The sequence below is a fragment of the Meriones unguiculatus genome, chromosome 1 (genome assembly GCF_030254825.1).
Source record: "Meriones unguiculatus strain TT.TT164.6M chromosome 1, Bangor_MerUng_6.1, whole genome shotgun sequence".
NCBI lineage: Eukaryota > Metazoa > Chordata > Mammalia > Rodentia > Muridae > Meriones > Meriones unguiculatus.
In genome coordinates this window covers 84,560,267-84,704,445 of record NC_083349.1, presented here as the reverse complement: position 1 = coordinate 84,704,445, position 144,179 = coordinate 84,560,267, and the positions used below count along the sequence as shown (strand labels likewise).

At 41.0% G+C, this 144,179-nt stretch overlaps 3 protein-coding genes and 2 pseudogenes across 12 annotated transcripts; 2 read left to right on the top strand and 3 right to left on the bottom strand.

Annotated features, from left to right (window-relative positions):
* The first annotated feature begins 11,183 nt into the window (after positions 1 to 11,183).
* LOC110541585 (NACHT, LRR and PYD domains-containing protein 4E-like) lies at positions 11,184 to 12,684 on the top strand (annotated as a pseudogene).
* Positions 12,685 to 19,580: 6,896 nt separating this feature from the next.
* Positions 19,581 to 25,500, bottom strand: LOC110541587 (cytochrome b-c1 complex subunit 7). 2 transcript variants are annotated; one of them, XM_060393119.1, is made up of 5 exons: positions 24,227 to 24,315; positions 22,576 to 22,657; positions 22,272 to 22,343; positions 20,436 to 20,602; positions 19,581 to 19,790 (listed from the first exon to the last, which is right to left on the bottom strand). In XM_060393119.1, the coding sequence occupies exons 2-5, from the start codon at positions 22,583 to 22,585 to the stop codon at positions 19,713 to 19,715; spliced, it is 327 nt and encodes a 108-aa protein (XP_060249102.1). In that variant the 5' UTR covers positions 22,586 to 22,657; positions 24,227 to 24,315; the 3' UTR covers positions 19,581 to 19,712. The 2 variants fall into 2 exon arrangements, with proteins under 2 accessions (XP_060249102.1, XP_021483980.1); XM_021628305.2 differs by lacking the exons at positions 22,576 to 22,657; positions 24,227 to 24,315 and adding an exon at positions 25,372 to 25,500.
* LOC110541586 (small ribosomal subunit protein eS19-like) lies at positions 20,524 to 22,261 on the bottom strand (annotated as a pseudogene).
* Positions 25,501 to 31,165: 5,665 nt separating the features above from the next.
* Mterf3 (mitochondrial transcription termination factor 3) lies at positions 31,166 to 51,077 on the bottom strand. Of its 7 annotated transcripts, none has more exons than XM_060393089.1 (8): positions 50,941 to 51,077; positions 47,794 to 48,130; positions 45,285 to 45,437; positions 40,868 to 41,057; positions 37,379 to 37,526; positions 36,949 to 37,020; positions 34,157 to 34,318; positions 31,166 to 31,473 (listed from the first exon to the last, which is right to left on the bottom strand). In XM_060393089.1, exons 2-8 carry the CDS (start codon positions 48,113 to 48,115, stop codon positions 31,279 to 31,281), a joined length of 1,242 nt encoding a protein of 413 aa, XP_060249072.1. In that variant the 5' UTR covers positions 48,116 to 48,130; positions 50,941 to 51,077; the 3' UTR covers positions 31,166 to 31,278. The 7 variants fall into 7 exon arrangements, with proteins under 7 accessions (XP_060249072.1, XP_060249065.1, XP_060249077.1 ...); XM_060393082.1 differs by having other exon boundaries at positions 50,895 to 51,063; XM_060393094.1 differs by having other exon boundaries at positions 50,928 to 51,059.
* Positions 51,078 to 51,176: 99 nt separating this feature from the next.
* On the top strand, positions 51,177 to 117,453 carry Ptdss1 (phosphatidylserine synthase 1). 3 transcript variants are annotated; one of them, XM_060393060.1, is made up of 13 exons: positions 51,181 to 51,682; positions 61,926 to 62,017; positions 69,767 to 69,811; positions 72,523 to 72,647; positions 79,375 to 79,533; positions 82,644 to 82,795; positions 86,490 to 86,631; positions 88,386 to 88,498; positions 91,259 to 91,324; positions 106,494 to 106,593; positions 113,617 to 113,685; positions 114,832 to 114,901; positions 116,412 to 117,453. In XM_060393060.1, the coding sequence occupies exons 1-13, from the start codon at positions 51,267 to 51,269 to the stop codon at positions 116,519 to 116,521; spliced, it is 1,659 nt and encodes a 552-aa protein (XP_060249043.1). In that variant the 5' UTR covers positions 51,181 to 51,266; the 3' UTR covers positions 116,522 to 117,453. The 3 variants fall into 3 exon arrangements, with proteins under 3 accessions (XP_060249049.1, XP_060249043.1, XP_060249053.1); XM_060393066.1 differs by lacking the exon at positions 106,494 to 106,593 and having other exon boundaries at positions 51,177 to 51,682; XM_060393070.1 differs by lacking the exon at positions 61,926 to 62,017 and having other exon boundaries at positions 51,596 to 51,682.
* The last annotated feature ends 26,726 nt before the right edge of the window (positions 117,454 to 144,179 follow it).

The window sequence follows — 144,179 nt, the reverse complement described above, 5'->3', positions numbered from 1 at the left end:
GGAGAGAAACTTAAATCAGTCCCACTGAAATCAACATCAAGGCAAGGCTGCCCACTCTCTCCATATCTCTTCAACATAGTACTTTGAAGTACTAGCCAGAGCAATAAGACAACTAAAGGAGATCAAGGGGATACAAATTGGAAAGGAAGAGGTCAAAGTGTCACTATTTGCAGATGATATGATAGTATACATGAGCGACCCCAAAAATTCAACCAGAGAACTCCTTCAGCTGATAAACACCTTCAGCAAAGTGGCAGGATACAAAATCAACTCAAAAAAATCAGAAGCCCTCCTGCATACCAAAGACAAAAAGGCTGAGAAAGAAATTAGGGAAACAACACCCTTCACAATAGCCACTAATAACATAAAGTACCTTGGTGTGACTGACTCTAACCAAGCAAGTGAAAGACCTGTTTGAGAAAAACTTCAAGTCTCTGAAGAAAGAAATCGAAGAAGATATCAGAAGATGGAAAGATCTCCCGTGCTCATGGATTGGTAGGATTAACATTGTGAAAATGGCCATACTGCCAAAAGCAATCTACAGATTCAATGCAATTCCCATCAAAATACCAACTCAATTCTTTACAGACCTTGAAAAAAAGATTCTCAGCTTCATATGGAGAAACAAAAAACCCAGAATCTCCAAAATGATCCTGTACAACAACAGATCATCTGGAGGTATCTCCATCCCCGATCTCAAGCTATACTACAGGGCAACAGTAATAAAAACTGCATGGTATTGGCATAGAAATAGAAAGGAGGATCAATGGAACCCCATAGAAGACCCAGAAATCAACCCACACACCTATGAATACTCGATATTTAACAAAGAAGCCAAATCCATTCAATGGAAAAAAGACAACATCTTCAACAAATGGTGCTGGACCAACTGGATGTCTACATGCAGAAAAATGAAAATAGATCCATATTTATCACCCTGCACAAAACTAAAGTCAAAGTGGATCAAGGACCTCAACATAAAACCAGATACTCTAAATCAATTGGAAAAAAATCTGGCTTGCTTCCATGTATGTGGACCTATCTGCATTGCCCACGTGGCACGCCTGGGTTGGCTACCCAGAGGCTATTTAAGCTGTGGGCTGGCTTTCCCCAGGGTCCGAGGATTGTTCAAAGTTCCTGAATAAACTGCATTGAAAAAAATAAATAAATAAATAAAATAACCTTTAAAAAAAAAAGTGGGGAACATCCTAGAACTCATTGGCACAGGAGACAACTTCCTGAACAGAACATCAACAGCACAGGCTCTAAGAGCAACAATCAATAAATGGGACCTCATGAAACTGAAAAGCTTCTGTAAAGCAAAAGACACCATCATCAAAACAAAACGACTGCCTACAGATTGGGAAAGAATCTTCACCAACCCTTTATCTGACAGAGGGCTAATATCCAGTATATATAAAGAACTAAAGAAGCTGAAAAGCAGCAAACCAAGTAATCCAATTAAAAAATGGGGAACGGAGCTAAACAGCATTCTCAAAAGAGGAACATCAAATGGCAGAGAAACACTTAAAGAAATGGTCAACCTCATTAGCCATTAGGGAAATGCAAATCAAAACGACCCTGAGATTTCACCTTACACCCATGAGAATGGCCAAGATAAAAAACCGAAGTGACAACACATGCTGGAGAGGTTGTGATGAAAGGGGAACCCTCCTCCACTGCTGGTGGGAATGTAAACTGGTACAACCACTTTGGAAGTCAATCTGGCACTTTCTCAGACAATTAGGAATAGTGCTACCTCAAGACCCAGCTATACCACTCCTAGGTATATACCCAAAATTTGCTCAAGTATACAACAAGGACATTGTTCAACCATGTTTTTAGCAGCTTTATTTGTAATAGCCAGAACTTGGAATCAACCCAGATGTCCATCAACGGAGGAATGGATACAGAAATTTTGGTATTCTTACACAATGGAATACTACTCAGCAATCAAAAAGGAGGAAATCATGAAAATTGCAGGCAAATGGTGTGATCTAGAAAAGATCATTCTGAGTGAAGTATCCCAGAAGGAGAAAGACAAACATGGTATATACTCGCTTATATAGACCTACAAGATAACCATTATGATAAACATAATGAAACAAATCAATAAATCTTGATTATCTTGAAGATAATCAAGAAAGTAGACACGGGCAAAGATGATCAATCCTCATTTAGAAAGACAAATGGGATGTGCATTGAACGTATGACAGGAGTCTACCGCAAAAGGCATCAGAAAGACTCTACCTAGCAGTGTTTCAAAGCAGACACTAAGACTCATAACCAAAGCCTCGGCAGAGTGCAGGGAATCATATGAAAGAAGGGGAGTTAGTATGATATGGAAAGGAGAGGAGCTCTACAAGGACCAAATATATCCCGGCACAGGGTCTTTTCTGAGACTGACACTCAACCAAGGACCATCTATGGATATAACCTAGAACTTCTGCTCGGATGTGGCCTGTGGTAGCTCAGTAACCAAGTAGTTTTCCAAAGTAAGGGGAACAAGGACTATTTCTAACAGGATCTCAAAGGCAGGCTCTTTGACCTCCCCACCCCCCCAGGGGAGGAGCAGTCCTGTTAGGCCACAGAGGAGGACTTTGCAGCCAGCCCCAAAGATACCTGATAAAACAGGGTCAAATGAAAGGGGAGGAGGTCCTCCCCTATCAGTGGACTTGGAAAGGGGCAGGGAGGAGACCAGGGAGGCAGTGTAGGGTTGGGGAGGGAATGATGGAGCGGGATACAGCTGGGACACAGAGTTAACAAAATGTAACTAAAAAGAAAAATTAAATTAAAAAAAAATTCTTATGAGAAGCCTTAACCCCTCGTTGGAACATCCTGCGTCAGTTCTAAAACTAGCAGTGGTGGTGTCCGAGGTCTGAGTAGGTTCAGGAGACCATTGCCCCCAGGGGGGAGATGTGCTCCATGCCAATTGACTAACTCCATGTTTTCCTCCACTTTTGAAAGTCATTTAAGGTTCTTAAATTATTTTTTCCCTTTTTTTTTTAAATTTTTCATCAATTACACTTTATTCATTCTGCATCCCCCCATAAGCCCCTCCCTCCTCCCCTCCCAATCCCACCCTCCCTCCTCCCTCTGCTTGCATGCCACTCCCCAAGTCCACTAATAGGGGAGGTTCTCCTCTCCTTTCTGATCTTAGTCTGTCAGTTCACATCAAAAGTGGCTGTATTGTCCTCTGCTATGGCCTGGTAAGGCTGCTCCCCCCTAGAGGGAGGTGATCAAAGAGCAGGCCAATCAGATTATGTCAGAGGCAGTCCCTCTTCACATGTAACCCAATTGGACTCTGAACTGCCCTGGGCTACATCTGTGCAGGGGTTCTGGGTTATCTCCATGAATAGTCCTTGGTTGGAGTATGAGTCTCTGGGAAATTCCCTGTGTTCAAATTTTCTTGTTCTGTTGCTCTCCTTGTGGAGACCCTGTCCTCTCCAGCTCTTACTATTTCCCAGTTCTTACCTAAAATTCCGTTCACCTGCCCAACAGTTGCCCATCCGGCTCAGCATCTGCTTTCATAATATTTCCTATAAGCCCACACCTGTTTGTCTATATCCCCCATTTTTATTCATTATTAGCCAGATAGAGCCAAGTAGTTGTGGTAATGATACTTGCTTTTTTGCCCAATGCTGGAATGCTAGTAAATTTAGGTATGCCCTGGTTACTCGCATGCCTCACTGGGTGCCTGTGCCCATTGATGCCCCTCACGCTATGACTCTCTTCAGACAGAAAAGGGATCTTGGAACTACAGCCACCATTGTTACTACCATCTCATTGGCGGCTGTTGGAGCTACCACCAGGGCATTAGCCATGAGTCCTACTGGGCAGACTGCTCAGACCCTGAATAATCATTTAGCCAATGTAGCTCATGCCTTAGTTGTACATAAAGGAATTAATGCTCAACTAAAAGGAAGCTTGATGGTGTTCAATCAGAGGATTGACCTCTTGCAGGAGCAAATTGATACCCTATGGCAAATCGCTCAACCTGGCTGTCAATGAAAGTATGCTGGACTTTGTGTCACTAGCATACAACATGAGAATTTTTCCTGTGCTGCAAATCTGTCTAAACAATTGTCGAGCTATATTTTAGGTAATTGGACTGGAGAATTCGATACTACGATGGAGCAGCTGAGAGTGTCCATTGTCACAGTAAATTCTACCAGAGTGGACGCAGGACTAGCCACAGGATTATCAACATGGATTGCTGCAGCCATGAATCATCTGAAGGAATGGGCGGGCATGGGAGCGTTAGCAGGCCTTCTGGTGTTGGTCTCCTTGGTTTGCCTGTAGTATATATGCAAGATTAGAGTCTCACAACAGTGTGATGCAGCCATGATCATTCAGGCCTTTACAGCCATTGAAGCAGGACATTCTCCCCAAGCATGGTTGGATACCATAAAAAGCTAAAATGATACGCTCAGGATGCGAGGCTAAGCACTGCACTCAGGGTCAGCCGCTTTCGACCCAGAGAAGAGCATGTCTGATTGCATGCGGGTTGATGCCCCAGGTCCCGCCTCTGAGAAAAAGGTATCAGACGGATCTGATGCTCTTTGGGTGGATGACACCTAAATGAACATCGGTACAAAGTCCCAATTTATTTCTAATATCAGAGATCAGACCTCTACTCTTGCCTGATGTGTCTAAAACAAAAAGGGGGAACTGTAGAGAGCTGCGGAATGCTATGCCTTAAAGATGGAGCTGGTTTCCGCCTTCCACCTTGCCGATGGTGAGTGCTCTCTGTCACGAACAACTCCACATTTGGCTAAGGCTGAGGATCTGGCTTGCTTCCATGTATGTGGACCTATCTGCATTGCCCACGTGGCACGCCTGGGTTGGCTACCCAGAGGCTATTTAAGGTGTGGGCTGGCTTTCCCCAGGGTCCGAGGATTGTTCAAGGTTCCTGAATAAACTGCATTGAAAAAAAAATTCTTAAAAAAAAAAAAAGGAGAGATAAGAAAACAAAACAAAGAAGTTTGCTGCTCTTCCACAGGACCCATGATTGGTTCCCAGGTGAGTGGTGTCTCCCAACTGCCTGGAACTCCAACTCCACGTTATCTGCCACCTTCTTCTAGCCTCTGCACACACATCACATACATGCACACATCACACACACACACACACACACACACACACACACACACAAACACAGGCTTTCAAAATACTTTAAAATATTATTTTCAATAAGGTTAAAAGTTAAAGGCTTTTTCTCAACACACAAAGGTTTGAGGTGGCTTGGGGATGGTTATCTTCTAGGACAGGAGAAAGATTATATGTTATTTTACCCCAGTGGTACTCAACCTTCCTAATGCTGTGATCCTTTAATACAGTTCCTTATGTTTTAGTAATCCCCCAACCATAAAATTATTTTGTTGTTACTTCATATCTATAATTTTGCTACTGTTATGATTCATAATGTAAACATAGGATATGTGAACCACTATGAAAGGCTCACTTAATCTCCAAGGGGTGGCTACCCACAAGGTAAGAACCTCTGTTCTAGCCAGAGGTAAACACAGCCCAATTCCTGTCTTTATTATACTGGATGGGGATGTCTTCAGGAATCACCTGCTCCTAAGTGACAGCTTATTTATCCTCTCAAACAAGCTGTCCTTTGAAGAAACTTACCATGTCAGTGGGCCATTAGGTCCTTGTCAGTGAGTCTGATGTTGGTCTTTTTCAGCAGTCAAAATAGCAGACCAGGTCTCTGGAGCATAGCATCTTTCTTCAGCAAGCCCCTCTCTCCCTGCCCTGCTTCAGACTGTCTGACAGAGAAATATCTGCTATCTATTTGCCCTAATAGAACCATGGAATTCTCTCCCAATTTTTCTGTGTCTCGATTTCTTAGTTTTCCTGTAAAGAGGCTACATGGATTAGTTTTGCCCCTTGGGCTTCTCATTATGGTAGATAGATGATTTCATCAGTTGTTTCCAAGGACCCAGTAATGATCTTTCCAGATAAATGGATTTCTCAACTTACACTAAAGTTGCAAGCAGGGAGAGAAACCCAAACAGGGATTGAAACTATTAAAAATTGAACATACAAGTGTAATTTTAATTTTTATTACACCAATTAATTTGTGTGTGAGTATATACATAGAGGTGCACAAATGCCACGGAGTATCTGTGGGGTTGAGAGGCCTGCTTATAAAAGTTGGTTTTCTCTTTTGACTGTGTACTAAGATCTGAATCTTAAGAACACCCAAGGGTAAGCTCTATATTCATTCATTCATTCATTCATTCATGTGGATGTGATGCTAGAATGAAACCAAAGCTGCCTGCTTGCTAGGCCAGCACTCTACAAACTGAGCTATATCCACAGTCCCTAGCTCATTTCCTTATGAGGCTATCTCATTGTTTCATTTCTATTTTATATAGTGATGAATAATGTTGAACATCTTTTCATGAGTGAATGCATGTGTATGCACAGGTGTATGTGGGTGACCAGAAGACAACCTCAGGTGCCATTTCTCAGGTGCCAGCACATAGACTTTGTTATTCTAGTACCATTTGCTGAAAAAACACTCCATGTATGGTCCCACTACTTAAAGAAAAGTCTGTGTTTTAGGTTATAGATGTACTACATAAAAATAGGTTAACTTCTCATGTTTTCTGGATGAGTCTATATTTCTGCGTCTAATATTATCTGGTGAGGGTGATAATATTATCTACTATTATCCTCCTTTCTGTGTTTTTGTCTTAGTTAAAATTCTTAGACATTATAATTATGTTAAGCCTTTCTTTGGATGGTTTTGGCATGTCTGATTTTTTGTTTTTTGCAGTACTTGACTGGATCTAGTAGAGTGCACATAATTCACAAGCACTCTACTCCTGATCCATAAATCAGCCCTCTTAATTTTTCTTTTTTTCTTTTTTTAATTCTTTATTAATTACACTTTATTCACTTTGTATTCCCCCTGTGGTTCCCTCCCACCTCCCTTCCCAATCCCTCCCTTCCTCCACCCTCTGCCTGCATGCCCCTCCCCAAGTCCACTGGTAGGGGAGGTCTTCTTTTCCTTCCTTCTGGTCCTAGTCAATTAGGTCTCATCAGGAGTGGCTGCATTGTCTTCCTCTGTGGCCTGGTAATGCTGCTTCCCCCTCAGGGGGAGGTAATTAAAGAGCAGGCCAATCAGTTCATGTCAGAGACAGTCCCGGTTCCCATTACAATGGAACCCACTTGGATACTGAACTGCCATGAGCTACATTTGTGCAGTGGTCTTACTTAGGTTATCTCCATGCATAGTCTTTGGTTAGAGTATCAGTGTCAGGAAAGACCCCTGTGCTCAGATTTTTTGGTTCTGTTGCTTTCCTTGTGGAGTTCCTGTCCTCTCCAGATCTTACTGTTTCCCACTTCTTTCATAAGATTCCCTGCACTCTGCCCAAAGGTTGCCCATAAGTCTCAGCATCTGCACTGATAGTCTGCAGGGCAGAGCCTTTCAGAGGTCCTCTGTGTCAGGCTTCTGACTTGTTCCCTCTTTTCTCCTTCTTCTGATGTCCATCCTCTTTGCCTTTCTGGATAGGAATTGAGCATTTTGGCAAGAGTCCTCCTTCTTGATTTTATATACTTCAAAATTTATATTTATTTATTATGTAAATGAGTATGGCATTTGTGCACCACATTCATGCCTGGTGCACAGGGAGATCAGCAAAAGGTGTCAGGTGTCACCTGAACTAGGGTTACAGGTGTTTGAGAGCCATCTGATGCGGGCTTTGATAAACAAATTGGGTCTTCTACAAGATCAGCAGGTACTCTTTTATTTTTTTTTTAATTTTTCATCAATTACACTTTATTCATTCTGCATCCCCCCATAAGCCCCTCCCTCCTCCCCTCCCAGTCCCACCCTCCCTCCTCCCTCTGCTTGCATGCCACTCCCCAAGTCCACTAATAGGGGAGGTTCTCCTCTCCTTTCTGATCTTAGTCTGTCAGTTCACATCAAAAGTGGCTGCATTGTCCTCTACTATGGCCTGGTAAGGCTTCTCCCCCCCAGGGGGAGGTGATCAAAGAGCAGGCCAATCAGATTATGTCAGAGGCAGTCCCTCTTCACATTACTATGTAACCCAATTGGACTCTATGTAGCCCTGGGCTACATCTGTGCAGGGGTTCTGGGTTATCTCCATGAATAGTCCTTGGTTGGAGTATGAGTCTCTGGGAAGTTCCCTGTGTTAGGGGTTGTGGAGAAAGGAGAACCCTTCTCCACTGCTGGTGGGAATGTAACCTTGTACAACCACTCTGGAAATCAATCTGGCGCTTTCTCAGACAACTAGGAATAGCGCTTCCTCAAGATCCAGCCATACCACTACTGGGCATATATCCAAAAGAGGCTCAAGTACACAAAAAGGACATTTGCTCAACCATGTTAGTAGCAGCCTTATTTGTAACAGCCAGAAGCAGCAGGTACTCTTAACCCCAGAGCTGCATCCCCACCACCATCATAAGCCACAGTGGCATATGAACCCAGGTTCTCTGGAAGAGTATCCAGTGCTATTAAGCACTGAGCCATTTCTCCAACCTCACTTTTTCTTTGAGCTAGTTTTTCACTGTTTCAGGGTTGCCTTGACTTCATTACATGTGTAGGCAAACCCTGAACTTGTAATCCTCCTGGCTCAGTCTCTGAAGTAGTTGGAATTCCAGGCTTATGCCACTGGATTCAGCTACCTGTTGATATTTACAGCTGGTTTATGCCAGAAGTATATTGTGTGCTATAATACTGTTACCATAATAACCATTGCATCTGGTGTCACCAGAACTAGAAGTATCAGTAATTCTCTTAAGATTTGTTTATGAAAAAAAAGATTTGTTTATGTGTATGCATTTGCCTGAGTGTATGTAGGTGCACCACATGTGTGCCATGCCTGCAGAGTTTATAAAAGGGTGTCTGATGCTTTGGAACAAAAGTTACAGACAACTGTAAGGTCCCCTGTGTAGGCACTGGGAACCAAACCTGTGTCCTCTGCAACAGTGTGGAATGCTTTTTACTACTGAGACATCACTCCAGAACCATCAGTAAGGCTTTACAGTACTAAATATCACTTTGTTGGTTTCCGAGTGTTGTTTCAGTATACTCAACCTGTGGGTTGTGACCCCCCCCACCTGCTTTCTTCTTTCGACATTTTTCACATTATTTGTGTGTATACACATATGCACTTCCATCCATGGTGCACAAGTTGAGGTCAGAGAACTACTTTTGAGAGTTAATTCTGCTTTTGTCATTTGAGTCTCAAGGACCAAACTCAGGTCATCAAGCTTGATGGCAAATGTTCCTAAGATATCTCACCAGCTCACATCTGTTGATTCTTAAATTTAGTTAAGACATTTTACATTTTAAGAAATTTGTCTTGGTTTTCCTCAGTCTCCACTGAGTATCCAACCTACCTTTTATTTTTTTTTAGCACCTTTTAAAAATGGCTATACTTGACATAGAGAAAATTTCAGTATAAAATAAGTGTGTGTGTGTGTGTGTGTGTAACATTGTGCTTTGCTTACAAATTTTCTCCCATGGTGACTCTCCTCTTCTCTCTATAGTTCCCTATGGTCCCCTAAATAGTCCCCCTTTTTGCTTTTATGCCATATTATATGGGAGATTGTGTATGCTGAACATTTTAAGGTATCTTTTTAAAATTGCATGTATTCATGTATAGTTGTGGGATTATATGTGTGCCTAAAGAGGTCAGGCCCTCTGGAGCTGGGTCACACATTGTTGTGTGTATTAGAAACCTGGTGTGTGTATTAGAAACCATTCTCAGGTCTTCTTCAAGAGTAGTCAGTGCTCTTAACTACTATTCCATATCTCCAGCCTCATTATTCTATACTTTTCATGTCAGTGTAATAGTACCTGTTTTCATTATTATGTAGTCAATCTTCTGTAGATAGTAATAGGGATTTTTTTTACAGTTCTGTGCTGTAATGGCAGCCATCTGTAATCATCCTTAGTTGTGTGCATCTGTGTATGTGGCAGGGGTTGACAAATGTCCATGTTTGAGTTTGGGAGCCATGCAGTCTGCCATACCTAGTTAGTCCTTGGTATTTCTTTGTTCTAATAGGACAGTTTTGTGCAGCACAGGGTTCTGTTGGTCCAGAGAATTATCTATGATATCCATGCTTTTGATTGTGAATAAATATATTTATTAAGTACATAGAAAATCAAAGTAAAAGAATAAATAGCAAATGATAGAGATAAGTGGTAGGTAGGTTGGTAAGCAGGTCAATAGGTAGGTAGATAGATAGACAGATACATAAATACATAGTTAGAGAGCAAAATATCATGAAATTGGGCACTCAAAATATCCAATAGAAATTGCCTGGGGAAGCCTCTTTAAGGCAGACACCTGGAATTCCCAAGTAGAGATGAGAGTATCCTCTCCAGTGATATTCCCAATCGAAAGAGCAAATAATGGTAGGAAGGTCACATTATCAAACCAGGTTCTCATAAAATCATAAACTTGTGCTCTCACAACATTCAGCAGAAACCAGCTGGGGAAGGTAGAGTCAGTTTGAACTCCCATTTGAGTTGTCTCTGCATGGCTCAGTTTCCCATGGTTCTAGTTCCGGCTTCTTTTCCCATTGCATGTACTTTTATATCATGGGATAAATAGCCATAAAATCTGGGAGATGTGGTTCATTTTTTAGCTGTTCTCAAGGGCATAGTATTTTTACTTTTGAGCTCTTTTATTCTCTTCCCTTCCTATTACAAAGTTAGAGGTCAGTCCATTCTCAGACAAGAACCCATCCTTTGACTTACTTCAGTCTGAAATGGGGAAGAGGGGCAACCCCACTTCCAGGGCCAGCTTCTGAATCAGCATATGACAGTTTAATAATAAAATTTTCATGACACTCAGAAATGCAAGCTGTGATCCAGGTCCAGTGCTAATATTACATTAACCAGTGTTGTTCTGGTCCCATGGTTCCCAGACTCCTAGAAACATACATTATAAGGGTGCTGAGTAAGTGACTCACTGGCTAGGGGCATGACACACTCTTGCAGGAGACTTGAGTTCAACTATCACCCATGTGTTGTGGCTCTTGGACAGCTGTAACTAAGCTCCAGGCAGGGATTTAACACCTCTGACCTCCACAGAAACACACCAACACACACAAAATTAAACATAAATCTTTTTAAAGGGTACATCCTGAAAATTAAATTATGGAGGTCAGATTATATATGGGTAAATGTTTAAGTTAACTTTGAAATGTTGTGGATTTTTTTTCTCTTGTGTTCACTGACTCAGGACACCCAAAAATATACTGAGTGCATTTGAAACAAAAGCTGATCAGAGTTCAGGATTTCTTTAAGCAGGAATTGACTCAGAAAGACTGTGCTTATTTTGAGTATCTTCTTGTATCAAAGGAAACTGGAAGGAAACCACAGATGGTGTTCTTGCATGGTGTTTCAGAACAAATTCTCCTACATCTTTTACTTTTGCTGTCAAGATGTGAATAAGTTGAAGACGGCAAGACTGGCTGAACTGATCTCCGGAGATTGGCCCAATCCCTCAGCTCCCATAGTGGAGACATTATCCTATCCTGGGAAACTCGTATTTATCATTAACAGTTTGGAAGAGATGCAATGTGATTTGACGGAATGGGAATTGGAGCTCTGTGATAATTGGATGGAGAAGCAGGCAGTGAATATACTGTTGAGCAGTTTACTCAGGCGGAAGCTACTCCCTGAATCCTTTGTCCCCATCTCAACTATACCAGAGGCTTTGGAGAAAACTGAGGGCAGGACTGAGTGCACAAATTTGGAAATAATGACTGGTTTCAGTGAGAACAATATTAAGATGTATTTCCACAGCTTGTTCTAAGATAGGAACAGAGTCCAGGAAGCCTTCAGTTTGGTGAGAGAAAATGAACATCTGTTCACTCTCTGTCAGCTCCCTCTGCTCTGCTGGATGGTGGCTACTTGTCTAAAAAAGAGAGAGAGAGAAGACAAGGGAAAAGAGCCAGTTGCCATCTGCTGATGTACCACCTTCCTATATATCACTCATATCTTCAATTAGTTCATTCCCCAAAATGCCCATCATCCAAGTAAGAAAAGCCAAAACTAGCTGCAGGGCTTGTGCTCACTGGCCACCAAGGGCATATCGGCTGACACATTTATCTTTAGCGAGAAGGCTCTCAGGATGGGATCATCAGCTCTGATATCTCCACATTGCTGGACATAAGGATACTTCTAAAGAGCAGGGAATCTGAAAATTCTTACATATTCCTCTATCTGTCTGTCCATGAGATCTGTGCCGCCATCTTTTATCTGCTAAACTATGTAGACCACCCTAGTCAGGACATTAAATGTATAAAGACACTCATGTTTCCATTTCTTTAAAAAAATCACAATACAGGGGATGTTTTTGGGTTGTTTCACCTTTGGCTCTTTGCATGAATCAGGAAAAGAAAAGCTAGAGACATTTTTTGGCTATCAGTCTTCTCAGTGCCTGGAAACCATAAGTAGCAATGACACCAAGAACAAATAGGTGACATGAAGTTACCTTATTGTCTGTTTGAGGCGGAGGATGAAATCTTCTTAATGCAAACAATGAACAGTCTGAGACAGATTAACTTTGTGGTTAAGAATTATTTTGATTTTATTATTGCCACTAATGCATAAGAGACTGTTCTACACCGAGGAAACTATCATTTTCAACCCAAACTCTCCTGCTTGGAGTAGAAGAAGAAAACTAAGTGTGAGTCCATTCACTGTCATTCTTTTCTGTCTCATTTTCAGAGTTTGTTCCTATGTATTGTTGATTTATGTAGACTTATGATTCAAAACTCATGCTTATTGGTTGCCAGTGATGAGTAGCCAGCTTAGAAACCACATGCACACAAATGACCAAAACTGACACAGCAGATTGTGTGTGTATGTATGTATATGTACATAGTTTGTATATATATATATATATATATATATATATATATATATATACTTTCACATGCATGTAGATCAACATATACATATATACAAACATATATGTAAAGGAAAGGCTGTCAACTTGAGAGTTGGTGCACAAGAAGGATAGGAAGGGGAATATGATGTAATTCTACTTCAATTAAACATTTTAAATTTAGAAACAAATAGAGCTGTTAAGGGAGAAAAACAACAAATTTACCTTTCGTCAACAGCTTCCATTTTTTAAATTTATTTTTATTTTATGTGTATGTGGCTGTATGTTAGTATGCACACATTTTAAGATGGCCTCAGTATCCATAAGAGGACATCAGCTGCTTTGGAGCTATATATAGTTAACTGCCTGGTGTGTGTTTTGAGATCCAAATTCTGAAGAAACATAAGCATCCTTGAATTAACCACTGAACTTGTCGCTAGTCTTACAGGTTTTATTTTGAGCCCCAGAAAAACTCCTTTCAAGATATTCAATTTTATCTTATTAATATTTATTTTGTTCATTTTTTTTAGAGATAGGATCTCACTATGCAGCTGTGTCAAGCCTGTAACTCAGATACCTATCTACCTGTCTCCAGAGTACTGGGATTAAACACATGTGCCACCATGCTTGGCTGTCTTTGCTAATTATTAGTTGTGCATTTTTATGGAGTAGCAGTGATGCATCAGTTCATATATACAGGGCCCAAGGAAGATACGCAGTTGACAGAGTATCTCCTATTACAATGCACAGGTCCTGGATTTGTTCCCCAGTATCATATAAAACTGAGTATATAGTGCAGGGAATCTTATGAAAGAAGTGGGAAATAGTAAGATCTGGAGAGGACAGGAACTCCACAAGGAGAGCAACAGAACTAGAAAATTTGAAAACAGGGGTCTTTCCAGAGACTCATACTCCAACCAAGTACCATGCATGGAGATAACCTAGAAGCCCTGCACAGATGTAGCCCATGGCAGTTCAGTGTCCAAGTGGGTTCCATAGTAATGGGAAGAGGGACTGCCTCTGACATAAACTGATTGGCCTGCTCTTTGATCACCTCTCCCTGAGGGGGTAGCAGACTTACCAGGCCACAGAAGATGACAATGCAGCCACTCCTGATGAGATCTGATAGACTAAGATCAGAAGGAAGGAGAGGGGGACCTCCCCTATCAGTGGACTTTGGGAGGGGCATGCATGAAGAAGGCGGAGGGAAGGTGGGATTAGGAGGGGAGGAAGGAGGGGTTTATGGGGGGATACAAAGTGAATAAAGTGTAATTAATAAAAGTTAAAAAAAAAAGAGGAAAAAAACCCTGAGTATATCAGGTCTCGTCAGGGTTGGCTGCATCATCTTGTTATGCAGGCTTCATGAGACCCCCCAAAAGACCACCAGGAGTTGAGTCCATTGTAAAATACACAAGGATCTTTATTCGCAGCTCGAGCTGGGACTTTAGACATCAAGGCACTGGTATCCAACTGAGAGCACTGAGCTCCAGATTGTGGGTTATTTATAGGTCCCAGTCCCTCCCAGAGCACCAAAACAGGGGATTCTAGCCTGGAAGCTTCTATTGGTTAAAATATAAAAGGGGGGGGGGCTACATTTCATAAACGGTTCTGGTTTTCTTGGTTTTCTCTTGGAGGAGAAACAGCTGCCCTTGGACTGGCCTTGGGTTTCAGTTGGAACGTCCTGGACTGGTAGGCTATTGCTAAGGAAGAGAGGCAATTCTGTCTGTCAGTGATATTGCCAAGGGCAAGGCCACCCAGGCTGGTTTCCTGGTAAGGGTACCTCTAATGATTGGACAGGAATACCTCAAGGTCAGTTATTCCCTGCATCTGGCCAGATGTCTAGAAGCAGCAAGGCCAGCTTGGCAGGTTATGTCTTAAACTCTTTAGCTCAGTACCCCAAACACTTAATTTTTATTTTTTTTGATCTCTCAATCTTCCTCTCTGGCCTGGCAAGGCTACAACCCCCAGGGAGAGGTAATCAAAGAGGCAGGCACTGAGTTCATGTGAGAGATAGCCCCTGACCCACCCTTACTAGTGAACCTACTTGGAAACTGAGCATGGGGAATCTGAGCAGGGGGTCTAGGTTCTCTCCATGCATGGTCCTTGGTTGGAGTATCAGTCTCTGCAGGCCTCCATGGGCCCAGGATTTTAGGCTCTGCTGGTCTCCTTTTGGAGCTCCTGTCCCCTCCAGGTCTTTCTACATCTCCCCTTCTTCCATAAAGTTCCCTGAACTCTGCCCAAAGTTTGGCTATAAGTCTCAGCATTCTCTTTTGATACTAGTCTTTCAGAGGCCCCCTTTGGAGGGCTCCTGTCCTGTTCCCTGTCTTCTCTTACTTCCGATGTCTGTTCTGTTTGCCCTTCTGAATGAGGTTTCAGCTTCTTCCCTAAGGGTCCTCCTTGTTGTTTAGGTACTTTAGAGCTATAGATTTTAGTATGTTTATCATACATTATATGGCTAATATCTACTTATAAGTGAGTAAATACCATACATGTCTTTTGGCTTCTGGGTTACCTTACTCAGAATGATCTTTTCTAGTTCCATCCATTTGCCTGCAAAGTTGATGATTTCCCCGTTTTTAATTGCTGAGTAGTATTCCATTATGTAAATGTACCACAATTTCTGTATCCATTCCTCCATTGAGGGACATCTGGGTTGTTTCCAGATTCTGGTTATTATGAACAAAGCTTCTATGACTGGGAGGAGACGAGGGGGGAGGGTTACAGCTGGGATACAAAGTGAATAAATTGTAATAAAACAAAAAACAAACAGAGTATAGGGACATGCCCTATAATTTCAGCACTTAGATAGTGGAGGTGGAGCAGAAACACAGGGTCATCATTGGTTAAAGAGCAAGGGCAGGTCAAGTGTAAAATACATAAGAGAGTGTATCATTAACCAAACCAAGCCAGGAATAAGATCCCATACTTGTAACCCCAGCACTCAGGAAACTGAGGCAAGAGGATCTCTGAGCCTCTTGTTTGGGGTCAGTGTAACATTATTTCCAGTGCAGTCACTGTAATGTTCTCTCTAGTAGGATCATTTTAATGTCCTCCCCAGCAGGGTCACTGTGAAGTCCTTTCTGGTGGGGTCACCATGATATGCTTTCTAATGTGCTCTCCTTGGTCTCATCCCCAAGGTGTAACTGTAGCCATCTCTCCAGTGAGTTTCTCCATAGTGAGGTCACTCTTATACCCTCCCATGTGTGGTCACTGGAAAGTTCTACCCAGTTGAAACCCTGTACCTTCTTTCTCCACCTTAGTGCCACTGGAACTTTCTCCTCCACAGGGGTTATTGTAATGTCTTCCTTACTGGGATCACTGTAACCTCTTCTCTAGTAGAGTCACATTAATGTCCTTCCCAGCAGAGTCACTGTAATGCACTCCACAGTGGAGTCACTGTAACATCTGCCCTAGTGAGGTCAATTTAATTTCCACCCCAGTGGGGTCACTGTAACATCCTCTACAGTGGTTTTACTAGTGTTCTCGCCAGTGGATTCACTGTAATGTCATCCCAGCAAGGTCACTCTATTGTCCAACCAGTGAAGTCACTGTAAAGTCCTCCCTAGTGGAGTCACTCTAGCATCTTCCACAATGGGATCACTAGAATGCCCTCCTAAGTAAGGTCACTGTAAATTCCTTCCCATGGGATATCAGTTACCGCCTCTCCATGGGGTAAATGCGGTTTCCTCCTGGTGGAGTCACTGTAACATCTTCCCCAGTAACTGTAACATCTACTCCAGTGAGGTGTCTGGAAAATCCTCATTACTGGTGTCGCTCTAATGTTTTTCCGAGTGGGGTCACTGTAATATGTGCTTTTCAGTGAGGTCAGTGTAAAGTCCGCCTAAGTACCTCGTCTCCAGTCAGGTCACTGTAACATCCTTCCAAGTGGGGTCACTGGGATGTTCTCACCAGTGGGTTCAGTTTACCGTCATCTACAGGGGGTTTCTATAACAGGCACACAGTAAGTTCACTCTGATGTTCTCCCCAGTGGGGTCATTGAGACATCCTTCCTAGTGGGATCCCCTAAACATACTCCCCAGTGGGCTCACCATAACATGCTCAACTATGGGCTCAACCTATCGTCCTCCCCACAGAGGTCACTGTACTATCCTCTGAAGTGGCATCACTGTAAGGTCCTCCACAATGTGCTCACTGTAATGTGTTCCCCAGTGAGGTCAGTGAAAACTTCTCCTCAGTGGAGTCACTGTAACATCCTTCCTAGTGGATGTGCTCTGCAGTGGGGTCACTGTAATATCCTCCCTCGTGGCATCATTATACCATCCTTTCCAATGATGTCACCAGGATGTCTTCCCAGGTGGGGTCACTGTAATGTCATCCCCAGATAGGTACCTGTGCCATCCTCCTAAATGGGGTCGTTATACCATTCTCTCTAGTGGAGTCCCTGTTAGTCTTCCCCAATGGGACAGTGTAATATCCAACCCAGTAAGGTAACTAGAATGTTCTCATTAGGTAAAGAAAAGCATCACCTTTAATCACAACACTCAGAAGACAGACACCTACAGATCTTTGAGTTCTAGTCAGTGCTGTTCAGTCTGTTTGGTTAAGTCAGTGAGTTAAGAGGCAGTGCAGTAGAGATGGGTTCATGGTTGTTCAGTTCGTGGAATTCAGCAGCAGTTTTACAGAGACAGGTTGAAGAGAGAACAAGCCAGACACAGGTGAAGACAGAATGAGCCAGAAAATAAGAAGGAGCCAGAAGATTGGAACACATTGTTAGAATTAGTTTTGAGGCCAAGCAGAGGAATTTGATCAGGAGCTGAGAAGCCGAGAGAAGCCTGGTTGAGTAGGCCAGCTGGGAAAGTTTGAGTCAGAACAGCTGAGCTGAACCGGTCAGCAAGAATTCAGAAAGAACTAGAAAGGGTGAGCCTATTCAGCAGTAAGTCTCAGAAGCTGAAAATATTCTAGGCCTAGATTAGATTGTTATGGAGGCTAGAAGCTTCCAGGACAAGGCCTAATATTAGCAGATGGAGGCAGTAAGTCTTGGAGACAATTACTTCAAGCAAATAAAAGTTACTTTTACATATTAGCATCATACTGTAAAAAACAAAAAAACTAAAAATCTTTGGTGTCAAAGGAATGTATCAATGCATCTGTGCATTTTGATTGTTTTGTAACTTTAAATGTATTAGAAAACATTGTTCCTATTGTATATCATTTCTGGAGATTGTGATCAGAAACTCCTGAGGTATAAAGCAGGTATTCCTCCTCCTGCCCTGCCTACAGCAGTTCTAGTGCTTAACTCCAAAGAACCTCACAATTCCCAGGAGGAATTTGTATTTTTAAGTTAATCTATGATCTGAAACTGTTTAGTAGCTAGCTGGGTTTTTGTTGCTTTCCTTTTCAGTGTTTTTGAGACAGGGTCTTTATGTAGCCTTGGGAACTATACAGACCAAGCTGGCTTGCCTCCTGAGTGCTGATATAGAGGGCAAAAAAGTCCTTGTGCACACAGATAAGCATTGGAGAATCCAGAAAAGTTATACACACTGCTCACCTCAATGGAATGAGGTGCACAGCTGCTCTTCCTGGAATGCCAGGAATGATGTAGCTTTACAACCTGGTGATCCTTCTGTCTGATGAGATGGGCTCTGCCTTATCTCCCATAATCCATTTTTATGCCAGATTCTTTCCCTTAAGTCTTGAGCGTTTAGGTCACAAAACCCATCCTTATGAGTGATGTCACTTGTCCTTTTCAACAGCTGAAATTATCGTAGGGCCAAGGAAATTCTGACATCCACGGGTGTCATGTTTACCTAAGTCAAGCTCCCTAGACCCTAAATGTTGGGCACTATCCCTGAGTCAGCAGTGCCCATTCTTGTGAAAGAAGCCAGATGTGCTGTGTAAAGAATCTCAGTGTAAGCATGTCTTAAATTGTTATACACTTGGGATTGAGTTAATTGTTTCTAAAATCTTTTTTCCAAATTGTGCTGTGCTCAAATATGGCTAAAGAAAAATGATCTGTGCCAAACTCCAGAAGTCTTGATCTAGCAGTGGTTACAAAAAATTGGACTGAGCCTCATTCTTGTCTCTTGGTGGATTATTTCTACCTACCTGCTGTGAAGCCAGCAGGGAATCGCCACATGCTAGGATTAAAGGCATGCACACTATGCCTACATCTTAAAGGAACATAAAAGTGTAATTTGTCTTTGTGTTTTTCTCTATTGCCTTCCTAATGCTTGTTTGGATTGTTTTGAATTTTCTAATCTATATATTGACCTATACAAAAGTTATATAAGTTATATATCCAGATTGGGATATATACTTTTTCTAAATGGCAGTATGCAAAATAGTTAGAGAGGAGTGTTCCTAAAGGCTGTGTCCCAATTCCTGGGGTAAACTTTTCCTTCCTTCCATCAGATACTTTGGAAGCCGACGACCCTTCTGTCCAGTGTTGATTTCCTCTTCCCTCATCTACCACCTGTATAGGCCTTGCTATGACTTCCCTGTTTCTCACTAGCCCACAAAGGGACTCTAAAGCTTACTACTCTAAAGCTTGTATAAAATGCTGTATTCTTCAGTAAGGGGGCTAGATATCTAGCCAATGAAGAGAAGATTAAAGCAGCTGCCTTCATCTCCAGTTAAGCAGCAACTAAAAATATCTTAGAAAAATACTGTGTCAGAAATGATTACAATAATTATCAGAGCAAGTTTTCATTGAATTCAAACTCACCAACAATGTTTACAGTAGATATTTATTTAAAGTGAGGCATCTGCAGAGCCAATAATTCTTAAATTGTGATTCAAGTTGAAATAATGTCATAAAAACATGCTGAGACCAGGCATACCCACAGATCTCAATGACAATCTCAATCACTTCTTTGCCCATTCTTCTCTCTCTTTTCGTTCCCGAATAACCTCTTTCAGATAGGGTTCAAGGTAGAATTTGTCCTAAAGAATGAAGAAGAAACCTCCAATTAAATTCATCAAAATGAATTATTGTTTGCTTCAAACATAAGAAAATATTATCTGAACTTCCAGGAACTATGTGCTTTTTGAAATGTAAAACCTCACAACGATCATGTAGTGAGTAGATCAGGAGAAAGAGTACCAGGTACAAGGCCTACAGGCTTACCTGGTTTCAGTGACCTTTGAGGATAGATGTCCAGGCTAAAAACTAGAAGATCACTCAGTACACTTCATATAAGATATGAATTATATATAAACTATGTATAATTAACTTTATTTACACATATATGTAATTACCTTATATACATAATTAACTTTTTATTAGAACAGGAAGCAGAGGGAAAGCAACAATGGCTCAAGAGGTAGAAAATCTAAATTCTAGCCCAAAACTTCCATACTAGAGACTAGCTTAGTGATTTCAGAAGTCACTTCAGCTCTAAGTTTCACCTTGTTGTTCTTTAAAATAGAGCTGACAGTTTTCTGCTAACTTCATTTGGCTGTTAAAATGCCACTTGTGCAGCATAACTTGGAGAACACTAATGCACTGCACAAATAAGCATGTTTCTCCTGTTTCGGATACTGCATCTTGAGTGACCAACACTGCTAGACATATCAAATCTGTTCTACCTCCTCATATTTTGTCCATTGCTCCTTCGGCAAGATCTGATGCCTCATAGTTAGGTCCAGGGCTCTCTTAATGCGAAACATTCTGTCATTATAAAGGTCCTCAGGAAGCCTTCTTATGGCTTCTTTTACATCTTCACTTTCATCCATTGTATCATCTCGCATTAACCCTGCAAGAGGAACAGAAGAATCAGATTAAAGGATTGCAAAAAAAAAGGTTTTTGTTTGGTTTGTTCTTTTAGACACTCTTACTATGTAGCAATGGCTAGCCTTGAACTCATAGAGAATTATTTGTTCCTCCCTACCCAGCCTCAGACTCATATTTGCATTGAAATGACTATCTTTATGCCTCTGTCTCCTCACTGCTAAAATTATGTAACTTACTATATCTGGTAGGAGTTTTTCATGTATGTGTGCATGCATACACATGTACCTCCACACTATGTAGAGGTCAAAGGGAAAACTTGAGCTGTTAGTCCTAGCCTTTTCACCTTGAGACAGAATCTCTTGTGTTTCTATATAAACAAGCCCACTAGCTTCTAGATTCCTGTCTCTGCTCCCATCTTCCCAGGGCGGCAACTGGGATTACAAGCTGCTTGTGCTACTGTGTCAGCTTTTATGTGGGTTATGATCTCAGGTCATCAGGCCTGTGCTGCTCACTAAGCCATCTCCTCCATCCAGGAGTTTTATAATGAATAAAATTATCTTTAAGATTTATAACTCAAGACTTGACTTAAAAAGCACCAGTAAGCATTTTAAACCCAAGTTATCTCTTGAAAAAACATATAAGCCTTTTAAAACCACTATCACAAAATTCCTATTTCATGTAAACTGGTTCTGAAAGTATTTTAAATGTGTATCTTGCCTTTGAAAACATGTAGACCACATCTCTTCTAAGATCAAGATATTAAACAACTAGGAACAGTGAGAGAGCAAGGCAGGTGACAGCATGTATTGCACAAGCCAATTCTGATCCCTGGACACCATGGAGTAAGTGGCATTGACTCTCAGAAGTCCTCCTCTGAACTCTACCAGCATACCCTGCTATATATGCAAATGACATTTTTTTTTTATTATTACGAATGAGGCAGTTTATTGACCCAGCATCCTTTGTTCTAATGCTTCTTGTTGGCAGCTGCCACCTGTCCAGATCTCTCTGTCTCTGAAGAGTTAACTTCTGGCCCCCATCTTGGTCCTTTTTCACCATTTTCAGGCCCTCCAAGGCTTGGAGGACGGAGCCTCCAAGCTGAAGTGGCTGGGCTTGATAGCATTTCTCTGCTGTTCTCCACTGATCTTGGTCATGCAGCCAACCCCTGCACCACCACAGAGGTTCAGGTGTCATGCTGTGGAAGCAGCTCGTGTGTACAAGTTCTTGTCATAGGGGGCAAGCTCTTTATGTTTGGCCAGCTTGACTGTGTCCACCCACTGGGGAACTTTCAGTTTCCCAGTCTTTCTGAAAAAGGCTGCCCAGGGCTTTGACAAACTACTACTGGTTAATGTCTTTTACAGTAGCTCCAGGCATTGTATGGCCTCTACGCTGCCAGCCAGGAGAAAGGGTGCAAATGATAATTTTTTTAAAGACGTAAAGACCTTAAATTTATAAGGTCCTTAAATTTATAAAGAACCCTAAGAATCACTGATGCTTCTATTCAGCTTCTATACCACAAAGCGAAGTTCATGCCAATCACATAAAGGTCAAAAACTGAAAAATAAAATAGTTTAATTTTAAATCTGATATACACAAAAACGAAATAAAACATCTTTTTAGAACAATAAGAATTCCTTAAAAGCACTGAATTCAGGAAGAACAAGAGGAAGAGGACCACAAAAGATACTCACCCAGTTTATTGAATCCTGCAGCATTATAATACCATTTTCGAAAACCATCCAGCCACTTGCTTGACGCTGCAACTATAATTACCACACCGTTAGCTGCTACGATCCACTTAAAAACCAATGCATCAAAAGGCAAAGAACCAATTCTCTTATAAACCTAAGAAGGAATATCCCTTTGTATACAACATAGATAATCATGTCACCCATGACATTGTGAAAATGATGAGCTCAAAACTAAAGGTGCCTAATATTCACAGGCATACATTTTGCCACTTTGGGGTCTCAAAATCCTCTGCCCTAACATTACCTGCTACCATCAAAACTGAAGGAAAGCGGACAGAAAAGGACTTGAAGCATTTCTACCAATTGTGGTTGCAGATATATATATCCTAAAGGAGAAAGAGTTGTGAGAGTTTAGGTTAGGTGGCAGTCTTCTCCAAATCCCCAAAATCTCATTTGGTCATCCTTAAAATATAATTGTTTCTGAATAAAACTTTTATACCATCAGCTAATTATTTAAATATCAGTAGAAGCCTACCTTCCTCCTCCCAAACAGTTGTTCATCAAGGGAGTGGTGTATTTTTATTTATTTATTCACTTTACATCCTGATTAAATGCCCCCTCCCTCTCTTCCCAGCCCTACCTTCTTCCCCCCATCCTCAGGAGGGGAGGCCCCCACATGGGAGCCTGTCCTGGCACATCAAGTCCCAGCAGGACTAAGCACATCCTCTCCCAGCTGAGACCAGACATGGCAGCCCCGCTAAGAGAAATGGATCTAAAGGCAGGCAACTGAGTCTGAGACAGCATTTGCTCCAGCTTTTAGGGGACCCACATGAAGAATGAACTGCGCATCTGCTACATATGAGTAGGGGGGCCTAGCTCCAGCCCATGCATTCTGTTTGCTTGGTGGTTCAGTCCCCAAAATGTTCCACAATACTCCCTGTGCTCTGCCTATTGTTTGGCTGTGGGTCTCTGAGTCTGTTTCCATCAGCTGCCGGATGAAGCCTCTCAGAAGACAGTTATGCTGGGCTGCTGTCTCCAAGCACAGCAGAGTATCTTAATAGGGTTGGCTCTCTCCCATGGTGTGGGTCTCAAGGGAATAGTATTTGAACATGGATAAGGAGAGATACTCCATGTTAAAACTCTTAATGCAACAGGGCATGCCTGTAATCTCAGCACTCAGGAAGTAGGGGCAGTTAAGACTGCATAAACAAACAAACAAAAACTAAAATAGGGGTTGGGAATGTGGCTCAGCTTTCACAGTTCATGTCCAGCATCCAAAATAACCTATGCAAAAACAAACAAAAAAACAACTCACAACTCTTTGGGGAACAAGGCTGAGAGGGATATAAAACAACAAGGAAGCAGGAGATTGCCTGATATTGGCCAGAGGGAGTCAAAGTGTGAGTGTTAGAGAACAGCATTAGGTCCTAGTCATCCTTTTTCATATCTGAGATGGCCATCTCTCACTGGCTTGGAACCTGAAAAGTACACTAGACTAAACGGCCAGTGAGCCCCAAGATCTACTTGTCTCCACTTCTCGAGCACTAGGATTGAAAACATGGACCAGGGCTCCTAAGGCAGGATCTCATCATGTAACTGGCTGACCTGGAACTCAGGCTTTACATTAAAAAAAAAAAAAAAAAAAAAGCAAACTTAACAATATGGGTTCTGGGAATTGAAATGAGGCTATGCTTGTATTTCAAGGCAAGGCAAACTTTTTATCAACTGAGCTATATTCTCGGCCCCTAAGCTTTCTTTTAAAATTGTGTCTAGGGCTAGTTTCTTACCAAGGAAGAAAAGCAAGTTCTCTTCTCAATTACCTTCTTCTGATTTCCTATTCCTTAGTACAGATTACTACATAGCTTCCTCCAACCTTAGAAATTAAGTCATGTATAAAATTGTTTCTAAGGGAAAATTAAAACAGTCAAGGGCTAATGACTCAGTTGGTACAGTACCTGCCTAGCATGCACTACAAACCCCTGGGTTCCATCCAGCATCACATAAAATACGGGTGGTGCATTCCTGCCATTGCCGCAGTTTTATCTTGGAGGTAAAAGGATCAGAAGTTCAAAGTCAACATGGGGCACTTCAATACACAGTGAGTTCAAAGCTAGCTTGGGCTACATGACACCCTAACTCAAAAAATACAAATATAAATATTAAAGAGTAAAAGATTTAAAAGCAAACACTCAGAAGCTAAACTGCATAATCACAGCGGTGATTATGATAACGATTAATATTCACTTAACACTTACAATGTGCCAGGCACTACTTTGTTCGCCATTACCACACTAGCTAGGTCAAACACCTGTTGCAGAAAAGGGAGCGGGCTTACAGAAGGGAGTCATTCTGACCTCTGTTAAAATCACGCCTCTGGTGTTAAACACAAACACCGAAGCAGAATGCCTTAAATTTAGTAAGGTTCCTTTAAATTTTGTCAAGTGGATGAAATTAATGCCTTTACAATTTCTAGGGGTAGTGAAGAGTTTTTAAGAGCTATTCTAAATTATACCGCCAGAGGGCAAATAGTAGGTTTTTAAAAAATAAAGGATGAGGGATACTACTTTAAGTGAAAACATTCTGGCATTTTACTCACGAAAACTTTGTTCTAGTGTCTATAGCAAACAAAAGACCTTCCAGCTTTGAAGCTCCACTTACGGTCCAAATGCACCAAGATTAACCCGAAACCTCACTATAAACCTTTTATCTCCTCTAATTCTGACAGGCTTCAGGAGCGGAAAGGGGGGGTCAGATAGTATTTGCTCCGATCTCTGTTAGTGAAAAGGACAGCGCCAGACTCAGATGCTCTCCCACTCACTGCGGCAGACTTCTGCTGACCTTTCAGCTTCCCAAGCGGCTCCAGGTGGAGCGGAGGGCGGCCGACCCCGCTGTCCAGCCTCGGCCGCTGCTTCTTGCAGAGGTTCACCCTCCCAACCCTCGGGCTGGCCGGGCCAAGCTCAGAGAAAACTGTCCTTTTTGCTGGACTGGGCCGCCACGTCCCTTACGCAAAGTGACTGCTCAGCTAAAGCAGAAGGAGAGCAGGTTGCTGGGAAAATAAAACCGCCCCGCGATGTTCACCAAGGAGGATGAGATCACTTACCAGCAGGCCTGCCCGCCATTTTGACCTGAGAGTGAAGCGCTGCCTTCTGGGTAAGTCCTAGAGGACGCGACGGGTTGACGCGCAGGCGTCGTGCACACTTTCCTGGGGCGGGAGGAGACGAAGTGCGCCTGCGCAGGTCCAGCTCTGCCGGCCCTCGATAGGAACTTGTTTATAGTCTTTCTGAGTAAAGTTCACACTTGGGGCTGGTCATTTTGTGCGCCTTGTTGCAAGAAACGTACTTTGTGACACAGTGAGAACACAGTGAGAAATTAGGAGACGGTGTTTTTCACGGTTCTGTTACAGGACGGAACTTTTACAGTATTAAAGGAGCTTTTGTTTGGAGACAGATAATGTGTTAGATTTTCAAGCACACAGCTCCTCAGTACGGATGGGGAGAGGATGCCCTTGATGCTTAAATTCCGTATGTCAAATGGTGCTGTGTTTTAATATAATCTACACACACTCCTGCATTCTTTAAGTTGCCTCTAGATTACTTTTAATACAGGACATAAAGTAAACACTACACAATAGATGTTATACTGCATTATTTTGGAAATAAAACAGGTAAAATGTACATACATGCTCAATACAGATATAACCTTCCCCAAACTGTCAGTTTGTGATAGAATGAATCCGTTGTGGAATCTTCAGGTTCAGAAAGGTGAGAGTATTCTCATTTAATTCTAAATCTATGGTGTAATTACTGTTACCTGTATTGAAGAGAGAAGGAAGCCGAGCGTCAGAAAAGTTAGATAAGTTATCCAAGGGTATTGTCATTGGGAAGAATCCAGATTTATGTTTTTACTAGAATTAAATCCAGGTTCAAATTCAAGTTTCCTTATATTTAGGACCACGTTGCACAACTAATTCCGGATGACTTTAAACTTCTAGTTCACTTTCTCCAACTAAAAGCCCACATCAAACCAATTTAGTAAAAAGTTAGGTCAGATAAGCTTTAAAAATACTAACTCTAAGACAGGAGTAAGTGGCTCATGCCTATGATTCAAAATTCAGTAGTCTGAGGCAGAAGGATTTCTGCAAGTTCAAGGCTGGAGTTGTCTAGGTAGTGAATTTGACACTATTCTGGATTACCCAGAAAGACCTCACCTAAAACAAAACAAAATATATTAAACCTAAGATATAGTGTCATTTTCAAGGTCTCAACACCAACAGGTGAAGTGTAAAACATAAAACTAAGGACAGAAAATGGAGAAATTAATAGTCACTGTTGAGTCTGACCATGATTCAACATTGTCCTTACCCTGCTGTCTTTCAGGCTTAAGCTGAGACCTGGAATAGCAGAAAGCTGTCTCATTATAAATTGAAAATATTATTTGATAGCTTTAGCCATAAATTCTAAAGTAGTGTTGCCTACTTCCCTTTTCTTCTGTTTCCACTGCTTTCTATCACTCAGCTCTAAGAGTATATGCAGTGGTCAACATGAAGTCTGAATAATAGGAATAAATACACACATTTGTACACTGGCACATTGCTGTGCAAAGGGTATTCACTAAACTCTTCATCCTGACAAGTTTTAGCGTCAAGCTAAAGAGGAAGATCATATGTAAAGACATGTCTAAGTATAATATGTCTAAAATAGTCATAAAATCCATCCTTATAAGCAGTAAACCTAGGATTTTTGTTTGCTCTTACTTGTTATTGTTGGTTTAAAATGTTGTTGAGGGTTGGGGAAATGGCTCAGTGGTTACATACACTTGCTGCTCTTCCAGAATACCTTGTTTTAGTTGTAATCACCAGTGTCAGCAGCTAATCCCACCTGTAACTCCAGCTCTAGGGAATCTGATGACCTCTTCTGGCCTCTTTGGGTACCCACATGCGTATGTGTACATTCATTCACACACACATACACGCACAGCACTAAAAATAAATCCTCAAATATTTTTTATTGCTTTATTTCATTCCTCCGGGGCATAGAAATTACATTATTTTACTCTTTAAATTTTAGACATATATATGTGATTCTTTGGTACACATACACACACATACACACCACACCCCAAAATACACACACAAAAAACAAGTTTTAAAAAGTAATCTTTAGGTGCTAGAGAAGATAGCTCAGAGATTAAGAGCATTGGCTGCTCTTCCAGGGGTTCTGACTTCGATTCCTAGTGGTGTCTCATAACCATCTATAAGACCTGGTGCCCTTTTCTGGCCTGCAGGCATACATGCAGGCAGAACATTGTATACATAATAAATAAATTAAAATAACATTTTTTTAAAAGTAATCTTTAATATTTCAGTTCCCTTTAGTAGATTGGCAACACCCCAGTCATAATGAAGACATCCAGGATGCATCTATCTGAACCATTAAACCACTTTTAGTCTCAAGATAGGCACGCTCAAGGAACAGACATTTATGGTTTTAAATTGCTTAAAATTTTAGGATTGTCCAACACACCAGCATAGCTAACCTTTTTTGTTGTATGCCTCTATATATGTTTGTGTGTCGACATGTGTACATTTTTGTATACATGTATGTGTATAGGCATGTGCATGCCAGAGGTCTAAGTTTAATGTCTTCTTCAGCCATCCTTCATCTTAGCTTTTGAGAAAGGACTTCTCACTGAATTTAGAGCTCGCCAATTTGGACAATACTAGCTGGCCAGCAAGCCCAACTGATCCTTCTCTCTCCATCTCCCCAGCACTGGGATTACATGTGTACTGAAGCCTTCAGTTATGACATGGCTGGTTGGGATTAAACTGAGACTTGTGTAAGCAGCACTTGGCTGTCTGAGCCATTACTCTAGCTTGAAGCTACCCTATTCCGAGTGGATTGCTCATTAAAAGCAAAATGAAGTTCCTAGACATAGACAGACCAGGCATGTCTTGAGAGACAAAAGAATTAAAAATTAGTTTTTTGAGGTATTGGTTCAAAGTTTAAAGTACAAGCCTGAACAAAGAGCCTGTTGATGAAGGCACCATATACTTTGGACATAGAACTTACAGAAATGGAGCTGAGACTGACTGGGAAGCCTCCTCCCTAAGGACTAGTTCTCAACATAATGGAAGGTGCTGTGAGACCTGTCAAGGGAGAAAATAATTAGTAATCCTACCCAGCTCTGAAACCTATGAGTACAAAAATGATGGGCCCAGAAAGATATCAACAACTGTGTAATAGCGAGGATATCCTGGGGGCAGTAACCAATAGTTTTCTAATTTGACTTACTTGTCTAATTGACCTGCTCAATAGAAGGGAATTCATGCCTGCTCCCATAGGACCATTTTATTAGACCAGCATAATTAACTACATCTAAATTTTATCCTTTTACCTACAGATAAATGTAGCTACTACCTCTCATCAAAGAAGCCTCTCTTTCAAGTAAATGGAGGCCAACACAGAAACCCAACAAAAGGATACAATGCAGAGATCAACGGATTGTGGGGAGCTCAGCCCCAATGGATACATCTACCTCATAGTCCCTGCATCTCTGGCTCAGAGAACATATAGGAAGAGGGGCCAGAAATATTTAAGAGCCAGAATACCAGGAAGTCTGCTGTGAAACAGTCTCTTAGAAATGGCTGCATAAACAAGACTAGAATGGTAATAGCAGTGGGCATGCCAAAGTGGAGAAGGAAAATTTTTGAGGAGTTCCATCCCTAGAAAAATAACTATATGAAACTAATGACTTCTGGAAAAAAAAATTAGCCTCTCCCTGTGATGAGCCTCCATATTAGTTGGTGTAGTGGTTTGAGTAAGACTGACTTGGCCTCTACAGGCCATCTATGTGAATGTTTAGTTACTAGGGACTATTTGAGAAGAATGAGGCAGTGCTGCTAAGGTTATTTTTATATATCTGGGTTTGTTTCTCATAGTTTTTCATCACTGAAAAATTATTTGTATGCTAAAAGAAAAAAACTCAAATGGAATCCAGAAGCACTGTCACTGTCTTCCATTTTCAACATAGAGAATAATCATTAATCTCAAAACATCTCCCTAAGAACTTTACTTAGATCCAGCTTCCTTTCTAGACCTTTCCAGTTTAGATGCTTGAGGCTTCTCAGTTTGTCTTTGGCTCCTGCTTCTAGAGACAGGCTTTTTATTCCTCTGCCTCCCACACTGGATCCTGATACCTCCTCCATTCTGGGAAGTTAGTCCACCCATAAATGTTTGCTTCTCTGACCTGCAGGAGTCATGCCTGCAAGAGCCAGTTCTTAAAGAGGATTTAGCTTCCTACCTTGGCTAGTTAAATCTGGCTTTGAGAAGCTTGCTTGTGTTAAAGAGCCACTTAATTTTTTTTTTTTTCCTTAGCCTTGGTGTGGTTTGTATCAGGTTGTTTTTTGTGCAACCAGCTGGAGGCCTTGCTGCTCTGTGGGGGTTCTACCTAAATCAGGAAGCTGTAACTCCTGCTTTAGAAACTGGTTGCTCTCTTAATGAACAGAACTAAGAAACTGCTTTGTAACTTTACTTTCTATGTAAGTTTGGGCCCACTTGGCACCCTAAAGTGTTAAGGTTATTTTTTGCTAAACTGTGTTTTTTCAGTTTCTCTCTTAACTTAGCTATCAAATAATTGAGACTCTATTATATTTGTTTAATAATAAGCTTCACAACAGAACAACTCATATTGATGTTAGGGTCCCCGAATCACTGAAGAAAGACCCCATACTCAGATAGTATGCAAAAGCAATGTGCATTTTCTTCTGCAGAAATCTCCAGCATGCGGGGGGTCATTACCTATTTAAAATGGCAGCTCTCCCAGAGTTTGAGCTGGAAGGCTCTATGGAAAGACAGAGGAATTCCAAGGGTGGTGAGATAATATCTATTCTGGGGACAGCTGGCCTGAAGGTAGTGGGCTGACAGGGATTGGTCAGAGGTCTGGGAATTTCCAAGGCGGTCTCAGGTGTAGCAGTTTCTGAGTTAAAAAAAAAAAAAAAGAACAAAAAAACCTGAAACTTTAGGCCCTCTAAGACAACTTGGCTTTCTCCCAGCATATATCCCAGATAGAGTTCTCCCGCTCCAGCTCCTCTCTCTGACGTCTCCTGGATGTCTGCCAGTGGCTGAATCCCTTTTCTTCCTCCTCTCTTGGCTAGCAGGAAGTCCAGCCCTATTCTCTCCCCTGCTCAGTGATTGGCTCTAAGCTGCTTTATTGGCAGTCAGGTTACAATTGGTGAGCAGTGTTTAAACAATGAGACAGGAAATTCTCAGAACAAGGATTGTAACCTGATATAGTGGGTACAGAAATCAGCATTTGAATCACAGAATAACCTTATGCCTACACAAGTGTGAATTTTTTGGAGGAAATATATCATTTAGGGTAGGCTTTTAGGTCAGTCTCTTCCTATCTGCCTTTAGATCAGAATGTAGAACTCTGAGCTACTTCTCCAGCACTTTATCTGCCTGTGTGCAGCCAAGATCCTTGTCATGATAATATAGACTAAACTCTGAAACTGTAAACAAGCCCCCAATTAAATGCTTTGTTTTGTAAGAATTGCCTTGGTCATAGTAACTCTTAACAGCAACAGAAAAGTGACTAAGACAACAGGCCAAGGCAGAATGGAGAGCCCTGAAACCAAATACACATACACAACAAAAAGACTCAGAAGGCTGCATTTATATACTCGTGCATGCACATTTATACATGTATATACACACTTAACTACTGTAGTGGTAATAAAAGCAGGCTATCAGCTTGAAGCAGGGTATGAATGGGGTGGGAGAAGGGGTACCTGGAAGGGTCTCAAGGGAGGCAAAGAAAGGGGGAAAGTGGTGTAATTCTTCTATTAAAATAACCCAATAAGCCAACCAAACAAAATAATTAGTGAAAAATGGTAATTAGGAGAAAAATGTTTTTAATATTGAAACCTGAGGCATTTATTTTTAAAAATATATTATTTATTCATGTATGTATTTACTTTACAAGAATATATTTAAACATTCATCAAAAACTAAAGAGTTTTTAAGAATTTCTCAAAATCGTTTACTGAAGCTTTGGCTATCTCTTCACAGAATACTTCATCAGGAATTGATACAAACTTGCCCAAAGAGACATAATTAGGTTTTGCTGGATCATATTGTGCTTTTCCCAAGTAGGCAAGAAATAAGTGTCTTTCTTTAATTTTAAATACCCTTGTATTAAATACCTGGAAAAAAAAAAGAGAAACTTACAATAAAACACTGAAATACTAACAAATTTACTTGGTTAACTATTTTAATAAGTTAAAAAAGTTAGTGACATTGAAATATGATTAATGTTACAGGACTTAAGTTCTGTAGTTTCTGTTGAAAGTTACAGTATAAAACAGGCTGAGGGTACAGCTCAGTTGTAAGATGTCTACAATATGAGAAGTTCTGAGTTTGATTCCCAGGACACTCATACATGCTATTAGTAAGAACTGGGGGGGGGGGGGGGGGGGGCGGAGGGGAGAGGAGCTGGAGAGATGGCTCCACAGTTATGAGCATGGGCTGCTTTTTCAGAGGACCCAGGTTCAATTCTCAGCACCCACATTGCAGCTCACAACTTTCTGTAACTCCTATTCCAGGATATCCAACATCCTCATACAAACATACACAGTCAGAACACCAATGCACAAAAATAAATAAATAAATAAATAAATAATGAATTGGGCAGAGTGGTGTCTACCTACAATCACAGAACTTGTTAAAATGAAGCAGTAGTATTAAGTTTATAGCCAGCCTGGGCCACATAGTGAATTCCAAAGCCAATCTGAGCTATTGGGCAGAAATCCTGGGCTATAGGGCAAGAGGCTATCTTTAAGAAAAATGAAGAAGGTAAATTATGACTTAAAAAACAAAAAAATAAACAAAAAAAATCTGAAACTTGAGGATGTGATCCATAAATTTAACAAGCTTTTTAGATTCTAGATTATCTACGAAGTTTGAGAACCAAAATTAGAGACCAAGATGTGTCAGCAAAAAGGATTTCACCATCTGTGAAATGTTGAAGTTTCTCTGTTTTGATTTTTAAAATTTGTTACCCAATGAAACTCAAAATAAAATGAGGCTGATAGGGGAGGGGGACGTGAATAAGAAAAGCATGTCTTTTCATGTTAAAATCCCCAAGGACTTAGGAGATCAAAGCCATTTGACAAAGGAATCATGAGTGGCTAAGTGCGTAGAGCCTACTGTTGCCAAGGTGAAGGGAGGACAAGAAGAGGGGGGCCCACATAGGAGTGACAGCCTGCAGCATGGGGACTTGAGGCTCCTGACCAGGTGGCCTCAAGCACTTCTCTTGACTGTATTTCAGACACTGTGGGGCACTCCATAGGGTAAATACTTCTATGCCTCTTTGCCAGTGTCCAAGTGGATACAAAGGGCTCACTGTGCACATGGAAAGACACACACACACACACACACACACACACACACACACACACACACAAAACCCAACAAAGAAACAAACAAACTGTTGAAAACTAACTTTCTTTGAGAACAGTGACCAAAGGTGTACTGCTAACTTGGTGTGACATTGGTCAAAACCCTTGTGTCTCTCCATTTATTGCCATGAGGCCCATGGGGGGAAGGGGGTCAAGAGATGGACTAACATATGGAGAAAGGAGGTCTTCATGGACTGGCACAGGCCAATCAATGCTGGACGTCCAGACAAGATGCTGGACTAGAATTAGCACCATGTGATCTCATGGAGGAGAAGAGTCAGAATAAGAAAAAACAGACTTGAGTACAAAGCGACTGAGACCTTCAGTTATAAACAACCATCAAGACAGGCAGACTCCTATCTTCAAGACTTGCCTGCAGCCTATACGCTCTTCAAAACCCACTGCTGGTTTTGGTGAGACAATCATTCCTGGGCCATTGCTAGACAGGAATCTCAGTTTATCCCTATGATTTTTTTTTTTTTTTTTTTTTTGTCAAATAAGAATAGTTGTTGCAAGAATAACTACACTAAGTCCATACATGCAAAGCAGTTAAGCCCTCAATAGCTGTTATTTCTATGATTTTTCTCTCTGCTCTATACTGAATTAATTGCCCCATGAGCACTCTGGTGAAGATTCTACTACCATGTAAGCTTATTTTTGTAGGCTTTTGTTTTTTTGAGACAGGGTTTCTCTGTGTGGCCTTGGCTGTCCTATACTCTCTTTTGTAGACCAGGCCTCTCTGAATGCTGGGATTATAGGCGTGCACCACTGTGCCTGGCTATGAAGGCTACATTAAACCTCCGTCTCCCACCCTAGATTACAATCCACATACAATAGAGTTCTATAATCTTAGTGCTCATATGCACGTTTGAGCCCAGGGCAGAATGTCCATTTTTATAATGAACACTGGACCTCACTGGGTAAAACAAGGTTAGATTCTCAAATAACCTACTCTCAATTATCTAATGACCTAGGAGACAACAATCAACTGCTTTCACTGATGATTACTTACAATTATTCCATAAGCTAAAGTCATACAATTCTAGGCTTCCTATACTTTATTGTAATGTGGCAGCAGCATCCTATATTAAGGGCCACTCAGCGTATGATGGGCAAATAAACATCACTCTATGTGAAGGAAGTGGACTAAATGCAATCTAGTTTGAGAGTTGTGCTAACATCATGTATCATTTCATAACTCTATACCATGAACAAAGGAAATAGTATTTTCAAATTGAATGGAGAAAAGCCCAAGAGAATTGAATTTTCTCCTGATTCCAACAGGTAAAGATGAGAGTAGATAAAAGCTACAGGGCAGAGACAAATCACTGATTCCACTCAGGATCCCTGCAGCTGTGAACTTCCTACAAATACATGGCAGCCTGAGTACAGGGCAAGGGAAGCAGTCTGAGAGCATTGGGAGATGTACCTGTGGGAACTTGACAATGATATGGTGGGGAATATTCATCACGTTGTGTACATAATCAAAAGTCTCCGTAAGTTTCCTTTTGTTTGCAGTTAGAATCTTTGGGATTCTGGTGACCATGTGTTGAATTTCATTATGTTTAAAACCAAGTTCAAGTCGATAAACCTACAAGAAAGTAAATTTCATGAGTGTCATGAGTAGAAATGGGCTTCTGGTATTATGCTGGAGGACAAACTGATTCTTCTAAAACTTAAGAGGCCTAGAGATGGAATAACATATGGAGAAAGGAACTTAGGGGCCATGAGATGGAATAACATATGGAGAAAGGAAGTCTTCATGGACTGGCACAGGCCAATCAGTGCTGGATGTCCAGACAAGATGCTGGACTAGAAGCCCCATGTGACTTTATGGAGAAAAGTCAGAGTAAGAAAAAACAGACTTCACTGCAAACAGACTGAGAAGATGACCTTCAGTTAATAACAACCATTATGACAGGCAGACTCCTATCCTCAAGACTTGCCTACAGCCTTCAAAACCCACTGCTGGTTTTGGTGAGACAATGATTCCTGGGCCAGTGCTAGTTCAGGAATCTCACTTTGTCCACCTGTACTTTGGTATGCAGAGACTCTGTACCAACTTGAGAGATAATATATTGTTTGAAACTGAGCTACAGTGGATGCTTGAATTTGGCAAATAACCATGAGACAGTGAGCTTGAATCCAATCTGCAATAACCTCAGGGTAAGAGGGAGGCAGACGTTGAAAAGTAGAGGTGACAGGAGGCCTACATGGTGAAATGCATAAGGAAAAGTAACCCTGCCCTTGGTTGCCAGCAGCAAGTTGGCCATCTCCTATTCACTGATGTAAAGCCTGAAAACTGAAGCTCCAGTGGTGTGCCTGACAATCTCCTGCTGCATCTCTCCAGCTACCTGACATTTAAGGGGTATCTTAAATGGGGGAAGACAGATCCACAGCCTGACCAGATCTCAATACTGTGGCTACTTCCCACAGTTCCAGTGTAATGGGATACAGGCCCAGCTGGAAAATAGTCAACAAAGGCATTATCAGCTGGGGAGTCTTTGGAGGGTAAGAAAACCTGTCTAGCTTATTGACTGCATAGCTGAGTAAGGGCAGCCACTTGAAAACAAGCTAAATCAAACCCACCAGAGTACCTACTGTACTTCTCATGGGAGTATACACAATTAAATGAACATATTTCAGATACCTGTAAATCCATTTTGGGGAGGGCTTGAGACAGGGTTTCTCTCTGTAACTTTGGCTGTCCTGGACTCGGTAGATTGGGCTGGCCTTGAACTCACAGAGATCCGCCTGCCTCTGCCTCCTGAGTGCTGGGATTAAAGGCTGCACCACCATGCCTGGCCCGAAAATCCATTTTAATTGCTGCAGTAATCACCTTGCTAAAAGTAATAACTCTGTCTAGATGTCTATGAACAGATACAATTGGTAAAGAAAATGTGGTACATATATACAACAGAATTAATTTCATCTGTGAAGAAAAATGACATTAAAGGAAAAATGAGTGGTACTGGAGATCACTATGTTAAGCCACACTAACAAAGTCAAATACCACATGATTGCTCTCATATACAGACTACAGATATAAATTTAGATATAAATTTGTTTGTATCAATGTGGATGTGTATGCATATAGGTCATGAAAGTAGAACGGGAACTGTGATGGAGTGGAAGGTATCTTAAAAGGGAAGGGAGGGGAAAAAAGAGAGCAATGGAATTTAAGTTGACATGCAGGCAGAAGGGGACCTACTTGGAGGAAGAAGAAGACCAGCAGGAGGAGTGTAAGGAAGTAGGAAGGGCAGTAGAGGGGAGTGCATAAGAACAAAATAACACATATACAGGAAACCACAACTTTATATGGTAACTTAAGGAAAATTTAAAATGATTTTCAAGGTACTCTTTGAGCTTATGCTCCCAAGAGTAGTCAAATACTTCTAATGGAAAACTTATGGCCCAAATTCTGGATAGAAATGAAGCAAAACATCCAAATAACACAGGTTCTCTCCATGAGCTTTCACATGGTCTGATGCTCCCCCCTGCTCCGCTCCTCAGCCATTTATCTCATCATATAGCCTTTTTAACTATACCCCATTAGATTCTAAGTGCCAGGAGAACAGGGGCTCTCTTCTCAGGACAGTGCTTAGGTGGAAGGTTAATTAACACTTGAATGACTGAACATCAAACACTTCAGCACCCCAGAGAACAGGCTTTACCTAACAATTTCCACTCCTACTGTAGCTGTGCAAACCAATGAGCTGCTATTGGTATCATACTCCTAAAAAGAAAGACAGTAAAGTGCTGGTGGCATTTCTGGTGATAGGAGTGAAAGTTGACAAGTTCCACAGGTGACAAACAGAACAATGTTCTGGATGCTACCCTCTTCCCGGAAGCTTTTTTGAGTCAGCCTACAACATTCCCAAAACATAATCTCATGATAGTCAAAAATGTTTTCACAGAATGGGAACACAGGGCAGGAAGCACAGACAGTGCCTATCAAACACACAGGTAACAAAAAAGCAGTTTCCAGGTCCCACTCATACCCCACTGCTTCAGGATCCTAGGTCCTGATGTCTGCAGGTCATTGATTTAAGTAGACTGGGTAGAGCATGCAAAAACATTGGCTGAAATAAACTAGCATTTCTGACATTTAAAAATAACTTCTGATAAATATCTTTTTTTTTGCAGTATTTATTCTTAAAGATCAAACAAACAAGACAGCACATAAAATAATTTGCTTCTCATAGCTTGAAGACATATTACCTTTAAATTTTCTTTCACAGGCTCCAGGCTTCCCGTTAATAGCCTTGGAAGACGAATAACCAGATCTCTAGTCTACAGGTAAAACATAATAATTATCATCACTATACATGTACATTTCAACTAGTTTGAAAAACTAAGGCATTACAAGGAATGCTAAGGTAAAATTTAAAATATGGCCCAATGAAATAAATGACAGGAAGCCTAGAAATATCTATCAACTTAACATTGTTTGATGAAAAATCCAACATGGACAAAATTTAAGTAATCAGTTGATGGTGTACTATTATAGTGATAGAGCCTCCCCAGGCTAATTCATTTTTGTACACAAAGTATCATGCATTTATAGGATCTATACAGGTCAGGTACTTAGAAACATGACATTTAAAGGTTATCAAAAGAAGTAATGCATTTCCTTAGCCCCCGCTTTTACCTTCTTCACACTCAGTTCAAGTTCTTTCTGAAAAAATCCCAGTCTGTTATCTAGTCTTTCCACAGAGAAGCTCAAAAGAAATGGTGCATTTTTGACCATCTGTGCAATATCTGTCTTACTGAAATTTTTTGACTGTAGATAAGCTACTCTGGAGAAATAATGAAAAACACATATATACATGATAAACATTTCTGGAGAAATAAAGCAAAATATATATACATACAATTTTTTATTGATATAATGCTACTTTCTGAAGTAACATCTAAAAAAATGTTTGAGGGTTAGGTACACATAGGAGTTCTGAATTTACATAATTTTCACCCCCACTCCCATGTGTCCCACCCTGTCTCTTCATAATTATTTTTACATACATATATAAAAATACACACACACACACACACACACACACACACGCACACTTCTGAGTCTACTCAGTGCTAAAGTAGCATTTTAAAAAAAGGATCCTAAAACTCCCCCATAAGATTAACAAAAATACTGTTAATAGCCCACTTTTGCAGGAGAAGCACCTAACAAATTTTTACCAGTTTTTATATACTTTAAATCAGAAAACAATTCTACTATACGCCTGGAAATATCTTTTGCACATGTATAAGTCAGATGACAATATCACAGTTCAGTTCTAGCCTTCCACGTTGTTTTGTGACAGGGTCTCTCACTGTTCACATCCTGGTAAAGCCAGGTTAGCTATGGTCTGGGCTCCATGAGATTTTAATCTCTGCCTCTCATATCAGCAAAAGCCTTCGCAGATTACAGATAACGTGCCATGGCACCTGGCTTTTATATGGGTTCTGGAGATCCATACTCTAGTCCTCACACTTAGCTGACAAGCACTTTATCTAATGAGCCATCTATTGTCAGCCAGAATTTTTAATTTTGAGACAGGGCCTTACTACCTAGCCTAGGGTGTCCTGGGCCTTCTCATTCTCTGAGCTTAATTTCGAAGGGCTAGGATTACAATCATGCACAGCCATGTCTGTATGCAGTTTATTCATTTGGAAATTATACAAAAGGACTCAAAATTTTACACACTAAATTATTTTCATTGACAATAAGTACATACAATTGGTGCTATTATAGATACTGTAGAAAAAAAGACTGGGTCTCTCTAATGAAGCCAAAATCCAAGTTTGTCTTTCCCTATTCAGTAGAAATGCTCTTTACTATATCCTTTTGAGTCTATACAGATATATCTACAAGACTCAAACATTTCTCTAGCTGTTAAGAGCATGTGACAGCTTGAGCAAGAAACTTTGCTTCCTTAACACTCAAGTTTATTTTACAGAATTAAGTGTAAGGAGATGCTATGTACGATAAGTAGTCAGGACTCTGGAGCTTGGCCAACTCTGCTGGAATTCTAGCTTTGCCATTTATACTACACCGTGGGTGTAATCTCGGGTAAGTTACTTAAGCTTTCTTTGCCTCACGTAATTATGGCAAAACCTCTCAAGGGATTTCCACTGCCTGGCATTCATGCTTTCCTGGAATACATTGGGAACAATGAGGCACAGTGGCTTTTCAATGGTGAAGGAATGTATATCTGAAGACAGGATGCTGGGTATAATGTTTTTACAATCACTCTTTCCCTATGCCATGATAGTTTGTAAGAGTCTGTACTGAGTCCCATGAGAAGAGAGCATCAGTCTTTTAAGTCTGATCTTGGTCCAGTGCCTTAACTATGTAAGATGTTCAATGCAAGACATGCACATTATTTTTCTCTTACTTCACAGAAATGGCATTAATCTATTATTAGCTCAAGGACCTGTTAAGCCCTTTGAAATGTAGGGCAGCTCAATGCCAGTATAGAAAACAGTCTAGAGCAGTGGTTTTCAACCTGTGGGTGTGATACCTTTGCAGGAGAGCCATATGGCCCTTTCAAAGGGGTCGCATATCAGATATCCTGTATATTATATATTTATATTGTGATTTGTCACAGTAGCAAAATTATTTATGAAGTAGCAATGAAATTGTTTAATGGTTGGGGGTCACCGCAACACAAGGAACTATATTAATGGGTCGTAGCATAGGAAGGTTAAGAACCACTGGTCTGGAGGGATTATGACTAGGAAAACAAGAGGAGACTAGTATTGCGACTGACAGAAAAAAGGCAATGTATCCCAGGTGGAGACTGAGAAAAATGTCCAACTGATGTGAGAGATAGTCAAGGTAGAACTGAGAGGACTTCTGGAGGTGGATGCCAAAAGTTATGGGCGACAGTTGTGATCTGGGTAATGAGCCAAACACAGTAGTGCTTCCATTCCGTGTGTCTGAGAATAGACACCAACCCAGGGGAGACAAGTGATGAAGTCAGTATTAATTTAAGAGCAGGTACTCCTAATGTTTACCACATCACCATCATCTTACAGTAAATGTCTTCACATATTTTTAACTGTTTGCTGACTAAAATGCAAAGATGTTTATAAATGTTCTATTTAAAGAAAGGGTGTGATGTCTAATCTTGGTTATCAACCTGACTGCACTGGAATCAACTAAATCCAATTTAGTAGGTGTACCTGTAAAGGAGTTATTTGGGGGGAGGGGGAGACCCACTTCAATCTGGGCCACACCTTCTAGTAGTAGCACACCTAAAAAGACCTGGAAAAAGGAAGCTGTTGTTTTTTGCCTGTTGCCCTTACTCTAGATGACAAGCAGCTCATTTAGCCTATTGCTTTGTCATCCTTTCCATGGTATAACTACCATCTTCTTTGGGATTCCAGCATATAATGAAGACTATCAATGTCCAGGAATTCTCTAGGACTCCAGCAGCACGTTGGGTCTGGTGAGGCTTCCATTTTCATGGACCAAACAACTAGAGCATTTTGCCCTTTTGGTCACGAGACAGCCATTGTTGGGATAGCCAGATCACAGTCTGTAGTCAACTCTAATTAAAAGGCTACCTGTTTTCTTCTTTAGACTATTAAAAAAGAAATTTCAGTTTATGGGAAAGCATGTTTTTATTTTTAAACAATTTGTTGAAAGAATGTTAAATGTCTGCCATCAAAAATTAGAAATGCTGGGCATGGTGGCATATACTTATAATTCTAGCCCTTAGAAGGCCAAAGCCAGAGGGTTATGAATTCAAGGCCAGTCAGGATGCTGTAGTGAGACCCTGTCTCTAAACAGGAAAAAGAAAAAATAAAATAGTAATGACCCGTTTTCACAATTTGAATGACTTGTAAGTATACTCTTAGATAATTACATTATTTGTTAATAAGAACATTAGAGAAAAATTTAGTTTCTAAAGTGAAATATTTCAATACTAACTTAACAGTAAAGTGAAAATAACAATTGATGGCTGACAAAACAACTATTTTGAATACTCTATTTAGATCAGTAGTCCTTAAGTAAAGGTACCATTTCTATTCACTCAGTAGATCCTTGAATAGCAGTCTAGAAAGGTTCTTACACGTATGTAAGTAATTCTTTTATAAGTTACTTCTGAAGTTATGTAGGAATCATTTCAAATTTTACCTGGTCTTAAGATTTTCAAGGTCTTCAGAGAAAATAGCATAATTTTTTGTCAGAAATGGTCCCAGTTGGTTATCTTCTAAACCCACATCTTTAATAAATAGGAGTATTTGCTTAATATCTTTTTCAAAATCCAGCCTTAGAAGGAGGTTAGCTACATCTGGATGTTTTTCTATCTTAGACAAATCTACTCCTATAACAAATGAAAAAAATTGGTGTGAAGATATTTCCTATTCAGCCATTAATTTCATAAAGAAAAAATTACTGATGAATAATGTAGTCAAAGGAGAAATGACATAGACAAATGGAAACTTAAAAGTATTTTTAAATAAAAGTGGTTGCAGAAATAAATTAAAATCAGTAATAGTATTTAATATTAAAGGTCAATGTAGAGAGGAAGACAAAAACATTTGTGTTTAAACTTTCCCCCAAAGACAAAGTTACTAAATCAACACTGACAGCTGCTTGATAGGATGAGTCAGGAAGATCGTAAGTTTGAGGCATGTCTGGATTCATGGTGAGTTTATGGTCAATAGTGAAACTTGAAGAGATTATTTTAAAATACAAATAAATAAATTAAAAAAAGGATAGAGAGGTAGCTCAATGGTACAGTTTGCTTAGCATACATAAAACCACAAGTTCAATTCTCAATACCACAAAACAAAAACCCTCCTTCTAGAGGTACCTTTACTTATAATAGCAATGAAATAACATTTTCCATAATTGTATTTATAATAAAAAATCATATTCACTCACCAATTTTAGAAGCAAATATAATTCAAAATCTATAAAATTATTGGTATTACGAGTATGTGCACACCTACAGAAACCACATTCCCACATCAAATAGAGGTCAGAAACTGACCCAGAATGAACTAAAACAATTTATCACATACTAGTGAGGGCATTTTAATTCAATAAGGAAAAGAATACTATTCATTAAAGTACAACGAGATCAATTACACTAAAATGTTTTTGTGCCTTATTTCTAGAGTTGGTTAATAATCTAAATATGTGTTCGTTTCTATCATAGAAAATAAAGAACATAAGTAGATATAAATAACAGAAAATTTAAAAAGTCCATGGCTAGCTTTCCACTCGCTTTGTAAGAGAAAGGTCTGGAAAGCTACTCAACAAACTGGTAATAGCAGTTATACTTGGAAGCAAGGGTACCTCTTGGAGTAGCTGAATATCTATCAACTATTTATATATCATTCTTTTATAACTTAAATTTGTTTTTCATTTGGCTGGTTGCTTTTGTTTTGTTTTAAGCCAGTTTCTTTCCTTGGCCTGGACCTGCAGGTAGGCTAAGCTGATTGGCCACAGCTTCATCTCTCCACTACCCAGTTCTGGGATTACAACTGCACACCACCACTACCCCAGGCCTTTTTTTTTTTTAATGTGTCTTCTGGGGATCAAACTCGGGTCCTTAGGTTTGTAAGACAAGCACTATACCTACTGAGCTATTTCTTCAGTCCCTAACTTGGTAACTTATTTTTCAGCCATATTGGCCCTGAAAAATCTCTGTAGTGTTAGTGTTCTTTCTAAAATGCAAATTGACCACACTGGTTAACTACTTAAAATCTTTGAAGTCCCCAAAGCCTTTTTGTTCTCCCTGCTTTCCTGCTCATCTTGTCAGCCTCCCTCCTTGCCTACTTTACTCCTCTAGTTGGCCAACAGTTGGAGAACTTACTTCAAGTTTAAGCACCTTCTGAAATGTGCTCTTGCCCTATCATCTGAGTGCCACTCTGCCTGTTCTTATGCCTGCATTAATGATAGTATATGGTAATATTTCACTCCTGTTTTTGACCTAGTTAGCCAGATGTTACCAAAAAGTGTAAGAAATGACCTATGTTCTCAAGAAACTTCATGTGAAGCTAGGTATGTAATCCCTTGCATGTGGAGCCAGAGGTAGGCAAATATTTGTAAGATGAAGGCCAGCCAATTATACACAGTGGGCTCTAGGCTAGTCAGGGCTACAAATACCTATCTAAGAATAACTGGAAGATGAAAATGGAGGTAAAAATGAGAAGTCCAATAAGATATACAAATAAAGGGCCTTTCATTAACCTAAGCATCCACAGTTAATAAATGGTTAAAGGAAAGTGCTGCACATATAAACAATGGGATACCAGTCAGGAGAAGCAGAGAAAAAAGTACTGCCATTTTCAACAGGACTTGTAGCACTTGCATACAAAGGCATGACTCATTAGAAGCTGAATAAATCAAGCTCACAGAAGCAAGAAAAGCAAACAGTGGTTAAAGTAGGTGAGGTAACAATGGGGAGATGTTGGTAGAAGTGTACAAAGTTTCCATGCTTAGTGAGTTTGTAAATCTAAGAGGTACTAAGAATATGTTTTAAATATCCACAAAAAATATATGTAGTGATATGTTAATTAGCTTTGTTTAATCATTAAACAGTGTAGATATACCTAAAACATCTACTGAACCTCAGAATGTACACAGCTTAAAACATGTTCTGTACTAAGTTCAGGGATGAAAGATAACATCTGTTATTTGCTGCAAGAAGAAGAGCAAGTTATTTTCCCTTTCAGAACAGCTTCCCCAGCCTAAAGCAGGTACTCAGGGTGATGAAGGGTCAACATGGTCTTGACCTATAATTACCTTACAGTATACTCAGAGCTTTGGGACATATTCTAGCCATTTCTTTTGTATGAATTGATAACTTCAACAGCATGTCGTAGAAGTAACTGTAGAGGGCCTTCTGTCCTCTACTTCCCCAGTTCCTGGGCCTGTGTCATTTTCCGAGACCCACCTTGATCTGTGGACCCAGAGACCAGCAGGGATCAGTGAGCAGTAGGTAAGAACCCCCCTCCCCCATCTACTGGTCTGCCATAGCCCTCCAGCAACAGTGGAGAGGTCTGCGCAGGGGTTCAGAGCTAAACCGAGAATTCACAAGAGGAATCTCTAATGGATGATAAGTACTTGTCCTTAGTCATTAGAGAAATGCAAATCAAAACAACTCTAAGATTCTATCTTACACCAGTCAGAATGGCTAAGATCAAAAACTGAAGAGACAATACATGCTGAGGATGTGGAGAAAGGGGAACACTCTTCCACTGCTGGTGGGAGTGCAAACTTGTACAACCTCTGTGGGAATCAATCTGGGCTTTCTCAGAAAATTGGGAATAGTTCTACCTCAAGACCCAGCTTTACCACTCCTGGGAATATACCTAAAAGAGGCTCTACGATACAGCAAGGACATTTGTTCAACTATGCTCATAGCGGCTTTGTTTGTAATAGCCAGAAACTGGAAACAACCTAGACATCCTTCAAATGGAAACAACCTACACGTCCTTGAATGAATGAATACAGATGAAGAATGGATACAGAAATCATGGTACATTTACACAAGGGAATACTACCTCAGCTATTAAAAATAAGGAAATCATGAAATTTGCAGGCAAATAGATGGAACTAGAGAAGATCATTCTAAGTGAGGTAACCCAGACCCAGAAAGACACACATGGTATGTACTCACTTATAAGCAGATATTAGACATATAGTACAGGATAACCACAATACAATCTACAGACTCAAAGAAGGTAAGTAATAAGGAGGGCCAAGGGAGGGTACCAGAATTTCACTCCCCATGCATGGTCTGGACCTATATATGTGTGTATATGTGGCCACAGTGCAGCCTGGATTTCATGTGGGTTCCCTGGAGTGGGGTGAGGGGGGCTGTTTCTAACATGGACTCTATTGCCTACTTTTGGATTAGTACCTCCCTGGCAGTGCTGCCTTGCCTGGCCTCAGTGGATGAGGATATTCTCAGTCCTGATATGACTTGATGTGCTAGGAAGTGTTGATATGGGGGGAGGAGGACTCCTGTTTCTGGGGGGAAAGGGAGAAGGGAAGGAAGGAGAGAGGGTACTGGGAGGAGAGAAGGGAGGACGCACCCATGGGATGTAAAATAAACAAACTTAAATTAAAAAAAGTTACTGTAAATGGCTTTCCACTGTTTTTGAATAATAAAGTCATGGTCCTCTTTTGTTTGTTTTCCTGCTTTCTCTCCTTGTTCTAAATCCCAGGAGGGTAGTCCTATGCCAGCTGGCTTCTATGCAGCTTCTGCCAGTGTAGCATAAAGGCCACACAGGCCACGTCAGAAGGACTAGATTCAAGGAAGACAGAAGGTTCAATCTTCAAGGTGCTAGATTACAGACAGAACCAAATGAAAATGTACAATTAAGGCTTTGGCTGCCTTTAATTACCTAGATTCAAGGATATCCTACTAGTGAGCATATTAAGAAAGTTATAGTATAGGCTGAGAGGACAATCCAGATAAGGATAGTGTGCTCTAGGAGGAAGGTCAGGGTTCTGGCAAACAGAAAGCAGTGCACCATGAGTCAACAGACTAACACATCATGTAATAGGGCTAACAGGTAGGCTAGAAACTTACCAAGCTGCACAAGCTTCTGCAAAGTCTCAGAATGATCCACGTAGTCTCTAAGGGTGAAGGAGGATAGGGGCAACAGAGGGTGTGCCTCAATCTGAATAGCCTCCTCCTCTGAAACTGGCTGTAATGGAGACAATGAAGGTAAGTCGTCCAGCCCTTTGCAGCAGATCATGAAGAAAAAGAGAAGCAAGTCAGCACTGTAATGTATATGTGGAAAATTGTTTTTATATAAAAGTACTACATAAATAAATGGCTCAGTGGTCAAATACTGCTCCTATGGATTGAATCCCAGCACCTATATCAGAGAGTTCACAACTCTCTAACTCTAATTTCAGGGCCTCCGATACCATCTTGTAGGCTCCAATGGCACCAACACTCACATGCACACACCCATATGCGTATGCATAATTAAAAACAAAATACACTAGTTGGTATAATATTCTTGTGGAATGTATACAATGTACCCTTGTTCACTCAAATGCTGATTTCTCTACCTCACTATCTGGTTTCAATCAGACATTGCACTGGATGCTTATTCTAAACATCACCTGTCTCAAGTTTGTATAAATATGCCACCATTTGTTCTCTGTACTTGTCAATTAAACAACCACCCAATGCTGAGCAATGGAGAGAATAGGGTGGAACATCCTGGGCCAAAGGGAAGGGAGAAGCAGAGGAAGAGCAGAAGAGGTCTTGGAACCAAGTGGAGAGGTGAACCAGACCTAAGATATGACTAAAGGCAAGTATAATGTGGGAAATCTGAATGGGAGGAAACTATGCAGGCTTGGAGGTTAGGATGGAATAATCATTGCCCAGCATTGTGCTTTAGGTTAATTAAATAAATCCCAGTCTCTGTGTGGTGATTTGAGTATACAGCTGGTTTAAGAATAACCACCGCTTAACTAAAAGATAAATCAATAGTAAATATTAATAGTCTACAACAATTGGCAACATACAGTTTTAAAAAGAAAACAACCCAGAATCTATTTCCATAAATATTCCATCTTCCCTATGTTGTGTCTTTCAGTGTTGAGATTATTTCGGAAGAACATGCTTACAAAGTCTAAGCCTAGAGCAATAGTCAACACCTGTAAACCCAGCATTCTACTGAGCACTCTGAGATAGGATGATTATAGCAGGTGTGAAGACAACATGCCCTAATAGTGGTGACCCCCATACCACAAGGCCCAAAATATCCTAAGATCTAAGAGTACCCAGAGAGACCAACTACTCTTCCTCCAAGGTGAGAAGCTTCTGGGTAAGGTTCAAGAGATTCAATCCACTTTTGAGACAGTGAACACAACCTAGGCAATCCTCTGCCTCAGCCTCTTAAATGCTGGGATTACAGGTATGAGTCACCTTGTCTGGGTAAGGTACAAAACTCTTTCTCTTCACTTTTCATCAACAGGTAAGAACGTTAAAGATTCTCCAACCACATCTTGAGAGACAGGGTTTATTGCAGTTTGTGAACTTGACCAAAAGTATTACTTTTACATACCCTAAATTCACACTCTAACATTATCCTGAATTTATTCATTTTTTAAATAATTTATTTTTATTTGCATTGGTGTTTTGCCTGCATGTGTCTGTGTGAGAGTGTTGGATGCCCTGGAACTGGAGTTAAAGACAGTTGTAAACTTCCATGTGGGCGCTGGGAATTGAATCCAGGTCCTCTGGAAGAGCAGGCAGTGCTCTTAATTCCTGAGCCATCTCTCCAGCGAATTTATCCATTTTGATCCAATGCTGTCCTCCTCAGATTACTCTCAAAAGAATTTCTATGTTCTTACTAACTTGCAAGCCTTTTTGCCAATGTGCTATGATACAAAATTCTCTGCTGTTATTTTAATCCAATTTGGTATGGAAGTCATTTGAAATTGTAACATTTAGGAACCCAGGCTATAAAAGATCACTTTTATTGTTTTACTCTAGTAATTATCTTTTCTCATTTCTCATTCATTGCCAAATTCTCCTCCCCGCTTCCCCTTTTTAGCCTCACTGGCTACTAAAGGAGTTATTATTCTACTTGTGGGATAACAATGTATTCCACCCAAGAGGCATGGAAAGAGAAGGGTTGACTATAAACCAATTCAAGGGAAATCTAAGGTGTAACATAACTGTTCCCATTTAAAATTTATTACACAATTAAATATATGTCAATCCTGTATATCCCAAAGAGAAATATAACAATTAAATTCTAATAATGCGAAATAATTCTAATTAATGCCAAAACGACCCTTTTCCAAAGCGGTAAAATATTTACAAGGTGTGTAAAACATTTTACACACTTAGTTATAAAATAATCTGACACAAATTAACCTAGGAACTTATTAAAATAAGAGTTTAATAGAACTAAATAAACAAAATATTGTTTCTTTTCTTGCCTGGCATAAAACAGGACTTTTATAATGGCTTGTCTGCTCCAAACTACTTTTTTTATAATGGCTTGTCTTAATACATAGCAGTGATCAAAACTACCCATGAAAAGGGAACTTTTCTCAATGTCCAGAATTACCTTCAAGAGGCAGCTCTGATTCAAGACTGGGTCTTCCATCTGGCTGTTTACTCACTGAAGAACACATAATGCTTTGGCCAGAACTCTCTTGCCCATGCGAGTTGGCAGACTGGAAACTATTCCATGAGGAGGAAGTCCTGCAAATCTTAATTCCCCACTGGAGAAAGCAAGTATCAGGGGACAAGAGAGCCTGAGTTGAGAAGCCACCTGACAATATTTTTCCTGGTCTCGCAGAGTGTGCAGTGATTTGTGTGGCTTTAATGAAGCTACTCAGTATAATTGAGTTGAACCATCTGGGTATCTGTTGAGCTAACAGGGCCATTTTTTTTTTCTTAGTCTATAAAGGAAATACAACCATTAAAAAAAGAAAGATTACTCAAATGTTTAAAACAATATTCAAACAGAAAAAAAAAACAAAAACAAAAGATAGTAAGTTACTTCTTAAAATAAAGGATTTAAACAGACATGTCTGGGGTAGTCTAATGTTTCTTATATACAAAAAGTCACAAGTGAAGTTTGTCTCAGCTATCACCCAAAATAGGAACTTCTGAACTGGAATAATAAAGATATGCCTTACAATTTAAAAACAAAACAAAGAATCACTTTAAAACAAAAATGTTTGTAAATGCTCAAATTACAACATAACCAAATCAACTGTTAATCTGCTTTTATAAAAGAAACTGTAACAGTAAATCAATGAAATGTTCTTGCAACTTGGTTTGAAGTCTATTTAGGAAATACACTGCATATCATTATAACACTGTTATTAAAATGCATTTAACGAGTATAAATTAGTCACAAAGTAAACAACAACAACAAAAAAACCCCACCTTCTTAAGTGAGTCATAATATTGCTAAATAGAACAGTGAAACTGTTGTCTGAGTCTGAGACCCATTTCTTCAAAAGACACTTGAACAAAACCTGGTAAAATCCTGCTGCAAAAATAGTAAGAAGAAGAACAGCTTTCAAACAGAAAGGGTCAAAATAAGGGAAGGGTAGTGAATGCATCCTATAATTCTATTCTTGGGACACAGATGCAGCATTGAAAATTCAAGGCAAGCGGCAAGCAGGAACAATGTTATACACACACACACACAAACAAGCAACAAACCAACTCCAAAATCAAAACATTAAAAATGAAGTGACCGGGAGCAGCCTTACCAGGCCATAGTAGAGGACAATGCAGCCACTTTTGATGTGAACTGACAGACTAAGATCAGAAAGGAGAGGAGAACCTCCCCTATTAGTGGACTTGGGGAGTGGCATGCAAGCAGAGGGAGGAGGGAGGGTGGGAGTGGGAGGGGAGGAGGGAGGGGCTTATGGGGGGATGCAGAATGAATAAAGTGTAATTGAAAAATTAAAAAAAAGTAATTATTTCATTTAAAAAAAATGAAGTGACCAAAATACTTAAATATTAATTAAAATAATGCATATAAAACAGAATGGAGTGGTGAGGTCATGCATAAATAATCCCAGTACTCAGTAGCCTAAGGCAGGATTGCTCAAAGTTCAAGGATAGCTCAAAGTTCAAGGCTAGTGAAGTGTGACAGACTCAAAGAAATAAATGGAAAATGCTCAATAAATGTTAGCCATGAGTATTTATCAACTAGACACACCAAAAAATGTAACAGTCAGTTAATTATTGCCGTTTTGCTTTGTTTCCCTTACACAGTGGAATTCAGTTTGTATTATATCCTGAATAGGAACAAATACTTGAGGGTCTAATCCCTTGGAGCTTTGTAGTTCAGGGATACTTGCTAAGAGTTACATAAAAGCTAACCTTTTTCCTTCTGATGAGATCTAAGGAAGGACATGTTTGCAATAACTTTGTGGAATAGGTAATTTTTGCTAAATTTTAGTTGGAAAGGAGCTTCCAACCCTGTCAAATTTCCCTTCAAACTTCCTCTGGTCTCCAAAGTAGTTACATCAAAATGGGAATTAAGTTTTGGCACCTAGACAAATGTCTAGTTAAGCTCATAGGCAGGCAGGTCCAATCCACAGCTATGAACAATGTGCCTCAACACAAAAATCATAAGCTTTTGTAAGACATTTCTCCTCACGGAGGTTGTAACCTGACAGCCAGGTTCTTTTTTCTTTCTTTTTCTTTTTTTTTTTTTTTTTTTTTTTGACAGCCAGGTTCTTGATGTGAACTCTGTAGATGACAATGTCAAGAGTGGACATGCCATTCTAGCCCATGATGATGGAGACTCAAACACTATTCTCCAAATAACGCTTTTATGTGTGCTGTGCTGGAGAAAACTCACAGCTAGAGTCTAACCTGGGCTACACTCTCTGCTCCAAACTACTTTTTTTATAATGGCAGACAGTACAATAAAACGATTTATCGTACCTTCAAACCAATTCCCAGAATTTCAATTTCATTCTGGAGTCTGTCCAAAACCAAATGCCAAACCCTCCCCACATCTAGTAGACTCACGTTCAATCCCATTTGCATTCAAAGATCTGAATGCTAAAGATTAATTTTAAGCCCCCACTTTCACTTGCCAGTACACTTCCCTCACATAACTGCTTCCTGTCTAAGCTACCTGAACTTTGATTGACTGTTTATGCGGAAGAGAACCAGAGCTTTGACCCCCCTTGGACCCCCCCCCCACCGTCCCAGCCTCAGAGGGTTCCAGTTTGTTGAGTGGGAGACAAGAGCAGGAACACACAACACTCTTAGAAAGGAGTAAAGATTTGTACTCGTGTATAACGCCTAGTGGTGCGTACACTAAGACGACAGAGGGGGAAAAAAAAAACCAAAACCTTAAAATCTCTCAAGTTCATCGTAGGGTATTCCAGTTCTCGGCTGTACCGTGTAGTTTTGTTAGAAACGGGGAAAAAAAGCGGAAACAGGGTTCTCTAGGTTCAAGATCTCAACCTCTAACTAATCCCGAGCTTCGGAGATGAAAGGCGCACTTCGTAATAAAGGGCCTCTCGGCAGCGCAGCAGCCCTCCGAGGCCGTTTAACCAAGACGGTATAACCCCGAGTTCCGTTGTCCCTAACAGAACTTCCGCAGGAAGCCGGTGCACCCTCCCCGCCCCAGCCAAACGCTGGCAAACAACCCTCCGGCGTGGGCCCCAAGGTTCAGGGACGCACCGGCGAGCCCGAACCCCTCTCCGCGTCACCAACCGGCGGGGCCTACGGTCGCTGTCGGGTGCAGGCAGGCTGGCGGCCAACCCCGCTGGGCCGCGGCCGCGCGCTCTCGCCTCGCAGCGGCGCCGCAAACCACGCCAGGTCACACTGCGCCGCCGTGCAGCGCGCCAGCGATTCGCGGCGCCGGGCCCGCGACACCGCCCACGTGGGCTGCGCTCCCAGCGGGCGAGACCATCGGCGGCGGGGCCGGAGGGGGCGCCGCGGGTGGGGCGCAGGGGCAGCGCCGGCCAGGGCCCTGCAGGCCCTGCGGACGGCCGCCGCGGGCCTCCGATCCGAGCGCTCCCCCGCGTGTCCGCGGGAGGGCAGGCGTCCTCCATGTCGCCCTGCCAGAGCCTGCAGCCTCCGGCTCCGCTCTCCCCCCGCCCCGGGCCGCCGTGGTGGCGCCGCGACCCCGCCCTCGCGCGCCGGCCCTCCCCTCTGCTGGCACCCTTCGCAAGGCGCCAGACCCGGCCCCAGAGTCAGGCAGCTTTACCGCTAAGGTCGGTCACTGCTGAGGTCCCAGCCTTCTCGGGCCGGGGCCTCCGCCTCGGCGGCAGGACGGCGAGGAGGACCATGGCGTCCTGCGTGGGGAGCCGGACTCTAAGCAAGGATGATGTGAACTACAGGATGCATTTCCGCATGATCAACGAGCAGCAAGTGGAGGACATCACCATAGACTTCTTTTACCGGCCACACACCATTACCCTGCTCAGCTTCACCATCATCAGCCTCATGTACTTTGCCTTCACCAGGTGAGGAGGGTCTGTCCTCGCTCGGGGAACCGGAGGGCGAGGGTAGAGTATCCCCGTGTGGTGAGAAAGCGAGTACCTGCTCCACGCGTCCAAGCTCGCAGACACATGGCCCACGCAGGTCCTCCGCCCACCGCGTGGCTTACAGTCCTCTCTGCCTCTTGCACCTGCCGCCCCTCATCTCTAAATCCCATCTCTCTCATTCATTGCCTTGGGCCGCACCAGGAGCTCATGCAGGTCAACTAGCTGGGTCCCCGCACCCCTCGCTCTCATCATTTCCTACACGTCACTACCAGGAGGCCCTACTCCGTAACCACTTCATCCGTGGTCTGTTGGCAGCACACCGCATGAATCATTTCATGATTGCACCTCTTTCAATACACATTACACACAAAACACACATCATACCAGGCCCGGTATACAAACAGAATCCCAGAGTTCTCCTCTGGTATTCAGTATTGCCAGGTGCTCACACAAATGCACATGTGAAGTGCATCGCCCTGTTTTTCGGATTCAGTACCTCTTCGATGCAATATGCCTTTCCCACAATCACCTAGCATAACCGCTCCTCCAGTCTCAAACACCACCTCTATGCACAGCACCTGCAATTGCTGTTGACACACATCCCAGTGGTTGCCTCCAGTCAGGCACAGCCCAGTACCCATCGGATCCAGTGCACTGTACTGCAGAGGCTGTAGCTGCCCGAACGTCACACAGGGCACACCCTGCTCTGTCATCTATATCTTGACATACAGGCTGAAAGATGGTAATGTTGAGCAAATGTGTAATATCTGGAGACAAGAACCCTAACTATGCTAAACAAGGCAGATAAAATGCACACATCATAACACAGCTCTCTTATTCCCCCCAAAATAAACATTTTCAGATCACTTCTAATAGTTGTATATGTTCATACCTTACAGATGGATCCCCTGCAGCACACGTATCCCTATTTCTGTTTATGATTTATATTATCTGAATTACATTTTTTTTTATAGAGATGGGAATTATACCCTACCCACCATATTATTAGGGCTTCCAAGAGTATCCAAAAGAGACTGTTGGCTTCAAAATTTGCTATGGTTTTAATGAAGTTACTTTATTCTGAGCGTGAGGGCCCATGCCTGCAGAATTAATAAAAAGTTTGTATTCAGAGCTTGGAAGAATAAATGAGTATGCGCAAACCTGTGGAGTACCTGATATACATGATGCCCTATTAATGGTAGCTACTCTCTTCTTTTTATTTGTGATAGGATTAGACTGTATAGCCCAGGCTAGCTTTGAACCCTCCACTCTTCCTACGTTAGCTCAGTGTTGTGAGCATAGGCTTGTACCACCACACCCAGCTTCTCCTGGTCACTCAGCTTCTCCTGGTATTTTTATCCAGTAATCAATCAACATCTGAGGAAAATATGCAGAGGTAAGTTAACCAGACATACGTATTGACGAAACATCTGGAATTTAGTAGTGGGGAGGACAAAGGCATGTAATGTTACATATCAGACAGCATTGAACAACATAGGGATAAATTGAAAATTTTATTTGTATGAATTACATTAGACATAGAAACAGTAGGTAACTCTTATTTAGGAGTGCCACCACCATTGTTGTAAAGTCCTATAGCATCTAGCCAGTCAAATTTCTAGCACTTTGGAGAGACATCACTCTTGGGCTTAATTACTGTTACCTTCAACTACTCGTTGTGCTGTCTGATTTAACACATAAAAATGTATGACCACCTTTGTTAAGCCCCGGTTTCCTCTTCTGTTTGCAAACTGAAAATATCAGTATTAACACTTAATAGGATTGTCATGAAAATTGATCTTTTCTGGTAGTTGTTTAGTTCAATGCATGGCACTGAGTTAAGAAGCATGAATTTATTGTTTGATAATGCTTTCTAAATGATGTTTGTTACTGAGAAGTTACTATATAGCATGTAGTATGTTCTGGAATTGAGAAAACAGGTAGAGGCTTTGGAAAATGGGCCTTGTATGACATACCTACTTGTTTCACAGTAACTTCTATTTAACTTCATCTAATAAGTGGGTTTGAAATGACAGAATTCTCAGAGGGTTTTTTTGAAATGAGAAAAGCAATTATATTCTTTTATTTTAGATGATGAAAAGTAAGAATGCATAATTTGTTTCAACAGAAAATCTATAAAATTATTGTTGGCCCTTTCAAAATAGAGCTGTCTTTTCTGGAAGTTCTTTTTTATGCCATATTCTGTCTAGGGGAAGTATGAATATGAGTATGAATTTTTGCAGCTTGTCAAAAGTAATTAAAAAAATCTGAACCTTGAGCTATGGACCTTTCCAAAAATTATAACAATTTCATTTTTATGCTAATTGCATAAAGTAATCAATCACATAATGAAGAACTAATTAATCACACATTTACCTGATATAAAACCAGAAGCATAATTAGTCAAATTAGGAGTTACTAGTACCTTTTTTAATAATAATTTATGATCCATGTTAGTAGTATATTGTAAAGAAAGCTCAATTTTTTTTACATGAAGATTGGAAGTAATGGTTTCTCAAAATTTCATACTATTCTCTTTTGTAATGACTGTAGTACCTTAAATGAACATATAGTTAGATAATGTTTGGTGCAGTTCTTTCAATCAAACTTATAAAACATGGCTTAATGTTTGTTTTTCAAAGACTTAGTTATCTAAGAGAAAAGAATACTTTGAGCGTGTTGTATTACCAGGATGTAAGAATAGTGCTGGGTGAGATCATGTGCTATGAATATCCAGAAAGAATTTTAGATTGTGAAGGATTTGATACCTCAAACAAAAGTCTGAGGTAAGGTTGACTTTGTCCAGGAGTTCTTTTGTTAGATCGTTCTTTCACCTTAGTACCACTCAAGGGTCTTTCTTAATAGGAGCTTCAGTACAGGGTGTTCCTATTAGAAGATGGTAGAAGTGTTCAGAGATAGTGCCTATTGGGAGGTTCTTATTGTCACTGAGGGGCATATTCCTGAAGATTGCATTTATATACCCTGCCCTGAAACTTCACTACAAGGGTCTTATAAATGGAGAAAACCTTTCCTCTCTTCCCCTACTTTAAATGTAGTCGTTTAACATTGTGTCTATCATGCCAGCCAAGACTACATAGTAAAATCTTGTCTTAAAAATAAAACAACCCCCAAAATTGTAACCACACATACTTCTCCCATTGTTATCTATGGTCTAAAGGGTTGTAGTGAATTGGCAGCTCTCTGTTAGCACCTGCCAACAGAAGTTGTTCCCTGTCTAGATGAGATTACCTTACTGCAAGTGGCTATACCTATGTGATTATCAATTCATTTGTCCTTGTTTTCTCCAGATGTGGAACTAAGAGGGGCAGGGGAGTGGAGAGAGGTTTGCTTTATTTTTGAGTAATTTTTTTTTTTTTTTTTTTTTTACTTAATTTCCCTTACCAGATTTGGGAATTCTAGTTTTTTATTTTTTCCTTGAACCATATTTCTGACCCTTTCTATGGTTCTGTAGGGGTTTCTGCCAGCCTTCTCGATTTTTCCTTCAAGAGCATATATAGACCCAGTAGATAACGCCTTCCCAAGTCTACCAATGAGGTTGTCTTGCTCGTGCTTTCTTATATATAATCATGTTTTGTTTTGTTTTGTTTTGTTTTCTTCTCTCTCTAACAGACACCTTGATGTCTCCGGCACCAGCAACATTAATTAATGGTTTGTAGTAATGGCCCAAAAGTACATTAACAGAGGCTAGACCCACCCTAGAGGGAGACATTAGACTACTATTAAACTGCATTGTGTTAGGTTGAATTAAAAGGCCAGTTAACATTGACTCTTACCATTTCTATTTCTCAGTTATTTAAATAATTTTAAAATTAGAATTAAATAAGCTTCTTTTATATTTTTTTAAATTTATCTCCTTTTCCCTGTAATAAGATTATAAACTTATTAGATGGAAGAGCTGTATATTTCTTTGAGGACATCTATCATGAATAGGTACCCTGGGATAACTCATATTTATTTGGTTTCGATGGTGCCCTATCCTGAAGAGATTATATATTCAGGTCTCTTTAGGTTGGTCCTTTCAAATACTTACTGTTTCAAACATAACACAGTTTGTCTTGTGATATAATCCTCAGAGCTCCAGATTTGTGTACTGTAGTTAAATCTTTTTAAATTTCAGCTAGTTCAGAAACCAATACTGGCCCAGTTGGTTTGGTCTGCCTCCTTAGTTCTGGCTTTGTGTTCAGTGTTTCTCAACAGCTGAGCAAAGTACCTTTTCCATTCAGTTTAACTCTTGGCTCTCTGCTTGTTCCTTTTGCCTACTCACAAGCCTACAGCACCCTTCACAGTTGTTTGGCTGTGATGTTCCAAGAAGCACAGAGGATGTCCTGCGTATATAGTTCCCAATGCCATTTATTTTAGCTTCTCTCATTGCAGTATTTGTTTCCTGTCAAATTTGTGAGGCCCAGTATCTTTCATCACTGGAAAGTTCAATATCTTCCGTCATTGAAAGGATGAAAGATGTCTTATGCAAACTTGAAAGAAATTCTTTAGTAGATTTTTGACCAACTAATTCTTGACCCAGATCGCAGATTTCTTTAAGATAGAACGAATGCATTGTTAAAACTTTAACGTTTGGGTAGCATAGGTGTCTACCTTGTAATCTAAGATTACATTTTCCATTACGAAAGCTGATCCTTGGTTGTGACATGGCTTATCTAATTTAAGGACTCAAAGGAAATTAGAGGAGAAGAGGGACACATAGCCTAGAGGCCTTTGGAGTCATGGTGAAGACTAGATCTTGTCATCTTCCTGGTTCCATGGAGAAAAGCCTTGTTTAAAAGTTATGAGTAAGTGGGGTTGCCTAGTCTCCTGAAAACTATTCCATAGTTGCGCATTTGTGTCAGAAGTGAAACTGACACAGATTCTTGAGTTCTAAAGCTCCCCTGACTTGCCCTTTCCCTGCTGGTTATCCTTTCTCCAGATGCTTTACACACTACTGGATTCATGTTCACTAAGTGGAGGCGTTCGAAAACTTGACTAGCTGGGCTCAGCAGGCCCCTGAAGTGACCCGTTGCAGGGGATAAGAAAGTCTGTCAGTAGATCTTTACACTGGGATCTCCTTCCTGTTGTTCAGTTCCCGCTCACTTTATCACATCATCTGGGACATTCTTGCCCATAGCTCATATATACAAGATGTTTGATGTGTGCCCGCCGTGAGCACTAGAGGCCCTGACAGAACCAGATGGCCTACGCCTGAGGAGCTCAATGGCAGTCTTGTTCACAGCTGCATTGTCATGGTCTGGCCAGTGCTTTCAACACAAGTGAAGTTGAGCAAAGAGAGAAGACTTTTTCTTCCCAAACCATGCGTTGGTGAATGAGAAACCTTTACTTGAACCAGTATTCCAAAGTACCCCAACATAGCACTAATTAGATGAGGGAGCAAATGGAAGCAGTGAGAATTATCAGACATGTGAACTAAGGAGAGTGGACCCTTTTGTGCCAAGCACTCCTCTAAGTAGTCACTAAGTAATTTAATCCTCATGAGGATCCCATGAAGTAGAGCTATGACTAGTCTTTATTATCCGAGGAGGAAATAGGCACAGAAAAGTTAAAAAAAAATTGCCTAAGGTCACACAGCTGGTATTTCTGCTAGATACTATACCCCTCAACACTGCACTATGTGGCTCTTACACAAGAGAGATCATTTACTTGGGACCAGTACTCATCAGTAAGCTGCAGCTATGATGACTTCCCACTTTAGAGTGTTATGAAGACAGAGTAGATGGTTTACACACTAGAGCAGTTAGTTTGCTGAGTGAGACACAGAACACAGTTCTCTCTAGATAGTCTGGTTCTTGCCTCAAACAAGATTGTTGGCATCACTAACAATATGGCTTTTTCTGCCAAGTTCCTTATTATGAATAATTGGAAACTGTCTGTGCATCTCAATCCAAGGCTAATTTCTCAATGACTTGGAGTTTGGAGAAGATGAACTCACAGCAGGCCTTCAAGTGTAGCCTTGTATGCTCAGGTTGCCATGAGGCGAGCTGTGCAGCCCTGCAATGTGTTTGGTTCCTTTTGTGCACTCATACTCAATAGAGGCTACGCTAGGTGCAGGAGACACACTCTCTCTGTGCTCAAGAAAGGCATGCCTGAGTGTGAAGGTGGGGCTGTGGCCTTGTAGGACTCAGATTACTAATTTCATCTGTCCTCCCAACCCTACTGAGTTTGATCCTCCTTGATCCCCCTGTTCAGTATTTTTCCAGGTTATTGAAGTCCTCATTGTCTTCACACTTTTTTTTTTCTAATTAGGCAAATATGAAACTGCCATTGGTGGTATTGTTTCATCGCCTTTTTTCCACTAAATAGACCACATTTGATTCTGCCCAATGATGTTGCTTAAAAGTTACAGGTTGTAGGTTTGTTTTTATTAATAATATCATTATAATTCTTCTGAGGCAGGGTATCTTGCTTTGTAGCCCAGGCTGGTCTGAAACTGCTATGTATCCCAAGCAGGCCTGAAACTCCCAATCTTCCTGCTTTAGTTTCCTAAGTGCTGAGAACTCCGGTATGTTTTTTACACCCAGCTTTGGTTTATATACTTAATATTGATCCCAAGTTCTTATGTTGATGTATGTTTTCAAGTGTTTTAATTCATCAGTTTTTTTTACTTTAAGAAAATTGTATTGTGTGTGTGTGACTGTCTTTCTCTCAGTATGTGTGTTTGTGTATGTTGGGAGGTGTGTATGTATGTGCTGAGATGGGTATGTGGAGGTCAGCATACATCTTTGTGGAGTCAGCTCTGCCTTTATGTGAGTTGTGGCAATTGAAATCAAGATGTCAGCCTTCCATATAAGCCTTTGTGCACAGAGCCTGTGTGTCTCATTTTCCAGTAATTTTAAATGGAGATTGATTTCCTGATTTCTGTAGACATTTTCTCACTTTGTTTGAAATTAAGATTATACCAAAGATTTGTGTAGGGAAAATTCTCCTGTGAATATACATAATTTTGCAATGAACAACCTGGTACATATGCCACTTCATATACACAAGAGAGTGTTTGAAGTGGATGGTCCCAGAGTTGAATGGCTAAGCCACAGGATATACATGGTTGCAAGTGTAGAATATTACCCAGTTACCTTCCTTAAAAGCTGTAAATTCATACAACTGTAATTAATGCATAGGGTGCCTACTTACCTGTTTCTTCAAATCCACCCCCTACTCCACAGCTTAGTCAGATAAAATTGGTCTCTTGGTGTTACCTTCATTTGTCTATCTCTTCTTAATGATAATTTCTTCACAACCCTTTCCCATATTCCTGTTGATTTTGCTATTATTGTTTGTTATATTTTCTGTTAATTGATTTCTGAAGGAATGCTTTTTGTGTTAAAACACTCAGCCAATACATTGTCTTCATATGAACCATAGGTACTTTCCTCAAATTTGGATCTTCTCAGATCTTGTTACTGCTTCAGTTTCCTTCACTTTATTTCTATGTGGATCTATTATTTGTTCGTGGTTTCTGTATGTTGCGCTGTACTTGAGGAAAATGTTTCCACTCTGAGGAGGTTGACTTTGTTTTTAATCAAATTTTCTCGTATACACCTCCTCCCTTAGTTTCTAATCATCCACAATATTTTGGAATAAAGTATGGTTATGTAATACCCCCATTCTCCACACAACATTAATTTTACCCTCAAGTTTAACTTGTAGTGTGTATATATACATATTTATGTATATATATGTGTATATATGTATATATATATATATATTATATGGTTGTCAAAGCTCTTCCTACCAACTCCTTGCCTCTGTCTGATTCACACTGACTCCCTGTCCCAGGAGCTGGACAAAGGGGAAGCATCATCCTTGGGATCTAGCAACTCTGGTTCCAATGCCAACTCTGCAGCTTCTTAACCTGTGCAGTTCTGGAAGTTACTCCACCTTCCTAGGCAGTTGTGTCATTTTTAAAATGTGGTTGATAATATCTATTTTGCATTTCACTATGAAAATTATTGAAGATGTTAATTAACTACCTGTCAAGTGCCTGATGCACAGTAGATACTTGATAAAGAGGAGGTGTTAATGCCACCATCTCAGAGTGAGAGCACTGGGATGTTGGTTTGAATGAAGATGGTTGTGTTCCTCCTATGTAGTTATTTCTCAGTGAGATGTAGTATCCTGTCAAACAAATGTGTAGCCTCCCTGCTTCAGCAAAAGGGCACTGCAAGTTCCCTTTTAAGGGCCCTGCTGCATTTTTAGGATAGTGAATTGTTGGGGTATCCATTAAAAGAAAATTGCACCACGTTGGCATGTGAGGTTTGGCTTGGAATGAGCCCTGTAAAGGAATTGGCATCTGTTTTTTACTCTACTTGGGCTAAGTGGTCAAAGAAAGGCTATATAATCTCATTTCAGAACCTGTGCTCAGCCCTGTCCTAACTCTAGAACCTGATTAATTTGTGGCAGAAACTTAGCTGCCTACACAGAAACTGGCATCTTAACTTCTATTTTTAAACCAATATCCTAGGGCTGAGTCCTTATCAAGGTAACTCATTGTTTCATTCCCTGCTTCTTCAGGATTTAATAATCCACACTTGTTTTTGTGTGAAAACTTGTTTCCCCCTAAGATTTCTAAAATTTATTTATTTAGAGTATGTGTGTGTGAGAGAGACAGAGAGAGCCATTGAGAGCAGTGTGCATTGTAGGCTTGTGTTCCACAGTATGTATGTGGAGACAGCATGACAACTTTTGTTTTCTCTTCCATCTTTATGGGTTTTGGAGATCAAAGGCTTGTACAGCAAGAGCCTTTACCCACACAGCTTCTTGTGTGTGTGTGGGGGTGGTGGTCGTTTGTTTGTTTGTGGTTTTGGTTTTTTGAGACAGGGTTTGTCTGTATGGCCCTGGCTGTCCTGGAACTTGCACTATAGAACAGGCTGGCCTCAAACTCAGAGATCCACCTGCCTCTGCAACTCTCAAGTGCTGGGATTGCTGGGATTAAAAGCCTGCACCACCACTGCCCTGCAGCAGCAGCAGCTCCTTCTCTTCCTCTTCCTTCTCTTCTTTTAAAAATAAATTTTAGTTGCTTGTCCCCTTGTCTTTAAAATATCTCCTTCCATCCTGTTTATGTCATACTCTCTGCCTACTCGGTCTGCGTTTAAAAACCTGCAGTGCTCAACTTTCTTCTCCCAAGCACCTCAGGAGAGTCATCAGTAATACAGGAAACCTTGCTTTATGTTTCTGTTTTCCCTTTCACACTTGCTTTTCTTAAGTCCCACATATGTTACCAGTCAGCATCTGTCAGTCTATCAGTCTGTCTCACTCATTCAACATAAATTGTCTAATATAGTGTTGACCCAGTAGCTGTTTCTCATCAGCAGTTAGTCCATAGTGTCTGTTGAGTGTGTATCATGTGCCAGGTTCCAAGAAGAGAAGGGAATAAGTCCCTATTTCACAAGTGGGATTCTGACACATAGACAGGGAACACATCAACAAATGGAATCAGTCCAGTCACTGGGGTGATGGAGTGATGAACAAATGATGTTAGAAAGGGCCAGGCATGGGAGGAAGGGTAACCATTTTCTTTGACATTCTGCTTCTGCTGTGAATTTAAATCTTGTGATTTTTCCCCCTCTTGATTTTCTATTCTTTTTACTCCTGCTTTCTTGTTAGCCTCATTTTCATGTCTCTTCCTGCATACTGTTGGTCTCAGCTTGCCATTTTCAAGCATAATTGATATAATCTTGTCAAATTGGTGCCTTCCTGGTGTTGTCTTGTTAAATTCCAACTTTATGAAAATTCCCTTGCCACTTCCTATATCAAACAAGGATGTCTTTTGTTAATCGTAAGATCTAAAGGCAATAACAAATCTTGTGTTTTGATATCTTGAAGTTTTTGTGTTTGTGTTCAAAGAACAATGGGTCTCAAATGCATGTTTGAATAGAATATTATATTGGAGTTTAAGATGGTCAGTTTTATTTATATGTTATGTTTTATAATTTTTGGTGCTGGAAATGAGCTTTGTGCATGCTGGCACATACAGCACTGCTGAGCTATACCTTCAGCTCCCAGTTTTCTTTTATCTAAGAACTGGGCTTTATTATGAGAGTGGAAGGAAGTGACACTGAGTAGTAAACTGTGTAATGACTTTGTTCCGATAAAGAAAATCTGCAGTCTCCTGGTGTTAGACTATGGAAAGCATACAATTTTTTGATTTCCTGCTTAGAATTGAGAATGAGTTTTCAGTGTTATTTTCCATTTTCAGGGATGACTCTGTTCCTGAAGACAACATCTGGAGAGGCATCCTTTCAGTTATTTTCTTCTTTCTCATCATCAGCGTGTTAGCGTTCCCCAATGGTGAGTGATGTCTTGAGTTATGAACGTCTCCTATACATCATTCTGTTTTGATTTTTTGAGATGCAAGCCATCTAGAAGGTGGGTTTTGTGAGTTGGTCACTGGCATAGATTTAGGAGACAGACTTCCTGTTCTGCCTCCTCCCAGATCTGTGGCCCCTACTGTCCTTAAATGTGTTTCAGGTTTTTTGTTTTGTTTTGTTTTGTTTTTTTTCCTGTGTGATAGGGATAACAGGAAGGTATTGTGAGAGCTAACTAAATGAATAATGTTAAACCCGTGTATTGGCTTAGTTTTTATTGCTATAACAAAATATGCCTTATAAAGAATATAGGTTTTGAATCTTAAAATTTGGAAGCTTAAGTAAGTTTGTATTACTGGCTGTAGTGAGGCTCCTTGCCTTTGCATCATGGTGCATGGTCTTATGATGGAATTATGCTAAGACAGGATTTGATAATTTATAATAATTCTTTGAAGGAAACTAATGAGGGTCCCAAGAGAACCGCATTATTTATTTTGAGGGCAACACTCACAGTTACTTCCCACTAGGTCCTGCCTCCTCCGGCTTCCACTACATTTTAACATTCCTGTACTGGGACCAAGCTCCTGACACATGAGCCCTTTAGAGCCAAACCACATGCAAACCATGACAAAAAATAAGCTCTCTATAACTGTTCTTTTTATTTGTTAGTTAATCTGTTTTGGGGGACAAGATCCTGCTATGCATTCCAAGGCTGTGTTAACTTGCTCTAAAGAACAGGATGGCCTTGAACACTTGATCTTCCTGCCTTGGCCTCCAGCATGCTAGGATCACAAACAACTACGGGCATATGCTGCTGTGCCCAGCTTGGCTGTTCTTCTCTGTCATGTTTTTTTATTATTACTAGTGAGCTGTGCAATACTCAGTTACTGTTACTTTTTTCCCTCCAAGACAGAACTAGCTCCAGTGAGTATTTATTACTTAAACAATTTGCCATTTGTGATTACAGTGACCTTTGCTAATTGTGCATTTGGATTGGGCAGGAATTGGATGATTTCCATAGATCCCCTCTGTCAGGATTAGAAAAAGAAAGAGGCAAAACATTTCTTGCATGCTTCTAATTCATATATTCCCTCTGAAGTGTTCCTTACAAGTTGCTCTATTTTGTTCTCAATCCCTTTTCATATCTCACTACTAGAATATTCTGTTCTCTGTATCCATTTCTAAACATGTACTGCTTTACTGTTTTTTTCTCACACCTCTTAAATTTTTTGCAGTCTTCTTTATGAGTTATGCTCTTTATGAGTTATGCTCCATGGATCTGCTCAGATTTTAAATAGCATCCTTCAGGATGTATTCATCATGTAAGTTTCCATGCTTCAGTATACTGCTTTGTAAGGCATAGGAAGCTCATTCTGAATGTTACTGAATGCTGTTGGACATGATCCATGGCAAATGCCTTCAGGTTTCCCAAACTGGTGGCAGTGGAATTTTGTTTTGTTATTTTGCTTCTTTTGTGTAGCACTGTGTTTATAAAATTATGTTGGTATTTGTTGTTAGCATAGAAGTCACGAGAGTAGACATACTAGTCTGTTCCTTCAAGAAGGCATTCCAGATGACCCTGTTATTTGGGAGATGAGTTTAACTTTCCTAACATTTTAGCCTTTGTTTGTTTACATTTGTGTGGTGTGTATGCATTCTCAAGTGTATGTGTTTGTAGAGTAGAGGCCAGAGGTTGATACCAGGTGTTTTCTTGGATCTCTGCCCATCTTATGTATTGAGGCAGGGCCTCTCCACTGAACCCTGAGCTCACTAGTTCCTCCAAGGATGCTCTGACTCTTCTGACTTGTGTTAGGATTACAGGTCGACCATCATGCCTGCCAGACAGATATGCGAGTGCTGGGAATCTGTGCTCTGGTTCTCACACTTTGGGAGTAACTGCTTTACCTACTAAGTCTCAAGTTCCTGCTTCAGCTTTTATTTAATTATGTATTTTATTTCTGATTGCTCTATATGCTTGTACACTTGCCTGCCAGAAGAGGGCATCATATCACCACCACATTGGTTGCTCACATGGTTAATTGAACTCAGGAAGTCTGGAAAAGCTGTCAGTGTTCTTAACTGTTGAGCCATCTCTCCAGCCCTTTTTATTATAAGGTTGTTTTTTGTTTGTTTGTTTGTTTTGTTTTGTTTTGTTTTTTCCCAGACAGGATTTCTCTGTGTAGCCCTGGATGTTCTGGAACTCATTCTGTAGCCCAGGTTGACCTGGAACTCAAAGATCTGCTTGCCTCTGCTTCCTAAATGCTGGGATTAAAGTGATGCACCACTATGCCCAACGCTTCTGCCTTAAATTATATTTATGTTCGATGGAAATCCCGCACTATCAGGAAAACCTACAGACTGTATGCAGATATAATAAATTTCTTTTTCTTGGTGATTGATGGTTCTTACTATTCACAGTTACTAAGATTGGAGGACAGGACGTACATTATTGACCTTGCTCAAAATTTTGCTAAGAACAACCCTTCTCTGTCAAATGTCTTTTTCTCTACCAACTTTCATTTTCCTCCATATATGCATCATTCAGGGTCTTCAGATTTTAAGTTTAGAAGGAGAGCTTCATCATTATACTTTGTTTCCTTCAAGGACACACTGTTGGAATGTTACTGAAGACTGTGTCTCCCCTATGCTATGAGACTGTTATAATTCAAAGGTGGTATAAAAATACAGCTTAGTTCTTAGTGGTCATGTTTTCATGACTTTGAAGGTATATTTGTTTATCTGTCTTTATCAATCTATTCATTTATTTTCTGGTTATTTTTTATTCTAGAACTTTCTTAAAAATTGAGGTGAGTCTCAATAGTCCTGATTTACAAATGTAGCTTCCCTTGTGCTTTTTCAGTAATTGAGCACTGGAATTCTTTCACAGATACTTTTCTCAGGATTCCAAAGCCATGGAGGGCAAGGGATTAAATCTATTTGAAGTAATATTTGGTTGTAACTTCTGGGTTTTCCTCCATTCTTCAGTGAAGCCCTTCAGTTGTGCCCTCTTTCATCATGGGACCATGCATTTATTTTGTTTTGGAAAGGTAAACCCATGCTCTTGTTCCCTACCTATTACCTTATTTTTAGCCAAACCATGCAGACTCTGTAGTCTAGGTGAAGAGAGGAGGGCCAGTCTACAGGTCACGTAGTTCAAGCCCACTCAGTTGATAGTTGAGAAAACTGAACCCAGTGACCACCAGTCATCGTCTGAGGTCACCTGCCTGCCCCTTTCTGCCTGGCTTTCAGACTTGAGTCAGCATCTTCTTTCCTCAGCCTTTCTTCAGCCATCTGTCATACTAAGTCCACTATGTTTCACCTGGCTATGTAATATGCTTCCTCTTCTTTCTCTTTTTCTTTCTGGAGGCTTTTCTTTCTCATAGTATGGACTTGGTTGGCCTATGCATAGCATGCTTTGGCTGTTGCAGAAGGCAGGTGACGGCATGGCGCTGTCTTGCTACCTACAGATGGTCTAGAGTTGGAAGAAGCTAGAAAACTTATCTGAGCCTTCTTAGAGTGAAGAGATAAAAACAAGAGCTGCAGACATCGTTGCAATAACCCACACTCAGATAACTAACCCAGCCCCATGAGAGCAAGAATTTAGCCATACCCATGAGAGTTTACGTTAACCTAATTAACTAAAGAGCTGCATTAATCATCTAAACACCTCTTAGACTACCAACAGCAGTCAGCCAAGGAAGCAATCAGATTTCAACATGCATTTCCAGATCTTCCAGGGGACAAACCATATGAAACCAAAGCATAAGGAAGGCAAGCAGCAAGGTTCTCTTGCAGCCATGCTTGCACAGCACACATGTTTACATACTATGTTTTCTAAAGGTCACTTCACACTTTACATAGGTTGTAAAACTCATTTATCCATGTAAAGGAAAGCTTTAGGAGTAGTTTCTGGGGTCCCAACAGAGGTTGTAGAGGGCTTGCAGTTTTTCCCTCAGCTCCAGCTTTCAATATGCTGGCCTTCTTATGAGGCACCAGAGAAGAGCATATTGTTGAGCAGACTATGTATTACATGACTCATCTCTTGCTCTTGTGTTGTTAACTTATTCTCTGTTCTTACCACCCTTGGAACATGTTCCCAAGTGAAATCATGAAAACAAATGAGAATGAATGGCCCAAATTCAAGTTTTCTTTCAAAGACAATTGGGGTCATGCCTTCAAAGGATGGCATACGCAGCATGGTTCTGTTTGGGAAACTTCACAGGCATTTGTCCTTGACCTATTAAAGGCTTCCCCAAATGCTTGTGTATAAGTCTGTTTGTTCATGACCTTGGTACTCCATCTTGCATTTGTGAATTCAAATATGACCCCAGTGTAGCACAGGGCTCTGTGATTCTTTTTATAGACTGTGTAATATTAGATCTAGAAACTTCAGAATAGGTTAAAGAAATGAGGAAATTGTTTGCTCTCTTATATAACATGTGATTCAGAGACAACATGGCCCTTGAGCTTGGAAAATACAGCAAGTGGCTGTAGGCTTATTAGTCTTGGGCCTCTCTACTCACATGGTCTTAAGCTGGCAACCAGGATGGGCATTGTTCAGTAGTGGATGAGCTTAGGTGTTTTTTTGTGTTGTCAGGAATGAAGCAGCCTGTTTCTGATATTTAAAAATCTTTGTGTGTAGATGTGTGTGTGTGATAAGTATGCAAGTATATATGCCCATGTTTACATGTGTAAGTGCAGGCACATGTGTGCCATAGCATACAGGTGGAGGTTAGTGATAACCTCTGGTGTTTGTCTCTTTGTTGTTTGCCACTACATCTACCATGATATGTGGCTTGTGAGCTGCTAGGGATTCTTCTGTTACCGCCTCCCTTTTCACCATTGCAGACCTGGAATTAAATGTGTGCTATTGCAGTCAGCTTTCTGGCATTTGAACTCAGGTACTCACACTTGCACAACAAATGGTTACCAACCAAGCCATATCCTTAGCCTTCTGCTTTTGATTTTTGAGATAGAGTGTCTCAGTTTGGGTCACTATTGCTGTAAAGAGACACTATGACCAAGGCAACTCTTAAAAAGGAAAACATGTAATTGGGTCTGGCTTCCAGTTTCAGAAGTTTAGGCCATCATCAGAATGGGGGAAGGCATGATACAGTATGGAGGCAGACATGGTACTGAAGAAGTTCTACATCTTGATCTGAAGGTAGCAGAAAAAGAATGTCCCACTACGCCTAGCTTGAACAAATGAGACCTCAGAGCCCACCTCCACAGTAACACACTTGGTCACTCCAATAAGACCACACCTATTCCAATAAAACCATACCTCTTAATAGTGCCAATCACTATGGGCCAAGTTTTCAAACACATGACTCTTTGGGGGCCATTACTATTTAAGCCACCACACAGAGACTTATTTTGTAGCCCAGGTTGGCACTGAATTTCTAATCCTCTTGCCTCAGCCTCCTGTGCTCTGGTACTGCAGGCTTGTGCCATGACATGGAGCTTGAAGAATTCTTTACTAGAACGTTCTTAGTGTACTTGTTCTCAAGTCTCTTTGGCTAGAATTAGCTCATATACTTATTCTCCTGTCCGGAGAACAGAGATTTATAATATCTAGAGGCAAATGAGCATTTAGATGTCCAATAGGTATATATTAACTGAAAAAATGCATGGGAACTAGGATTACCTCTCATGGTTTAGAGTGTACCCAGGTTAAACAGAAAAGGGGTAGACACCCACCAGAATCCTTTAGGTTGTCAGTGGATGTGTGCCAGGATTAGGTTCTTAGGCTTCCTCCTTGTTCTGTTGGGAGATGTCATTCTATAAGGAGGTGTAATAGAAGAGCCCTTGGGAGACAGGAAAGGAAAGGGTATAATGTCTACTTCACATTCCTTGTCATCTCCCCCTTTTCTATCTTCCTTTCTTCTTTGGTTCCTTAACAAACAGCAAGGGCTGGAAAGATGGTTCAGAAGTTAAGAGCAGTGGCTGCTCTTCCAGAGGTCCTGAGTTCAATTCCCAGCAACCACATGATGGCTCACAGCCATCTGTAATGAGATCTGGTGCCCTCTTCTGGTGTGCAGGTGTATATGCAGACAGAACATTGTATACATTCTAGTAAAGGGCTGGGAACACCAATCCACACACAAAACTTCTACCCAAAACTTACCCTGCCTACGAGATGTGCAGGGATAAATCTAGAGCAGATAGAGCAGAAACTGAGGGAATGCCCAACCGATGCCTGGACCACCCTATCAGAGAGTGCCAACCCCTGACACTATGAATGATACTCTGCTAATCTTGCAGACAGGATCCTGTCAGTTTTCCTATGAGAGGCTTTACCCAGCAATGCCTCAAAACAGATGCTGAGATTCACAGCCAAACATTGGTTGATGCATAGGGAATCTTGGGGAATAGTGGAAAGAAAGAAAAAGGACCAGAAGTGACAGGAGCTCCACAAGAAACACCAAAAGAGCCAACTAACAAGAACCCAGAGGAGTTTGCTGAGACTGAAGCATCAACCAAGAACCATGCATGAACTGGACGTAGGCCCCAACAAGATATAGCAGATAGGCACCTTAGGCTTCAGGTGGGTCCTCTAGTAAGGGAAGTGGGGACTGCATTGGATAGGGCCTCACTTGCTAGTTTTATATCCCTTTCTCCTGGCAGGACTGCCTTGACTGGCCAAAGGGCAGAGAACACATTCTGTCCTGATGCAACTTGAGCTTGGATGGATGGGAAAGGAAGCTTCCCTTTTCTGAGGAAATGGAGATAGGGAGGAGGGACTAGAAGGGGAGGAGGGAAGGGGCTACAAGGATTGTAAAGTGAATAAAATAAATAAATGAGAAAACAAACAAACAACAAAGCCTCAATACTTCTATCCCAGGATAGCAACTAATCCATAAGTGCAAGTTTAAGTTTAACTATGCCACCCTATCCCTGGGATAAGATGGAGACCATTTGAATCTGCAGTTAGTTATGAGACTTTTCAGGGGGCAACCTTCAGTGGACTCTTCCAGCTTCTGTGGGCCCTGGGTATAGTCTATAATAGCGGCCTTCCCTCAGACTCTGTCACCTTTCATGACTGTGCATCTCCATGACTCTAGGCTTGACCGAGAAGCTTCAGGGTCTAACTATCCTATTGGCTGACTGTGTGCCTGGAGTTAGATTTTTCACCATTCTGAGCCTCAGTTTCCTCATCTGTGTTCCCCAAACCTATTCACAAAAACTAGCTGACATGATTGTTTTGGGCATTGGATATAAATACAACAGGTTTTGCTCTGCTTCTCCATTGAACCCTACTAGAATTATTATGCCTTGACCAAATGAGGATGCCACTGACCACTGTTCCCCTGCTGGCTGAGTGGTTGCTCTACATCCTTCACTGTTTTGTCAGCAGCTCCAAAGGTCAAGTTTAGCAACTGAAAACAGAAGCCAGGGTATAACAGCCTGGAAAGAAAGGCCTGACATCTCCTTCTTGGCATGTGAGGTTCATAATTCTGCAGTTCTCCGAAGTTAAGAAGGCTATGTCAGCTCTCCTCTCTGCTTCTGTTTCTCTCCTCTTCCCTGTGTCTGGGGTGTGCCCTTCTCCCCCATCTCTCTCTTACCCCCATAAGGCTGTTTTAATTAAAAAGGTGTGGGCAAAGAAAAGAGAAAAAAAATAAAAACTAACAGTGGAGAACTTTTGTTTATTATTATTTGTATATTGATGAACAGAGCTTTATTTTTCCTGGCTCAATCCAGTTCATTCTAACTTCATATCATGTCTTTGCAGGTCCATTTACTCGACCTCATCCAGCCTTATGGCGAATGGTTTTTGGTGAGTCCCATTAGTAAATGAGAAAATTTTTTCTACTTAAAAAAAAAAAAAAAAAAAAAAAAAAAAACCTTTTCTCTGTGTCACAATAGTGTTTTTATATCGTAGCTTAAAAACAAACAAACAAAACTTTTTGGTGTACCTAATACAAAACTATTACTAAGATTCTTTGATCAAAAAAAATAGATGGTAATGGCATATATTCTCATATGTAGGAGCCCTTTCTGTTCTACGTGCCTGCTGCTGACATTTTTGTGTCTTCATGTGCACAGAGCTTGGCTTCTTATTTTGTGTTTCTCCCTTTCCTAGTGTAAGCTCAAGTGCATGATAAGAGCACATTTGTCTTCTTAGCATCTGTGGAAGCCCAGCAGGGCAGCTTCTAGCAACTTGGAAAAGAGAGACCTCTTTTGAAAGACAGAGCCCACATTTAGTCTTAAGTTTATCATTAAGCATATAAAGATCAAGTCTTGTTTTTACTTGATTCTGTCCCCTAGAAAGTTAAATTGCCCAAATGTGTGTAAATGAAATTTCTAATACCGAGAATGTTTGGCTTCATCCTGCCTAAGTAAGGCATACAATAAATTATTGTACGTTAAGACAGCATTACCACGCTGGAAAATTTAAAAGGCTAGTTTGCTAAAAGTTGCCGAACTTGATATATCCTTCCGCTATTAAAGGTATTCTTCATCTTTGTTTTTGTTTGTTTGTTTTGCTGTCTTTGAGACAGCTCTGTGTAGTACTGGCTGTCCTGGACCTCACTGTATAGATCAAGCTGACTTTAAACCTGTAGAGATTAAAGGTGTGTGCCACCACATGCAGCAACTCTTCATTGTTTTAAATTTACTTAAGAAGTTTTGACCATCAGCTATTTACTGAGTATGTGACAGGTTTGAAGACCTGAGGCTCTCTTTGGGGGGAGGGGGTATAAGAAAAAGAAGACTATATTCTTGGGAACTCCTCCTCGAGCCCAGGACCAGATGACAGCTATAGTGAGTAACTATTAAAGAATGCAGTAGTAAAAAAAAAAAGTAAGCTGTTACTAAGCATTAGCTAGTTAAAACTGGGTGAGGTGACAGTGACAATGACTGAGTGGCTGCTTGCACTGGAGTAGTGAGGAGAGGCCTGGGGGGGGGGGTGACAGTCTAAAGTTTGACTGCAACTAAGGGTCTGTGCATGTAGTACAGGGCCTTCAGCTAAAGATAATGGCCACTAAGGTGTCCTCATGGCTGTAAAGCACTTGGAATGTTATAGGCTGTGGTGGGCAAGGGAAAAACAGTAAGCAAAATAGTAGAGAGTGAGCATAGACAGAAGCAATTAGGCTTGTGGGCAAGTTAAGGAGTGTGGGTGCAAAGGACATCAGATGATATGGTTCTATTTACTATTTGAAAAAGATACTCTTGGGCCTACAGAAGTAGCTCAGTTGATAAGGTGCTTGTTTGACAAGCATAAGGACTGAATTCAGTCCCCAGGATCTCAGCCTTCTCCAGCATGCATGCTTGTTCATACCTGTGCAGGTGCACACACAGGCCCAGGTGCACGTACATACACACACACACACACACACACACACACACACCAGTTATGCTTTAGTATCCTTAAAGTTTCATAGTCCTCAAATTTCAGCCCAGAACTCTAGTCTAAACATTTCTATGTCATAGATCATTTCTATCTATCTTAAAAGAATTATTTCATAAAGATTGTAATTTTAAAAGGTTATAGTGGAGGCTGTCATGTAAAACTAGTGCATAAGTGCAAAAACCAATGTAGGCCTTATGTGACAGAAAATTTACGTTTCTTGGCTCTAAGATATGTGGCTGGGTTGGCCCTGTTCTACAGGGGGCCTCAATGCAATATTCTGCTTGGTGAATTTAGAGGGGCCTGGCTAGAACACCTGGGGCTGTAGCACTTGTTATGGATTCATATCAGCTATGTGCATCCTCTTCTCTAGGGTGCCTATTTGAAGATCAGAGCTAAACAAAGCTTGTGGTAAAAGGCAATTAATATGACAGTGCCTGGATTCCCTGCATCACTGATTTAATTCCAGCAGGTTTAACGGAAGAAATGACAACCACCTTCTGGAGGGGCTTGGGGGTGGGGTGTCACATCTGTTGGAAATGTAACACACAAACTTTTGCCTTTTTATATATTAGTGGCTTGACTTTTTAAAAATGACTGGTGTTGGCTATCTAGGATAGATGTGACAAGAAAATAATACCTGCCAGGGCTATTTGAAGGATTAGTCTCACAGAATGAAAGTATGACCCACCTGTAGTCTGCTTATTTATAGAACATTGTTTTGCTTATTTCCCCATTGACCTTGGGAGAAAATTAAAAAGTTGTTCCTTGCCCCTTAGTCCTGTCACTTTATCACCCCTTAGTTCATTTCCCCTCTCTACCATCACCCTAAACTCATAGTGAGCTATCTCTCTCTTCAGGGGCATATTTACATGGCCTTTTTCTATGTCATGTTTCCCCAAGGCCACCTTATACACATCCTCTGCTGCTGATCCTTTAAGGCTTTAAGTAGCATTTTCCCAGAGAGGGGGAACCCTTTCAACCTGAATTAGGACTGTGTCAGCCTCTTAACAAAGAAAATACATGACTATGATAGGTTCTCAAAAGGCTACATTGTGATATTCATGTGTATCGTAACTCCAAGCCACTGGGTCTAATGCATGCCTCTCTTAAATTTGACCTTGTTTTGTTTTTATCAGGCCTCAGTGTGCTGTACTTCCTATTCTTGGTATTCCTCCTTTTCCTGAACTTCGAGCAGGTTAAATCCCTAATGTATTGGCTAGATCCCAATCTTCGATACGCCACAAGAGAAGCGGACATTATGGTATGTACTTGTTAGTGGTTCAGTTGTGAACTTGGTAGACCAACATGTGTAAGAAGTATTGGGTCCACAGTTTAAGTTGATTCCTCTCCTATTTCCTGGGTGTAGAGCTGAGAACTGGATCTCAGGGTGCAGTGTTGTATAGGTTTTCCGAAGTGATGCATACAGAAAAAAAAAAAAAAAAAAACCCTCTCATGTAACAAGGGCATATACTAAGAATACACACACACTATCATTACACGGCCTTGGGCCTGAACTCTGCTCATATCACTTATCTGTTGTAGGACCTTGGGCAAAGTACTTCAAAACCTGCTCCCTCTTCTGTAAGGTGAAAATGGAAATGCATGTGGTGGATGGAAAGGGCTTATTGTGAACTCTACAGAATAATGTTGTTTATGCATCCTACAAGGCCTGCACAGTGCTATGACTTGAGCCTGCAGAACTCAGGGATGCCTTTACTAATTTAGTTAAAAGGATCTGAAATGGAATACAGATGAATAGCCAGAGAAGAGGTACTGAGCTTGAGGGCTGGCTGGTTTCCAAATGCAGCAGCTTCTTTAATCCATTTAGAGGTACATTGTATCACAATGCTAGCATGCAAATGTGTTGCTCTCCACAGACCTTTCCAAGCCCTGTAGTTGAGGAGCTTTCTTAGAAGTTTTGTCATAGGCTGTAGGGTGGGACTGGAATGTTCCCACTTCTACATCTTTGTCTTTTAGTGCTCAGTTCCCACCTATGAGCCACCAAGTATTGCCTCTTTAAAATAAGAGATACTCCAATCACTGTGAGATTTTCAAGGCATTAGGAGCTCTCTCTGGTACAGGTCAAAGACCATTAGTACAGTAGATGCAAACCAAAGTAAATAGCTATTGTTTTGTACTGTGACATTCTGGTCTAGTCTGTTGAATGCTACTATCCAGTACAGGTGTGAAGGAAAGGGTGGTGTCCTGGAGAAAGAATAGGCACAGACATTTGCTCTGGCAATTAAGAAATAACACAGGGATGAAAAGATCAAGAAATAATCGGATCACAGAATGGCTAGACCCTTCTTGGGATGATACCTCTAAATGTTTAACCTTATTTCCCTGGTTTACACAATGAAAGCAAAAACAAGAGCTTGGAAATTAATTAGACACCTAATTAGGATTTTCACTCTCAAGGAAAAAAAAATGACAAAGGATAACTAGTTGTTTGTGGCTTTCAATTGAGGTAACAAAACATCTAGAAGAGGCAGGTTTGGTGGTGCACTCAGCACTCAGGATACAGAGGCAGGAACATCTCCAGGAGTTAAAAATCAGCCTGGTCTATATAGTGAGTTCTAGGACAGCCAAGGCTACATAGTGAGACCCTGTCTCAAAACACCAAAATGAAAACATCTGGGATAATCACTAAAAAGAAAGAAATGTTTATTTTGCTGTTATAGAGGTTTCAGTCTGGTTAGGTGATTCATGCTTTGGGCCTGTGATGGCAGGAAAACTGCTTAGATCGTGGTAACCAGAAAACAATGAAGGACTGACATCCTGCAGCCCTCCTTGAATACATGTCCCCACTGGCTTATTGCCCCTTGGAAGGCTGCAAGTTTCTCCCATAACTTTATTTAATGGAAGAACCTTTGGAGAAATATTCTAGACCCTCACTGTAGCACCAATTCAAATGATGGTTGTAGTTTATTCTGACAGACCTGTACCAGACATTTTCTGTATTCAGTATAATCCTCACACATGCCAGCTATTCATTTGACAAAGGAGGAAAGAGAAATTTTATTGCTACCTGTCTTACTCAAAGCAAAACCTGCTATCCCTTAGTGCTTCAAAACCTATACTTTCAATTTGAGTGTGCTTCAAGTATAACATTATCACAGTCAGGGTGGTCATGCTTATAGTAGTCTTAGGAAATAAAAATATTTTTAAGAAATGTAATGGAAGTTTTGGGTTCTTTGTATATCATACAAATGTGCTTTTGTTTTAATCCCAAGTGTGGGATTTTAGTTGGGCTACAGTTTTTTTCCACAGCTGTTAATTATCACGTGTGAGGTGTGATCTTTGCCAGCTGGTAATGGCCTTCTACATGCCGCATGGAGAGGGGCACAGTCTAGGACTCTGAGATTATAAATATGAGAGCAAGCACGAGACAGTGGGGTGTTCTGAGTGGCATTTGGTGTTGGCATGTGGCATGGAGCAGTTGGAGAGACCAGAGACCAGAGATAGTGTGGCTGTTTGGAGCAGACAGATGGAGAGAATCGCTTCAGGGCACAGTGGCATAGAGGAGCCTGTTAGCTGCATCTGCAGTTGATGGAGATTGGAATAGAGCCTTAAAAGAACCCCATGACCCTAACTAGCTGGGAGAAGTAAAAGGATCTGGGTCCCCTATACCTACTAACCTTTTCTCTCACCTATTTAAGGTTGGGGGTTAGTGGAAGGGAGTTAGAAACCTAAACACCCCAAATAAAGTAGTTTTTAAAAAGACCTCTACAGGTGGTTTTGTGCTACAAAGAAATTTGAGAAGGGTATCATAGATAAACTATTTTCCAAGGCAGCTTTTTTTAGGCTTGAGCAAAAGTAAACTGGCTTGTAGGAGGTTGTACTATTGAAGCTATCACAGGCCAAATGGCCTGTGGGAGCAGTTAAATTCTGTTTGTGAAACTTCTTTAGAAATCTGACATCACAATGACATCTGAATGTCAAAATCCACAATAAATGCAACTGCTGTTTAAAAATCTAATATCCAGTACTCGCTAGTTCTTGCTAAGCCAGGTGAGGTGTGCAGCTGTTTGTAGTTCCAGAGGTCTAGGTGGTGTGGAAGTAACCTTCCCTTTTTCATCCCTCATCAGGTTTACTTCCTCCAGTCAGCCTTCCATGGTGGTAAAGACTCTCGGACGGCTATAGAGAAATATCTGTCTCTTTGGATTCTTTCATTGTTGGCTGGAGAGAAATGATTTTCTTTGTGAGGTGTTTAGAAGGACATTCCTTTTTAAAGCTAGATCTGGTGGTGGGCATATAAAAACCACCATTGAGGAGGTTGAGATTGGAGAATTCTGAGTTCAAGGCCGGCTTGGGTAGCTTAGTAAGACCTGTCCTCTAAAAGCAAAAATAGGTCTAAGATGTGGCTCAGCAAGAGAATTCTTACTCAGCATCCCTCATGTCCTAGTGCTGGGGATGGGAGGAAGGGGAGGAGTAGTTCTTTCATGTAAATCTTGTCTGTCAATCACACTCATCCTGGGTTCACTGTTTTTGCCATACCTTCACCTGCCACCATTCCTGGTCTTGACATACTCTGGTGTGTTGAAATTCATGCTCATATTTTCATTTAGGATTGCTTCTATAAATTGGAGTCAGAGATAGAGTTACTCATCTTAATAGAGGCACTTTTTTGTTTATTTGTTCATGTTTTCTTCTTTTTTATTTTTTTATTTTTATTATTAATTACATTTTATTAGCTCTGTATCCCACCTGTATCCTGCTTCCTCATTCCCTCCCGATCCCATCCTCCCTCATCTCCTCCCTGCTCCTTTCCAAGTCCACTGTTTGGGCCTCCCCCCCTTTCATCTGACCCTGTTTTATCAGGTGTCTTCAGGACTGGCTGCAAAGTCCTCCTCTGTGGCCTAGCAGGGATGCTCCTCCCTTGGGGGGGGGGGTCAAAGAGCCTGCCATTGAGTTCCTGTTAGAAATAGTCCCTGCTCCCCTTACTAGGGTAGCCACTTGGTTACTGAGCTACCACAGGCTACATCCGAGCAGAGGTTCTAGGTTATATCCACACATGGTCCTTAGTTGGATAAACAGTCTCATATAAGACCTCTGTGCCCAGATATATTTGGTCCTTGTGGAGCTCCTATCCTCTCCACATCCTACTAACTCCCTTTTCTTTCATATGATTCCCTGCACTCTGCTGAAGTTTTGGTTATAAGACTTAGTATCTGCTTTGATACACTGCTGGGTAGTCTTTCAGAGGCCACATGTTTTCTTCTTTTAAGATAGGTTCTTATATATAGCCTGTGCTGGCCTCTGACTCACTATGTAACTGAGGATGGCCTTGAACTGATCTTCTTGCTTCTGCCTCCCAAGTACCATGAGGTACGAGAGGCTTGCACAATTAGGCCATACTGGAGCCAATTTCTAATCTAAGAGTTTATAGTTTCCTGCTTTTTAATGTGATTCTGTTTCGGGGGATATAGTTCAGTGGTAGAGTGAGTACCTGAGTTCAATCCCTAAAACCAAAGTAAGATTTTTAAAAAAATATATTAAAAATTTCATAAATGTCAAACTAGTTTGGAAAGCACAGCTCTTTTTTGAAAAAAATATTTTGCAATCATTTTTAAAAGAAGTATAGATGTCTTTGTTTGATTGGTATTGACTGAGCTTTTCATCTCTGCTGGCACCTTACTGGTGATAGTGGGAAACAGTTGGGCGTGTTCTCCATCTTCTGGAGGTTAGAGGTACAGGCAGCTAAAGTTAAAGTTGTTGGCTATTGTACCATAATACACACACTTAAAGGAAATTTCAACATGTTTTTATAAATTTTAAACACATGTAAAAGTGCAAAGACTCCGATCCCCTTACACCCATTACCTAGCTTCAACAAGTATTGATTTGTGATTAATGTCATCATTGTCCACCTCATTGCATTTTAAATCTGTTCACATATAGCAATCGAAGAAGTATAAATTCCTTTCATTTTTTTTCCCAAATACCTCACAGTTATCATGTGGAGTTGGTAGTCCCCAATTGTCTGATACATGTTTTTTATACCTCAGTCATTCACAGTGTGGCTCCAGTGAGGTCCTGATGTTTTGATATATTCTAAGACTTTTGATCAATAGTTTCCCTATGCATGCTTTCTTTTTCCTTAAAGTTTCTTTATCTCATAGAGTTTTTCACATAGGAATTTTGTAGCTTGCCTTTGGGACATTGTCATTTGTCAACCTGCCCCTCCACACCCCAGATTTCTGGCACATTAGAAGTAGGAGTAGTTGCTTGTCTTAGTTTACCTTTTATTCTGTGATAAAATACCACAACCAAAAGTAGCTTGGAAAGGAAAAGGTTTACTTGCCTTACATGTCCCAGGCACAGTTGATTACTGAGGGAAGTCAGGTCAGGAAGTCAAGCAGTAGCAGAGGTTGGAGCCATAGAGGAATGCTGCTGACTTACTGGCTTGCTCAGCTTGCTTCTTACACAGCCCAGGACCTGCCCAGGTGGACACTTCCCACGGTGGACAAGACCTCCTAATCCAGAAAGTATCCCACAGACCAATCTGATAAACACATTCCTCAGTTGAGGTCTCCTCCTCTCAGTTGACTCTATTTTGTGTCAAGCTAGCAAAAAACTAACCAACACAAGGCTGGGATGGGATTTGTCCCTCCTCCATTCTTATCTTGGGAGTGCATCATACTTAGTGCCATCTCTGATAGCATCCATTGTTTCAACTACAGATGGGAAATATTCAGACGAGACCATTAGCACTTTACTGAACATGAACAGACTGTTTTCTTGTAAATTTTTTTTCCAAACCAAGCATTTCTACTGTGATAGGTAGGACAAGTAACCTAGAAATGACTTCATATATGTAGGAGGATGTGCATAGATTGTACACAAAAACTGCCATTTTAAATTGGGGTCATGAGCATCTGCATTTTGGTATCCTCCAGCTATCCTGGGACCTATTCCCTGGGAGATGAGGCAGCCAAACATCTATGACTGCCTGCAGCAAGGACCTCAGGGGCCTCTGGTGGTAATTAATTGGGGCCTCTGGAGGGGATTAATTGGTGAATCTAGTCTTTAAAATTCTATTACTAGGTTATGCAAGTTGGCTGTTTATAGGTTTTAAAATGTCTACCTGTAATGAAATTATGAATATATTTACAAAGCTTCCAGAAACACTTCCAGTGCTGAGTGGCCACTAAAAGCAGACTCCCAACCTAGGTCCGCCCTGAGCAGCTTTTTCCAGAATAATCACAGGGTGAGAGGTTGAGGAAATCTGGACTGTTGGCACCTTGCCGCTGTCCTTAAGTTAACAGATAAGCTGCTTCAGCCCCAGGGTGTTTTCCTGTCAGCCAAGAAGAGCCAGTAACAAGAACACACTTTTCAGGATCTGGGAACTTGCCTCTATCTAGTATTCCTGCAGTGAATGAAGATATTGAGAGGACTCCACACTCATACATGTCCAGTTCAATTTAGAAGAAGCTGTAATAGCAAGAGTCTTAGAGTAATTTGTTAATTTGTAAGTGAGTTAGTATAAGGAGAGTTTCTAATTGGTAGTTTCTAAATGACAGTTGCAATACTGGGATAAAATAGTTAAGAACGTAATTAGACAAAAGTTCAGCATATCTTTAAAAAGTGATATCACATGTACCTGGTAACTGAGAAGCTGAATAAAAGCTAGCAATAGAAAAAAGGAATTCAGTAGACTTGGAAATTTTAAAACACTTTCTAAAAATCATGGGCTGAAGAAGAAATTATGGCTGAGTATTTGTAAATTCCTGATGACAATGAAATACTAAGTACATACAGCAAGGGACTTCTGAGAAGATGAAAAGCCTGGACTGCTTTATTGGATAAGAGCTGACTCAAAACTGTACTAATTATTATATAAACTCAAAGATGAAAGTCCCCAAGCATTTAAAAATGTTGGGTCCATTCTAATTTTAGCTTTGAATATATTGTATATTTCTAAGTAATTTTAATCTTGTATTTGTTATGCAAGCAGTTATCATGTTTAAACTCTTTATGTGGATCAGGAGTATGCTGTGAACTGCCACGTGATCACCTGGGAGAGAATTGTCAGTCACTTCGATATATTTGCATTTGGGCATTTCTGGGGCTGGGCCATGAAGGCCTTGTTGATCCGTAGTTACGGACTCTGCTGGACAATCAGTATCACCTGGGAGCTGACAGAGGTAAGATGTGGGCAAGGCAATCAACCAGGACTATGCAGTCACCATGTGTGTAAGGAAGCTTCATACCCTGGGGAACAAAAGTGGACTCATATAATCCCGTGACAATACTGTGTACTTTTGTTTAGAAAGCAAAAACTAAATCTAAACAGAACTTTCTGTTCTGTAAGTCTTAAAAACAAATGAAACTAAGTTAATCAATGAGGTTGGACTCCAAATTGATAGAAATCAGGGGAAAGAGAAAACCTGTGTAGAAGTAAGTGAATCCCTTTGTCCTCGCACCACCAGCTTTCCTTTTAGATCTGTTGAATAGGGTGCTCTGGATTAGAAGAGCATCACAGATGTTTTGTCTCTGACTATAACTTCCCAATAGGCTTCATTACCTGCGATCAAAAGTTAGTCCCCGTGAATTAATGAGAGGTACACTCTCAAGAAACTATTAACAAATTGAAAATTGGAGAACTACTTCCAATTAGTTTTAGATTTATTATTCATTGCCAGCACACTGAATTTGGCTATGTGCACAGTGTATTTCTCAATGCCAGCCACTACTGACCTGAACTTACAGAAGCATTCCAATCAGGTGAGCTTCTGTCAGTGTGCTTCTAGTTTGGGAGGCCAGAGTTTGCAGTCAAACTATGGGTAGGGTTGCTTCCTTCTGAGCATTGCTGTGGGCACAACCTAGGCCCTCCCTCTTAAGAGAGCCTTTGCCCACTTGATACAGTCTTTAGCATTCCTTGATTAACGAATGCATCACCCTGATCACTGACTTTATGATCAGGTGGCCTTCTCCCTGTGTCTGCGCTTTCACAGGCTCCTTTTTATAAAGGCATGAGTCATAAATGGGTCAGGCCTTACTTACTACACACTACAGTGTGACCTCTGCTTAAGTTGCTATCTCTGCAATGACTCCAGTTCCACGTAAGTTTGCTCTCTAAAGAACTGGAGGCCAAGGCATGGCAATTCTGAGAAGACAAGGCTAGGCTCAGCTCATCCATAATACTGCTTAGGCCCTTATGTCCTAGCAAGAATCCTCCGGATCAGCTGTATCTATTCCCATTGTACAGAGGAAAGAAACTGAGTTCAGCCTGACTTTGTAGAAGAGCCACACCTCCACTGCAGATGTAAAGCCCACCTTAGCATCTTGCTTGCCCGGTTGTTCTGTGACTGTAAAGTTACTGGCCTTTCTCAGCCACCTTTGCTTTCCCTTACTTGGAAGGGTATCTTCTACCCCTTTTTTTGCTGCTCCCTAGCATCCTCTGGTTCCAAAGTCCTGGAATCTATTCTGAACACATAAACAGCAGCTCAGGTCTTTTATCTTTCTGCTCCCGAGTTCATGTCTGATCTATCTTTTGTCTGAAAGATAGATGTAAAAGTGATCCTTTCCAGGACCTCTTCCTACAAACTCTTTAATGGTTCATTGCTCTTTAGAGACCGCTTATGTGTCCCAAAAGGAACTGACTACCGTGTCCCAGCCTGGCCTCACAGAGCCCATCTCCTCAAGCTTTCTTCTGGTCCATTTGTTTTTGTACTTTGAAGACCTTCTATATCAGAGCCTGGGCCCAATCCTTTCCTCTTTTCTTCTCCTCAACTGTTAGCTTGTTCTCTTCCTTGGCTGTACTTCTGAAGGAATACCTTTCCCACCCCTCCAATACCCATGTTCAACATTTAGACCTAGAAAGAGCCCCTCTAATACCCCTCATATTTCAGACCTTTTGTAGGCATCTTTTTTCTGCCTTAAGAGTATGTGACCATGTCTGCATGTTTCAGATCAATGTACTATATGCCTTACACTTCACACGTGCTCCCCAATTTTGTTGTGAGTGAATGAATAAAAGTGCCCCTGTTCTCAGCCTCCATCTCTTGGGGTTCTGTCTCACCCCAGAATTTGAAACCTTCCAGGAAGCACCTAGACTAAAGGGCATCTTTCATTCCCACTCCTGGCCATAGTTTTGTTTCATTGGCTTCTGTAGTTTCTTTTCCTTCTAGTCTTAGGACTGGTGTTCCATCTCTGCCTGGTAGTTTACAACCTGGAAAAGTATCTCAGTCATAATGCTAGCCCCTCCCTAACTCAGGACCACAGCAACCATAATCCCAGCATACAGTAGCTGTCCTGTAGCCTCTCAGTTGTAAGCACCGCCAGAAGAAATAGGGTTGTGTGCTACTGACTGACAGACTGCCTTACTGCACTGATGTAGCTTCACAGGATCTACTGTTAGTAGTTACTGACATCTCATATCTTTATGATTTCACCTTAAATTGGATCTTCTCTCAACAGGGTGTGGTGCTTCAGACATAGCTGACACACCCTTTGTTTTGGACAAAACAATTTCCAAGACACTTTGTCTCACTCTTGATCTTAGTAGGGACCTCTCTGGCACGGCCACATTTTCCTTCTCTTGAATTCAGTCATTTCTGTTCACATTCCTACTCCAGCATGGTTTCCTTCCAGAAACTATTTCCAGAGTCCATCTTGTCCCCACAGTCCATTGATGTCGCCACTGTAGCACTTGTCCCAGTTTAGTTTATTCAACCTCTAGATACTTGCCTAGACTTTCTGTTGTTTGGCTACTATACATACTGTAGTGCCTAAGGAAGGAAAACATCACTGGGCACCAAAAGTGAAAAATGTCCTGTTGAGCCTCTGAGGTTCCTTCACTATGAAATCAGTAGCCAACCTTTCTATAATTACTCACCATTGGCCACCATTCGGAATTTTTCCAAATGCACAGCTTGCATTCTCAAGCTTTCCATTTAGAATATTTTGCTGTACTTTGTTGTCAGCTTTGAAATGTTTCTCTTTTTTCTCCTTGAAGATACTTCTCTGTGCCATTAGCCAATATGACTCATTGGACCTGCCACTGTTTCTTAGAATCCAGTTCTTTTGTTTTGTTCTGTTTGTTCTTAAAAGAGAACTATTTGAGTAAATGTTTTTTGAAAAACAAAACAAAAAACTGTTCAATATAAAAAGCCAGAGACTGATTCAGACCTTGTATACTTTGGGGAAAAAAGAAAACACATTTTCTGAAACAGTATGCTATTTAAAAAATAATGCATATACATGGTGCCCCATTGACACTCTCCTCCTAGCTGTCATCTCTTGTGTTCCTCAGCTTTTCTTCATGCATCTTCTGCCCAACTTTGCTGAGTGCTGGTGGGACCAGGTCATTCTGGATATCCTGTTGTGCAATGGCGGTGGCATCTGGCTGGGCATGGTCGTTTGCCGGTTTTTGGAGATGAGGACTTACCACTGGGCAAGTTTCAAGTGAGTCCTCTTTTTTGGAACCTTGGTCATGGTGTCTGGGTCTTAGTATGATCCCATTAATGGATGGATGCACTTTGGCAATTGAAGCACAGATAATTATAAATCTGATTTCAAACCTCAATCTGGAAACCACTGCTGAGTATAGTCATTCACACATGTCATCTCGGCAGTTGAGAGGCTAAGGCAGGAGGATTATACAAGTTCAAGGGCATTCTGGGCTATGAAGTGCTTTTCATGCCAGCTTGAGGTTACATAGTGAGATACAAAAAGCAAATAGCAAAAAAGTTGTAGAAAATGCTAAATCATTTACCATTTTGTCTTTTCACCCTGAATGTTTAAAGGTTCTAAGCATACTTTTGGTTCAAAATAATTCTTACAGTCACTTGTTTTAATTAACTTCCTTAGCCTGAGTCTAAACTCTCATCTTTGGACTGAGTGCGCTGCCTCTGTAACTTTTATCAGATCATTGTAAAACATTAAGTTCATCATGCCACACCCTGTTTTAGTTAGGGTTTTATTGCTGTGAAACGACACTGTGATCCCTGCAAGTCTTACAAGAGCAAACATTTAATTGGGGCTGGCTTACAGGTTCAGAGGTTGTGTAGTCCATATCAGCATGGTGCCACACAGGGAGCCATGGTGCTGGAGAAGGAAGCCATAGAGAATTCTGTATCTGGATCGGTAGACAGCAGGAAGAGAGAGTGATACCAAGCCTGCCGTGATTGTCTAAAAAACCCAAAAGCCCACTTTGATTTACACTTCCAGCAATGCCAAAGATACTCCAACATGGCTACACCTCCTAGTAGTTTCACTCCCTATGAACCTATGGGGCCATTTTCATTCAAACCATTGTACACTCTGTTTGGCTTCTCCAAAGTATCTATCCATGTCCTGGGAGGTAAGATCCTTTACCATGTCATGCAAGGCACCCAAAGTTCCATGACTGTCCACAAGTTTGTTCTTTGCCAGGACTTGGTCTACATTCTGGAAACTAGGCTGTTCTACTTTCCTTTGTTGACCCTGATTACTTGTAATTTTATCAGGACGCTTGTCTTGACTCTAGCTTGAGTGTCACACCCTTCTCTCTGCTTATAGGAGAGCAGTGTGTGTCATCACTGTTGCTTCATCATGCTTAGTTCAACTTGCTGTTCAGCTGATGATGGGAAAGGGTATGGACGAGGCAAAGAGCTAAGGTGTGATTATGGAAGCAAATGTTCTCACTTCTTTAGGAAGTTTATATCACAAAATCTGAGCATACTTATATACAAGCTATAAAATAGTAATTGGTTCATGTTCATTTAGTTATTTCCAGGGTTTTACTGTTACAAAGCTACAGAGAAAATCATGACATCTATGGATCTCTATGTGCATTTCTAGTCCTTTCTCTCTTTATTTGGTAAACTTCTTATAATTAGAATATGCTAATTTACAGTCTCACCCATCATGAATGTGTAGACATATTTATTTCTTGAATCTGTTTATAAAATTTTCAGATTTGTCCCACATTAAATTAAAAGGATTTCTGACTAATTCTTCTGGAGTTTCTCTTCACTGCCTTTTATATTTGAATAATACTTGCATGTTGCTATAAATGGAACTTTAGTTTTCCATTCTGACAAACCCCACCCCCACAGTAGTTGGCTTGAGCCCAGTGCCACCATATACTGAGCACGTTCTTGACCACCAAGTCCTCTTTTCACCTCCAGTCACATTAAGCTGCTGTGACTGCCTTCAGCTCACTCTGTAGTCCAGACAGACTTTAAATTTGTAATCCTCCTGCCTCAAACTTTTAGGATTACAGGCCTGCCCACCAGGTACCACTTCTTTCAGTTTTTCGATTGTATGGTTTTCATTAGAAATAATAATGTTTGCTCTATCTCAGAGTTTTTGTTTATTGTTTGTCTGGTTTTTTGTTGTTGTTTTCTTTGTTGTTTTTTTTTTTTTAGATGGAATCTACTAATATAGCTCAGGTTGACCTTGAACGCTATCATCCCGATTTATCCTCCTGCATACTGGGATTATAAACCTACATATTCAGCCTAGGTCAGATTTATATTGGAATGTGGTTGAAAGGGGAAGTTTTATACCTTTTGCCATTAATTACTGGCTTCTCCTCTGGCTTACTAATAATCCCTACTTTGCCTATTGAGTTGAGGCCTTTTAATTATTTAAAGACAGTCTGCTATGTAACAGTATCTGAGCTAGACACTGCTCAAGCAAGTGAAGCAAAGTGCCACTTTGGAGCCACACATCAGTTCTGAGGGTAGACACTGTGGCTTTCTTTGGGGTGGCAATAGTGAGGCCAAGGCAGTTTGCCTAATGACATGGTCACTAAGCAGTGGAGTATGAATTTATGCCAGGCTGACTCAAATACAGCCACAGTACTTCTCCATGTTTAAACATTTATCCTTCCAAGGTCAGTAGAATCATTTTGTCAAGATGCCAGAACATAAGCCCACTACTAAACAAAGGCTCAGTATTCTAAAAGTCACATTAAATATTTAAATGAGTATAGACTATGTTAAACTAAATTAACCTCTTTACTACATTAAATATTCTCTTTCTGGATTGTGATGTTTTTACTTTTGTCATGTTTGGAATTTTGGAAATACAGGTCTTTTGCCATACTTGTTGATTTGAGCAGTCCCTGTTCTTGTTGCTATTGGCACTCCAACCTTACTGGGACGTGTCGTCCCAGCACATTCTTCTGCTGAGAAGACGCATAAGGCGAGTAGACAAGAGACCTGACATGCTTTCCTCCTGTCTTCTACCCCTCTCTGTCCAGAAGACACTTTCTTGTTTATGTCATTGGCACTGGGCATACAGTCTAAACACAAGGTTCCTCCATATAAACCTTTGTTGAATTAGATTCCCCAACTGTTATTTAAATGGCTTGGAATTACAGCTTAACTGGGATAATTGAAAGGCTGGGATTATATCCAGTTACTATGTTGAAAAATGTGGTTTTACACATTTCTACTGTTTGCACCTAAATCTTTTCACAGTATTTTCTCTATAAGATACATTGTTCCTGTCATGAGACACTTAAATGAGTGATTTCCAGGATTAAACTCATGAAAAGTTAAACATGACTGTCACTACAAACTTTGGGGAAGGATGGGGGGAATAAAGGATATTGGTGAGCTCAGGAACATGCAACATGAGCCCTTTTACCACAACATCCCCTTTGGAGACAGTGGTGGGAATAAAATCTTTACTCCATCTATATTCTTCTTGGATGCTTCTAGGTTGTGTCTGTAATGCCTGTTGATGTCTTTTGTCACCACTACACAAGCTGAGCTCTCTCTTAGTTGAGCAGTACCCAGATTCCTGATCTCATTGACATTGCTGTGTCCTACCCATCATCCCTGAAGTCCCCCAATCCAGTGTGCCTCTGTGTCCTTTGCTTGAGACCCTTCCAATTGAAAGGATCCTCCCTGTTCTTGAGCACTTGCGAGAATATCAGCAGTCCAGTTTTCTTGTTAGCCTCTTTTTGTTTTGTTTTGTTTTCTCAAGATGGGGTTTCACTGTAATCTTGGCTGTCCTGGACTTGTTTTTTAGACCATGCTGGCCTTGAACCCACGGAGATTTGCCTCTCTTTCTGAGTGCTGGGATTACAGGCATTCTTCCCACAGCATCTGGCTTTTTGCCCCTTTTTTCACCCCTGGATTTTCATTGTTTCCATTTCTTCTAGGGACATCCATACCACCACAGGCAAGATCAAACGTGCTGTGCTGCAGTTCACCCCTGCTAGCTGGACTTACGTCAGGTGGTTTGACCCTAAGTCTTCCTTTCAGAGAGTGGCTGGGATATACCTTTTCATGATCATCTGGCAGGTAATCTTATAGATGCCCATTCTAGGTGGAAAAAGCGAAATATAAATCTTCCTGAAGCCTAAAATTAATGGTAGATTACATTTTCAGCTGGGTACTTTGGAAGAGTTTTTTTAGCTGGCATATAGGGTAATTAAAATCTAGGTTACTCTGTCTGAGGAGTTGCTTCAGTGTGGAGAAATTTTAAAATAAGAGTCTCTGAGTTATAAATTAGAAACTGATTTCCTGGAAAAGATCATATTCATCACACAATGAATTAGGTCTTGCATTGTTCTGAAGAATATTTCCAAAAGCAAAGGAATTATGAGAAGGCTTTCCTTTAGTTTTTAATATTAGTGTTTGTATAGCTGGGTGACAGATACGGAAAGGCAGTTGTTTATAAAAATGACTCTCCTAAGTGGGCTGGTGTTGTGATTTGTTTTTTCCTTATTGAAAGGAGCCATAGCTGGGTTTCCTAGCGCCCAGCCACTAAATCTTTTCTTCTATTCCTAAATTACTCTTTAGTGGACAAACTGTACCTCAGCTTTTCCCAGTTTATGTAATGTGCAGAGAGCTGACTCAGCCATGGAAATGGAACCATTAGATACTGTGGATCTTGGAGCAAACTGGGGGAGAGAAGCAGAAATTCCAGATGGAGGAAATCTCAATAGTCACTAGAGAAGATTCTCATCATGCCTCAGGCTTTTTTTTTTTTTGGCTTCCTGTCTACAGGAAGCCTCTTTCAGATGGACCTCTCCATGAGAAACTAGGTTTCACTTAAAGGGTCTTTAAGAACCATCAAACATAAAATTTACATCCACTAGTTTGCATGTATGCACACCCACCCGCTTACAGTAAGTGTATACATAAATGAGAATTTTCAAAATTGAGATACAATGGAAAAGATTTGTTACATACACTTTTAAGAAGAAAAAACCTTGTTCATACATGAAAATCAATTCCTCTCTTGATAGATTTGATAGATGGAGTTGATGTGTAGAAATGTAGGTGAGTAAATCTATGATCACTATGGTTTGGAGATACTACTCTGTCTCCATATATGCAAGATTGTTCTGAAGATCTAGCCAACTGCAAATAAAAATATTTTACAAAAATCGTTGCAAACTGGGAGTGGCATTTGGGAGAATGAGATAAGATTAATGCAAGTTCAGTACCAACTGAGGCTACATGGTACCAGGTCAACCAGCACTGTATTAGCAAGACTCTGTCTTGGAACACCACCAACAAAAACATCTGTCCTGAACACACACAATACATGACTCTATAGTCGTCTCTCAGATGGACCTCAAGCTTCATAAGTCAGTGATGACTTATCAACAGTTGGGCTTTCTTTAGACCTGGCCTGAATTCTATAAGGCTATAGAAGGACTGATTTGGATTATTTTCCCTGAGCTTAAAGTCTGTCCTGACTGTCCCAGAAGATCACATAAAGGAAACAAGTGACAGAAATGCAAAACAGGAAACATTTCAAATAGTTGAGGACCAGAGATTATGCACTCTCTTCCCACCACTGCAGTCATACCTATGCATTCATACATCATACACACGCACACACACCCTAAGGACCTGCTCCCAGTTGATCGGGGGTTATATACTGGTATTACTTCTTTAAGTGTCAATACTTGGGAAACCCCATATGTGTTCTGAAAATGCTTTGGACATACTAGTTATTTTTAGCTCTGGAATGTCTGTTTAAGAACCTGTGTGCTCACAGTGTAACCCCTAACACCAGGGTGATTTATCTCTCTTCTCTTCAGCTGACTGAGTTGAATACCTTCTTCTTGAAGCACATCTTTGTGTTCCAAGCTAGCCATCCCCTAAGCTGGGGTAGAATTCTCTTCATCGGATGCATTACGGCTCCCACAGTGAGGTAATTCTATCCGGTCCCACTGCCATTTATTGAGGACATATAGTTGCTTTGTGATTTCTACCCTAGCATAAGAGCTGTCACTTCAATTAGCATATTTTCTGTGTAATGCTTTTCTAAATAATTGTTTGTCCATAATATTAAGAAAATGTTTTGATCTGAGGCCTCAGTACAACAGTGAGAGTTTTTAAAAGAAACAGGATAGACATCAGAAGATTAAAATAAGGAACAATACAGGAGCCTACCACAGAGGGCCTCTGAAAGACTCTACCCAGCGGTTTATCAAAACAGATGCTGAGACTCATAGTCAAACTTTGGGCAGAGTGCAGGGAATCTTATGAAAGAAGGGGGAGATAGAAAGACCTGGAAGGGACAGGAGCTCCACAAGAACAACAAAACCAATAATTCTGGGCCTAGGGGTCTTTTCTGAGACTGACACCCCAACCAAGGACAATTCATGGAGACAACCTAGACCCCCTGCACAGAGGTAGCCCATGGTAGCTCAGTCTCCAAATGGGCTCCCTAGTAAGGGGAACAGGGGCTATCTCTGACATGAACTCAGTAGCTGGCTTTTCTTTGATCACCTCCCCCTGAGGCAGACACAGCCTGACCAGACCACAGGGGAAGACTATGAAAGACAGTCCTGATATGAGACCTGATAGGCTAGGGTCAGATGGACAGGGAGGAGGTCCTCCATTATAAGTGGACTGGGGAAGGGGCATAGAAGGAGAAGAGGGAGGAAGGGCAGGATTGGGAGGGGACAAGGCTGGGGCTACAGCTGGGATACAAAGTGAATAAATTGTAATAAATAAAAAATTATATAAAAATACTGATGATGAAAAGAAAAAGAAAAGAAAAGAAAAAAAGACTACTTAGTGACATACCCATAGAACTGTCCTTGTTTTCAACACCTGTGTAGTCATTTCTACTGGTGTTCCCACATCCAGTTAAAAAGTAGTAAAGATGATACTGAGGTTTCCTAAAAATGAGATTGTTGGTAAATAAAAGTGTCTGTGTAGAGTAGAAGTCACGAGTGACATTAATTTTATAATGAAACTTTGCTGATATTCACTTAAGCTGATTCTCCCTTTAAGTGCCCTATAGTCCTTCAGAACAGCCATGGGGTCCATGCCATTACTCTTCTGCATTCATGTACACCCACAAGGGCAATCTAAGGCAGCACTTTTTCTCTTGTGTTAGTTTCTTATTTAGAAATGGCATTTACATTGTATAACTCCTAAAGAGTACAGTAGCCACATCAGAGGTCTGCTGAAGAAACACAGACACTAAGCAGTCACAGGAATTGTTACATTAAAAACAAACAAACAAACAAACCATAGAATTATTTAGCTTATTCTCACCCACCCCACCCCCTTAATTTTCATTTTAAAATGTTTTTGTGTTGGGATGGGGCTGAGGACTCAGGCATGTGTGTACCATGGTATTCTTGTGGAGGTCAGAGGACAAGTTGCAGGAATTCAGTTTTCTCAGGAATTGAACTATAGATTGTCAGCCTTGACTCAGCTACTTTCTAGCCCCATCATCATTTAAAACTATGTATTTTGAACCACACAGGTGGAGGGACTACCTTGCCAGGAAGAGGAGATATAATTACCTTGCTCAGCCATTGCTTCTTATCATCAATCATTGTTACTGCCAACACCAACAAACAAAATTAGAAAAAACTATTCTGTAAAGGGCAACATGTTAACCTAGTAAAGGCAAATAAGGTAATAAAAAGGGCAACGTGCCTACTTAGTAAAGGCAAAAGAGATAATAAAATGTGGGTAAAATGAGAAAGCCTGTATTCACATTATTTCACTGGGGACTTTGAGGTCATGGTTCATGAGTGAGTGTTATATTGTATCTGAGTTCAACATAGATGTAAAATCTATGATGTAAAATCTAGGATATTTCTTTACCACAGGAATCTCTCAAATCCTCAAGGGAACCTGTAATTTCCCCCAAATGGTGAGCTCTTAGTTTACTTGCCTCCTGTAGGCATGGACAGACCTTGGGAGTACTTGTGAGACTAAAAGCCACACTGTCTTAATGATAGCCACTCACTGAATATAGCCATGCATACTGAAATGTGTGATACCAAATTTCTAAGTGTTTATTCAAAGGCAATACAAAATACTATCCAAGTATTTTTATTTATATATTGGTCACTTTATTAAAGTGATTTTTATCTGTCTTATTTATCTTTATGTGACAGCTGGAAACATTTAAATGGCATTTATGGCCCTTCTCTAGTTCTAACAGTGGATGCTGCTCAGAGCACTTGAACTTTCTTTGCTAATCTTGTCAGCAACATTCAGAGCCCTGGTATGCAGCTATAGTAAGTGCAGCTGGGAGCCCTCCAGTTTCTGCAAGGCAAAGATGTCTCCATTTTTACCTGGTTATAATCAATACCCATAAACCTGAATATGCGATAAGAGACAGTTGAAGCCTGAAACTAACCCTCAGGAGTGGTCTCCATTCCACAGGGAGGCTGGATCAGGCTCAGGACTGTGGGAATGGTGCTGGACCAGGGCTGCCTTTGCCAATAGTATGTAAACTGAGCTCCCTTCATTCCCACCCAGCCCAAACTCAGAATCTCTTACAGGAATGTTTGAATAGCTCTTGTTGGCTGTTCCCTTGAGCAGAACAGGACTAGGCTACTGCAGTATGATGAGCAAGGCAGGGCAGGTTTTATATTCCCTCAGTCAGAGTGATACCATTGCGTAGAGGTGCTCATGAATTCCGTTTTTACTCTTTCAGACAGTACTATGCCTACCTCACCGACACACAGTGCAAGCGCGTAGGGACACAGTGCTGGGTGTTTGGGTGAGTATCTGTGATTTCAGGGGTTTCACAATGATTTGAGCCCCTAAAGTTCTTTGAATAGTTCTTGTTAAGAGTTTTTCAGTGTAATTCCCCAGGAAAGAAGTTGATTAAGTCAAAAACTATTTCCAGCAGAACTCAGAGACCTTGCTTTACAAAATAAATTAGATCCAGTATGCATCTGTTGAATTTCTGTGAGCAAATTTATTTTGGTACATCATCCTATCCTGGGATGAACTACACTTCATGTTATTTCGACCTTAGACAGCCCCCATGAAACAGTTTATTGCATACCACAAAGTATAATTTCACTGCTCCAAGAATTCAGACACATGGTAACAGATTGTGGGTACAAATGCTGTTTCTTAATACAGTTTATTGTTTCACACGCCCTGTTTGCCCACCAAACTCCTTTATGGGTGAGCCTCTTTTCTGTGTCAGGTAAGTCACTCTGCTGTTTAAATACCAACAGTCTACTACATTATTTCACATCCAGAATTCAAGAGGGGTCTGGGTAAACTGATGTAGGAAGATGAGTCCCTGAGGTAGCCTAGGTTCAAGACCTAATCTAGGTTCTAATTTGAGTGTGACAGTATAGAATAAATGACTTCAGGAAGAGTTAGAAATTATTGCACACATAGGTAAAACTTGTAAGCAAAATATAAAAGGAACTATCATGCAAAGATGATCCAAAGGTGAGCACTTTGACCTTGCCTTTCCTCTATCATTCTCCTGTGTATCTGAGTATAAGCATGCTGTTATCATGAAGACTCCAAGAGTTTCCCTATGCTTTTAAAGAATGAAAACACAGATGGGCAGGTGGGTGCAGCAGTACATGCCTGTAATCTTCGTACTCTAGGAGGCAGAGGTAGGCAGATCACTGTGAGTTCAAGGACAGCCAAGGCTACACAGAGAAACACTGTCTGGGGGTGGGGGAGAATGCAGATACTCAAGTTAGAATTCAGTAAGTGCCTCTCCTCCCCTAGGAGGTAAAGAGCCTTTGTCACTAGTTTCTCCTGAGTCTGTAGGGTAAGTTCTTTTTCCTGCCCAGGTGACTCCAGCTTCAGGTAGATTGTTTCTTTTGTTTAGTGCTGTGTGGGAAGAAGTTACAGTTCCAGGATTCTATCGAACTGTGACAAAGTACATCTACTGACTTCACCTATTTAATCTCTTAGAAGGAGTTGTGTTGGCTGTTCTTCCTCTTGTCTGTTGAAGGAATCTTTTCGGCAGTGAGCACTTTGTGCTCAGTTAGGATTTCCCCCATGTGCAGGTTTCCTTCATATTTACAAGTATTCAGCAAACATCTCTCCATAGAAGTGAATCAGTTTACAAGTAGAAAGAGACATGGTTCAGACAGGTGGGTTTAATGTGACAGTTTCCTTCTAATTGCATATTCAAGAAGTATAGTCCAGAAGAAACAGCAAAATCCACAGGTCAACAGGCATGGCAAAAAGCACTGGTAAAAAGATGTGCCTTATGGAACAGTGATTGAAATAAAGTGCCAGGGTCTAGAGCAGTGGTTCCCTCAACCTGTGGGTCACGACCCATTTAGGGGGAGGTCAAAGGACCCTTTGACACAGGTCACATATCATATCACATATCACATACTGTTATGATTCATAACAGTAGCAAAATTACAGTTAGGAAGTAGCAACTAAATTTATGGTTGGGGATCAACACAGCATGAGGAACTGTAGGATCACAGTGTTTTTAAATGTTAAGAACCACTGGTCTAGAGAGATAGTTCCTCAGTTAAGAGCTCATACTGCTTTGACAGAGGACAGGAGTTCTGTTCCCCGCACCCATGTTGGGCAGCTTACAACTGCCTCTAGCCTGTAACTCCAACCTCAGTCACCTGTACACATACTTAAAACTGTTAAGAATAAATCTTGAAAATACAAAGTCAAGTGCAAATGGGAGCTGTTCAGGGACTGAGACCTGCTAGAACGCAGGCCAAGAATAAGGAGTCTTGAATCTCCAGGTACTGAGTGTTCACCCCCCCCCGCAGGCCTCTATCGCCCAATTGCCCGCACATTATTTCCTCTCTCATCAAAATACAGAGCACTTAAGTGTATTATTTCCTTTAATAATTAGTAATGCTTTATGCCTTTTTGTTACTAATTTAGGAATGACCCCAGACTTTAGCAGGATGTGGAGGAAAAGGAGTATCTATATCCTATACATAATGACATTTTATCTTTTTGGAAGGTGGGAAAAGACAGGGCAGAGGTCAAACAGAGCCACCCACCTCATATTTTCTTTCTACCATTTCACACATTTTTCTTCTGCGGGAGATATTTTGGCTCTTTTGGGCTGTTTGTTTTTGTTTTGTTTTTTTATAGAAATATTAACTCTTAAAATGCTTTTGTGAGTTATTTAATTAACTAACTATAGACGTGCTAGATTATCTCCCTCAGTTGTAACCTAGGTCTGACTTTTTGTTTTGTTTTGCATGTGTGTGAAGTGTGCCTGTATGTAGTAGAATGTGTGCCCACATCTGTGTGTGGGTTCATATGCAGTTGTGCGTAGGTTCATATGCATGTGGAGGCGTGAAGGTGAGTCAGATGTCTTCTTCAGTCGCTTTCTACTGTATTCATTGAGGCATCTCTCAGTTGACCCAGAGCTTACTAATTAAGAGACTCTAATTAGTCATTGGCGTCTAGGCTTTCCCCATCTCTGCCTTCTGAAGGCTAGAATTAGAGGCAAACTTTATATGCTCAACACTTTTGAATGTTTTTCAGATTTTGGGTACCTGAACTCCAGTCCTTATACTTTCACTGCAAGCCCTTTGCTGAGCCTCTCTTCCAGGGCCCACCATGCCTTTGTCACAGGCCTTAAATACCCTTCTCTGCTCTTCACCCCATCACCTGCCTCTTTACTTCATCATCCTCTTATTATTTAACCTGTTTTCAGCCTGCCATTCCCCACTCCTCAGCATGAGAATATCTTTCTGACATCTCAAGAACTCTAGCAGTAGCCTTTAAGTGATTTTAGTGACTGATTTTGTTTCCTTAGATCACATCTTGCCTCAAATCTAAAGGTATATAGACAGGGATCTAGACACAGAACCGATTGTCCCCATTCTCCTCCCTTTGGTTTCCTGAGGTCAGGGAGTCTTAGAGCACAGTCATAGCTTTCTCTCTTAGGCTCAGCGAAACTCTTGCTTCCTCCAAAAAAGGTCTTGAATCTTTCCAGCCAGAACTAGAAGCCTACTCCTGAACTACAGGAGAACTGCCTGGCTTCCTGGGTGATGTGAGAAGTTAAAATAGAAAACACTGGTCAAGTTTCCATTTTAGGGGGTGGTTCTACAATTGTACTCTGAGGATCAGTTCCTGTAAGTATCATCTAGAAGTGCAGAAACAGATTTGCTTCCTCTGCTGATTAATGAATTAAAGACAAGAAAAGGTTGAAAGTCAATCAAAACCAAAGTATATTTAAGAAGACAATTTTATTAGATTTTGAAAGAAAAAAATAAAAACAGGCCAGCTATGACTCTTAGCAGCTTCCCAAAGGAAGAAATGGAGAAAAGAAGGAAAAACCCATGATGGAAGAGTTAAGGCAAAGTGGGAGGTCGGGTACATGACAGACAGGAGGGCTTAGAAACAGTACAAGGAATCCCAAAATCCAGGAAAAAAAAAGGTGTGTGTGTGGGGGGACCTACTAGGTTCTAACTGGCATCTCAAAGAGAAAGGAAAATTACATGGAAAGTTCAACAGACTCAAAGAATTTTATAGTGGCTGGTAGAAATTGTGCTAGGAATAGAAAAGAAAGTCTGGAAATTCTGGAAAAGAAAGTCTGCTGCTTCACTAAAGGCATTAGTCCACCTATCTCTTTAGCATGACGAATAATAGTTTTACCTTTCTAAGGTGTGGTACCTTGTTTTGGGTAGCTTTGAATGTTAACTCTCAAGCCAGGCCAGAGGAAAAGTCCCTTAATGGACATTATTATTGATTACAGTTTCCCACATAGCTGTGGTGTTGATGTGGTCTCCTCAGAATCTAAGAGTAGGTTCTGCTGACAAGACAAAAGCCCTTTATAAAAGCTCAGGTTGGGCTTATACACTAAGTTTACTCAAATCTGGAGGTTTCCTGCCTCAGTTCCACTAATAACCTCACATACTGTCTTGCTCCATTAGCTGAGATACTCCTTACCCTTGGCCTTATCTTAACATCATCCTTTTTGTACCCAGTGGATATAGCTGCTGAATGGAAGAATGTGAGTGAGTCAGAAGACCTGGAATAACTAGGTCCGGATCTCCAGTGTCTGTTCTTAGGCAGAGGGCCTCAGGCAATTCCAGTGTTTATTTGCCTTTCAACTTTGCAACACCAAGATCAGCAGGTATCAAAGATTCAAGAGATGGGGGCACTAGCTGAGATCCATCTGGCTATATTATCTGCCTACCTCCTTCAGCCTAGAAAAGAACACATACTTATATTTGAACTGAGTAAAGGGAAGTGTCCACCCCAAGGCCTCCAGAGGTAGATGTGAGGTAAGGAGTATCTCAGTGAACAGGCTTCCACTATGCCAAGCCCAAACTAATGCCATTTGAGTCTTAGGAAAGCTGTGCTAACGTTTTAGAAGGTTGTTGTTGCTTAGGTATCAGTCTGTCCAGTTGGTTGAAAAGAGTGGCTAGTGGTGGAATGAGTTCCTGTGACTAGAACTAACTGCATCCATTCTCACCACTTCTCACCACCTCCTACTGATCATCATGCCAGACAGGAGAGGAGATGAGTTCTGAGATCTTTTTAGGTGACAATTGGATAGAGTGATACAACACAAGATCCACCAACCTGAACCTCCATGTCAGAATGTGAGTTGATCTCTTCTGGATCATACTCAGGAACATCTTTGAGGCAGAGTTGGGGCTCCAGGACAGCAGATAGTTACAGGTTCACCTAGCATTTGGATTTCCCCAGAGCAGCTTCTTTGACAGCCTTGAATTTGGGGGAACTTTGTTTTCTTGCTCTACTTGCCAGGGTATTATGTCTAGTTCAGTTGGGAGCCAGATGATTTCTAGCAACTAAACAATTTCATGTTTATTTTTAATAGTCTTTTCCTTTGAGGTGAGTAAGCCCCTCTGTTTATATGTTTATATATGTTACATATGTTTATATGTCCATGAACATGAGCCAAGGCAAAAAGCATATCAGCTTTCTGTGTAGATACTCACCTTTTTTCTTTTAGCCCTTTTTTTAAAAAAATTCATTCACTTTCCATTCCAATTTTAGCCCCCTACCTCCTCTTGGTCTTACCCTTTCTCCCTTTTCCCCCTATTCCAACTCCTCTACCCCTCAAAACAGCCCACCCCAGCAGTGGAAGTGGCATAACTGAGCACATCCTTTTCCACAGTGGCCTGGGAAGGCAGCTCCGCACCAGGGGAAAGTGATTGAAAAGCAGGCAAGAGACCTTATGTCAGAGACAGCCCCTGCTTCCCTTCGTAGGGAACCCACATGAAGACCAAGTTGTCCATTAGATACATATGTATAGGGACCCTAGGTCCAGTCTATTCATGGTCCTTGGTTGATGCTTCTGTCTCTACACTTGGCCCAGTTTTGGTTGTGAGTCTCCGCATCTGTCTCAACCCACTGCTGGGCGGAACCTCTCAGAGGACAGCTATGCTAGGCTCCCTTCTGCAAGCATAGCAGAGTATTGTTAATAGTGTCAAGGGTTGGCTCTTTCCCGTGGGGTTGTTCTCAGGTTGGGCCAGACAGGTTGGCCATCCCCTCAATTTCTCCTCTGTCTTTATCTGCACATGTTGTAGGCAGAGTAAATTTTGAGTCAAAGTTTTTGTGTGTGGGTTAGTGTTCCCTTCCCTCTACTAGGAGTCCTGTCTGGTTTGATGGTGTCTTCTTCAGTCTTCGTGACCCCCACTACTAGGAGTCTCAGCTAGATTCGCCCCCATATCTTCCCAGGAACTTAACCTGTCATAGGTCTCAGAGATGCCCCTGCTTACAGTTTCTCTTCACTCTGTAGGCCCTCTCTCCTGCCTGCTCTCCCCACATCTGATCCTTACCTTCATTTCACTCAGAAACACCTCTCCTATTTTCCTTTCTAAGTGAGGTTCAAGCATCCTCCCTTGGGTCTTCCTTGTTATTTAGTTTCTTGGGGTCTATGAGTTGTAGTATGGTTATCCTATACTACATGGCTGCTATCTGCTTACAAATGAGTACATATCATGTGTGTCTTTCTGGGTCTGTGTTACCTCCATTTGCCTGCAAATTTAATGATTTCCTTGTTTTTAATAGCTGATGTAGTATTCAATTGTGTAAATGTACCGCATTTTTTTTTAATAAATCCTCTTGTTGAGGGACATCTGGATTGTTTCCTTTTTCTGGCTATTAAGAATAAAGCCGCTCTTTGGGTGGATGACACCTAAAGGAACATCGGTACAAAGTCCCAATTTATTTCTAATATCAGAGATCAGACCTCTACTCTTGCCTGATGTGTCTAAAACAAAAAGGGGGAACTGTAGAGAGCTGCGTAATGCCGCGCCTTAAAGATGGAGCTGGTTTCCGCCTTCCACCTTCCCGATGGTGAGTGCTCTCTGTCACGAACAACTCCACATTTGGCTAAGGCCAAGGATCTGGCTTGCTTCCATGTATGTGGACCTATCTGCATTGCCCACGTGGCACGCTGGGGTTGGCTACCCAGAGGCTATTTAAGCTGTGGGCTGGCTTTCCCCAGGGTCAGAAGATTGTTCAAGGTTCCTGAATAAACTGCATTGAGAAAGAAAAAAAGAAAGAAAGAAATAAAATCTAGCCATTGGTTACAGCAAAATAAATAAATAAATAAATAAAGCCGCTATGAACATAGTTGAGCAAATGTCTTTCTTTACATAGTGGAACAACTTTTGCTCCAGGAGTGGCATACACAGGTATTGAGGCAGTGCTATTCCCAGTTTCCTGAGAAAGCACAGGATTGATTTCTCAAAGTGGTTGTACAAGTTTTGTATTCCCATCAGCAATGGAGGAGTGTTCCCCTTTCTCTACCTCCTTGTCAGTGTGTGCTGTCTCTTGAGTTTTTGGTCTTAGCTATTCTGAGGGGTGTAAGATGGAGTCTCAGAGACATTTTGATTTGCATTTCCCAGATGACAAGGGATGTTGAATATTTCTTTAAGTGCCTTTCACCCATTAAAGATTCCTCTACTGAAAATTCTTTCTAGCTCTGTATTCCATTTTTAAACTGGATTATTTGGTTTGTTGGTGTTTAATTTCTTGCTTCTGTAATTTCTTACTTTCTAGCTTATATTCCTCCTATAGTTGTTTTATTATTCTAAATAGAACTTTAAGTACTATATTGAAGAAAGAGAGAGAGTGAGCAGTCTCGTCCCTGATTTTAGTGGAATTGCTTTGAGTTTCACTCCATTTAATTTGATGTTGGCTATTTGCTTGCTGTATGGGCCTTGTATCCCTGATTTCTCCAAGACTTTTAACATGAAGAGGTGTTGGATTTTGTCAAAAGCTTTTCGGCATTTAATGTGTGATGATCATGTGGGTTTTTTTTTTCATTCAGTTGTTTTTTTTTTTTGTTTTGTTTTTTTAATAAGGTAGATTACATTGATGGAATTTTGTATGTTGAACCATCTCTGCATCTCTGGGATGAAGCCTACTTGATCATGGTGAATGATGTGTTTGATGTGTTCTTGATTTTGGTTTGTGAGTATTTTATTGAGTATATTTTTCATCAATGTTTGTTGTTTAAAAGAAAGAAAATCCTAACCGTTCCATTTTACCAATAACAGTCCAGGAGCTAGATGCTGGGGTGAAAATCTGCTAGCTCAGGTCTAGATGGAAAAAAACTGAAGAGTCTCACCAGCTCAGCTGACAGCCCAGGAGCAAAAGGCCCAAAACAAAACAAAACAAAACAAAAAAACAAAACTGAAGGCCAAAGGCTTGCTAGCTCAAAGCCCAAAAAGCCAGGGAGCTAAGGCGCTAAAGCCAGCGCCTGAGCTAACAGCCTTTTTTCCTTCCCCACGCTGTCTGAAATATCTCAACTCAAAGTCATTCCTACTTTTTAATCTTTGTCAGCTGCTTTCTTGTTCCTCCTCTTGACTGCTGGCTGCCTAGACAGTCACCAAGATCTCTCTATCATGTTGGAGCATCATCTTCATCCTTCTCGCTTAGAATATCTGACAGACTTTTCTGTGAAACAGGTATTATGAAGGACTTGCCTACTTTGTCCTTGTAAAGACTAGCAGTTGACTTTCCTGCATCCAGTTTGTTCAGCATTCCATCTGCAGTAGAAACAAGGGCATTCCTTACCCACTGACTGACTTGCCACATATGAAGCCATCTCCTAAAGGAGAACTTTTTGATGGTCTTTATTTTCTTTGAAGTCGACATGTTTCTTTGTCAAAAGATTCTCAAATTAATAAAATATCTTTAAATGCCATAAGATCTCTGAGGTTTTTGAAGACCGTCTATATCTATCTCTAGTATATCTGAATTACTTGTTTCTAGCTATATACTGACATAGAAAATGTCTATGTTTACCTAAAATATACCTAACAAAACCACAAATATGATTCACTATTAATTTGCATTTCTTAATTATCCTAAACAATATATGAGAGTAGCTTTCAAAAGAACTAGAGCTTCACATTGCATTAGTAAGAATTACATAAGTACAATGCCTTAAAAAGAGTTGATACATAGTATCTGTAACCAAAATATAACCTTAATTTTGTATCAATATGCAAAGATCTGTAAGAGTAGATTCAATAATCTACCCTTTTTTTTCCTGTTGTTCCTATATTATTTCTATAAATGTTAATGAGTGAAATAGGTCTGAAATTTTCTTTCTTTGTTGAGTCTTTGTGTGATTTTAGGCCATCAGGGGGGACTGTGACTTCACCGAATGAGTTTGGAAATGTTCTGTCTCTATTCTGTAGAATCGTTTATAATAATACCAATAGTTTATTTTGTAGAATAGTTTATAATAATACCTATAGATTATTGGTATTAGCTCTTCTTTGAAAGTTTGGTAGAATTCTGCACTAAAACCATCTGGTCCTGGGCTTGTTTGGTTTGGTTTGGTTTGGTTTTGATTTTGATGACTGCGTCTATTTCCTTAAGGGTTATAAGACTGCCCAAATATTTTACCCGACCTTGATTTAACTTTGGTAAGTGAAATCTGTAAAGAAAACCATCTATTTCATTTAGATTTTCCAATTTTGTAGAGTACAAGCGTTTGAAGTAACATCTAAAGTTTCTTTCGAATTTCTCAGTGTCTGTTGTTATGTCCCCATTTTCACTTCTGGTTTTTAAATTTAGATACTGTCTCTGCATTTTGGTTAGTATCACTAAGGGTTTGTCTGTCTTGTTGATATTCTCAATGAACCAGCTCTTGTTTTTGTTGATTCTTTGAATTGTTCTCTTTGTTTCTAAGTTATTATTTCGGCCATGAGTTTGATTATTTCCTACCATCTACTCCTTTGTGGTGTATTTATTTCTTTTTGTTCTAGAGCTTTTAGGTGTGCTTTTAAATTGCTAGTGTGCGAACTTTACAATTTCTTTATGAAGGTACTCAGTGCTATGAACATTCCCCTTAGCACCTTTTTTTCATTGTGTCCCATAAATTTGGGTATGTTGTGCCTTCATTTTCATTAAATTCTAGAAAGTCTTAATTTCATTCTTTATTTCTTCTCTTACCCAGTGGTCATTGAGAGTTACTCAGTTTCCACGAATTCATAGGTATTCTCTTCTTCCTGTTGTTGAACTCCAGCTTCATCTATGATGGTCAGATAAGATACAAGGAGCTATTTCAGTCTTCTTGTATCTGTTGAGGTATGCTTTGTGACCAGTATATGGTCAATTTGGGAGAAGGTTCTGTCTGCACATCCATTCAGTCACCTCAAGTCCATGATTAAACACAAAAAGTACAAAAGTCAAAATAGAGACAGTAAAAATGAATCCAAAGAGAAGACAAAGGAGGCATCATATGAGACTGAGAACCTCACATGGCTGGTGTGACATCTCATGTTTTGCCCTGAATAGGAAAATATTCAGTTAGTTCTGTAGGAATCTTTCCTCTCTCTTGCACCCGCCACATTCTAGATCAGGATCCCAAAAGACTAGAGTATGGGAGACCTCTGTAGATGCTTGCTGCTTTTCTCAGTTCACTCTGATAGTCCCTGAAGCTGAAAGCATGCCTCAGAGCCTTCAAATTTCTCAAGGTGTACATCTTCTGAGGCAGCCCTTCTGCCTTGGAGTCCAGAGTCTGGCTTTAGAATTTGGGTAGGAGTCCCGCCTAGTTAGAGGGTGTTCTCTTCACTCTCCATAACCCCTTCTACTAGGAATCTCAGCTAGAGTCACCCCCATATCCTCCCAGAAGCCTACCGTGTCTTAGGTCTCCAGCTTTTCATAGAGATCTCCTGCCCATGATTTCTCTTCTCTCTGTAGGTGCTGTGTCCTCTAATAATTCTACCCCCAGGCCTGGTTACCACCCTCATTTCTGTCTGTCTTCCCTTTCCTACTTGGTTCCCTTTCATCAGCCACTTCAATTGTCTTATTTTATGTCTGCTTGTAAGTGAGATTTAAGCATACTCCCTTGGGCCTTCCTTGTTACTTAGCTTCTTTGGGTCTGTGAATTGTATGTTTATCCTGTACTGTATGACTAAAATCTGCTTATAAGTGAGTACATACTGTGTGTGGCTTTCTGGGTCTGCGTTACCTCACTCAGGATGCTCTTTTCTAGTTACATCCATCTGCCTACAAATTTCACGATTTCCTTGTTTTTAATACCCGAGTAGTAGTCCATTGTATAAATGTACCACATTTTATCTTTATCCATTCTTCAATTGAGGGACATCTAGGTTATTTCCACATTCTGGCTATGGGGAATAAAGCTGCTGTGAACATTGCTGAGCTTATGTCCTTGTATAGTAGAGCACTTTTTGGTTATATGCCCAGGAGTGGTATAGCTGGTTCTTGAGGTAGAGCTATTTCCAGTTTTCTGAGAAAAGCCAGGTTGATTTGCAAAATGGTTGTACAAGTTTACATTACCACCAGCAATGAAGGAGGATTCCCCTTTCTCCACATCCTCACAAGCATATGTTGTCACTTGAGTTTTTGATCTTAGCCATTCTGAGGGTTGTAAGATGGAATCTCAGAGTCATTTTGATTTGTGGTTCCTTGATGACTAAAGATGTTGAGCATTTCTTTAAGTACTTCTCAGCCATTAGCCATTCTTCTGTTGAGAATTCTTTTTAGCACTGTACCTAGTGGAGGGATGTGAAAACCAACCCATTCACAAAAACTTCAATCCAAAATTTACCCTGCCTACAAAATGTCCAGGGTAAAGATTCAGCAGAGACTGAGGGAATGTCCAAACCAAAGCCTGGCTAAACCTGAGGCCCATCTCATGGGAGAAAGCCAACCCCTGACACTATGAGATGATATTGTGCTGTGCTCATAGACAGTAGCCCAGCATAGCTGTCCTCTGATAGTCTCTACCCAGCAATATATCGAAACAGGTGCTGAGACTCATAGCCATGCATTGGGTGAAGTGTAGGGAGTCTTGTGGAAAAGTTGGGGAAAAAGATAGAAGGACCTGGAGATGACAGGAGCTCCACAAGAAGACCAACAGCCAACTAACCAGGGCCCAGAGGCTTTTGCAAAGACTGAAGCATTCAACCAAGGACCACACATAGCCTGGACCTAGGCCCTGCACACAGATGTAGCAGATGGGTAGCTGAGGGTTCATGTGGATCCCCTAGTTAGAAGAGGGACTGGTGGCGAACTCTGACATGGACTCTGTTGCCTGCTTATTAATCACTCCCCTCTCTCAGGGCTGTCTTGCCACGCATCAGGGGAAGAGAATGAGTTCAGTCCTGATTTGACGTGATCAACTGTGGTGGTTGAGTGTGTATGGTGGGGTGCTTTTTCTGAGGAGTAGGAGAGGAAGGAAGAGGGGGAGGGGGAACCAAGAAGTGAAGAAGGAGGGGCCTATGATCAGAATGTAGAGTGAATAAATAAGTAAATTTTTTTAAAAAAGAATTTCAGTAGGAGTTCTGAAGACCTCCAGAAAATGTTAATCCCACCAGGCAAGAATAAGACCACTATCATAGTTTTGAGCCAAATTTGAAGCAAGCTTGATTTTTACTGGGGTACATCCAAGAGCAAGCCAGCAACTGCCTCCTAAGCAGGATTAAAGAGAGCAGCCCTGAGTCCATTTCTTTTTAACTTTTTATTGATTCTTTTTGAATTTCACATTTTGCACCCCCATCCCACTCATCTCCCTATCCCTTCATATCTACCCTCCACGCTTACAACCTCCTCACCAAAATAAAAATAAGATAGAATTTAAAAAAAAAATCTTTGTGGAGTCTGTAGTGTGTCATACAGTATCCCCTTTTTTTCCACACATCTCTACTTACATATGTTCATTGCAATGAGACATGGTCTGTTTTGAGGCCTCTGGCTTCTGCTACATCACCTATACTCAATTCTTTCAGGGACTCCTCCCAGAAATTCTGCAGGTTTGGATCTGCAGGACTGGCCCTCACACTTGATCCAGCAGACCATAGGTAGGGTAGATTTTGGGGTGGTCCAACTCAAAGCCCTGGATCTAAGCCTAGGAAGCAACTGAGTTAGTTGGTTAGCTTGTCAGCTTTCCTATGTCCACACCAACAAGGTGAGCTCTCCAGGACTGTGCCAGCTAGCTCGCCAGTGCCACAGCTAGCAAGTTACAGGGTCAGCTGTCCTGCTCTCATGTCCTCTAGCCAGCTCAACTAAGCCTTCACTATCAGGGCCAGAGTTCTACTGTGCTGCAGAGGAGAGGTGCAAATCTTGGAAGTTTAAGGAATAAAATCACAAGTAGTTGTTGTAAAACAGGTTTACAGAAAAGAGACAATGGAGCAATAAAAAAAATCTCAACAAACCCTATGTGGTTGCTCTGTGGTTAGAGAGGGTGATTGGGGAGGGTTAGGAAGAATCAGAGTACTCTCAAAAACAAGCAAAGGTCATGGATTGGAGCAGGTTAGCCTCCAGTAAACAGACTTAAAAACAGCAACTCAGCTCTTATGCTAAAAAGAAACTTTTAAACAATGCTGTATAGTGGCTCCTGCGTTCAAAATGAAGTCAGGCAGGAATCTGGACTCAAGCTGTTGCTTTCTTACTGAAATGTATCCATGTGCACAGATAATACTATAACTGAGGCTTCTTATGTCCTGGAGATGCTAGTGTTTAAAAGAACCTGCAGTTCTTTATAAAGTGCATTGCATAGATTTTGATCACCATTTAAAAGCAAAATAGAGGGCTAGAGAGATAGCTAAGCATTTAAGACTATTGGCTGGTCTTCAGAGGACCTGGGTTTGATTCTTGTCTATACATAAGCAACCCATGACCAGCTGTGACTCCAGTCTCAAGAGATACGATGCCCTCTTCTGGTTTCCACAGGCACAGACATACATGTAGGCAAAACACCTATGTATATAAAATAAAGTAAAAATGAAACAAAATGGAAAATGATCAAAGTAGATGCTAAGGGACAAATTACAATTTAGCAAAAAATCATAACTTGCTCTTATTTTTTAGATTTGGGGAAGAATTATTCTGTAAAGTAGGATAAGTATTCCAATAAACTGAGGGTTATAGGTTCATTTTAATGAAAATTAAAGGGTGAGGAGAAAGCAGAAACAAAGAATAGAAAGATAAGTTATCTCAGCATTATGCTTCTTTAATATAAAGATAAGGAAACAGACTCATTTACTGTTGAGACTAGGCAACTTAACTTTTTTAATACGGTTAGGTAGAGAGAACTTCCTCATGCTTATAAAATTGGCCTATTTGGCACATTTTGCATTTTTTTTAATCTCCACATTAATTAAGAAATCTTCCTGTTTCTTAATTCATATAATTACCTTGGTTTCTATTTGATGACATGGAACTTCAACATGAGTGACTCCATGCTGACTTTTAGCCTGCTCTATTGGGACCTGAGGCAAGAGCTTAGTTGAAAACAATGGCCTCCTGCAATTTTTATTTAATGAGGGCTGCAATTATTTTATGAAGCTTCTGTTTAAATGGTGTAGGTGTGTGTGTGTATTCAAAATGGTTTGTTGCCAGAATTAGTCAGCTGTCTGTGTGTGTTAGTATTTTTCTCTTTATTGTAACCAAGAGACTGACAGAGCAACTTAAAGGAGAAAGGGTTTCTTCTGTCTCATACTTTGAGGGTGCAATCTATCACAATGGGGAAGGTGGGTATCAGAGTGTGTTAAGGGTCTGGTCGCAAGAGCTCACATGTGGACCAAGAAGCAAAAAGTGGATATAAAGTGGAGCTAGCTATAAACCTCAAGGCTTGTCTCCCAGAGATCTGCTTCTTCCATTGAGGCCCCATCTCCTAAAGTCTCCTAAAACAGCACTACCAGCTGGAGATTAAGTATTAGTATATAACCACAAGCTTGTTGAGGGGGATATTTTACATGTATATTGTTAACATTGTGTTTTGTTGAAAAATAATTCAAATCTGAGTGAACAATCAGAACTGTCATGTGTGTTCTATATAACCCTCACCTCATTGATTCTTACCTCCAATCTCTGAGCCTTAATAAAGGCCTAGTACTTTTCTTTAATGTTTAAACTAAAGTAATCATGGAATATTTGGATGTGTTGTTAATATTTTTTATTGTTGTTGTTCTTAGCAAAATTGCTTAAATTAAAGGGATGATACAGGGCTTATATTATAGAGATATTTAATCCAGAGACTCTTGAAAGACTGAGAGAGAATGTGGGTAATGCCTTCAAGTATTGACAGACTCCATGAGAGGGCTCTGTGTATGCGAAGGCCTATGTGAAAACAGCAGCAGAAGGGGAAGGAAGGCAGTACCCAGCTCTGTAGCAACTGGACTCTGACCAGAAAACTGAACCACCTCTCAAAGACAGTGGGCTATCTGTGCTTCAAAGGGTTTTCTTAAGTCGGCACAAGGGTCAATTCACAGGTGATGCTAGGTGTTTCTAGGTACTGCAAAAGGAAGGAGTCAAGAAAAGAAGAGGGAAAAAAAATATTTCCAGTGCAAGTACAGTGGGGAGGAACAATTTTTGTAAAGTGCCTGCTACCACTATCTGGAGCAGAAATCTTGACCATTTGTGTCTCAGCTGTTGTGTGTTTCTAACAATGGGCATGCTCTAATAAGGTGAACTAACATTGAACTTCTTGCTCCTTGTCTGCTTAGGGTCATTGGCTTCCTGGAAGCTATTGTTTGCATAAAATTTGGACAAGATCTCTTCTCTAAGACCCAAATACTCTACGTTGTACTTTGGCTTCTTTGTGTGGTAAGTCGTTACTCTCACACCCCAAAGTGTTACCTGGACTCCCTAGCTGTCTTTAAGGAAATAGAAATACAAAAATTAAAGTTCTCGTGTACACCAAGTTTTCCTTAGAAGTTCATAGACATTTTTAAAATAACTTAAGATTGGACGATAGTCTAAAAGTTTAATACTAAGACACAGTCATATAGCATCTAAAATGGGTCACCTTAGCCGTTTCCAGATGTGCCCTCACCAGATGTACCATGTATGTGTTTATTTGCTTCTGGGAATGTGTTTAGATGAGTTGAAATTCTGAGGACTTGGAGGAAGTAACAAGGACAGTCGCATGCCCTCTCCTGCATCCTATCACTGTGGCTTTTATAGTATTACATATCACTATCCATGGGTATAGACAAACTGGCATCACATCTGATTTTGGAGACAATCAGACCACAGATCTTCTGCCCTGTAGGCCACACTTATACCACAGAGAGGTATCCACTCTGCAGAAAAAAGCCCAGAGTGGCATCAGCCCGGAGCACTATCCTTTTATTTATGTTCTTTACTCACTTTTTAAACTGAAATGTTTGAATTTTGACTAGCTTAATTGTATTCAGGTTTTCTACAGAAACCATAGATGTTTTGAGTTCATGAGTGCAGTGGTCTTATCATATTGAGAAGACAGTATTTCATCCTGTCTTTCCTGACCTTAGACTTCATATTTTTAAAATTTCTGTTCATTCATCCCAAGTGGCTGCCTTGCCTATCAAGTCTCTTTTGCTCTATAGCATTTCCTTTTGTCCCTAGTCCACCTTCCTTTGCACTTTGAGGGAGAAATCTTCTGTCCTGTAGATTCTCTTATTGTCTTACCAGCTTAATCCTGTCTTGTAATTAAACACACATTTTTCTTTTAACTTTGTCTAAGGTGTTTTTTGTTTTTGTTACTTTCACAGTGTCTATTTTTAGGGTTGTAGGTTAGAAATCCTGCCTGTACCAGAACATCTTGTGTCTTGCTCTGCCTTTCCTTATCTTGAGCAGTAACAGGGAATTAATAATTAATTGGTTAAAGTACAGAATTCATTTATTTTTCTCTTCTGAAATGATTAGAAGAAAGAGTAGGTGGGGGAGGAGAAGGTTAAGTCTATGTGATGCTTTGCTTTCTGATCTTCTTGCATTGTTCTCTGGCATGGTCACTTCAGATTTGAACTGGAATATGACCTGTCTGCATGTCTTCTCACCTTACCTGCAATAGGATAGCCATGGGGCCACTGAGAGGATAAGCCACGGTGCCCCCAGTTGTGGTAGAATATACTTCTTACCACAGTGCATAAGTGCATCATGGGCCAGCCAGCCATCATGTCGTATCTGCCATTTTTAGAACTGACCCCATGTAATAGAATGGACTTTGTTTATGTCTGCCTCTACAACATTATACTTTGTGAGTACAAAGAAGTTTAATCATCTTTTTTTGTCCCAATGTCATAAGTACATAAAAGGAGTCTTAGCAAGTATGTGAAGAACGAGTTGGAGAGGCAAAGACTATCCAGGCAAAGGATTGTATAAACATGGGACTGTGAAGCATGCCCAGTGCCTTAGGGTGATGGTAGCCTGTTTTGGGGAGTGAGAGCAAAGAGAGAGCACTGAAGTGGATAGGAGTTGCCTACATAGGAAGGGCAATGCATACTTGTAGTTGCTTCTTCTAGGATCTGTAAGTGATAAAACAGTGTTGTCTGATTTTTGTCACAGAGAAACACTGTGCAGGATGGGATCTGGAAGGAAAATGTTAAATTAGAGTATGTTGCTGGGTCCTAGTTGACAAGCAAAACAGAGGCATTGGAGTACAAGAAAAGAGCTAGTTAGGTTTGTTAGTTGTTCAGGAGATAACTGCATAGGACACTGTTGCTCTGTAATTACCCAGAAGGGACTTGAAGGCACTCCAGGGTTTCTCCAGGGTTTCTAGATTGTGCTAACAACAGGCCAGGGCACATAAGAGCATCCCGTGACAAGAAGAGGTAAACAGTTCTGAGTTGAGGTTGAATTTACAGATGAAGGCATCCTGTCTCATTGATTGCCTCACTGGAATTCTCAGCTGCTCACTATCATTTGATATGGCTTGTTCAGGGGTGATCTGACCCAACCTTTCCCTATGTGGGACTAGGACATGCCAGGAAGTTTTAGGAAGAGTTAGAAGACATTCCAGAGGGAGTTGAGATGCTAGCCAAGGATGGGATTCCATGGAGCAACTGGATTTAATAGGTCAAGTATAGCATCTTATGGCAGCCATAAGATGACAGTGAGACTCTGAAGACAGGCAGAGTCCCTGATTGACGTGATCACGCATGACAGACATAGAGAAAACTCAGCTTGAAAAAGGCCATTGACCTTTACAACTGCATCATGTAGAGATCTGGTAGTTTGGATATGCATTGGCTTCCATTACTGTGACAAATATCTGAGGTCAGTTCAAAAGAAATGTTTACTTTGGCTCACAGTTTTGGAGGCTTTAGTCTGCAATCATGCAACTTCATGGTGTTAGCACGTTAAGAACAAAGCATGCTTGCCTGAAGCCAGATGTGAAAGAATGTACTCTGTCCTGTTCCTCTATGTCCTCAACATTTGCTGAGTATCTCTGAAGTCTGTGCCCTGCTGAGATTCCCAAAAAAGGGAGTCCCAGTGCTCCAGTTGCTGCCCCTCTTTACCAAGGAGGTTGAAATAGAGGCGTGGTAACAAGAGAGCATGAAACCCAATCCATATACAAGCCAGCAGATCTCTGTGTGATGGAATTTTAAGACATGGGAAGGAGAAACTCATTAGTACCTTTATGGGTCATCTCTGGTGACCTAAGACCTTCTACTGGGCTCTGCTGTGTGTAGGTTCCTACCACCTCCCAGTTGCAACAAGCTGTGAACCAAGGTTAAAATGGACCTCTATGGACATTCAAGACCCAAACCATAGCAAGACCCCACTGCCTTGCATATTTCACAACCAAAAAGAATGGAAACAAGATTCCAACACTTCATAGCACGGCCTTTATTAAAGAGCAAGATTGATACCCTTGTCAGAAGTGAGATGATCTCTGTGTAATAAGAGAGCAGTAAGTTACACCATAGTACTCAGAGAAACAAAGCCCCTAATTATTCCCTTTGATTGGCAAGGCACCCCATACAACTTAAGATTAATGTGGAAGCAAGCATCTCATGTGCTGGCTAATAAAGCTGTCAAATAATCATCATACATTTTAATGTGCATTACCTTACTATGAAAGCCACACTGGATTGTGCACACTCAACTGCTGCCACACCCGTGGGTACAGACTGCCTGGCTTTCATCCAACAGAGTTCTCTGTTCTCCTTCCCTCATCCCTCTTCAAACAAAATTTGTGAAATTGCTATTTTAAATCCAGACGTTGATATTTTAAGTGTGTGCTTGCCTATATTTCCACAGGTATGATTGCAAACCCATGAATTACGAGCTTTTGTCCCCTGAACTGAGTAGAAAATGGTCCTCTTGTACCGAGGTAAAATAGTAGATTTGAGAACCACAGCAGGCCCTTTGTGTGGTGGTCATGATGATAAGTACCTTTCCTTTGCCACCTGCCTGTGTTTGCCTGGTCCCTATGCAAAGCCAGCTCTACCTGCTGTTTCCTGTTGGAGGGAGCCCCAGCTGCAACCTGAAAGCACAAGCTGTCAGGAAAGGAACCACTTACCCACCTGCCCTCTGATGGTCAGAATCAACAATGGCAGGCCAATGGAAGCATTACCTTCCTCTTCTCAGACTCATTTGACAGCCATTGCTTTGGGAAAGAGGTAAAAACCCTAGCACATACAGAGGCTCACATAGAGTACATTTCTGCTTTTGCTATTCTTTCCCTTCCATGACAAATGGCAAATTTAATGTTAATATATATGAGAAAATTTGGAGAAGTATTAGAATATGCTGGAGGTTAGAAGTCATTTACATTTTGTAACTAATATATTATTCATTCATTGCATAGTTTTTTTTTGTTTTTTTTTTAATAATTTTAAAATTTTATTTTAAGATTCTCTTGAACGTACAATTTCAGCTTTGTTTTTTTTTTTGTTTGTTTGTTTGTTTTTTTTCAATGCATTTTATTCAGGAACCTTGAACAATCATCGGACCCTGGGGAAAGCCAGCCCACAGCTTAAATAGCCTCTGGGTAGCCAACCCCAGCGTGCCACGTGGGCAATGCAGATAGGTCCACATACATGGAAGCAAGCCAGATCCTCAGCCTTAGCCAAATGTGGAGTTGTTTGTGACAGAGAGCATTCACCATCGGGAAGGTGGAAGGCGGAAACCAGCTCCATCTTTAAGGCGCGGCATTATGCAGCTCTCTACAGTTCCCCCTTTTTGTTTTAGACACATCAGGCAAGAGTAGAGGTCTGATCTCTGATATTAGAAATAAATTGGGACTTTGTACTGATGTTCATTTAGGTGTCATCCACCCAAAGAGCATCAGACCCGTCCGATACCTTTTTTCTCAGAGGCGGGACCTGGGGCATCAACCCGCATGCAATCAGATTTGCTCTTCTCTGGGTCCAAAGCGGCTGACCCTGAGTGCAGTGCTTAGCCTCGCATCCTGAGCATAACATTTTAGCTTTTTATGGTAGCCAACCATGCTTGGGGAGACTGTCCTGCTTCAATGGCTGTAAAGGCCTGAATGATCATGGCTGCATTACGCTGTTGTGAGACTCTAATCTTGCATATACACCACAGGCAAACCAAGGAGACCAACACCAGAAGGCCTGCTAACGCTCCCATGCCCGCCCATTCCTTCAGATGATTCATGGCTGCAGCAATCCATGGTGATAATCCTGTGGCTAGTCCTGTGTCCACTCTGGTAGAATTTACTGTGATAATGGCCATTCTCAGCTGCTCCATCGTAGTATCGAATTCTCCAGTCCAATTACCTAAAATATAGCTAGACAATTGTTTAGACAGATTTGCAGTATAGGAAAAATTCTCATGTTGTATGCTAGTGACACAAAGTCCAGCATACTTTCATTGACAGCCTGGTTGAGCCATTCATTGCATAGTTTTTTGATGTAAGAGAATTTGAACTTCTCTTTAAAACTCCATCATATTGAGATCTGCTTGTTGGCATATGGATTAGGTTTCATGCTTTTTGTCACCATTTCTCTATCACAATCACCTGGGTAAAAGTGGGCACCATCTGGAGTACTGAGGTTCCCTTTTTTGAAGTTTTAGGAGGACACTCACTTTAGAGACACTTAAAAAATGTTGCTGACGTGAAGGAACTGGCGGAGCTTAGGATGCAGGCCGTAGGGATGGGCCATCACAATTCTGCTACTCTCACTTGCCTGTGCTTCACCTACCAGATTGCATCTGAGTGGGTATGGCAGGAGTCTGCTGTTCCTATGATGCCTTTTTTTTCCTCAGTGAATGGAGGAGCACCGTGGAGGGATGGAAATAGACAGATGTAAAGACATAAACTCAGTATCTGATTAGATCAATAACATCTTTAAGTCTAGGACCCAACCTAACAAGAAGCCTATGTTCTGCTTCCAGTTTTTCTCTATGCCACCTGTGTCCCTGGAAGGCGTTGGACTCTCTGAGCTTTCCTTCCCTTCTGTTAATGTTGGAAGTGACTTAAGAATCTCTGAAATGTAGGTGGGTAGCTGGGTGTGGTGGTGTAGACCTTTAATCCCAGCACTCAGGAGGCAAAAGCAGACGGATCTCTGTGAGTTCTACAAAGTGAATTCAGTACAGCCAGGAAAACCCTGTCTTGAAAAACCAAGGTTGGGGGGAAAGATGAATCTCTAAAGTGACCTTCTAGATCTAAAGCTATGATTCTCAGAAAGAACTAAAATTATTCTCACAGGAAGAAAAGGTCCCACCATTATTTCATAGTTGTCCCTATGGTTAGGATGAGGTGATAGGTAATTGTAAGTATCCACAGACAATGGTGTGAGACAGACTAGGTATGACGGATGGTGTGGTCATGTGTTCTAGAGTGTGGGCCGTTTTTGTTTGGCTGCTTTGGTTTACTCCACTTACATCTGGAATGTTAAGACTCCTCTTTCTGGACCTTCTTGCCCTTCTCATACATGCTTTTCTCCTGATCCTCTTTTTCCCTCTCTCCTTTCCTACTCAGTCTGGGAAACCAGAGACTTACCCTAAGCTTGTTTTTATTTATTTTTTTCTTTTGATACATTTTGGAATTTGGATTCTCAATTTTCATAAAAGATAGGATCCATCATCCCCTAGCCATCCATTAGCCATCAAGTCTACATTGGCAATGAACTTGCACAGTATATGCATTTGCTCCTGTAGCATTTAAATCATATGTAGATAAAAAACGAATACTGTGTAACTTGTTTTTAGGGAGTGATGGTGAGAATTTTAAAATCTTTATATTCAGTACCAGTACTTTTTTTTTTCCTCAGAATATTTCTGAGCCAGTCTGTTGACCCTGAGGATAAAAAAACTTCTGCATGCAGAGATCTATACTTTTGTCCTTTTACTAGAATCTTATTTAAGGTATGCTACATGCTTGATGAACAGTCAAGTCTGAGGTGGAGATGCCTGGCCTCTGGGTAGCTACTGACTTGGTTCTCATCTCCCTCAGGTTCTTACAAAGTATTTTCAGTCTCTTTTTTTTTTTTCCTGTCTACAAAAGCAGCAGCAGTAAGGGTCAAGGTTGGGGCAACTAGCACCAAAACGCTGGGACCAGTAAGGGCAACCTTGTACCTTTTACTCAGTCCACAGTGATGTACTCCCAGGCATTGTTATGAAGTGGCTGGATGAAAATTTTCTGTCTGGAAGTTCTCTTCCTTTAGCTGAGTCTCTGTATGCTTTAGAGATGGATGCAGGGTAGAGCTATATGTCTGGTTGTACCATAACTCCATGCTGCCACATCCAATTGTTTTGAACCCTTGCCCTGGAGAAGGAAGGGAGAAAGGTGCTGAACTGTCTTCCAGATTCTCACAGAAACCCAGTTCCTGGGAAGTGGACTGTGTGTATGTACTGTCAATTTACTAAAGGGCTTTGTGTCTTTTTGTCTTTCAGGCCTTCACCACATTCCTGTGTCTGTATGGCATGGTTTGGTATGCAGAGCACTGTGGTCACCGGGAAAAGGTAGAGGAGAAAACAGAGGTGGCCCTCATTTGAAAGACCCAGCAGGGAACCCAAACACACAGAAGGAAAGAAATAGCATAGCAGCCTTAGGGAGCAATGTTAGTCCTGCCATGTAGAATTTAACGTGTCAGAATAAGCCCCTGTTACACACAGGTAGGCCTGCTTGTGGCTGGCCTTCTTAATATTTTTATCCTCTTTTTGCAAGAGGTTTAAATTTTACTTATTTTTTAAAATAAGATTTTTTAAAATAATTTATTTTTATTTTATTTTATATGCATCAGTGTGAAGGTGTCAGATCACTTGGAACTGGAGTTATAGACAGTCGTGAGCTGTTATGTGGGTGCTGGGAATTGAACCCAGGTCTATTTGGAAGAGCAGACAGTGCCCTTCACCACTGAGCCATCTCTCCAGCCCCTAAAATAAGATTATTTAAATTAATTAAAGCAATACAGAACTTGGAAACCACTGAAACCGTTCTTGAGGGTTGTCTTATATTTTGGCTGTTTTGCCTTCTTAGTCCTTTTTATGTACAGGCACCCCACCTACACTGCCTGATCCTCAAGGTTAAAGTAGAGAATGGTGTGAGTAGGTTTCAACACTAGCACAGTCCAAACTGTCGTGAGTGTGCATGTGTTTTATATGTGGGAGGATGTGGGGTGTGGAGAGCTTTCATGTGGAGGCCAGAGGCTAATGTCTGGTATCCTTCCTTTGTGCACTTTTTTTTTTTTTAACTGATTAGCATTAGCCACTGTGCCAGGCTTTTTGATTTCTGTTCTTGGGATTGAACTTAGGTTTCAGGCTTTCACAGAAAGCACTTTGCTGACTGAGCTATTTTTCCAGCCTTGCCTTTGTTCAAATAAAGTTAAAACCTTCATCCTTTGTTCATAACTTTGAGCTTAGATGTCTGTGCATGTATATGTTACTAAGATCAAATGCAGGGCCTTGCCCATGCTATCTTCCAGCCTTAGAGCTAATGCTTTCTAGAAGGTTGATTCTGTGTGGTCTGGCAGAAGACTGTAGGTTTTTTAGCTAAGAACTACAGAGTATAGCTATATCATACTCAGTCTGGGTTACCTTTTTTTTCATCCTGCCATTCCTCTCAGGACTGACTTAAAGTTTACCCACCAAACCTGTGTCTCTCTCTAGACCTATTCAGAGTGTGAAGATGGCATTTACAGCCCAGAGATCTCCTGGCATCATGGGAAAGGCTCAAAAGGTAACAGCTGTCTTGTTGTTTAAAACTTTATTGAGTCCTCTGCACACACAGGCCTACTGTGGAGATTTGGGGTCAAGTACTCATCTTCTGAGCATCAGTGAAAGGTCTCAGACCTACTCATCAAATCTCATCTGTCACTCCTTAAGAAACACAGTGTTCACAGAATCTAGCCAAAAGTGTGCTTTATGAGATGAGACTCCATACTGGGCTCTGCTTCTCCTAAGGCAGGAAAGTAAGTAGGTCCACACTGCCTCAAGCCCCATGATGGGAGCATTCTTCCTCTTGCCTCTTGGCTTTCATAGTGAGTGAAATGTTTAGAGAGAGCTGTGCACCCTGAGGGAAGGCCTTTTAAAAGACACTGAATCTGATGAATTTTATTCTAGAGGCCCTTAGCTGGCCTTTCTGGGAAGCATTTTGTATTAATCTAGGGCCACTGGGTTCTTTGAAATTTTTACCTGTATAGATACTGCTCCACAGGCAAGTAATTTTAAATTCTTGTGAAAACTGAGAAGCATGGCTGAGAGGAGCAAACTGAGTCTGAGAGACTAAGTTCACTGTGACCTGTGGTTAAGAAAGGCCTGAAAGTTCCTTTACATGCTTCCAGATGACCCCAGGGAGCTGGTGCCGTGAACTTTGCTTTTCCCCGCCACCCTGTAGGATGTTGACATGTGTGGGCAAAGGATTCACCAGACTGACCTTACCTGGGCCCATCCAGCTACCATATCCGCCCTGGGCGCTTCTGGTTCTCCAATAGAAAGAATTGAGGAGTGGAAGAGATACTACTTATGCAAAATGATTAAAAAAAATATTTTGGGCTCTGACAGTTGGTACTTAGAAAGAATACTGGAGTAAGGGCCAGTAAGGAATGGGGATAAGAGGCTGTCTGATAAATATTTTACCTGGAACTTAACCGAACTCTGGGAAATAGAGGGTTTAGGCTTAACCACTCCCCTAGGAACTGGCCGCAGGCTTTATCAGAAGAAAAGAGTCAGCCCAGTGTTACAATATCACCTCAGGGCTATCGCTCAGAGCACCAGGTGCCTTGATTGTAAAGATGTTGATCTCTCTTCTAATACTTTTAATTTTATGAAGTCAAGAATCTTTTCCAACTGAGTACTTATAGAGCCTGTTTAACAGTTCAGTATATATAAACTTGGGCAATCTGTACTGTAGTTGTAAACATGAGATTGATACTGATGTGGTTGAACCTTTAATTATCCCTTCTTTAGGCTTCCATTCGTACTCATTTCTGGTCCTCATGACTGTGCTGTCTCACATATTGCCAGAGTAAGAATTCCTCCTTGTACAAAGGAGGAGCACAGCCAGACTGTCAGAATCACCTGACCTTAAATTATTAACAAGGCCACTAGAGGGAGAGCAAGTGTCAGGTAAGAGCTGGCTTCTTAGCTGACAGGCCAGGGCAGGCCAGAAAGGGAGAACCACAAATCCCAAAAGTCAGCCCCCCAAAATAGAGGCCCCTGGTGATGGTGTGTTGGCTTCCTTTTGGCAGGTTCTGAAGACAGCCCACCCAAGCATTCAAGCAACAATGAAAGCCATTCTTCCAGAAGAAGGAACCGGCATTCCAAGTCCAAAGTCACCAACGGAGTTGGAAAGAAATGAAGGAGCCTGGTTAATCTCAGATGTTCCAGAGAGTGCCTAGACCTGAGAGGGAAACAGAACACTTTTGGACCTTCCTGTATGGAGATCAAAATGTACAGAAGGAACAAAGGGAGCCTTGGGGATCATGATTTGAGAGTGTAAGTTTTGTCTCCCATAGACCTGGACACACATTAGACTGACCATGGCTTGGGTCTTTTGCCAACTGGAGGTGTCTCCTAACTTCAGCACATGGCCTTTGGTTTCTGGTAGCAATACAGTATGCTGGAAGAACAGGATACCTGGCTTGCCAGTAATGGCTCTGTGCTGATGTGTCTTGTAGACGTTGTATAAATGTCTTCATTCAGATGTTAACTTTAACCAACTGGTTGATGAACTGGTCTGGGTTTTATTTCTATGAGTCTGCCTTTCCATTTGATGGGTTGTTTAAGTTCACTCAGTCTACTTTTACTTTGTGATTTCAAGTTAGAATGCTTAAAAGCTTCCAGAATCCATTGCTGAAATTGGGGGAGGGTTCCTTCTAGAGAAACAAAGGGTTGGGGGAGCTTTTGTGTCCCTGCTTAGCATACTCAGTCCCCAGCCACTTGACAGATGACCAGCAGCCTAAGTTTGAAGAAGGCTGGCTGCTTGCATTGGAGCCTGGGCTTCAGTTTGAAACCTATTAGTTCTACACTAATGCTATTGTTTGTCTTGATGGAGTGCACAAAAGTGACCCTGCTGGAGGAACTGGGACACTGCGGCTCCTCTCCTGCCAGGTGCCTTTTCCATGTGCGTGGTATTCCTTCTATGGTGTGTTGCCTACTTTGTTTTTCTGTCTCCTGTGAGGTGCTAGTGAGTATTAATTAACGTTCATCTGTGCCATGCTCTCCTAGAACATTTTCCCAGTCTACCCTGGAACTTTGTTTTAAATAAATCAATTAAAAACTCATCAAAGATCTGTGTCTGTTAGAATGGTGTTTCTTTGCATGCTATTGGTTTTTTAATTGTAAGCAACTTCCTATTTTAAAGTTTAGGACTTTAGGATAATAAAACATATATATATATATATATATATGTTCCATATGCTGAAGAAGAAAAAGAAACGGTATTTTAAAAGGACTTACAGATATGTCCTAATCTGAACCTTCCAAAGTGATCCACTGGAAATGGAAGTGTAGCCATTGTCTATAACAAATGGTCATGCTTACCACATTGATTTTTTTTTTTTTCTTGAATGAGTGGCCTGTACAGATACAAAGTTCCTAAAAACAACCCTTTCTCTCATTTCCCCAAACACAATAATTACTGTGTCTTATAGGAACTCTTTGAACTGTAGAAGTTATCTTTTCCTTTTTTTGAAAAAAGAATTCCCAAATGAGGGGGACAAATGAGTCATGAAAAGCCAGTGTCACAGTCAGTGCTCTGGGTGACCACTTGATTTAGAACCACCCACAGATTTGCTTCCTCAGCTGTTGGCCCACACCGTAGGCTGGGCAGGCCACAGCATTAAACTTCCCCATAGTGTTCATGAATGTGTTTGAAAGAGGACAGAGAACTACATGCTGCATATGCTACCTATCATTCCCCAGCCCTCCTTTTGCTGCGGTTCTATGATTGAACCCAGGGCCTCATGTGGGTTCAATCATAGACAAAAGTTCTGCCACTAAGCTTTGGCCCTCTTCTCACATTCCATCAAACAGGCTTTTGTGAACATAGTTATGATTTTAAAACATCACTTTGCTTTGCAAGTAGGTGAGTCTGTTCTGTTACTGTGTACTTTTGATGAGCCCAAAGATTTGTATCCCCCTTGTAGGTTCTATAATGTGTCTTTGGGGGTTTTCAAGTTCATTTTCCAGGAGAACTAGGAATGGTGCTATAGGACTCATCTCGTGGGTGGCCCAACCTCTTGGAAGAAGTGCATACCTACTTTCTACAACCAGACAGAAAGTGCCCATGGAGCCGATGGTGAACTTGACATTGCTGTGGTATGTGCAAGAACCAAAGTACACAGCTTTATAGGAAATAAGTAGGAGAGTCCTTAGATATTTTTCATGCACTTTGAGTTCATACTTTCATTTTCTCCTTTGAGTTAGTGCTCTTACCAGCTGTAATGACCAAATGAACACTTTTCATGACTGTGCTACCATTCCTCCTCCACACCATACCACTGGTCCTGGCCTACATTTTCACCTATCTCTGGAAATTGACCCCAGTTTAGTGGAAGTAGAATATATATTCCAGGGGTATCAATGAATGGTGACTATAAGTCATCTCATGACCTTCTTGGCAGATTGCTGTCTTTAAAGACACCACTGTTCAGGTGATAAAACAGGAGGAAATTTTTATGTGTCTTTCTCCTTAAGTCACACTGCACTGAATGTCAGATCCTCTTTCTTCTTTGTTCTCTTTGGTCCTTACAGACCTGTCTTTCTTCCCTCATGTCTCTTTCACCATTCATAAAAAGGCCTTGACCAGCTACTCACCCAGCCATGCTCAGGTGTTTCACTCTCCCATTTAGCAGTTTGTTGATACCCAGCCATCTGGTAAATGCCAGTTTTCACTGCAACTTGCCTCTGAAGTGAACCTGGAAACCAAGTTTTTACCCAGAAAAATAAAACTGGTTAGATCAGTCCCAGCTCTCTTGGTCCCAACTCAGAAGCCTCAGAGCATCCTGAGAAATTATACCTGCTTTGTTAAGGCTTGCCTTTTGGAATTGGATTTCTATAATGTTTGGGGTAAATAGTGCGTTTCCAGGCCTTCACAGAGTTACAAGAAGGGAGGATGGGCAGAGAAAAAAAAGGCTGAAGAAAAGATAGGAAAGAAGAAGTGAGGCCATTGGGAGCAGACTGCAGTGTACCCTCTAAACATTGGGTGTTTAACATCTTTTCATTGTGCCCAGTGACTGTCATTGGACTTCTGGGCATACCACAGTGTTTATTAGGTGAGTGTCACTTAAATATCTAGAAATCCCACAGGTAGACTATTGCACCTGTTTGTTTTCTATTTCTATGATGTAAAATACCTCTGGCTCCTGCATCCCATCATCCAAAGGAACACCTCTTCTCTTTATGTGTATGCATGTTTCCATGAGTAAGATTTGGCTCTATTGGAATGGCTCTGACTGGTGGGCCACAGTTTTACTGCTCATCCATGGTTACTAGATTTTTACATCTCCCCTTACTTTTATTCTAAACCTGATGATAAGATGGTCACAGGTAAAGGCATTAATATTTTTGTTTAATCAGACTTTGGAATTTTGCAATAAATAAATACGACTTTTTAATTTTACTATATTCTGCAAATTTAAGGTAATTTCATTAGCAAATATTGATTGTACAAAATAATGGGTGTCATGACATTTTCATACATGTATACAATATACTTTGATCATAGTCCCCATTATTCCCTTTTTGCCTCCCCTCTTATCCTGATGGCCCCCTTAAATTATTCTCAAATAATTTAAAGGAACAACTATTAATATTTACAGAAGAAGGGAGGAATAGCTGGGCTTAAATTATTTAGTTTGTAGGCGTGCTGAATTGTAAAAGATCTTCCTTGTCTCTGATAATCACTAGAAATACGTTTGGTCCACTTAAAAAATTTCATCTGCGACTTTGTCTACTCTGGTATTACTTTTCTTTCAATGTGTTGGATGAATAGAAAAGAAAAAAAAAATACATACAGAGTTTTCCATGTACCCCAGGCTGGGCATGAGTTCACAGTCATCTTCCTATTTCGGCCTGAGTCCTATGATTTCCCATATCACCTGGCTTGTTAGGTAGAAATTTGAAACTTCCTGACATCTGAGGTGACATATATTGCCACAGTCTGACACTGTTCAAAAGTGTTGCAGGATTTGATCACATTGTGAAACCCAAATTTGTGAACTGTAAAACCCTGTTTTTTGTTTGGTCTGGTTGAGCCCTAATCATACACTTTAATCCAAGAACTTTCTGTTTATTGTAAACTGATGATTATGGTGTGGTTCAGCCCTAGCATTCGCCTTTAATCCAAGAGCTTTTTCTACACCGGATTTAATAAAGTTAATCCTAGGTTAAGAGGCAGAACAACAAACCAGCTGACAGGGATTAAAGAGTAGGAGGGACTTTGAGTTGAGGGGTATTTAAGACAGCTTGGAGTAGAAAGAGCTTTTAGCCTAGGCTTCAGCTCCTCAGCTCCCTGACTTCTGGGGCTTTGAACTAGCAGGCCTTCAGCCTTGGGTTTTTTGGCCTTTTCCTCCTGGGTTGTCAGTTTAGCTAGTGAGCCTTTTGGGTTTTTGTTCGTTTGTTTTTTCCATCTGCACCTGAGCTGAGAACGAAGGTCAGCTGGGTGCTCTCTCCACCTGTCTGAGCTAGCAGGTTTTCACCCCAACATCTGGCTCCTGAGTCTTTGTTGGTTAAATACAACAGGTGGGATTTTCATTTTTATAAAATAACACAAAGGTTTGCAATGATCCAGATCTTACTTAGGCTCCATATGGCTCAGCTTATTTTACATCTCTTTGTAATTTGGTACCTTAATATTCATGCTGAAAACTGGTCTTTATGGTCATGTGCCTGACTAGCTAGAGAAATGGGAGTCAGGCCACTTCCTGCCCATAGTACTAGGGAAGAAGACCTCCAGACCCCTAGTATGTCTGTTCTCTTAATATTGTAGAGAAGTGGGAATTAGCTTATTCACTCCCATCCCATCCCTCCTGAGCTTAATAAGGACTGGTACGTCATTGAGAAAATAGAATTTACTAGAGGACTTTGCTTGCCCAGCTGAGTCAACCAGCTCGGGGGCCTCTTTAGCTATCTGAACCCATGCTTACATTTGTAGTATGACCATGTGTTAATGACTGCATTTTCTTTCTACTGGTATATTCTGATGACCTTGAAAGTGTGATGTCTTCATATTGGGGGCTTCAGTGGCATCTTAGGAAGGTAAGAAGGTTTTCTCACACATGTAGCAACCTCTCTTCTTAGTACTCAGATACTCATGTTCCAAGTAGAGAACCCTCTCCCCTTTCTATATGCTGAAAAGAGGCATCTCTGACAAGACATGAAGTTTGTCTGTCTTTAAAAGAAAATGACTTCTTAGAATCTCATATAAAAGAACCAAAAGATTGTATTGTTTTATGTAAAGTACACACAATTCCAAATTGCCGGCAGAATGCTTTCTTACTAGAAATGTGCACTGTACCTCTGATTTGGCCCACTGCCACAACCAAGGGCCACTTGGATTTGTTCTCACTGGTCTATATATCACAGGCTGGTAAGGTTCTTTCTTGATGGGTACACCTGGGAAAGTAAAATCTCTGGCTTGCTTGGTTGTTTAGGGTCTTCCACCATCTCTTAGAGTGAAAATACCTACCTCAGCTGCAGGAGAATAAGTTGTATAGCACCACACAGAGAACAAGTCTTCAAGACAAAGGCACTTGGAACCTCTGAAACAACTGCATGTAGCTTCCAGAGCCCCTGTCTTCCCAACAGCCTCCGGAGCACAGGGCTTGCTTCACTTGTGCACCAAGTGCCAGAGTGATATACCAGTTCCAGAGGAAAGGTTGTTCCATGTAAGAACATATATGTAAGTATGTTCTGTGAATCCTGTCAATTCAGGACTTTTGTCTGGGATGAGATAACATGGAGCAGTTGAGCACTTGCCCCTGAGCACTGGGCCAGTAAGGAAGTATGGGGTCAACCTAGAGATCTTCTTCCAGATGTCTGGACATAATGCTTATGCTTTTGTCGTTTTCCATCACCTGCCAGCCTCCATGCCACCACCCACAGCCCTCCTATCCAGCTTTAACACCTAGCAAATCTTTGGGGAACCACACTTATTTAAGTATTCCTCCTCTTCAAAGAGTCAGATCTCAGGGCCTCTGGGGTTTCCTTCATTTGAGATGACCAAACTGGCACTCTCCATGTTGGCTACAAGAGAAATGACTAGTACTTATCTTAGGGAAGGTCTGCCCACAGCTTTTCCATCTCTTTATGTAGTGGCCTGAAGTGGATAAGATACCATCCCTAGATACTGGGTTCTGTCTCTCAATGGGGATTCTTTTCCAGGGCTTTGATGTATGTTGTCAACCTCCAAGGCAATTTGTTCCTGCTAGTAGCTCCCTCTGCCTGCAGAAATGTAATTTACGATCTGAAGAAGCCATAAAGCTCTGCCCTTCAAATCTGAAAAACAGCAAGTATGGGAAAGAATATAAATAATATATAACAAATTCCTACAATCAGCAATAATGGGGTGGGTTTTGTTTTGTTTTTGTTTGTAATAAGGGATACATATGGCTTTAATTTCTAAGGGGACCATCATATTTCCAGGAAGACCAGATAACAGTGAAATGTCCTGCTGAGATACAACATTTTTTTCGCTTTGAAATGCCCACTCAGCACTGATGGGGATCGGACAGTAGGTGGCAGTAACATTCTAATACTTGTAGGATTAGCTGTCTGGTTTAGTACACCCTAAACCCCAGTGTTCATACTTAGCCAACTCCACTTCACAGGAAGTTTGGCTGGAGCAGATTTGAGTTTTCTTCTTGCCTCTCATTTTGGTAGAGATTCTGGTCAGGGATCATACTGCTACTGCAAGCCGGAAATACAGCCATAAAGTTGTCCTGAATCATGATGTGTCACTCTGGTGTTTCACAAACTGGACAACAGTGGCGCTTGACCAGCCAAGGAGGGAGGGGCTCACCGGTTGCCAGTGGACTTCTGCCTCTGGGAGCACAGAAGCTGGACTGGTGTTTCTTTACTGGTGTTGAGCATTTTCTCATTTGACCCAGCCCCAACTGGCTTTCCCCAGGGTCAGATGATCGTTCAAGGTTCCTGAATAAACTGCATTGAAAAAAAAAAAATCTGAAAAAACATTCAGAGCTCAAACTTCGGAGGCTGCTGTTGTAACAGTCTGTCTGCCAGAACAGCTCTTAAAGTCAACATGCTTCTGTTTTCCTTGGTGTGCTCAGTGGCTGTGCTGACAGCGGAGCACTGTGTAGTATGCGAGTATGTTGCTCAAAAATCACAAACATCCATCCACAGCATACCCTCACAAATGCCCATTCACTCACATACCCTTTTTAACTTCCTGTCATTTTTCTTTGAGCCACATTTGATTCATAAATTTTTCACCCTCACCTGAAGTGTGGACTAGCCAGACCCATATAAGGCATGGAGAAAGACTATTGTGGTACCCCAGAATGTCAGAGTGGGTGTGAATGTATTTACCATTCATATCACCTCAGCTGAGGATCCCTTATTTAATATTGCGTCTCTGCTAGAAATTTCTATTGGTGTGCTTCTAAATTATCAGCAGAAGTAGGAGATAAGCCTAACAGTGATTAACATAGAGCATGTGGATGTCAGCCTCATATTTGGTTTGTAAGGTAAGCTTATAAAAAAAAAAAATGTCAGAGAGGCATGGAGGTGATGGCTCAGCAGTTAAGAGCACTGGCTACTCTTACAGAGGATCTGTGTGTACCCAGCATCCACATGGTGGCTCACAATCATCTGTAACTCCAGCTGCAGGAAATCAGGTGCCTTCTGACCTCTGTGGCTACCAGGAGCAAATGTATCCTATAGATGTACATGCAGGAAAACCACTCATACACATAAATCTTTAAAATGACTTTAAAGATTGAGGGAAATGACAAAGGTCTGGGACTAGGTAGAAAGCTCAGTTAGTACAATGCTTGCTGCAGTAAAGTACCTGAAGACTTAAAAAAAAAGAAGTTATGGGTATGTTTTTAAAAAGTATGGTATATTTAACCCCATCACTGCAGGGATGGAGACAGGAACTCCGTATCCAGTCACGCTGACTGATTTGGTAAGCATCAGGATCAGTGATCATGATGGAGAGTGATGGAGGAAGACAATTGATGTTCCCCTCTGGCTTCCACTTACAGGCACACACAGGAGTTCTGGAATAATGCTGCTTTAACATGCATTTCATTGCCATATAAGTCAACTAGCATTGTCACTTGTTTTTCTTTTCTTCTTTCTTTATTTTTTTTGTTAATTAAAAACATTTTTTACAATTTATTTACTTTATATCCCTATTGTAGCCCCCTCCCTCATCTTCTTCCAACCCCACCTCCCTCTTTCTTTTCTTCCATTCCCCTCCCATAGTCCACTGAAAGTGAGAGTCCGCCTCCCTTGCCACCTGATCCTACCCTATCAAGTCTCATCAGAACTGCCTGGATCCTCTTCCTCTGTAGCCTGACAAGGCCACACCACCAGGGGGAAGAGATCAAAGAGCACACAACAGAGTCTATGTCAGAAACATGCTTCTGGGTTACCTCACTCAGCATGATCTTTTCTAGTTCCATCCATTTGCCTGCAAATTTCATAATTTCCTTTTTTTTTTTAAATTGCTGAGTAGTATTCCATTTGTCACTGGTTTTTCAAACAACAGTACTATGATTAACAGAATTACCTTTTAGATTTTATTCAATCATGTAAGCATAAGTTTGGGTACTCTGCTAGACAACTTGCTGGCATCAATGACACTCAATGGGTATCACAAAGTCAGCCCAAGAATGCAAACAAAAATCTACAGTGTTCACTACCTCATTGTCCCATTTCACCTATTTCAACCCTTGATTTATTAGAAAGAAAAAGGAGAAAGAAAAAGAAAGGTAGGGTAATTTTACGTTAGTTACAGAGGTGAAAAAAAAAATTCTTGAATTTCCAGCTAGCTGGTCAGATTGTGAAAGAAAGGGAATATTTCTATTCCCCACATAAAGTTTGTTGCATTAATAAGTTACCAGATTTTGCTTTTGAGTTGCTGAAGTAACAAGTGCTGCTTTTTGCCAAAATAATATTAAAAGCTGACACTTGGGCTAGGGGTGTGTTTCAGTTAGTAGAATGCTTGCCTCGCATGCACAAAGCCTAGATTCAATCCCCCTGCACCACATAAACCCATTGTGATACACACCCATAAACTTAATGCTTGCAAAGGACAAGCAGAAGTTTGACATCATTGGCTGTATAGTGAGTTTGAGGCTAACCTGGGCTACATGCAATACATAAGAAAAGTAAAAACTAACAGTTGGGCTGGAACTATAGCTCAGTGGTAGATAGTAAGCATGACAGTCTAGGTACAAGTCCCAGTACTATAACAATCAAAACAAAAACAGAAAACTAATACTCAGGTCAATCATGTACCAGAAGCTATGCATAGTGATTTCCAAGGGTCATCTGACTTAGGAGGTTTGAAGAAGTGACTCTAGCTAATTCCAGAATACAAGTCTTGATCCATCTGAGAGAGATAATTATAAGACTTCTAACTCAGACACCAGACCTACCTGGATCCCCGCGTCACTCAAAAGCTTTGGGGCTTTGAACCAGTAATTGTAGTTCTGTGCCTCAGTTTCTTCTATCAGATGGTACCATGACACCTACCTCATGTAAAATCTAATAAGTATTTCATTTAGGAGCATATATAACTATGTCCAGACTGTCATAAGTGCTGTCATTATGCTCATTTCTCACTGTCATGTGGACCTCCCTATGAAGACAATGACAATAAATTAAGCAGGAGTTAATGAGGACCTGAACCTGGCAGGCAATCTCAGGATGGAGAGAAAAGGCAGATGAAAAAACTCTCTAGAAAAGTGATGGGATTATAGCCCATACTCTATAATATTCAAGGAGTCACAATGCTCCAACCCAAGTATGTCCTATGTCAGCTCTTTTGACCCTCACACCACCTCTCTATCTAGTATTATGGAACTACTAGCATGTCCTTTTGCTTCACCAAGTTCATGATGCTAAAGACTCCTGAGCATTTTAGCCATGCCCAGAATACTTACCCTAGGCATTCTGCACAGCAAGCTCCACTTACCTTTCTCTGTGATTTCTGAACTCAGTAATATGGACATGTTTCCTTTTTTTTTTTTTTTAACCTCTTTGATGCTGTTATTTTTTTAATCTCTCTGATACTTACAGCACAAATCTAATCTTTTTTTTTTTTTTTTGGGGGGGGGACTTGTCCGAGGCAGGGTTTCTCATTGTAGCTTTGGCTATCCTGGACTCTTGTAGACCAAGCTGCCCCAGCCTCCAGGAGTGCTGGGATTACAGGTGTACATCATCATGCCCAGTTACAGATCTAATCTTGAATCACAGCAGTAGTTTAGAAAACCCTCTTTGAGTGACATAGCAGTACAGAGGCTTTGGATCAATCTTCTAGAAAGTGAAACTTCCAGTAACCCTATATAAACAATGCATAATTTGTGATGTTTACTTTTCCTTTATCAACTTTACTTGATTTAGAATCACCATGGGAAGAGACCCCTGAATGTGTCAGTGGAGGTGTCACCAGAAAGGTTTAACTAATGTGAGGAGACCCACTCTGAAACTAAGCTGTGAACATTCCATGGTCTGAGGTCCTGGACTGAAGAAAAAGAAAGCAAGCTAAGCACCTGCCTTCATCTCTCTTTGCTGCCTCACCTTGGACACAATGTGACCAAAATGGCTTACAAGTGTTTCTCTCCATAGTGGACTATATACTTACACTGGGAGCCAAAATAAACCTTTCTTTCTTCACTTGCTTTTGTCAGGTATTTTGTTAAAGTGATAAGAGAAGTAACTAGTAAAGGCTGATCTCTTTTCCTTTGATTCTACAGAAGTCTTTGATCTTCTGGCCTAGGCACATCTGGCTGGCACCTACCCTCTAAGTCTTGCCGCCTTCACTTCCTCAGCTGCCACATTTAACTGTGTCCCTGAGCCCCACATCCTACATTTGGGGGGCCGTTTTGTTCGTTTTGTTTTCCTGCTGGAGTTCAATCAACCATGGAAGTTGATGGCCCTTCTTTTATTAAGTGCTAATTAGAAAATACCTTAAGCTGTTTATAGTGGCAAATGACTTTAATCCCAGCACCCAAGAAGGTGAGAGAGGTCACTTGCAATTTCTAAGCCAGTCATGCCTATACAATAAGACCCTGTTTTGAAAAACAACAATCAAAAGAAAAGAAAATACTGCGAAATATCTCTTTAGTTCAATTGTTATTTTTTATATTAATTAGAGTTTATTCACTTTGTATCCCAGCTGTAGCCCCCTCCCTCGTCCCCTCCCAATCCCACCATGCCTTCCTCGTCTTGTCCTATGCCCCTCTCCAAGTCCACGGATAGGGGAGGTCTTCCTCCCCTTCCATATGACCCTAGCTTATCATTTGTTCAACCATGTTCACAGCAGCTTTATTCATCGTAGCCAGAACCTGGAAACAATTCAGATGTCCCTCAACAGAGAAATGGATAAAGAAATTGTGGTACATTTACACAATAGAATACTACTCAGCAATTAAAAACAAGGAAATCATGAAATTTGCAGGCAAATGGTGGGAACTAGAAAAGATCATCCTGAGTGATGTATCCCAGAGACAGAAAGACACACACATGGTATACACTCACTTATAAGTGGATAGTGGATATATAATATAGGATAAACCTACAAAAATCTGTACACCTAAAGAAGCTGAGCTAGAAGGAGAACCCTGCGTGAGATGATCAATCTTCACTCAGAAAGGCAAACAGGAAGAACATTGGAAGGAGAAAAGAGGAAACAGGACAGGAGCCTGCCAGAGGGCCTCTGAAAGACTCTGCCCAGCAGTATAGCAAAGCAGATACTGAGATTCATAAACAAACTGGGCAGAGTGCAGGGAATCTTATGAAAGAAGGGGGAGATAGTAAGACGAAGTATCTCTTTGAAGATAACTAAAGACTGTTGGTCAACCTTCAGCACTTGGACTGGGACAGATGCCTGGTGTGTGACCTATCCCCAATACCTCTGGATATTTTTTACCAGACCCCAAAGAAGGCTCCGAGTTTCTCCCTTAACTACCAGTTCATGCATATCTCTAAAATATTTAAGCTTTGTGGGGCTTAAAAACTTGGGTTTAAAAACTTGAGCTTTTTTTATTTTTTATGAAAAATAATACAAATGCTCTTAGGCATAATATTTCACAAAAGGTAATACCATGTGGCCTCATTGTTAGTCTACCCCTGAGAGTCTTGGAAAAAGCCTTTGCCAAAGGAAGGGACTTAAAATGTTGGTTTCATTAATTACACAGAAAAATCCCTTACCAACCAGAATAACTCATCTCACATGCTCAGAGATCAAACAAGTTACATCTTGTATATTTTCCCCATAAATTGTGCAAATCCCAAGATGACATTGTCCACAGAAAATGTAGTACTTCACTGCCCTCTTTGCCTTCTACTCTACCCAAATTTTCTGAAGAATATGGGTTTGAATATCTGTTTCCCAAGGCTAGCAAACTGACTAGGCTCATTAATACAGTTCCACTCTTAGGTGTTCCCATCATTGCTGGCACAGCAGGAGGCATCAACAAATGGTCTGCTCTTTCCTCTGGACCAGACCCAGCCTTTGTGGTTTATTAAGCCAAATCTGCTACCTAAATACCATTTTTCTTCATGAGAAACCTTCTTTGAGGTCTTACTATCTACCCATCACTGCGAGGATTTACTCAATCCATGAAAGTCCTATAAATCCCTTTCCTCCCTACTGGTCTGCCTGTAGATCTATCACCTTTTCCCTTCTGGGATTCTTGCCAATAGGGAGTGTAGCTAGCAAGTAACTTGCCATTCTCCCAAAGCAGAACTGAAATGTTCTGTTGCTGCAAGCTCCCAGTTTTTCCAATGTTATTGTCCCTCCCCCTTGAGCTGGCAGGACCCAAGTCATCAGATCTGACAGTATGTAGAAGCATCCTGTTCCCATAGAAGTCTTTTTCTTCCTGGTAGGACCAGTAACCATTCTGGTGTTCAGATGGGTACCACGGTGGGATTCCGGAATTTAGTGAGATCTGGGATGCCAGTGGCTGCATCTGCCCTGTATCTAGGAAAGATGTTCTCTGTGTAGTAAGGCTGCTCATTGCTTTAATGAGAACAGAGCTCACAAGAAAAGGCACTTCCACTGGTAGTTGTATCCAAAATGAACTAATTTTCTTCCATCTTACTAACTCTGCTGCTGGGACCAGTTTAGTTTAAGGAACTTTTTTTTTTTCTTTGAACACAAATGTTCTTTTTTTCTTGCATCTGGTTACCACAAATTTACCAGACAAGCAATATTGGGCCACTGAGTTAAATGTTTTCCTCTGAAAAAATATGTGAGTTTTGGTTGGTTGGTTGGTTGGGTTTTTGTTTGTTCATTTGGTTTGGTTTAGTTTTTTTTTTTTTTTTAATGTGTTTTTCAGAGAAAGCCACTCTCATGTGCAACATCCATTTATGAAAGAGTATCTATGCTACTCTGGCTTTTCTGTGGGGTAATGGAGCCAAGGAAAAATCACTCATCTGGCCTCAGAGAGAGGCCATCACTCCCCTTATGCTGATAGGAACCAGAGGGGTAGGCTGTATTAAAAGAAGGCTGAAGAAATGAAATAGAATCACACATTTTCACTTCCTTTCCCACTCAAGGAATGTTGCTGCCAGATGCTCTGCCGCTTGCACAGCTTCAGGTTCCAGGAGGAGGAGTTAGCCTGACTGGTGCAAAGGTCTGAAAAAAAGGTTCAAGAGGAACAAAAGAAAAAAAAAGTCAATAGAAAAGTCTGTGGGAGGAGGAGACTCAGAGTAGGCCTATGAGTGAACTCCAACATTTCCTAGGTCAAGATACTGAGGCTCAGAATTGTCAAAACACTTGGGCAGATCTGGCTACACCAGAGCCAGGGTTCCCTCTCATCCCTTGGGTCCCTGCCCTGTGTGTGATGTTCACCTATAGTTGCCAAAGATGATCTGCTGTTGCTCAAGCATTGGGAGTCACTGTCTTTTTATTAAGATTTCTTTTTCTCTTCCTCAACCTGAATATTCCCTATCTCCAGGACCAAGATACAAGGCTTCTATCATCAAGGGTTCCGAACTTTAAAGGGAATATGCAAAAAGAAGTGTACACAGATCAGGATATTCTTATTCTGTTAGTTACTTCATTGCTGTGACCCAAATTCTGATAAGCCATGTAAGAAGTTGGGGGTTATTGGTGCACCATGGCAAGAAAAGCACAGGGGCTGGTCATATTGTGCCCACAGTCAGGAAGCAGCGAGATATGAATGCTAGTACTCCATTCACTTTCTCCTTCAACCTGAGACCCTGCCTGTGTAATGGGTACTACCCATATTTAAGAGGAATCTTCCTTCTTCAGTTAAACTTTTCTGGAAACACTCTCATAGACATATCTAGTGGTGTGTTCCATGATGATTCTAAATCCAGTCAGGTTGACAATAAAGATTGGCCATCAAAAGGGTAAGAGACATCCCTTTCAAGTGAAGCATTGTTGATAACCATATATGAGGTGACCTGTGATATTTAAAAAGTGCAAAGCAAGATCAGCATATGGTTTAGCATGTAGAGGCACTTGCCACCAAGCCCAATGACCTGAGTTCAATCCCCAGGACCCAACATAATAAAAGAACTGAACCAATTTTCATAGTTGTTATCTGACTCCCCTCCCTGCTACATATTGTGTGGCATGTATGGTATTAAATACACACACACTCACGCACACACACACACACATACCCACTCAATAAATGCAATTTTAGAAAAACAACTGCAAATGCAAAGTTTTCAAAAGATAGATGAAGGATGTGAATGTCTCTAGCCATTCTGGCCTGTTATCCCATGTAACTGTGCTATAGACTCCTTCATTACGTGCTGTTCCCTTCACCAGTACTAGGCAAGTTGTCATATTGAAGGATCTACCTTCCATTGTTGAGGAAAAGAGCTCAACATAATGGTTCTTCCTGCTACAGAATGTGTGACTACACTAAGCTTTTTCTTTTCCTGCACTGAAGAAAGGACCAACCCCTCCCCCCCCACACACTTATAAAAGTGCTTAAAACATCCTCTGCTCACATTTAAAATTGTAGCAATTGGTTCTTGTTGTTTATTACTGAGCCTTGGATGTTCTTATATCTTTTGGATATATGACTTATGACTTACAGACCTTTTTTCTAGTCCGCATGTTCCATTCCTGCTCTGTCATTGGTTTCCTTGCTGTGTAGAATCTTTTCTGGTTTGATGTTGAGAGACCAAAAAGATTAAAAATTAACAGCTATTATTAATTAAGGCCTGAACTATGTGGGTGGAGAAGTCTAATAATGCCCTGAGGAGAAGGACAGCCTTACTGCATTCTTTCCCCACCCACTAGAGATAACAGTTGCTAGGAAACTTGCCCATCCCCCTAGGGAGGGACACCAGGTCATTATGGTCTGGGGACCTTCCTATAGCCAATCAATTCAAAATGTAGTATTTTGATCAATAGATGCTTGCCAGGCAGGAATTGCCCCTGCCTTGGGCATGCTGAGAGGGACCAGAATCTATATATCACCCAACTAACCTGGGCACAGCACGCTTGGCTCCCACCGCTTTGGCAGTGGGGTTGTGTGGGCCCAAGCTGCAGCTTGTAATTTACAATAAAAAGAACCTCATGTATTTACAGTGGAGTCTGTTTATTCCTGGTCTTTTGGGGTTCATGAACTGGGCAGAACAATGTAATCCCAATGGTCTTTCTCATGCTGTCTGGGCACATCCAGAAAACCACTGCCAAATCCAATGGCTGGAAGCCACACCTCCAGTTTTCTCTTAGTTTTTTTTTTTTTTTTTCTTTTTTCTGGGTTTTACATTTAATGTTTTCTGTGGTTTGGTTTGTTCTGTCTCTGAGCCAGAGCTTCACTGGTATCTCTTTGTACCTAAGAACAAACACAGCAATGCTTTGGCTTGCTTTATGTCCCACCCATCTGCATCACCCACACATAGGAATCTGTAGTTCTGTTCATCTCCTCTGAACAGAGACCTGTTTGCCCACATAATGAATGCTTGAATTAAAAAAAAAGCTTGACTGTCCAGTCCTGCAGTCTACTGTCCTTAGCAGGGCTGTATAGAATGAGCTGTTCTGATCCTCAGATGCAAGAAAGACCTGTTTTCAGACACAACATTTAATGAGCACCTTTCTTATGCTGAATTCTGTGTCAGTTACTTTCACTGAGCTAATCCTACTTAGTGTCCTATGTAAACTGTATGAAAGCATGTGCTGACTTCAAGAAAACATCCTCGGTCTCCTTCAACTGTGGAGTATGCACAATGTCACACCAAGGCCTCAACTGGTAGAATCATCTACCAAGGAGAGAAAGGGCCTCCTTGAATGGGAATACCAGCCTCAGGCTCTGGTTACTGGAGGGTGATGTTTTTAGCTCAGGAACACACAGAGCTCAAAGTTACTTATGGTTAGGAAATCACGTTTAGCCAGCAGATGGGCGTTTTTATTTTGTTTACATTGTTTTTATTTTGTTATTTTTTAAGTTAAGTTTCTTTTAAGAATTCTATAATCCATGATACATGAGTACCATATTTACATATTTCATCCTTCTCTCTCTCTACTCCAACTCCTACCATGCTTTCCACTCTCTCTCAAATTAATGACTTTTAAAATTAATATTGTTACGTGTGTGTATGTGTGTGTGTGTGTACACAAGACCTTCTGAGAGCATTAGTGTTGCTATTATGTACTTGTGTTTGGTGCTTACCACTTGGGACTGGATGTCTTATCAGAGAGCCTGTCCCTATATAAACTGATTATTCTTCTCTCAGTAGCCATTGGTGGCCTGTAGCTCTTCAACTAGGGGTAGGATCATGTGAGATTTCTTCCATTCACATCGGCATGTCAACTGGTATTGCCCCTGTGCAGATCTTGTTTAGGCAACCATATTAAGATGCCATGTGCAGATTCCCTACCATGTCTACAAAATGCTGTTTGTCAGAAGGAGTCCTGGTTCTCTAAACCCTATAATCTTTCTTCCCTCTCTTCCATGTTTGTTTTTTTTTTTTTTTTTCTGAGCCTCAGATTTAGGGAATGCCTTAGAGATGTATTACTTGGGCTGGGTCACTACAGTCACTTAGTCTCTGCATTTAACCAGTTGTGACATCTGTAATTCTTCCCAATGGTTGAACACTACTTTCAAACCAGTCTGCTGGAAAAGGATCTTCTAAAAAACCTTGTTTGGTTTTGAAGCCTTGATAATGTGGGTGCTTTGTATGCAACAATCCTACAGTGGTATCTAACATTACTCTTTAAAGAGAATGAAGAGGTTTCAGAGGTTGACAGGGAGAAATAAGACACAAGGAAAACCCAAGCTCTTTAACTCAGCATTTGTAGAGTAGGGAGAATCCAAATGTAATCCACATTTCCCCAAAAGATTTTCCCCTTACTTCTCCAATTCATGTGCACTATATGAAAAATCTAATCCGTATGTTTCTGACTCATTTACACTTACCTCATCAAAGCATTTCTTCTGTAGATTTATTTGATGTCCAAGGGGGCTTTAAAGGCTTTTTTCTTTTAATGAGCCTTTGTTCTTAGAAATAAAGAAGTTGCTGAATTATATAGGCCAAGAATAAATAAACTGGAGAAAGGTCGTACTTTGTTTCAAGTAGGTTCTATATTTGGAAGAAACAACTTTGAGAATGTGCTTTTTTTCCTTTAAGAGATTTCTCTTTTCATTTTTTAAAAGAGGGGTTCTTCATGGATACTTGGATTTTCTTGCCAAAACAGTTTCCTATCAAGCTGATGGTGAATAAAGTCCATCTCCCTGCGGTGGTATTGAGCTTTTAATTAGAAGAGATGGACACCCGATTTTGGCTTTTGAGAGCTTGTGGTGAAATCTACCTTAAGGAAGTTACCTCCTCCTAAAACCCTAACCTGTTTATGCTGGAAAGAGCAGAGTTCTCAGATGTGAAAAATGTCATGAATCTATAGGACTGGCTCACTTCTCCTGTCATTCTCAGCTCTGAATTTCTCTCTTCATTTTCTGACTTTTCTATCTTTGACTAATGTTTGAACAGAACTGTGCCCTGGAGCTTTGGGAAATAGGAAGAGGTGGAAAACACTGCTCTTGATCTCCAGAGATTAACATTTTTACTGAGAAACAAAGCAATGAGCATGCATTCTCAGTCACTCAGTATTCAGAACTTCCAGGAATGGGAGGTTGGTCAAGGTCTATCAGAACAAGGGAAGCTTCCCAGAGCAGGTTGGCCTGAGGACCTGGAAACAGGAGCCTGGGCATTAACATAGCATTCTTGGCCACAGATGCTTGAGATTCCATCAATGGGATACTTCAAATCTTGTGGTTAACATTTTCATTTGGTGTTTATGTGTAAGAGAGGCTGAGAGCAGAGGGTGAGGGGCATGCAGGACCAAGGATGGTGGGGTTCAAAGTCTCTGATGGTTCTATCATTGTACACTTCTCACCCAGCCAAAACCAAGCCATGTAGTCAATCAGTTGCTGACTGCATTGGGACCATCAGCTATTATTCCTCAAGCCATTTGGGAGCCTTAAAGTCCACTCAAAATGCTCTCTTTAAAAGCATCAGAGCCAAAGGTGAAAAGAGAGGGAGAAGACATTTTGGTCCAGAGAAAACATTGATGACAATTCAGTCTATATGTCAAGGAAGGGCATGGGTTTGAAGGAAAAGATACTAAATATATTGTGTTAAAGGTTCTGTAGTCCTGGCTTCTGGCTCATGCTAGACCAGAAGTTTGTCCTCCTGTTGAGTTGCTGCACATCAAGATGGACCCTATGGATAGATGGACTATTAGTCAAGAAACTGGAGCAACCCACCAAACAATGACTCTTAGGAATCACCAGTCTAGCCTTTCAGACAGATAAATTGCTGCTCATCAGGGAGGTTCTGCTGTATAGAAGTGGGAGCTATGGAAAACAGAGGGTTGCTTAATTTTAAGTACCAGTGACAGGAATGTTGTGACCTCCAATAAATAAATATGCAGGTATCCAGGGATACATAATATGCTACTATCCACAGTGTAAATGTAACTTTTTTAAAATTTTACAATTGTACATTAAATTTTAATGTATGTAAATTGTATCTCAGAACAATTGTTTAAATTACAATGTAAATTTGAGCATCCACAATTTTACATGGAAGTGAAGATTGATTCATAAATATGATTTTTATTCACTGGATAGAACTTGTTTTTATTTCCTCAGAGGAATAATGAGATGAGAGCTGTCCCCAAACTTTATGATTACATGCTTGGACTGAGTCTAGAGTGTTTCTATTCTAACCTAGGCCTGGAAGTTTCTACTTTCTGGATAATTTAATCTTCTGAAAGCCCAGACTTTGAAGGCTTCAAATTCCAGTCTCTGCCTGCTAACCTAGACCTGGAATGTTTTCAGCCTCTAAGATTTACTGCTGAATATGCTCACTTTTCCTGTTTCTGGACTTTTTCTGGCAAGTTTAACTCAGCTATTCTGGTTCAAACTTCTCTCCAAGATGACTGCTTCATCTGGCTTCTCTCGGCTTCTCACTGAATTGCTCTGCTTGGTCTCAAACTAAGTCTGGCTATTTATTCTAATCTTCTGGCTTCTTCTCATTCTCTGGTTCATTCTGTCTTCACTTGTGTCTGCCTTGTATCTCTATAAAACTGTCTTGGTAAAAACTGCCTCTGAACTCCACGAACTGAACTGCCACCAACTGAACTCCACTGCACTGCCTCTCAATTCAACAGCTTCAACTCTACTGAACTTAACTGACTAAACAGAACAGACGGCATTCAACTGACTGATTCACTCAGCTGTGTACTGCTCTTAAGTAGTTTTTCTCCTGACAGTTAAACATATTCTATCGATTGGAAGCCAAGATGGCGGCGCCGGGAGACCACTGTGTCTGAGAAGCCGGACAGCACTCTCCGTGCAGCAACCAGGAGACTGAACCCTGGGCCCTAAAACTACAGAGATCGTGTTTCCCAGGTGAGGGGAGGCTCCCACAGCATGGGAATTGGTCGGGTCCACTCTCGGGCTGCCCAGCCAGAACCCGGAAGAAATCCCAGGTAACGTGGGCACTGGGTCTCCGGCCAGAGCCTCATGCATGCTTGTCCCAATCACTTTCCCAGGCTAATCGGTGGGCACAAGGGTGCCTGAGACTGGGAGTCCCAGTCGCAAGAAAACCCCACGGGGAAGCAAAGTTGCGAGTCTGATCACAGGTCACCCAGTCTTTCCCTGGAAGGTCTTACGGACCATGGGTACCTGTCTACATCACAACTGAGCTCCCGCAGAGAGGTAGCTGCACGCCTAGCTCACCAGTACAGATGAGCTGCCCGCTCCAATGCAACAGAGACTGGGAACCCCTGTCCGGAGAGGGCCCCACAGGGAAGGAAGAAACCGTGTTGCTGGGGTCACCTAGACTTTGCCTGGGGAAAGTCTAGCAGACCGCAGATCGCAAACAGACGAGTACGCCCAGCCATCACAGATCCGGGCCCAAGCAGGGAGCACAGAGTTATTGGGAACCCAGCTCCTGCGGACTAGCAGGCGGGCACATGCTCCGCCAGCCCAGAGGCTTGCTTTGTACCAACTACTCCTTACAGACAGAACTGTGGGCCCCAAGACACCAGAGTCTTAGAGACACTGTCTCGAGAAACCCTCACAAGGAACAAGGAACAAAGCAAAGGGGACAGTCTTAGGCAACCCAGTATATCCCCGGAAAAGGTCCCACAGACTGGCCCAACCCAGGGAACTGCTGTGCCCCAGATAGCCTGCTGTTACCAGGAGAGCAGTACTCACCCCCCACAGATTACCTCTTGGGTTCTGGGGCACAGAGCCCCAACCTCAGACCTACAAAAGACCGGGAACCCTGAGATCAACCCCCAGATACTGCTCCAAGGGGCAACCAGTGAACCCTAACAAAACCGACCAAACCACGGGACACACAGGTTACAGCAGCTGATCACTAAATTTACAGCAAAAAACCCAGAAGGAGGGCAGCTGTCTCCTGGTGAGAGGAGAGCCCTCTTGACTAATCAGGACCACAGTTACCACCCAGGTCTCTATCCCTGAGGTGAGCTGTAGCAACTCCTGAAAAACACCAGACATCCAGTGACTATACCCAAAAAGCTGAGAAGGATTCCTTCAGGAAAAACCGTCTTCCTGCCAAAGGGATTCTCTCCACTACAAGAGTCCAGGAACAACCAGAAACTAAATTCAAACAACTAAGATAGCCCAATGGGTAGAAGACAGCGTAAAAGTTCAACCAACAAAAGCCAGACCATTATGGCATCTCCAGAACCCAGTTATCCAGGGGCAAATAGCCCTAGACACCCCAGCATAATTGAAATTCAAGGAGATGACCTAACATCTATGTTCATGAAGAAGATAACAGAGGAAACAAATAAAATACGAAAAGAAATAGAAGAAGCTGCAGCCAAACAGTCTGTGGCCTTTAGAGAGGAAATGCTTAAATCACTGAATGAAATAAAAGAAACAAAGATTGTTCAAACAAACAGCGAAGGAATTGATGGAAAAACATGAAAATACAGTCATACAGGTGAAGGAAACCAACAAAATAGCTCAAGACCTGAAGATAGAATTGGAAAAATTAAAAAAAAAAACCACAAATGGAAGAAATTGTGGATAGAAAGAACTTAGGGAAGAAAGCAGGAACTACAGAGGTTAGCATAACCAATAGGCTACAAGAAATGGAAGAAAGAATCTCAGGTGTGGAAGATACAATGGAAGAAATAGATGTATCTGTCAAAGAAAATGTTAAATCTAAAAAATTCCTGATACACACCGTCCAAGAAATTCAAGACAACATAAAAAGACAAAACCTAAGAATAATAGGAATAGAGGAAAAAGAAGATTCCCTGCACCAAGGCCCAGAAAATATTTTCAACAAAATCATTGAAGAAAATTTCCCCAACTTAAAGGAGAGGCCAATAAGAATACCAGGCCACAGTAGAGGACAATGCAGCCAATTTGATGAGAACTGATAGACTAAGATCAGAAAGGAGAGGAGAACCTTCCCTATCAGTGGACTTGGGGAGTTGCATACATGCAGAAAGGGGAGGGAGGGTGGGATCAGGAGGGGAGGAGGGAGGGGCTTATGGGGGGATACAAAATGAATAAAGTGTAATTAATAAAAAATTAAAAAAACCATATTCTCAGAGATATTCTGTCAAATCTTTCTCTGATTCATCACTTCATCTGCCCCTCAACTAGACATCCTTGTTAGGGATTAAAGGTGTGTACTAAAAATGTTAACCAGAGGGAATGAAAGTGTGTACTAGAGTGTATCTGTTTACAGCAGGATCGCACAGACCTAGGTTTTTGGATGTGATCCCTTGCCAGAGCAGCCTTGTTACTGGATTAAAATTCCTCTACACACAGGGTAATTCTTATTATGAAATATTATTCTAGGGTCAATTTATTCCTTATTATCCCAACTGAGAATTTATTTAGATTAAATTATGTGAAGTCTTTGGGCTTAGAACCTAGTTAAAATTTTTATATTTTTCATTTATATTTATACTAATTTTCATAAGCACATAACAATATAAATAGAAAATTCTATTTTGTTTTATTGGAGCTTATTGAGGTGTTATATTTTAGAAAAATCACATAATATTTTTAGCATCTGAGGTATTGCTTTCAAATCATTGATGATTCCCTGTATCCATTCAAGCATCTGACTATTTGGCCTTCAAGTATTTTTGCTTAAACATAAGTTGAAATACAATTTTTAGCTACAGAGTTCTTTCCTTTATTCTTCATGTTACAGTAAGGTTTTACAATGGTAAAATGATAACCAATGATATTAGACTATTACCATCAAATAGAAATGTAATATGAGACAAAATTGTAAATTTTGTGGCATTTTAAAATTATTTTAAAAATGGAACAGAATTTATTTTAAAGGGGGAAATAAACTCAGTTCCATGCACAGATGACTTTCAAGGACATTGTGTTAAGTAAAATAAGCCAGTCAAAAAAATAGAAACACTATTTCTCTGAGGTATCTGTCTGAGGCAGTCACATTTGTAGAAATAGAAAGTGAGGTGGTGGTTGGCAGGATTGGGAGAAGTTACTGTTTAAAGAGCATGGAGATTCAGATTTGCAAGATGAACTTCTGGATCCTCTACAACAATGCAACTATATTCAACACTAGTAAACTACAATACTTAATAGCCAGTGAAGTAAATCTTGTATTCTGTGCTTTCTTTAAAACTACAATAAAAAAAATCAAAGGAGTGAGTGAAAGTACTCTGAACTCTAAATTTCTTTAACTTAATATGCTCAAAATACTTTCATTTTAATGTGTGATCAATCAACTGAAAAATTATCAATGAGAATTTTATGTTCATTCTCTTGTACAAAGTCTGGAGTCTCTGTTCACCTTGTAGTGCATATCAGCCATTTAAATCACCTCTGGCCAGGAACTGCAGTACTAGATTGTGATGCTAGTGTTAAGAGCTAGGGCTTCCTCAAGATCCAGCTATACCACTCCTAGGCATATATCCAAAAGATACTCAAGTATGCAACAAGGACATTTGCTCAACCATGTTTGTAGCAGCTTTATTCATAATATCTAGAACCTGGAAACAACCCAGATGTCCCTCAAAGGAAGAATGGTTATACAAATTGTGGTACTTTTACACAATGGAATATTACTCAACAATTAAAATGAAGGAAATCATGAAATTTGCAGGCAAATGGTAGGGCCTAGAAAAGATCATCCTGAGTGGGGTATCCCAGGAGCAGAAAGATACACATGGTATATATAGTCCTATAAGATAGGATAAACATACTAAAATATGTGTACCTAAAGAAGATAAACAAGAAAGAAGACCCAGGGTAAGATGATCAATCCTCACTTAGAAAGACAAATGGAATGGACATGGAAAGTAGGAGAAAACAAGAAACAGGACAGGAGCCTACCACAGAGGACCTCTGAAAGACTCTATCTAGCAGCTTATCAGAGCAGATGCTGAGACTCATAATCAAACCTTTGGTAGAGTACAGGGGATCATATGATAAAATGGGGAGTTAGTATGACCGGGAGAGGACAGGAGCTCCACAAGGACAAACTATATCAGGGCACAGGGGTTCTCTATGAGACTGTTTCTCCAACCAAGGACCGTGTATGGATTTAACCTAGAACCACTGCTCGGATGTAGCCCATGGTAGCTTAGTGTCCACCTAGTAAGGGGAAGAGGAACTATTTCTGACATGAACTCAATGACTGGCTCCTTGACCTCCCCCACCCCCCGAGGGAGGAAAAGTCTTGCTAGGCCACAGAGGAGGACATGGAAGCCAGTCCTGAAGATACCTGATAAGCTAGGGTCAGACGGAAGGGGAGGAAGACCTCTCCTAGCAGTGGATTTGAACAGGGACAGGGAGGAGATGAGGGAAAGAGGGTGGGATTGGAAGGGAATGAAGGTGGGGGCTATGGCTGGGATACAAAGTAAATAACCTGTGATTAATATTTTAAAAAAATTTTAAAAAGAGCAGACCTCATGGGTAAAGCACTGCTGAGAGTCCTTTCCACAGACTGACTCTATCTTCACAAGGGCCCTTTGACATAGGTGCCAGGACACGGAAGCTCAGAAAACCTGAGCAACATGGCTGAAGTCAAGAACCTGGCAGCTAAGCAGAGAGCTGGATCCATGTACTTGTATTGTTCTCTATGCCATGTTTCTATGAAGGAAGTAGTGGGCTTGGTGAATAAGGACAAACACAGCTGTGACAAAAGACTGTCCTGATGCACATCTAATAAAGATTTGCTATCAGGACTTTGATGGTGAATTGTCTGCATTCCAATAACTTTTTCTCCTGAGTGTTCTTTAATCAAGACAGATTTCTTCATTTCCTGGGGTTCCCTCAAGATTATTCTGACAATTTCCCCATTAATTTTCAAATTATATCCTGTTGCAAAATGATTACATTTGCTTCCTATCTAAACACATCTTCTTATTTATGAAAAGTCTAATTTAAATGAATATGCTTTTAACTTGCTTATTTGCAAACCTCGGTAGAGGCTCCTAATGATCTCTTTTCTTGCATGGCTGGTCTGTCAGCTCTTCCTTTGTGTTCTCTGTTCCAAGGCAACTTTTGATTCTGCAGCCCAGAAAAGGAAAGGGCATGTCTCAGGAGTACATTGCTTGGTTAGAGCTTTTCCAAGTGATAGGTAAACATAAATAGATAACATCAAGTCCAAACTACCCCCAAAAGTTAAGCTGCAATCCTTGTTTTTAGAAATGTGAAAATTTCCTGAGAGTGGTACCCCAAGAGTAAAACTGGAAGAGTTTTGACTGGGCAGGTTAATGAGTCAGAATTATTTTCAGATTCCTTTTACAGGGCCCTCTTGATTATTATTTAAAAAAGAGATGATTCTAGGCTATGACACACAAGGCTAGCAATATTTACCTCAGAGCTAGAGATATGTTTTCTCGCAGATGTTATCCTCTTCTGGCAGGGAGAATAAAACACTTAAAGACCTCTCAGTTCCTCAGTTTGCCTCATGAAGATGAACTTGTGCCAAGAGCTCCTCTTCCTGGCACTGTCTTTTCTAAGGTGTCAGCTGGGTCACTTTGCTGGAGTGCTGGGAATCAGGTCAGTCTGTTACTCTGATTAACTCTGATCTCATTCTGTTGGCAGCAGTCAGTAGCCAGAGGCCCTGCTGCTTTCCAAAGGCTGCCCAGTCGTGCCAGAGCCCCTGGGAGAAGGAAGAATGATGAGTGCATACTGCACACTGTGAGCCTGGTCAGGTTCTAAGAGCTCGCAATATCCAGGGTCTCCTGAAGCTTTCATGGTGCTATCGCTATACTTCTCTGTCCATTTTATAGATCATGAAACTAAGGCTTAAGGCTTAGTCACATTTTAAAGCCACATAACTTAATCACTGGGAGAGCTGACTCATGCTGGACCAGAGGTCTGTCTCCAGAGCCTAAGGGTTTGACTACTATGCTCTAGCAACAAAGGTAATGGTGAGGAAAAAAATACTGGGCTATGTTTTCATGTCTAAGATTTTAATGGCTTATGGTACATTACACTCTGGCTCTTCTGCATGACCTCACCCTACCCATAAGCCTTAGACTAGACATATGTCCATTATCCTTGCCAGAGCAACAGGTATTTCCTAAGAGTTTTCAAATTTGAACTGAATAAAAATACATGGATGAAACTGGGTGAGAATCCTGGACTTCCCAGGGGATGCTATAGGCTAACGGAGCAAGCAATAAAACAAGACAAACAGACAGACAGAGAATTCTAATGGCATTGCCTACAATGCAGATCTGCAAGTTAGCAACGCTCCCTCCCCTTTACCCAAGCTAGCCCTACTAACTCTAGTCACATTTCTGCCACTTACAATTAAGAGAGTTCTAATTTGTCCTGCTCTAACCTTTGTTTGACCAGAGACAAGGGAAGTCTTTATGGGGCTTTATTCTGTGCTTTAGAAAGGCTAATGTGCTATTATGGTACAGAGGCAGAAATGGAGTACAGTTGCTTCTTGCAGTGTTTGCCATGACATTGGTATACAGCAGGGATGGAGACGGTCAGACATAAGTCAGATGGAGGTGAACCAGTAGGAGAAACATTGAAAAATGTCACTGGTAAGAAGTTCTTAAACTAGATGATCAATTAAAGTTAGAGATGGGCAGGCATTTTGGCTGCACTGGGTAGTCTTTGTCAACTTGACACTAATCTAGACATGCCCAGGAAAAGGAAATCTCATTTGAGAAATTGCCTCCATCAGATTGACTTGTAGTATCTTTGAAGCATGTTCTTAATTGCTAATTGGTGTAAAAGGGCTCATGCTTGCTTTTAAAATGAGCCTGGACAGTGTAAGAAAGGTAGCTGAACAAGTCAGAGAAAGCAAGCCAGTTAGCATAATGATCTTTCTTTTAGCTCCTGTCTCCATGTTTCTGTCTTGAGCTCCTACCCCAGCTTCTCTTCATGATGGGCTGTAACCTGTAAGTCAAATGAACTCTTTCAATCCCTAAGTAGCTTGTGGTTAGTGCTTTATCATTGCAATAAAAAAGCAAACTGGGATAGTTGTACATGCCTGAAGTCCTAGGACTTGGTTGAGAGTGTTCCCAGTAGACGAGAAGAAACTAAGAGTTTAAGATCATCGTTGACTATATAGCAAATTCGAGGCCAGCCTGGTATACACGAAACCCTGTCTCAAAAACAACAACAAAAACTGAAATAAATTTAGGGACATGATGTCAGCAGCTGAACAGAGAACAGGTGGCAGAGCAGACTCAGGATGCACATGGCAACAGTAGAGCTTGATTGCACACTACTCTGGTCCAGCTGGGAGCAGTTCCATTAAGCTAGCACAGTATGTTCTAAAACTGTGACTAAGGGTGTATGGTACAGTCACCTGCTGGTCACAAACTCAGCAATGACCCACGCATCCTGACCTGTACCTCACACCCACTCCTTTCTGCTTTGAGTACTATCAATTGCTAACTACTTTTACTTTTGCCTGCAAATTTGACAGGACAGGTATTGACTTCCTGGTAGGACCTGGGCAATTTTCCACAGAATCTACTTTTTCCTGCTGCTTTGTTGACCCAGCCACGTTGGCTCACGTCCTTCTGGAATGGAAGGGAAGGATGGCTAGCACTGTTAAAAACAAACACAGGACCATGCTGTGGAAAACAGGCTCCTGCCAATTTGGCTGTGTCTACTCAGTAAATTCTTTTGCTAGATATCTAGGGTATAGCACATTTAAAAGGAGATACATTTCCCAGATCCTCTCTACTTCTGCCCCTATCCAAAGAGTATTGAGCTCTACTGCACTTACGGCTACCAATAAGAATCAAATATGATTTTCTATTTAAGCCCAAAACCTCACCTTTATGTCTGACATATACTTTGCACAATGAAAAAAAA

Bases quoted from the DNA above. Each gene is read 5' to 3' on its own strand.
- Mterf3 (XM_060393077.1), bottom strand. From the start codon at position 50,581: ATGAACTTGAGAGATTTTAAG. The intron at 45,438-47,793 runs GTAATTCTGGAC...TCTGCTGCAAAG, and splicing joins ATCAGAGCTGCCTCTTGAAG to GGCTGGACGACTTACCTTCA. The intron at 41,058-45,284 runs GTAAGTTTCTAG...CATTTGTTATAG, and splicing joins GCAGAAGCTTGTGCAGCTTG to GAGTAGATTTGTCTAAGATA.
- LOC110541587 (XM_021628305.2), bottom strand. The intron at 20,603-22,271 runs GTGAGTATCTTT...TTCCTCTTGCAG, and splicing joins TGCAGGATTCAATAAACTGG to GGTTAATGCGAGATGATACA. The intron at 19,791-20,435 runs GTAGAACAGATT...TTCATTCTTTAG, and splicing joins AATGGACAAAATATGAGGAG to GACAAATTCTACCTTGAACC.
- Ptdss1 (XM_060393060.1), top strand. From the start codon at position 51,267: ATGTCGCCCTGCCAGAGCCTGCAGCCTCCGGCTCCGCTCTCCCCCCGC. The intron at 72,648-79,374 runs GTATGTACTTGT...TATGTGGATCAG, and splicing joins CAAGAGAAGCGGACATTATG to GAGTATGCTGTGAACTGCCA. The intron at 82,796-86,489 runs GTGAGTCCTCTT...CATTTCTTCTAG, and splicing joins TACCACTGGGCAAGTTTCAA to GGACATCCATACCACCACAG.